Genomic DNA, 144,179 nt, shown 5'->3' with positions numbered 1-144,179 from the left:
TACAGGACAAATCCAAGGAGAAAATGCCAAGACACATATTAATCAAACTATCAAAAATTAAATACAAAGAAAAAATATTAAAAGCAGCAAGGGAAAAACAAAAAATAACATACAAGGGAATCCCCATAAGGTTAACAGCTGACCTTTCAGCAGAAACTCTGCAAGTCAGAAGGGAGTGGCAGGGCATATTTAAAGTGACAAAAGGGAAAAACCTACAACCAACATTACTCTACCCAGCAAGGATCTCATTCAGATTCAACGGAGAAATTAAAACCTTTACAGACAAGCAAAAACTAAGAGAATTCAGCACCACTAAACCAGCTATACAACAAAAGCTAAAGGAACTTCTCTAGGCAGGAAATACAAGAGAAGGAAAAGACCTACAATAACAAACCTCCCAAAATTAAGAAAATGGTAATAGGAACATATATATCGATAAGTACCTTAAATGTAAATGGATTAAATGCTCCAACCAAAAGACATCGACTGGCTGAATGGATATAAAAACAATACCTGTGTATATGCTGTCTACAAGAGACCCATTTCAGACCTAGGGACACATACAGACTGAAAATGAGGGGATGGAAAAAGATATTCCATGCAAGTGTAAATCAAAAGAAAGCTGGAGTAGCAATCCTCATATCAGAAAAAATAGACTTTTAAAAAAGGACTATTACAAGAGACAAAGAAGGACACTACATAATGATCAAGGGATCAATCCAAGAAGAATATATACCAATTGTAAATATTTATGCACCCAACATAGGAGCACCACAATACATAAGGTAAATGCTAACAGCCATAAAAAGGGAAATTGACAGTAACACAATCATAGTAGGGGACTTTAACACTGCACTTTCACCAATGGACAGATCATCCAAAATGAAAACAAATAAGGAAACACAAGCTTTAAATGATACGTTAAACAATATGTACTTAATTGATAAATATAGGACATTCCATCCAAAAAAAATAGAATACACTTTCTTCTCAAGTGCTCATGGAATATTCTCCAGGATAGATCATATCTTGGGTCACAAATCAAGCCTTGGTAAATTTAAGAAAATTGAAATCATATCAAGTATCTTTTCCAACCACAATGCTATGAGACTAGATATCGATTACAGGGTAAAAACTGTAAAAAATACAAACACATGGAGGCTAAACAATACGTTACTAAATAACCAAGAGATCACTGAATAAATCAAAAAATATCTAGAAGCAAATGACAGTGAAAACACAATGACCCAAATGTGTTTGGGTGAGATGGAGAGATATACTATGTTCTTGTATTGGAAGAATCAACATTGTGAAAATGACTACATTACCCAAAGCAATCTACAGATTCAATGCAATCCCTATCAAATCACCAATGGCATTTTTCACAGAACTAGAACAAAAACCTATGGGATGCAGCAAAAGCAGTTCTAAGAGGGAAGTTTACAGCAATGGAATCCTACCTCAAGAAACAAGAAACATCAAATCAACAACCTAACCTTACACCTAAAGCAGTTAGGGAGAGAAGAACCAAAAAACCTCAAAGTTAGCAGAAGGAAAGAAATCATAATGATCAGATTGGAAATAAATGTAAAAGAAATGAAGGAAATGATAGCAAAGATCAATAAAACTAAAAGTTGGTTCTTTGAGAAGATAAAAAATATTGATAAACCGTGAGCCAGACTCATCAAGGAAAAAAGAGAGAAGACTCAAATCAACAGAATTAGAAATGAAAAAGGAGAAGTAACAACTGACACTGAAGAAATACAAAGGATCATGAGAGATTATTACAAATAACTATATGCCAATACAATGGAAAACCTGGAAGAAATGGACAAATTCTTAGAAAAGCACAACCTTTGGCGACTGAACCAGGAAGAAACAGAAAATGTAAACAGACCAATCACAAGTACTGAAATTGAAACTGTGATTTAAAATTTTCCAACAAACAAAAGCCCAGGACCAGATGGCTTCACAGGCAAATTCTATCAAACATGTAGAGAACAGCTAAGACCTATCCTTCTCAAACTCTTCCAAAATATAGCAGAGGGAGGAACACTCCCCAAACTTATTCGACGAGGCCACCATCACCCTGATACCAAAACCAGACAAAGATGTCACAAAAAAAGAAAACTACAGGCCAATATCACTGATGAACATAGATGCAAAAATCCTCAACAAAATACTAGCAAACAGAATCCAGCAGCACATTAAAAGGAGCATACACCATGATCAAGTGGCTTTTATCCCAGGAATGAAAGGATTCTTCAATATACGCAAATCAAACAAGGTGAAACACCATATTAACAAATTAAACGAGAGAAACCATATGATCGTTGCAATAGATGCAGAAAAAGCTTTTGACAAAATTCAACACCCATTTCTGATAAAAACTCTCCAGAAAGTAGGTATAGAGGGAACCTACCTCAACATAATAAAGGCCATATATGACAAACACACAGCCAACATTGTTCTCAGGAACAAGACAATGTTCCCCATTCTGACCACTATTATTCAACATAGTTTTGGACCTCTTAGCCACAGCAATCAGAGAAGGAAAAGAAATAAAAGGAATCCAAATCAGAAAAGAAGAAGTAAAACTGTCACTGTTTGCAGATGACATGATACTATTCATAGAGAATCCTAAAGATGCTACCAGAAAACTACTAGAGCTAATCAAATAATTTGGTAGAGTAGAAGGATACAAAATTAATTCACAGAAATCTCTTGCATTTCTATACACTAATGATAAAAAATCTGAAAGAGAAATTAAGGAAACACTCCCATTTGCCATTACAACAAAAAGCATAAAATACCTAGGAATAAACCTACCTAAGGAGACAAAAGACCTGTATGCAGAAAACTGTAAGATACTAATGAAAGAAATTAAAGATGATACAAACAGATGGAGAGATATACTATGTTCTTGTATTGGAAGAAGCAACATTGTGAAAATGACTATATTACCCAAAGCAATCTACAGATTCAATGCAATCCCTATCAAATCACCAATGGCATTTTTCACAGAACTAGAACAAAAAATTTCACAATTTGTATGGAAACACAAAAGACCCCAAATAGCTAAAGCAATCTTGAAAAAGAAATACGGAGCTGGAGGAATCAGGCTCCCTGACTTCAGACTATACTACAAAGCTATAGTAATCAAGACAGTACGGTACTGGCACAAAAACAGAAATATAGATCAGTGGAAGAGGATAGAAAGCCCAGAGATAAACCCACGGACTTATGGTTACCTTATCTTTGATAAAGGAGGCAAGAATATACAATGGAGAAAAGACAGTCTCTTCAATAAGTAGTACTGGGAAAACTGGACAGCTACATGTAAAAGAATAAAATTAGAACACTCCCTAACACCATACACAAAAATAAACTCAAAATGGATTAAAGACCTAAATATAAGGCCAGACACTATAAAACTCTTAGAGGAAAACATAGGCAGAACACTGTTTGACATAAATGACAGCAAGATCTTTTTTGATCCACCTCCTAGAGTAATGGAAATAAAAACAAAAATAAACAAATGGGACCTAATGAAACTTAAAAGCTTTTGCACAGCAAAGGAAACCATAAACAAGATGAAAAGACAACCCTCAGAATGGGAGAAAATATTTGCAAATGAAGCAACTGACAAAGGATTAATCTCCAAATATACAAGCAGCTCATGCAGCTCAATAACAAAAAAACAAACAACCGAATCCAAAAATAGGCAGAAGACCTAAATAGACATTTCTCCAAAGAAGATATACAGATTGCCAGCAGACACATGAAAGAATGCTCAACATCACTAATCATTAGAGAAATGCAAATCAAAACTACAATGAGGTATAACCTCACACTGGTCAGAATGGCCATCATCAAAAATCTGGAAACAATAAATGCTGGAGAGGGTGTGGAGAAAAGGGAACCCTCTTGCATTGTTGGTGGAATGTAAATTGATATAGCCACTATGGAGAACAGTATGGATGTTCCTTAAAAAACTCAAAGTAGAACTACCATATGACCCAGCAATCCCACTACTGCGTGTATACCCTGAGAAAACCATAATTCGAAAAGAGACATGGACCACAGTGTTCATTGCAGCACTATTTACAATAGCCAGGACATGGAAGCAATCTCAGTGTCCATCGACAGATGAATGGATAAAGAAGATGTGGCACATATATACAATGGAATATTACTCAGCAATAAAAAGAAACGAAATTGAGTTATTTGGAGTGAGGTGGATGAACCCAGTGTCTGTCATACAGTGTAAAGTAAGTCAGAAAGAGAAAAACAAATACCATATGCTAACACATATATATGGAATCTAAAAAAAAAAAAAAAGTTTTGATGAACCTAGGGGCAGGTTAGGAATAAAGACACAGAGAATGGATTTGAGGACACGGAGAGAGGGAAGGGTAAGCTGGGACGAAGTGAGAGAGTAGCATTGACATATATACACTACCAAATGTAAAACACATAGCTGGTGGGAAGTAGCTGCATGGCACAGGGAGATCAGCTCAGTGCTTTGTGACCACCTAGAGGGGTGGGATAAGGAGGGTGGGAGGGAGACACAAGATGGAGAGGATATGGGGACATACGTATACATATAGCTGATTCACTTTGTTATACAGTAGAACTAACACAACACTGTACAGCAAGTATACTCCAATAAAGATGTTTAAAAATAAATACATACATACATACATGTCAGTGCCCCTAATTTTTTAAATGATACTCGTCCATAAAATCCAAAAATCTGGAAATCACTGTAGTAGGCTACAAAGACAGGGAAGGTTTTCAGTAAGGAACTCACTGATGAGCTTTGTTTTCTAGATGTCAACTAAAATGTCAGCCTTATGAATTATGAAATCTCCTATCTATAACCCTGTCAAAAAAGGGCAGGAGACCAGTACTAGTTGGCAAGACTGTAAAAAATATTTACCATGGTAGGAACAGCAAAGTACAATTTAAAAAAATATTCCTAGGTCAAATGTGATTTTCTTCATCAAGATTATTTAGAAGTCTATTAATTTTTAACATATTTTAAAAGAGGTAATTAACATTCATCTATTTCATCAACAATGAATCCCTGTATTTACCAGATAGTTATAACTTATTCTAAAAACTACACAGAAACCATGATTTGACCATTATTCTCAGTTAACCATTCAAAAAATACTCATTGAGTCAGGAACTTGGGGGTCAAAGAAGTATACAAAGGTGAAAAATACATAAAACCTGCCTTCAAAAATCTCAAAGTCAGTCTAATTAATAAAGCATTTACTCAAGAAATACTTATAATACAACATTTTAAGTGTCATAATAGAGCATTTTACAATGTGTGAGGGAAAAAGTCCTAATAGTGAGATTCCAGGAGTTATTTTAATGAATTTCTGAGCTACATTCAACAAATTCTAGCATACCACAGATAATATGCAAGACCAAAACTCCAGTTTGATCATAAAGTATTCCAGATAAGTAGGACTTCTCAAATAGGCCTGGGACTTCCCACCAGCCTGATCAAAACTTTTTTAGAACTGTGATGTATCCTAAGACTTCACAGATACCAGACCTGCATCATGGTCTGAAGGCTCTCCCTACCTACTCCACTCCCTCCCCCTTTATTCTTCCTAACTCTAGGAAGGATACCTAAGAATAAATCTCTTGCATGTGTAATCTAAAAAAAAACCAAACTCACAGAAAAAGAGATCAGATTTGTGGTTGCCAGAGGCAGTGAGTAGGGAGTGTGGGAATTGGGTGAAGGTGGTCAAAAGGTACAAACTCCCAATTATAAGATAAATAAGTGCTGGGGATGTAATGTACAACATGATGACTATAGTTAACAATGCTGTATGGTATAGTTGAAAGTTGCTAACAGAGTAGATCCTAAAGTTCTCATCACAAAGAAAAAAATTTTTCATAACTAAATGAGGCGATGGACGTCAACTTATTGTGGTAATCATTTCACAATATATACGTATGTCAAGTGATTATGCTGTACATCTTAAATTTATACAATGTTGTATGTCAATCATATAATACTGAAATCATATAATACTTTCAATAATACTGAAAGAAAATAAATCTCTGGCATGTCTAATCCTCTCTTAGCATCTGCTCTTTGGAGGACCCAAAGTAACACAAGCGGTGTTCTGTTTATCTATCATTGCATTTAAAACTGCCCTAAACCGTCACTTAAAACAACAATTATTTTATTAAATCTCATGATTTTGTGGGTCAGGAATGCGGGCAAGGCTCCACGGGGTAATTCTTTTGTTTCATCAGGCAGATGGGCTGGTTTGGAGGGTCCAAAATGGGTGCACTCATATGTCTGCCACTTTGGTATAAATAGCTAGAAATCTGGGCTCAGCTGGGACTGTCAACCATATGGCCCACATGTGCCCTCTCCAGCATGGAGATCTTAAGGTGGTCAGACTTCACACATGTGGCTCAGGGCTCCAAGAGCAAGTGTTCCCACAAACAAAGAGAAGCTGTAGAGCCTTTTAGACACATAGCATCACTTCTGCAATACCCTACTAGTCAAAGTAATCACAGGCCACCCAGAGTAAAGATGAGGGGGAACACCTCCCACTTTGATACAAGTGCCAAAGAATTTGCAGTCATGTTTTAAAACTGCCACATGGGGTCACCCTTCCTCTTACAAAACCACCTATCATTTAAACCAGGGGAGATTAATTCTAACTGAAAGTATACTTGCTACAATACAAATGCTGTATGTATCAGCAGAATTAAGTTTTAGTTTGCACCCTCGTTTGCCATCACAGCCCAGATGTCAATACCTCGATGAACAAAAAGGGAATTCAGAGTGCTTTACTGTTCAGGTGTAGACCTGTAGACCATGACCCTGGTGACCACAACTGTTTCTTTGGGGGTAATTTTTTTACTTTCTGCATGTATTGAAGGCTGTCATGCAACATGACCCCTACCCACTTATTCAGTGATCATGCTAAGTGTGTGAAAGAGTTATTCCCATTACAACGAGCATAAGGAGGATGGTGAATTGCCCTTTGGCTTGACTCCAGCTAAACGACAGCTGTGAGCTACTACTGCAACTTTAATTGGTGAGAAAGAAGCATGGTGGTGTGATTACCAAAGGATAATGGGTTAAATTTTAAGGAACAACAGTCTTTCATCCCTGCTTTTTTTTTTTTTTTTTTTTTTTTGGTACGCGGGCCTCTTCCTGTTGTGGCCTCTCCCGCTGCTGAGCACAGGATCCGGACGCGCAGGCTCAGCGGCCATGGCTCACGGGCCCAGCTGCTCCGCGGCATGTGGGATCCTCCCGGACCGGGGCACGAACCCGTTTCCGCTGCATCAAGCAGGCGGACTCTCAACCACTGCGCCACCAGGGAAGCCCAATCCCTGATTTCTTTTGCTGAAGCATTTTCCTGAGGATTATAGACTTTAGGGCCAAGAACCAATGATTCTCCTTGGATATAAAGTACCCAAGTAAGGGTGGACTTGCTTTCCTAGACTTTAATAGTAATGATTGTCGTTTGTTTTATGTGCATGTGTATGGACTAAACATTCACATGGAAGAAGCCTTGAGAACTACCTCAGCATCAGAGCAAATACATTCGACAGGCTTCTTTTTCTTGCCTCTCAAATTAGCAAATACACCTAGCCCTGAATAAAAACAAACAACTATGTAGAAAATTTTGGGAAACTTAAATAACGAATTGGACTTCTATTCAAACTTAATACCTAATATACTTTTTTGGTTATCTGTAACTAGATCATATTCAGGGATGAATCTACCTCAAAGTAAGTAGATTACAACCTCTATCTAAGGAATCATTCTGGTATAAAAACATGATTAATCTAATATATTTTAAAACTTCTTCTCCCCATGACATTGATAAGAAAAGTGTAGTTTTGACAGAAAAGGCAGAGTCTATGAGTTAATTGTTCTGAATTAGAAGCCTAAGGATTAGCACCATCACTGGCACATAAAGGTTGTCTGATAAATTTATTTGTTGAATGGTTGAATGATTGAATGAATACAGTATTTGAATTAACTTGCTCAATTAAAATTTTCATTTTAGACATCTTCTAAAAGATGATGGTATAAATCAAGAATGGTGAGGTGGAGGCTAATTTAAATTTGAAATACTTTAATGGTTTCTATTCAGCTTATTAAGGATTAATACTTAGAAGATGTTAATTATAACTTACCTAGGACAAATTTCCTTTGAACCTCATTTCTTATATGTTCATATCAGATAATTAGTCCTTTCTAGCTAAACCCTAATATTCTGGTTATATCAATATCACAAACAAAGACTAGAGGATATCATCTTAATTACTTTCAGGCAGGGAATTTAGCTGCTTTGTTAGTACCCAGAAGAGTATGTGACAAAGAGTAGGGCACCCATTTAATATTTTCTGAATGAAGGAATTAATTAATGTATATATTAGTGGCCTGGAAAAGCATTGGCTAGAAATTGACTTTTTCCTGAATGATTCCTCCATGTGCTGGGCTTACCGGAATAATAATTGCTAACATGTAAATGCTTAGAAGAATTACTTGGAATACTGTTCCAAGCATTCTGGTGGTTGTTGAATATATTCTTTGGGTTGTCTATTGCTACATAGCAAATAAACCCCAAACTTAGTGTCTTGAAACTACTACAGCCATTTTCTAATACACAATTCTGTGGCTTGACTAGGTAGTTCTGCTAGTTTTGTTTAGGGTCTCTCATAAGTCTTCAGGCAGATGGTGGTGGGGCTAGAATATCCAAGATGGCTTCATTCACATGTCTGATGCCTTAGCAGGATGGCTGGAGAGCTGGGACCTCTCTCCCCACAAATGGTCTCTTCTGTATGCAGTGACTGAATCCCCGGACCTACTGCTTCCAAGGAGGAAGAAGTAGAAGTATCACTTCTTCCAAGTGCTACTGGTTAAAGCAGCCACAGTGACAGTCAGCCCAGATTCAAAGAGAAGGAAAATAAACTCCATTTCTCAACGGGAGAACACAACAAAAAATTTGTAACCATCTTCAATCCACCCTACATACTTACATTCTAATCATTAGAGCAACCCTAAAAAGTAGGTATTATTTTCTGCATTTCATAAAAGAGGAAATTCTCACAGCCAATAATGGCACTTGGATTTGAAGCTATGTTTCTATATTTCCAGCCTTTTTTTACTGCCTCTCCAAGAAGATAACACTAAGGATACATACAAAATAAAAACAAACAAAATTACTGTATATCTAATTCTGTGTCTGGACTTGGTCACTTGTTTTATTCTTGTCCCGGCAATTGAATCATCAATCAGAGCCTCATACTGCTTTTTGCCTCCAAAGTCTGCCCCTTCAGGTTTTCCCACCATTGTTGCCGACCAAAAAAAAACAATCATTCTTTATTCAGCCTGGCATTCCTTTCTTTTCACAACACAGACAATTGTTCAGCCACCAGCGCATCACCAGTCCTGGTTCTTTGATTGAGCCTATGCTCACCTGAGTTTACCATGAAGATTCCAGCTCCAGGGTAACTTGTCCTAATAACACAATCAATTTCTCTGGTGACGTGTCCTCCGAGAATGCAAAGTAGTTTAATACTGGCCTAACAATCATAATTCTTCCCTACCCCAAAGTCCTAAAGATAGTTGATATTTTCTTCTAGCAATTTTAATCTTTCATATTTAGCACCTTACTTTTATATTCTGGAGTTTATTTTTATATTTTGCCTGAGGTAGGAATCGTTTAATTTTTTTCACATAGCGAACCAAATTTTCCTACAAAATATTTAAATAACCCAAACTCCCATGTGCATCTTTCTGAGTTCTATTCTGTTCCACAGTGCATTTGTATGTTTCTATACCAGTACCACATTGTTTACCTAGGATGGCTGGGTAATATGTCTAAATATCTAGTAGAATGAGTCTGTCTTTTCTTTGCTTTTCTTTTTCATGATTGTCTTAATCAGGGATCAGGGAACTGCAGCCCATGAGCAAAACCTTGCCCGCTATTTTAGTAAATAAAGCATTATTAGAACACAACTACATGCATTTGCTTACATACCATCTATGTCTGCTTTTGAGCACTACAACAGCAGAGTGAAGTAGCTGCATCCTGCCACCAAAGCCTAAGATATTTAGTATCTAGCTTTTTTACAGAAAAAGTTTGCTAACCCCTGGTCTAGGCTACTCACTGACTTGAATTCTTCTACATAAATTACAGAATCATTTTGGCAAGTTTCCCAGTTCCAAGTTCTTGATTGCAAGCAACAGAAACTCATTCTGTCTAGTTTAATGCAAAATAAATTTATTGGAGAAGATATCAGTGAGTTCACAGAAGTTCTCAGGAAGGAGGCTATAGAAGAAGCCTCAAAAATGGGCAAGAACTAAGGGAGGCCTGGCAGTAGCATGACAGACAAGGCTACAATGCAAGGGACACCTGGTTAAGATGCCACCATGCCACCACAATGAAAAGCCTTCTGAACTCTCCCTGCACTACTGTAACACTCACTCAAGATTCAGAGTCCTGGGAAGGAGAATTTTATGTCCAAGCTGGGATCACATACTCATGTGCTAGCTTCCAAAGAGTGAGAAGGAGTGTCTGACCCTTCTACTTCCATAGACGGAGGTAGAGTCCTGCCTTCCATCACGAGTCATTTGATGGTTCATTCAAAATATGAAAGGAGCAGCATCTCCCCAAAGGCAGCTATGACTTTGCTTGGAACTGCATTACATTTGGGGAAACTTGTTATGTCTAAATACCGCATTCTCATTCATGAAGATGATTCACCTCACTATTAATTCAACTCTTTCTTTAGGCCCTTTTGTAGAGTTTTTAAATGTTCTTCTGTAATGGTCTTGTGAGTTTTTATCCAGTAAGTCCTTGAAATTTTCCAGTTTTGATGTTGTTGTTTTGGATGATATCTTACTATCTACTATCTTCTTGATATTAATATTGCTGGTATTGAGGAAAGCTACTGATTTTGGTATACTGATCTTATAATCAGCAAACTTACTGAACTCTCTTATTACTTCTAAGAGTCTGTTGATTTTCTTTAGTCTTTTATGTAAATGATCATGACACTTGAAAATGACAATTTTCTCTCTTCCCATCCAATCTTGTATTTCTTAGTGTTATTTCCTATCTTATAACATTGGCTGGAACCTCCAGCATTATGCAGAACATTGTGATAGCATATATCCTTGCATTGTTCCTAATCTTAAGGCAAATGCTTTTCAAGTTTCTCCAGGTAAAAGGATAAATACCTTTCTATCACATTAAGGAAGTTCCTTTCTACATCTATTTTAAATCATAAATAAGTATAAAACTTTAAACAATACTTTTTCTGCATCTGCTGAAATGTATTTCCTTCTTTAATTTGTTAGTATGGGAAATTATATTAATAGATTCTTTTCACATACAATTTTCTCCTTGCATTCCTAAAAATTAACCATAATTGGTCACAATATATTACATACTTTTTTAATTTTATTTTTAATACAGCAGGTTCTTATTAGTCATCAATTTTATACACATCAGTGTATACATGTCAATTTCAATCGCCCAATTCAGCACACGACCATCCCCACCCACCCACAGTTTTCCCCCCTTGGTATCCATACGTTTGTTCTCTACATCTGTGTCTCAACTTCTGCCCTGCAAACCGGTTCATCTGTACCATTCTTCTAGGTTCCACATACATGCGTTAATATATGATATCTGTTTTTCTCTTTCTCATTTACTTCACTCTGTATGACAGTTTCTAGATCCATCCATGTCTCAACAAAGGACTCAATTTCGTTCCTTTTTCTGGCTGAGTAATATTCCATTGTATATATGTGCCACATCTTCTTTACCCATTCGTCTGTCGATGGGCATTTAGGTTGCTTCCATGACCTGGCTATTGTAAACAGTGCTGCAATGAACATTGGGGTTGCATGTGTCTTTTTGAATTATGCTTTTCTCTTGGTATATGCCCAGTAGTGGGATTGCTGGATCATATGGTAATTCAATTTTAGATTTTTAAGGAACATCCATACCGTCCTCCATAGTGGCTGTATCAATTTATATTCCCACCAACAGTGCAAGAGGGTTCCCTTTTCTCCACACCCTCTCCAGCATTTGCTGTTTGGAGATTTTCTGATGATACCCATTCTAACTGGTGTGAGGTAATACCTCATTGTAGTTCTGACTTGCATTTCTCTAATGATTAGTGATGTTGAGCATATTTTCAGGTGCTTCTTGGCCATCTGTATGTCTTCTTTGGAGAAATGTTTATTTAGATCTTCTGCCCATTTTTGGATTGGGTTGTTTGTTTCTTTAATATTGAGCTGCATGAGCTGTTTATATATTGTGGAGATTAATCCTCTGTCTGTTTGTTCGTTTACAAATCTTTTCTCCCATTCTGAGGGATGTCTTTTTGTCGTGCTTATGGTTTCCTTTGCTGTGCAAGAGCACTGAAGTTTCATTGGGTGCCATTTGTTTATTTTTGTTTTTATTTCCATTACTCTAGGAGGTGGATCAAAAAAGATCTTCTTGTCATTTATGTCAAAGAGTGTTCTTCCTATGATTTCCTCTAAGAGTTTTATAGTGTCCAGTCTCACATTTAGGTCACGAATCAATTTTGAGTTTACTTTTGTGCATGGTGTCACCGAGTGTTCTAATTTCATTCTTTTACATGTAGCTGTCCAGTTTTCCCAGCACCACTGATTGAAGAGACTGTCTTTTCTCCATTGTATATCCTTGCCTCCTTTGTCATAGATTAGTTGACCATAGGTGCGTGGGTTTATCTCTGGGCCTTCTATCTTGTTCCATTGATCTATGTTTCTGTTTTTGTGCCAGTACTATATTGTCCTGATTACTGTAGCTTTGTAGTATAGTCTGAAGTCAGGGATTCTGATTCCTCCAGCTCCGTTTTTTTCCCTCAAGACTGCTTTGGCTATTAGGGGTCTTCTGTGTCTCCATACAAATTTAAAACCTTTTTGTTCTAGTTCCGTAAAAAATGCCATTGGTGGGCTTCCCTAGTGGCGCAGTGGTTGAGAGTCCGCCTGTCGATGCAGGGGACACGGGTTCATACCCCGGTCCGGGAAGATCCCACATGCCATGGAGCAGCTGGGCCCGTAAGCCATGGCCGCTGGGCCTGCGCGTCCGGAGCCTGTGCTCCACAACGGGAGAGGCCACAACAGTGAGAGGCCCGCGTACCGCAAAAAAAAAAAAAAAAAAAAAAAAAAATGCCATTGGTAATTTGATAGGGATTGCATTGAATCTGTAGATTGCTTTGGGTAGTATAGTCATTTTCACAATATTGATTCTTCCATTCCAAGAACATAGTATATCTCTCCATCTCTTGGTATCATCCTTAATTTCTTTCATCAGTGTCTTATAGTTTTCTGCATACAGGTCTTTTGTCTCCCTAGGTAGGTTTATTCCTAGGTATTTTATTCTTTTTGTTGCAATGGTAAATGGGAGAGTTTCCTTAATTTCTCTTCTGTATTTTTCATCATTAGTGTATAGGAATGCAAGAGATTTGTGTACATTAATTTTGTATCCTGCAACTTTACCAAATTCATTGATTAGCTCTAGTAGTTTTCTGGTGGCATTTTTAGGATTCTCTATGTATATTATCATGTCATCTGCAAAGAGTGACAGTTTAACTTCTTCTTTTCCAATTTGTATTTTCTTTTTTCTTTTTTTTTACGGTACGCGGGCCTCTCACTGTTGTGGCCTCTCCCATTGCGGAGCACAGGCTCTGGACGCACAGGTTCAGCGGCCATATCTCACGGGCCCAGCCGCTCCGCGGCATGTGGGATCTTCCCGGACCAGGGCACAAACCCGTGTCCCCTGCATTGGCAGGCGGACTCTCAGCCACTGCGCCACCAGGGAAGCCCTGTATTCTTTTATTCCTTTTTCTTCTCTGCTTGCCATGGCTAGAACTTCCAAAACTATGTTTAATAATAGTGGTGAGAGTGGACATCCTTGTCTTGTTCCTAGTCTTAGAGGAAATGCTTTCAGTTTTTCACCATTGAGAATGATGTTTGCTGTGGGTTTGTCGTATATGGCCTTTATTATGTTGAGGTAGGTACACTCTATGCCCACTTTCTGGAGAGTTTTTATGATAAATGTGTGTTGAATTTTGTCAAAACCTTTTTCTGCACCTATTGAGATGATCGTATGGTTTTTATTCTTCAGTTTGTTAATATGGTATATCACACTGATTGATTTGCATACATTGAAGAATCCTTGCATCCCTGGGATAAATCCCACTTGATCGTGGTGTATGATACTTTTAATGTGTTGTTGGATTCTGTTTGCTAGTATTTTGTTGAGAATTTTTGCATCTATATTCATCAGTGATATTGGTCTGTAATTTTCTTCTTTTGCAGTATCTTTGTGTGGTTTGGTATCAGGGTGATGGTTCCCTCGTAGAAAGAGTTTGGGAGTGTTCCTTCCTCTGCAATTTTTTGGAAGAGTTTGAGAAGGATGGGTGTTACCTCTTCTCTAAATATTTGATAGAATTCACCTGTGAAGCCATCGGTCCTGGGCTTTTGTTTGTTGAAAGATTTTGAATCACAGTTTCAATTTCATTACTTGTGATTGGTCTGTTCATATTTTCTATTTCTTTGTGGTTCAGTCTTGGAAGATTATACTTTTTTAAGAATTTTCTGTTTCTTCCAGGTTGTCCATTATATTGGCACAGAGTTGCTTGTAGTAGTCTCTTAGGATGCTTTGTATTTCTGTGGTGTCTGTTGTAACTTCTCCTTATTCATTTCTAATTTTATTGATTTGAGTCTTCTCTCTCTTTTTCTTTATGAGTCCGGCTAATGGTTTATCAATTTTGTTTATCTTCTCAAAGAACCAGCTTTTAGTTTTATTGATCTTTGCTGCTGTTTCCTTTGTCTCTATTTCATTTATTTCTGCTCTTTATGATTTCATTCCTTCTGTTAACTTTGGGTTTTGTTTGTTCTTCTTTCTCTAGCTGCTTTAGGTGTAAGGTTAGATTTTTTATTTGAAATTTTTCTTGTTTCTTGAGATAGGCTTGTATAGCTATAAACTTCCCTCTTAGAACTACTTTTGCTACATCCCATAGGTCTTGGATCATTGTGTTTTTATTGTCATTTGTCTCTAGGTATTTTTTGATTTCCTCTTTGATTTCTTCAGTGATCTCTTGGTTATTTAGTAATGTATTGTTTAGCCTCGATGTGTTTGTTTTTTATGTTTTTTTCCCTGTAATTCATTTTTAATCTCATAGCATTGTGGTCAGAAAAGACGCTTGATATGGTTTCAATTTTATAAAATTTACTGAGGCTTGATTTGTGACCCAAGATGTGATCTAACCTGGAGAATGTTTCATGAGCACTTGAGAAGAAAGTGTAATCTGCTGTTTTGGGATGGAATGTCCTATAAATATCAATTAAATCTATCGGGTCTATTGTGTCATTTAAAGCTTGTTTCCTTATTTATTTTTATTTTGGATGATCTTTCCATTGGTGTAAGTGAGGTGTTAAAGTCCCCCACTATTATTGTGTTACCGTCAATTTCTTCTTTTATAGCTGTTAGCAGTTGCCGTATGTATTGAGGTGCTCCTGTGTTGGGTGCGTATATATTTATAATTGTTATATCTTCTTCTTGGGTTGATCCCTTGATCATTATGTAGTGTCCTTCCTTGTCTCTTGTAACATTCTTTATTTTAAAATCTATTTTATCTGACATGAGTATAGCTACTCCAGTTTTCTTTTGATTTCCATTTGCATAGAATATCTTTTCCCATCCCCTCAGTTTCAGTCTGTATGTGTCCCTAGGTCTGAAGTGGGTCTCTTTGTAGACAGCATATATATGGGTCTTGTTTTTGTATCCATTCAGCGAGCCTGTGTCTTTTGGTTGGAGCATTTAATCCATTCACATTTAAGGTAATTATCGATATGTATGTTCCTATGACCATTTTCTTAATTGTTTTGGGTTTGTTTTTGTAGGTCCTTTTCTTCTCCTGTGTTTCCCACTTAGAGAAGTTCCTTTAGCATTTGTTGTAGAGCTGGTTTGGTGGTGCTGAATTCCCTTAGCTTTTGCTTGTAGTAAAGCTTTTGATTTCTCCTTCAAATCTGAATGAGATCCTTGCTGGGTAGAGTAATCTTGGTTGTAGGTTCTTCCCTTTCATCACTTTAAGTATATCATGACACTCCCTTCTGGCTTGTAGGGTTTCTGCTGAGAAATCAGCTGTTAACCTTATGGGAGTTCCCCTGTATGTTGTTATTTTTCCCTTGCTGCTTTCAGTAATTTTTCTTTGTCTTTAATATTTGCAAATTTGATTACTACGTGTCTCGGTGTGTTTCTCCTTGGGTTTATCCTGTATGGGACTCGCTGCGCTTCCTGGACTTGGGTGGCTATTTCCTTTCCCATACTAGGGAAGTTTTCTACTATAATCTCTTCAAATATTTTCACTGGTCCTTTCTCTTTCTCTTCTCCTTCTGGGACCCCTATAATGGGAATGTTGTTGCGTTTAATGCTGTCCCAGAGGTCTCTTAGGCTGTCTTCATTTCTTTTCATTCTTTTTTCTTTATTCTGCTCCACAGAAGTGAATTCCATTTTTCTGTCTTCCAGGTCACTTATCCGTCCTTCTGCCTCAGTTATTCTGCTACTGATTCCTTCTAGTGTAGTTTTCATTTCAGTATTGTATTGTTCATCTCTGTTTGTTTGTTCTTTAATTTGTCTAGGTCTTTGTTAAACATTTCTTGCATCTTCTCGATCTTTGCCTCCATTCTTTTTCCGAGGTCCTGGACCATCTTCACTATCATTATTCTAAATTCTTTTCCTGGAAGGTTGCCTATCTCCACTTCATTTAGTTGTTTTTCTGGGGTTTTATCTTGTTCCTTCATCTGGTACATAGCCCTCTGCCTTTTCATCTTGTCTATCTTTCTGTGAATGTGGTTTTTGTTCCACAGGCTGCATGAATGTAGTTCTTCTTGCTTCTGCTGTCTGCCCTCTGGTGGATGAGGCTATCTAAGAGGCTTGTTTATGTTTCTATATTTCATTGTTTAATCATTACTGAATTTAGTTAGCCAGTACATATTAGGATTCTTGCACCTTTGTTCACAAGTGAGACTGGACTGTAATCTATGTTTATTGTACAGCTTTTATTAAGTTTTGAGGTTAGGGTTAAATTGGCTTCATAAAAGGTGGTGGCAATCATATCTTTCTTAAAGGAAGGAAATAATAAAACTGTTACAAATCTGTAAGGTAGGGAATTTTTTAAAGTAGAAATGCTTACCAAAATTACAATTCGTTCTTTAAAAAAGTTAATAAAAATAGAAAAATAACCAGTTGCCCACACATCTCAATCTGCTAAAGAGAACTCCATTGTACACCTAGTGTGCTGGCATAATTATTAAGAGCAGCCCCTTTCATTCTGAAAATATTGCTGTTGGGCAATAAATCATCCATAGGTTGAACCTACAACTGACAAGTGTGTAGGCCACACATTAGCTGTGTTACTGTGATAAATTCACCTGGCCTCTCTGAGCTTCAGGTTTCCCATCAGCAGAATGGAAATTGTAAAATTTACCACCTTGGGTGGTTTAAAGAGATAACTGAATAAAGCAAGTAAATGCTTAACTTCTAAACAAAAGTTAGCTGATTCCAGCACCAGCCATTCCCAGCAATCCACAGATTAGAGCAATGATCCCGGCACCCAGATACAACCCAACAGAATTCCAAAGCCATCTTGACTAGAGGTAGGAAAGTATGTATGAGGCTATACCACTGTTAAATAATAGACAAAATATATATTGGTCTCTGCCCCCACTTCATGCCACAGAGATGCCAAAACTCTTGTGATTTCCGAAGTGATAACAGCACCAAGAACATATTTTTTTCTCATATTTGGTCTTTGACCCCAGTTCCTTACACAGGATTCCTGAACCCTTTGTAATTTTCTGAGTGATATAAACTTTTGTTCTCCTAAGGCAAGTCTGGGTGGGCTCCTGGATGAGGGCTGGTCACCAGAAAAACCAAACCATGATTAGAAGCTTGGAATTTTCAGCCCCTTTCCCAACCACACCCCATTCTCTTGAGGAGGGAGAAGGAATGAGTTAATCATCAATCATGACTACGTGATGAAGTCTCCATAAAAAACCCCAAAGTAAGGGGTTTGGAGAGCTTTCAGGTTGGTGAACACATCCATGTTAGTGTACCCCAACTCCATGGGGACAGAAGCTCAGGACCCTCCAGACTTCTTGCCCCATGTATCTCTTTTTCGGGCTATTCATCTGTATCCTTTATCACATCCTTTAATAAAGTGGTAAACAAACATACGTATTTCCTTGAGCTCTGTGAGCCATTCTAGCAAATAACTGACTTTAGAAGGGATTTCTTTGGAACCTCCGATTTGTAGCCACGTTGGAAAGAAGTTGTGGGTAACCTAGGACCTATTACTCATGATTGGCATCTGAAGTGTGTGTGTGGGTTGGGGGAGGGGGAATCTCCTGGGATCTGAGGCTATCTCCAGGTAGACAGTGTCAGAATTGAGTTAAATTATAGGACATCCACCTGGTGTTGCTCGTTGTTGGGGAAAATCTCCACACATCTGGTGTCAGAAGTGTTGTTAGTGTGGCAATGTAGAAGTCAAGGAGAAACACAGTAGGAAGACTGGGTATTTTTCCTATACAGGCAACAGTGCCCAGTGCTCCCCCCTCCCCACCCCACCACCACCTGCAACCCTGTTTACTAGATAACTGGGGATATTCAAGGCTTGATCTATGACCCCTGAGTGCAGGCTCCCTGCAATGCTCCATTCTAAAAATCAGGGAAGCCTAAGTCCAAAGATGTGACCTTCAGCTACTCTTCGTCCCCATCTCTTGTCCCACCTCATTCATAAAGCCCTTTAGAGGCCTGGGTTCTTCCTTGCACTTGCCAATCTCCTCTCTACCAATATGTGCCAGGATACAAATACTCACACTGTTCCAATGCATAATCTTATCTGGTTTTGTTTTTCTTCTTTTTCTTTGATGCACTAGAAAGTGAAATGCAAATATTTTTCCTCATCTTTGGTGAAGAAAGCCCTCCCTTCCCTGGAGCAAAGAAGAACATGTTTCTCAAGTTACAGATTTAATGAACTTAAAGTGTTTGGTGACGGAGCAAGAGGGAGGAACTTCCACCCATACTAGAGATTACTTGGCAATGGTGGGGAGAAGAGGTCCATAGGTCTAGAAGCAGTAGGAAGCCAGGCTCTGCTCCAAGTCATTACCCCAGGAAGCAGCAAGACTCCAGAAGGAGGTACGTGGTTTACCTAGGGAAGCAGAGGCCTAGGCACTGGGTTTCAGAGCTTTGACGAATATTCTAGTATGCTAAATGTGTCAGGGAAACTGCCAAAAGCTGCCCGACCTGACAGGATTGTGCGGACAGAGACAACGGGCAGACCAGCAGTAACTTGGGTGGGAGACATGACTCATGAGTAAGAAAGGCCTCCGGAAGCTTGGTGAAACGAGGGAGCACAGTTGAGGTGGCAATGCAAGGCTGCTGGAATAAGTTGTGTACACCTTCCTACCAGCCCAGTGGAGTGGCACCTTGGAGTCAAAACTAGGTTGATTCAGGGATCACAAAGAAATGTGATATTTCTTGCACACCAGAAGGTCTTAGATTCAGACCTGTTACAATATAGTAGATTCCTACTTGGGGTGTAAATCCAGTAGCTGAGGGACTAACCCCAGGAGGAGAGATCTCTGTTGACCATTCCTTGGTCACCCTTCCAGACTCATTTTTGCCACACCAACCATGCCTCAGCCTCTGGCATGACACTGCTCACCAGCCTCAGCATTCATCCTCAGTCCTGCCAGGTGTCCAGGGCAAGCCTTCTGTATCTTCTCTCCCACCTTGTCTTGATGTGGTTTATCTCAAGAAAGAGATATTTGTAGGATGGAGAAGTTTCTCTTCCTCAATTTTACTTTCCAAATGTTCACCATCTATCCCCTGGTGACTCTCAAGTCTGTATCTCCAGCCCTGTCCTGACTATAGAATAACAGTTCATATATGTGACATCCCCTTGGTACCCTACCTATAACTCAAGTTCCAGATGCTAAAACTAGAACTCATTAGCTGTCCCTATCTCAGTAATTAGAACCACCAACCAGTTGCCTTAATCAGAAACCCAAAGTCACCAACTCTTTTTAAATGTTCTTTATTCTCCATCTTCTCAGGTCCCATTACTTCTGATTTCATTCAGGACTTCATCATCTCCTTCCTGGATTGTTACAACAGCCTCCTAACCCATCAAACTCCAGTATACTTTCCACAAAGCCAGATCAATGTTTCCAAAACACAAAGTGACTGTCACTCCCCTTTTTAGCATCCTTCAGTGGTACCTCACTATTCTGCTGTCCCATGTCATACAAACTGCGGACCCTGGCCAAATCCAGCCTGTACCCTCTTTTGGTATAGCCCTCAAGATAAGAATGGATTTCACATTTTTAAGTGTTTTAACCAAAAAAAAAAAAAAAAAAAGAATACCAAACAATTGCCATATATGACCTACAAAGCCTAACATATTACGATCTAGCCTTTACAGAAAAAGTTTACTGCCCCTCTTAAGTTTAAAGGACTCCATTCTGGCCCTCCTCCAACCACTCCCCTCCCCACTCAGGGCCAGGAGTCCCCATCTATCCAAAGGGTGGTCCCACTGAGAGCCTGTGTCCTCCCCCTTCCAGACAACAGTCCTGGAATTCCCAACCCAAACAGCCTGATCCCACTGCTAGGGCTCACTCTTAGGCCTTAGAAGTGGCCAAAGGCAGATATTTTCAGGGAGATGGGACAGAGCCTGGACATGCAAGCTGGGTTGTTCACACATGTGTGTGAGGTGAATTACAGGAGAGAGGGTAAGATGAGAAGGGGACCAGCCAGGAAACTGTACTTGTGTTTTTGGCCTGGGCCCCACAAGTATAAGGATATTTTAGAATTCCCTAGGTCTGCTCAGGATACTTTTAGAATTCCCTAGCGTGATAAGGAAAACTTTTCATGATGTGGTACCCTGCATTCCACACTCAAGACAAGCACTAACAAGACTGACTCTTAGTGCACCCTGCTGTTTTACCAAGTTCCCATGGACTTGCCTCCCTTTTGCTGTCCATTCTCCTGGTAGAATCCTCTCAATTTCAAGACTCAACTCCAAGGTCAGCTCCTCAATGAAGCTTTTCCTGGTCTCTCTTCTCTCATGTCTCATCATTTCTCATTTAGTTTTTAGGGCCTCAAATGCCCTACACAAATGTCTACCACAGTACTTCTGACACTTTATTCTACCTCATTTCTATGTCTGTTTCCTTCCTGTAGACTGGACCCTCCTTGAGGACAAAGACTTGGTCTAATTTTTTTCTGTAACCCAATCAGTGTAATGGAGTATCTAATGCATAATACGTACTCAATGATTTTTGAAAGAATGCATGAATAAGTCAATATATATGATCAGTTTACCTTACCAAATCTTGGGATCCACCCTCAAAGGGCATAGATACTTGTATAATCCTAAGTCACTATGGTCTCCATCCCATTTTTATCCATGGGGAATTAAAATAAAAACTAGGATCCTATAACTATCTGCAGTTTTCTACATGCACCATATGTTTATGGCCTCTATGACCTTGTTTTGAGGTCTGGTGAAGTCCTCAACACTTAACACTTACCTCAGGTGTCCCCTCTTTCAGAACACCTTCAAGCTGAGTTTGTCTTCCCCATTGGCATACTCTTGTTCCATTGCCTATTTCTCATACCAAACTTTTACATTGTTTATGTCTTTCTCCCCAACAAGATTGAGAGCTCCTTGAAGGCAAGATCTGTCTATGCATTTTTGCATTTCCAGCGCCCAGGGCTACACCTGACACTTAGAAGTTGTTTAATAAATGTGTGTTGACTGATTAATGTTCACACACACAGAGACTTTAGAGACTGTGGAAGTTATCCAGTCCAAAGAAGGAATCCCAGCCACTGTATTCTCTCTGATCAGCCCATCTTTGTTTGAAAACCTCCAGTGACTGTCACATAAGACTACCCTAACAGAATGTACGCCTCACTGGGACAAGAGTTTTTGTGTGTTTTTCACTGGCAAATCCCCAGAACCTAGACCAGTGCCTGGCACATAGTAGACGTTCAACAAATATTTAGTAATGTTTGAATGAATAGTTGAAAAGTTTTTCCTGACACTGAACCCAAATTTGTTTCCTTGTAATTTCTACCCTTTGACCTTGGAATATATGTTTTTCTTCTTCACATGACAAGTTCCACATATTTTTCAGGGAGATCTCATATCTCCCCCACCATGAACCTCTTCTTCTCCAAGCTCAACAACCTCAGTTCCTTCAACTCTTCCTAATCTGTTCCCAGTCTCTTTGCCATCTCCATGCATGCCCTTACCATCAACATCCTTTTGATACTGAAAAAATAATTAAGAGGAGCTGTGAAAGAGAGGGGTATAATGTAATTAAAACCCACAGCCCTAGGCCTAGTATAACAACTTGAACATTAAAGAGTTCAGAGAATCCCTAGGGGTTAACTAGTTTAAGCTCCTCATTTCACAAATGAAGAAATTGAAGTTAAATTACTCATCAGAGCAAGACCTGCTCCTGGTCCAGTAGCTAATCAGGCGTAGACCCATCTCAACCCCAAGATTAATCATCTTATTCTACTTGAATTCTTAGTTGGATGTTAAACTGAAAAAGCTTAGATTTGCAGAATCTAGCTCTCTGCCAAAGACTATTCTCTCTAGAGATGTGATGAAATTATTTTAAAAAGAAGGCCAAGTTTCCTAATTCTATAAGCAATAATTTACACTTGTTGAAGCTGTTTTTCATGAATCACCAGATTCTTGGTAGCCTTTTAAAGAGAGAGTTAATAAAATGGTTTATAACTTGTTATAAGAGCTATAAAAATCATTTTATTAAGTTCTTATACAGATTCTTTGCATGATACTTAATTTTTTTTAGTTCAAGAACTAACTGAATCTCAATGTACATTATATGACAGAGGCAACCCAGCTGAACCACAAGAGGTCCATGCCACTTTTTTCTTTTACCCCATATCAGGCAAATATAGAGGAAATTAAATTAAAACCAATTTTTTGGAACAAGAAGGGATCACCCATTCCCACCCCGATTTACCATTCCTCTTTTCTATTTACCACTTTTTCTTATCCCAGAAAAGAATGAACAAAATTAAGTAAACAAAGTCAAATTTTTAGGAAAGACATTTAAATATTTCAAAGGCATGGGCAGTTACATACCTTTTAAGGAATTCTGTCTTAAAATTGATGGAGTAGAATAATTAACAGAGGGATGGTAAGGGTTGCTTTTAGTAGGTACAACGTCTATTTGCAAATAAGCCAATTTGCAGATAATCCAGTTGAAGAGCTCGTTTTCTAACCCATTTTTCTAAAATGGATCTGCCTATTTGTAATTGGAAACTTCCTGGAAAATGGATAATAAACACATAAATTTTACTTTCATGTTAAGTACAAACTTTAGTAGTCAACAATTTGCACAAATTATTTTTGGAGAGAATTTTCCTCTGTGAACTTCCCCCTCAAAGATTTGTAATTTAAAACAGGAAAATGCACAGTGCAGTCCAGTGTCAGAATTGCATCAGAGTATTACCAGGACAAAGTGGTAGATTTTTATCTTGGGAATTGCAGCTAACTACAATAGGTCTTTTCTTTCCCTGTAATCATCCTCACCTTTGATACTTCCATCTTCTTCAGTGGTTTTCAAAGTGTGGTCTGGCTGCATCAGCAACACCTGGGAACTGATTAGAAATGCAAATTATCAAGTCCTACCCCAGACCTACTGAATCAGAAACTCTGGGGGGTGAGGCCCAACATTTTGTGTCTTAACTAGTCTGCCAGGTGACTCTGATGCACGTTAAAGTTTGAGGATTGACACTGTATTGTAATAGCAGTTCACCACATCCTTTCCTTTACATTTCAAATGCAATGTTCTTACCCTTAGACAGGCCCTTGTCACCTTACAGAGGTGAGAAACAGAAAAGTAGTCACTGACATCTGGGAGCTGATCTGGCACTCACGGCTTAGGTCTTGGTGTAGAACATATTCAATTTCACAGAACATCATCAGATCAGGCCACTCTGTGATCAAGACAAAAACAAACCCAGTCCGAAATCACATCTGAACACACACAAAAACAGGAACATGTCCAAACCACAAAAATAACCAAAATATTTTCCATCCTAGCTAATATAAGCGGCCACTGCCTCTTTGCCAATTAAAGTTTAGGCTCTTTTTATTCCTGCCCCTTTCCAATAAGACTTATAAGATACCCAATCATAGAATTGCCCCCACTTCCTGACAGCATCCAATCCCAGACAAAGCCCCATCTCTCAATATTACCTGACACAAGCCCAAATCCTAAAATAAGTCCTTTCTAATTACATAAGCCCCCACTTATCTGCAGTTTCACTTTAGTGGTTTCAGTTACCTGTGGTCGACCTCAGTCTAAAAATATCAAATGGAAATTTTCAAAAATAAACAATTCATAAGTTTTAAATTGTGTGTGGTTCTGAGTAGCATAATGAAATCTCACACTGTCTGCTCCATCCCACCCACGACGTGAATCCTTCCTTTGTCCAGCTATCCTGCCCCTTAGTCACTTAGTACCCAACTTAGTTATCAGATCGACTGGTCACGGTATCAGTGTTTGTATTCAAGTTACCCTTACTTAACAGTGGTCCCCAAGTTCAAGAGTAATGATGCTGGCAATTCAGATCTGCCCAAGAGTAGAGGCAAAGTGCTTCCTTTAAGTGAAAAGGTGAAAGTTTTCGACATAAGAAATAGTATGCTGAGGTTGCTAAGATCTACAGTAAGAACAAGTCTTCTATCCATGAAATTGTGAAAAAGGAAAAAGAAATTCATGCCAGTTTTGCTGCTGCACCTCAAACTGAAAAAGTTATAAACACAGTGCATGATAAGTGCTTAGTTAAGATGGAAAAGGCATCTTAAATTTGTACAATAAGATATTTTGAGACAGAGACCACATTCACATAACTTTTATTATAGTATATTGTTATAAGTATTCTATTTTATTATTAGTTACTGTTGTTAATCTCTTACTAGGCCTAACTTATAAATTAAACTTTATCATAGGTATGTATGTATTTTTTTAAAAATGCAGTATGTATATGGTTTAGTACTATCCACAGTTTCAGGCATCCACTGGGAGTCTTGGATCGTATCCCCCGAGGATGGGGGGGATATTACTGTTCTTACTAAGATGTTGCAGGGTGTGTAACTCATCTTGCTACAACAAGTAATAACCACCTTTCTCAGGAACAGATGTGTTCCTGTGGTCTTTGACTGGACGGCATTGACATAAGAATTATTGCACAACCTCCTAGTCAGTGGGGACCAGTACCCTTCCATGAACAGTTTGTTCCCAGACCAATGCAAGGTAAAAATTAGGATTTGTTGTTTAGAAACATTGACAACCATTTGAGACAGTAATTTTATGTCTGTTGAATCTAAAAATAGAAGATTGCTTATATTTTGTATACCAGTTGTTTAAATTTTATTTTTCTAGTAATTTGTAATTATATCTTACAAATGATCTGCAATAGATTTAAAAAAGAAAAAAAGAAACTGATACTCCATTACAAATTGTTTGAGACGCATCGTCCTCCAGGACTTTTCTAATACTTTTCTTTTTCAATGCTGCTATCACATTAATCTTTAGAAAAGTCTGCTTTCAATATATTGTGCTCTTTCTCAAGCATCTCCCACATTAAAATCTCCTCTGTTTTCCAGTTGAAGAGAGAGGAAACTAACATATTTTGAGTGTCTACCATATGTTATTAATTGTGCACATTTAAATACACCCAATTCCCAGGAAACAATTCTAAATAAATATTAGCGTTCTATTTCAAAACCTATTCCACAAAAAGTACAAGGACTTTCATGCGTGATTTTTTTTTAATTCAAGGAACATATATATCGAATGTTATTTAGACAAGAATAAAACAGGACAGGCTTTCCAATTAATTTTTTAGAAGCCATCATAGTAGAACAAACCTGATCAATATAGCATTTGAAAACTCTAGTGCAATGTCATTAGTAAATATTGATGCAAAGGTGCTGTACTACGCACTTGTGAGAATTTGTTCTTCACTTAACATTTTTCAGGTACTTACTAAATGTTGGCACCATTCATGGTCCCTTTGGCAGCCACATTTGTGCCATTTCCCCTCCTTTTGATAATAGGCTTTGTCATCCTTGGCTACAGAAGCTGGTAAGCGACATAAGAGCCAATCAAAATACCTCACCCTTCTGGCCTCAGAGATGGATCCAGTGGTGTGTTCATTACCCATGTAGAATAAATCAGTTTTCCCCAGAATTGTTCTAACTATAGGTAGCAGGGAAGTTGCTCTTTTTCCTTTGTTGTGAGTCATTAGGACATGGTATAGATTACCAGTAGCGTATTCCCCAGTACATGGAGAAAAAAATTTTTTCCCCAGTACATGGGGAAAAAAATAAATTCAAAATTCAGAGAGACATAGAGATAGAACAAGAATGAGAACAAGAGTGCAAAGGAGAGACTCCCAAAACTGTGGGATTCCCTGGGCGAGGTCATCCCTGAAGCCAGCACGTTCTCTTCCCTGTCTCGGGCTTGGTTTCATAAAACAAAAAAATTCCTTTTTGGTTTAAGGTAGTTTGAGTTCCTTTTCTGTCACTTGCAACCCAAAAGCCTTCATTAACACAAACCTTCAATAAGTAGCCTGTGTGGTAGAAAGAGAAAGGGCTAAAGATTGAGACAAATATAGTTTTTCCACTCAATAATTATGTGACTATTAGCCTCTCTGAGCTTCATTTGCCTTGTTTGCTATCTGGGAATAAAAAGAGCCCACTCCTAGAGTCAGACTGTAAGCTTTGGAAGGACAGGAAATATGTCTACCTTTCTTGTTATGTCTCTCTCACATGAGGGTCTCATGACCTGCTTAATGCGGGAAGGGCCAGGGGAAGGTCAGAGAGACCCTCCTGCTTCTGCCATTTTCTCAGACTCCTTCAACTTAAAATATTCAATATACCAAGACGTCATGTTTTAGGATAGCATGTCCTAAACCCTATCACTTGAAAACCAGAGCTTGGTTTGGCAAATGTTCCCACAGTTAAAGCCAATTTGTTGACCTTTTTGTGTTTCTGCTTTCACTTACTTTTTAGCCTCTAAAATTCCTAACTTCCTCATCCATTTATTGTTTTCTAAATGTCCTTTTATCCTTTATCCAGCATTTTTATTGTGAGAGTCAACCAAGATATCTAGACTGCCATTTTGCCAGAAACACAAGTCTCTGACTGGTAGTTTTATTTACTATTCTTACGGACTTCCACTGTTTTCATTCAAAAATCTTTCCTTTATTTAGCGTCTTCTATCTTTATTATTGTAGAATATTTTAATGTCTTAGTCTATATGATTTTCCTTCTCATATTTCATGATTAATTTGTCTAAGTTTTCCCAGGTGTCTTACAATTTTCTAACCTTTGACTAAAGCAAGTAAGTGGTCAGGAGTATGAGCAATTTTCATAAAATAATCAGTAGAGCAGAGTAGTTAAGAGCATGAGTTCTGGACCCAAACTTCCTGTGCTCAAACACTCATTGCCACTTAGCTGGGAGACCTGTATCTTGAACTTCCTCATGTGTAAAATGCAGGTGATAATAATAGTACCCTCCTGTTAGTATTAAAGAGAAAACCACAGGCCCAAAATGGCATCACTTCTGCTAAAGACCATGATGCCAAACACAGATTTAATACCTAACGGAACTGTAGTTTCAACCTTCCCCAGAAATGTAATCTTATTCATCCAGTCTGGAATTTCCTGGTCAGTATCAAGGAGGTAATCTGCCACAGTGGGCCCTCTCCATTCTCCCCCATCCCCAGAGGAATAAGAGGCAATCTACATGATAAAACCCTTGCCCTTCTCTCTCCTCCCCCCCAAAAGATATCCTTCTTTTCTTTTGCTAATAGCTTCCTCATCCCACACTTCTTCCTATAAAAACCTACCATTTAGTACAACCCCTCAGAGTGCCTTTCTGTTTTCTAGACAGGATGCTGCCTGATTCATGAATCATTCATTAAGGCCAATTAGATCTTCAAACTTACTGGGCTGAATTTTTTAACATTAGGGACTGAATTAGTTAATATATGTAATGCTCTTAGAACATAGCTTGCCACATAGTGTTATATTTTTTATACCATTTAAAACTATAATATGATTAAATTATTAAAATTAGTGTAACTACCTGGCACCTGTCAGTGACAACATTTATAAATTAGTAACTTTTTTTCACATAATCCTAGAGGCCTGTGCTTCATTGGCTCAAAAGCCATATAAAAGCCATACTCATACGAACCTTAGAGAAACCAGACCTAAGTGTTTTATATAAAAGAATTAACACTGAACACTTACTGTGCCAGGCATAACAGTAAGGACTTTCTATGAATTATCTTTTTTTTCTAACGTCACTGTAACACAGGTAGTATTATTATTCTCATATTACAGTTTAAGGAATGGAAGTTCTGAGAAGCTAAAGTATATGATTGGGCCACCCAACATGGCTGTATCTTGCTTTCTGTACACCCCCTGGTCAACCAGTTCCTGCTTCACCTACACCCTACTCATCTAACTGACTTTCCCTCTTAATTATAGATCCTAATCAGTAAATGCCTACATACTTGCACCTGGTCCCAGCTAGTGATAGTTCAAAACTTTAGATCAAAACATCTCCACTATGATAGCTTATCAAAGGAGCAATGAGGAGAGTGCTCCTCTGCTGGTTTCCCTGGTAACCAGTGAGCCCACCTGACATCAATTCCCCCTTTGACCGGTAACCTTCTTCTCTCCCCTGAAGCGAAGACCGCTGCCATGTCCTGCCGGCCATCGGCTGCACACAGTAGGGTGTCACTCCAGGACCTTATTTCAGACATGTAAGATCCCCCATCCATTAAACCACTGATGTCTCTGTTGCTGACTCTGGTCTCTTCCTTCGGTCTTGAGGCTGGGCAAGTACAGTGCTTGCAGGCCTGCGGGGTGCAGCCCAGCGTAAGGGGACTTACTTAGGCTTGTGATGGAGGAAGGCCCAGATTCAAAGTCAGGCTGTCAGACCTCACAGTGAGTATGTTTAACCAAGAAGGTGGGCAGCACATCTCTGGGGCCAGCTCACGCTTTCATCCCTTGAATTCATGGGTTTGGTTCCATGTTGCTGTTGTTTTGGCCGCTGGATAGGACATTAAAGACTCCTTTGTCAAATGAATCCTCTCCCTTTTACCTAGGAGGAAATTGGGGCTGTAAGTTTGTGACTTGGGCTCCACAATTAGAAGTGGCAGAAGTGAGGCCTTCTAACACAACACTCTAACACTTATTCATTTACTTCCTTAATCCTGAAGCCAAAGTTTTATTTATTCACACCATCTGAATTCACACCACCTGAGTTATTTGATATGTAAATTATAAATGTAACAATAATAAACTTAGGTGAAAACGTTTTGAACTTGCTGGATTTCTATATTAATAAAACAAACAATAAAACAAATAATACAAAACCAAGCAATTTGAGCAAAAGTATCTTCAAAGGAGAAATAGGTTTAACTAGATTGGATTATAATGCCGCCATCATTAGTGCCACACCATCTTTCTAATATGCTAGAGGGTCATGTGAACCACCTGGTTAGCAAGAAAAAAAATGTTTCAAGCCTCAGTAAAACTTCCTCCTTCCACTGAAGCATACTCATCTTCTGTGAACAGATATAGCAAAATACAATAGAAATAAAACTAAGGCTGTCCTGAATGAGAATGGGAATTACCACCTCCCAGACTCAGCTCATCTCACTAGTCCCTTGAGTCTCAGGTACCAGCAGGCCACTTGGCAGCCCCTCTCAGCGAAGTTAGTCCTCATTAACAAGAGTGAAGATCAGGAGATCCTCAAATTGATTCAGGTCTGGACATGCTATCTCTGAGACTGGGATGCTCATGGTGTTCTAGCTAGCTAAGTGTTTAAGGGCTTCACTTATTCCAGCCTGAAACTTCCACAGGGAAGGGAATTTGCCATGTTCATCTTTGTCTCCCCAGCACCTAGCATGGTCCTAATGCTTAGCGGGTGGGCCATACCTGTCTTTGGAATGTTGTAAAGGTTAGACAAATGAAGGAGTCAATGAGTTAACGGATGTGAGTGAGACTGAAGGTCAGGGACAGGATGGTTCAGTTATGGCATCTTCCTTCTGTGGTCACAGACAAGGTCTGTGTGAAAACAGCAGATGATTTAAGTTTCTCTCAAACTTAAAGTTTCTCTCAAACTCTTCTCAAAGTTTCTCTCAAACTCTTCTCTCAAGAGTATGATACTCAAAGAAAAGTTAGTAAGGGATTCTTCACTCCTACGGTCACTTCCTAAGCATTCCAAATGCCATGCTCAAATCCAAAGGAAACTGATCTTTCTTTCCAAGACAGACTCTCACCCTTTTGTCCTGTTTCTTCACATGGTTTTCTTCCACCCATAAAAATCCTTTCCATAAGTTTCTCTCAAACTTAAAGTTTCTCTCAAACTCTTCTCAAAGTTTCTCTCAAACTCTTCTCTCAAGAGTATGATACTCAAAGAAAAGTTAGTAAGGGATTCTTCACTCCTACGGTCACTTCCTAAGCATTCCAAATGCCATGCTCAGATCCAAAGGAAACTGATCTTTCTTTCCAAGATAGACTCTCACCCTTTTGTCCTGTTTCTTCACATGGTTTTCTTCCACCCATAAAAATCCTTTCCATCTCATCTTTCATTTCTCCGTCGTCCTTCTTGGAATACTCTGCTGTTCCACAATCCCAAGCCCCATGCTCCCAACTTATCTCTATATCCCCCAAACTGCTATTACAGTGTTATGGTACTTATCTTTTTTAATCTAATATTTTCACTACTTATGTTCTTGTCTTCTTTATCAGAAGAATCTAAACTGTAAAGCACTGATCAAAGGCAAGGAATTTTCATTTTTATTGTTGTACTTGCCTCCATGTACATTTCACATCCATTAGATTATGATCTTCTAAAGGCCAGTAAGAGACTCATTTATTTTTTTTAATTTCTCTTTAAGTTACACACTGTACCTAGCTAGTTGTTCTGGGCAAAAAACAAATGTTGTTTGTCTGATGGTTGACTGAGGTATAACTACAAGCCACAACAAGAGGAAGCTAACACACTAGCAAGGAACAAGAGCACACATACACTGCAAGCCAGGAGCCAGGTTTTGAAACCTTTCTTAGTATGCAGACATACAGATCTATTTCCCGATTACATACTTTCATGTACATAGATCAAACAAGAGTTAAGCAACTAAGGACAAAAACAGATAGTTCACAGAAAAGGAAATACAAATGGCTAATGAAATAGACAATGATGTGCCATCTTAGTTAATAAAGAGGGAAATGCAAATGGAACAAAATGAGACACCATCATTTGCCTACCACACTGGCAAAAGGCAGAGACAGATAATATTCAGTGTCAGCAATGGTGGGAATGTAAATTTGAAAAGGTACTTTACAATACTGATCAAAATTTTTAAAACACACATTCCTTACTAAATAAGCCCACTTCTAAGAATCTACTCTTCAGAATAACTTTTTCCATATTGCCAGGATATTGGCTGAAGAATGTTCACAGTGCCATTAAATTTATATTAGTAGAAATCAGAGATAACCTAAATATGTCAAAAGTGAGATGTTTAAATAAATTATATTCATACTCTGATGCTACATAGCCATCACAAAGAATGAACCATATCTATATGTGTAGGTATGGGAAAATGATCACAATATATTGTCCAAAAAAAGCAAGTTGCAAAGCAGTAAATGTAGTATAATTTCTTTTTTGTGGGGAAAAAAGACGTGTTCCATGTTTCTGTGTTCATATAAATACACAAATTTCTACATAAGTCTAGGTGCAAAAACAAAAATAAAAACAAACATACGGGCTTCCCTGGTGGTGCAGTGGTTGAGAGTCCGCCTGCCGATGCAGGGGACACCGGTTCGTGCCCCGGTCCGGGAAGATCCCACATGCCGCGGAGCGGCTGGGCCCGTGAGCCATGGCCGCTGAGCCTGCGCGTCTGGAGCTCCGCAATGGGAGAGGCCACAACAGTGAGAGGCCCGCGTACCGCAAAAAAAAAAAAAAAAAAAAAAAAAACCGAACATACAAACAAAAACAAAGGTCTGGAAAGAAAAACACCCAACTGCTAAATGCGGTTTCCCCTAGGGAGGTAAAGCAGGAAGGGCTTTTCCTGTTGTGTATTTCTATGCATTGTTTAAATTTTCTTGCAACATCAACGTAATACTTTTGACTTTTCTGAAATAAAAAATAAACCTAATTAAAGTAGTTATAAAATGTTTGAAGATTCACAAAAGCAGTGATCAAACTTTCAGGAACTGCATGCATGAATTATCTCTTTAAGTATTCTTTAGAACTCTATGCTCACAAAATTATTCACACGTATTTGTGTCAGTTACCAAAACCTGAAACCTTATGTGGTAGCATAATACAGTCATGCCATGTTTTAGAAGAGGTAAGAAAGGAAAAAAGAAATTCCTTTAACACTGTGTACGAAGAATGTCACCTGTTATCAGTAAACAAAGGATGCTGAAGCCATCAACTGCAGACACCTCCAAGTGTACACCCTGAGGGAACTCAAGATGGGAAAGAACAGGATACTGGCCCTAAACAGTTAAGGTGCATATCAAAGGAATGATTTGAATGAGCCCAGGCTCTTGCACCTTCCCATACTGTAAAGCAGGGCTAAATTCATTAACTTGAGATGTCTGGTTTTCTTTAATTAACAGTAATCTTTTGATGTTCCAACTACCTGTATATTGCAAAAACTCATATATCCTGGCTACTCCTGTACCTCTTTGGAACAGCTAGCTCCTCAGAGCTATCTAAGAGTGTGTTTCCCAGGCTTAAGTCCTCAGTAAGTCCACCGAATAAAACATAATTTTCAACTTTTAGGTTGTGTATTTTTTTTTTTTTAGTTGACAACACTTTTTTTAAAGAAATTGACAAACCAAGCAGAGGGCTCTCAGAAATAATTCACCTGATCATTGATTTATGCTAGGGGCCACAAATACAAATGCCAGAGGAGACTGGAAAGTAACAGATTAATGAGGCCAGCTGGGAATAAGACAGCAAGGACCAGAGGGACTATTTGGAGAGTGTGTACTGCTTAAAGGGAGCAGCTACTTCAAAACTCCAGCTAAGTGAGAAGATGGATCTGGTGTTATCAGATCTTTTAATATTTCAAAGGAAATCAGAAACCAGAATTTTTTTTTTTTAAAGATGTTGGGGGTAGGAGTTTATTAATTAATTAATTTTTGCTGTGTTGCGTCTTCGTTTCTGTGCGAGGGCTTTCTCTAGTTGTGGCAAGCAGGGACCACTCTTCATCGTGGTGCGCGGGCCTCTCACTATCACAGCCTCTCTTGTTGCAGAGCACAGGCTCCAGACGCGCAGGCTCAGTAGTTGTGGCTCACGGGCCTAGTTGCTCTGTGGCATGTGGGATCCTCCCAGACCAGGGCTCGAACCTGTGTCCCCTGCATTAGCAGGCAAATTCTCAACCACTGCACCACCAGGGAAGCCCATAAACCAGAATTTTTAATAGCAATACACCTAGGTTTTACATTTTAACAACCGATTTCTTAAAATCTTAAATTTCATGTTGGAGGACTTCCCTGGTGGCACAGTGGATAAGACCCTGCACTCCCAATGCAGGGGGCCTGGTTTCGATCCCTGGTCAGGGAACTAGATCCCATATGCATGCTGCAACTAAGAGTTCACATGCTACAACTAAGGAGCCCAAGTGCCACAACTAAGACCTGGTGCAACAAAATAAATAAATAAATAAATATTAAAAAAATAAATAAATAACTGCTACGTTGGTAAACATTGCACAAGCCAAACAAAACACATCTCCTAGCTGGATGTGGCCTGCAGCCTCCCATTTGCCATTTTTGGGTTTCACTGTCTCCACAGAGTTCTAGTGGACTAATTCTGACAGACACATCCTTCATCACCCAGATCAGTTCCCTCTTCTTCCATTAGCACTTTGGCCATGGTATTATAGAACATTAGAGTTCAAACATATTTTTTTAAATCTCATTAAAATATCAATTTTTTATGGTAACAAAATACATATAACATAAAATTTGCCATTTTCGCCATTTTTATGTGTACAGTTTGGTGACCTTAATTACATTCACAATGCTATGCAAATGAAGCAGGAGGGAAGGGGGCAGGGCACAAGCTTTAAAAAAAATGACATAGCCATAGGACATGACAAGGACTGGTTAGAATCAACTCGGTCCAAGATGGCAGAAGATTCGACTTCCAGTAGACCTTGAGCCTCACTATATGCTCATTGTAATACATTAATAAGATAAATGACACACCCACCAGTGCCATGACAATTCTGAGGCCAACCATAAACGGTCAAAAAGTGAGCGGTGGGAGATTGGGATTGACATATATACACTAATATGTATAAAATAGATAGCTAATAAGAACCTGCCATATAAAAAATAAAATAAAATAAAATCCAAAATTTCAAAAAAATATAAGAAAAGTGAGTGGTGGCCCAATTCCTGGAAATTACTGCCCCTTCCCTGAAATAACTGGAATAATCCTCCCATTCATTAGCCTATGAAATTACCCAGTCCATAAAAACTAACCATGCCATATTTTGGGGCCTGTTGCCTTCTGAGATGTCCACTTTGTCTGTGGAGTATTTTTCTCTCTAAATAAATCCACTTCTTATCTAACACTTTGTCTCTCACTGAATTCTTTTTGCAATGAGACATCAAGAACCTGAGCTTCATTAAGTCCTGAGACCAGGTGTGTGATCTCAATTAAAGGACGTGGGTTCAAGTCTCAATCTGGGTTTTGGCTGGGTTCGAGTCCTGGGACATGGGTTCAAGTCCCAGTCTGAGTTGCACAGTTTCATTACCATCACCACCAGCTCTTTCCAAAATTTTTTCATCACCCCAAACAGAAACTCTGTACCCATTAAACAATAACTCCCCACCCCACCCTCCCCCAGTCCCTGGTAACCTCTTATCTATTTTCTGTCTATGAATTTACCTATTCAGGGTACCTCACATAAATGGAATCATATAATATTTGTCCTTTTGTGTCTGCCTTATTTCACTTAGCTAAATATTTTTAAGGTTCATCCACAGCACAGCATGTATCAGAACTTCATTCCTTTTTACAACTGTGTAATATTTCATTGTATATTGTGATTCATATTAGGAAACATGTATTTGGTCTTTGTTCCCATTACTAGCACAAAAGCTTCTAAAACACTTGGAATTTTCTAAGTGGTGTGAGAAATAAAGGCTTCTTTTGTTATGTTAATGAGGTGATTTTTGGAATGCCCCTAGGTCACCTAAGAATGGATGCTGGTTGCCAGGGGAACCAACCCTGTGACTGGAGGTTTGGAACTTTCAGCTCCATCCCCCTGACCTCCAGAGAGGGGAGAGGGGCTAGATGTTGAATCATCACCAATGTCTATTGATTTAATCAACTGTGAGTATTTAAGGAAGCCTCTGTAAAAACCCAAAAGGACATCGTTTGAAGAGTTTCCACCTTGGTGAACATGTGATTTGAGAGAGAGTGATGCACCTGGAGAGGGCATGAAAGCTCAGCATGTTTTCCCCATACCTTGCCCTATGCAGCTCTTCTGTCTAGTTGTTCCTGGGTTATATCCTTTTATAATAAACCCATAATCTAGTAAATAAATTGGTTTCCTGAGTTCTGGGAGCCACTCTAGCAAATTGAACCCAAAGAGGGGGTCATGGGAACCTCTGATTTACAGCCAGTTGGTCAGAAGCACAGGTAACAACCTGGACTTCTGATTGGCATGTGAAGTACAGGGTAGCCTTGTAGAACTGAGCCCCTGACCTGTGGAATCTGATGCTATCTCCTGGTAGGAAGTATCAAAATTGAGTTAAATTGCAGGATACCTAACTGGTGTGAAAGCATTGTTTGTTGGGAAAACCCCCTCTGCTGCCACTATGGAACTGTCTTCAGAACCATTTGTATGTTTGAGTCCATTTTTTATTCTTTTGGGTATATACCTAAGAGTAGAACTTCTGGGTAATATGGTAATTCTGTATTTAACTTTTTGAGGAACTGACAACCTGTTTTCTACATCAGCCACACCATTTTACATTCCTACCGACAATGCATGTAAATCCCTCATTTTTAAGATGAAGAAAGCAAGGGTAAAACTTGTTAGATAGCTTGACCATATACACAGAAAGTCAACTGCAGAGCTGACATCAGAAACCAAGTATCTTGACTCCCAATACAGTCCTTTTTCAAAGGTTAACTCCACGAGGATTTAACTCAGATGACTAGGCAAATTGCAGTATTGTCTACACAAAGAGTGGGTCATTGGAAATAGATAAATTGATATATTGGAAGAAAGAATTTGAATTAAGTTCTGGATTTTGCTCTCCAAAATGGAGAGAATTTTGTTTTTCTTCTTCAGGTCTAAGCTCTAAGAGAAGATTAAGTCATACTTGTCTTAAGCCTAGTACCTAATTGTAGAATAATCATAGAAACATTTTTGTATCATTATTAGTCTTAACATTCTGAACTAAGGGCTTTTTTAAAAAAAATTCCCTGAAATGCAATAAAGACTTATTTTAGAGGAGTTGGAAAATTCAGAAAAGTGGAAAGGAAAAAGAAAGGGTCACCTAGAGAACTGTCAACCTGAAAAATATTCACTTTTTAGTACTTTTTTCCATGCTAGTTGTCCTAAACATGGTGTTTTTGTTTGGTATACATGGTCGAAATGATAGAATCTTAAAGCTTAAGAAAATTATTACAATTTGGGGAGTAAGCTTAAAAAACAGAATAAGGAAAAGTAGATATCAAAGTCTAGGAAAGCACCCAACATAGAGTTAGCACTCCTTCCTACCAAGTCTCAGCCCTCGCAGTCTTATGACATCCCTTTCGGTGGTATGTTCTTACTTACCTGTCCATATGGACATGGCCACACGATGCACTATTTTGTTTCTCCCTCTGTCCCTCGTACAGTGCTACAAATACAGTTGGTATTCAGTAAAGAACTTCTGAATGATTATTACTGATTTCGTACCATCTTCAAGGTTAACACCCCTCAGAGTCTCCATAAGGGGTAACCCAATTCAGGCACTGCAGGACCCAGTCTCGGCAGGGCTTCACACTCCACAGAATTTGGTTCCATAATCAAAGATAATTTAAAAGTCATTTGAATCTTTACTTCCATTACTTGAATACTATAGGTAATTCAACTTGTAACCCACAGTAGCACTTTTTTTTTTTTCTTTTTTGCGGTACGCGGGCCTCTCACTGTTGTGGCCTCTCCCGTTGCGGAGCACAGGCTCCGGACGCGCAGGCTCAGCGGCCATGGCTCACGGGCCCAGCCGCTCCGCGGCATGTGGGATCTTCTCGGACCGGGGCACGAACCTGTGTCCCCTGCATCGGCAGGCGGACTCTCAACCACTGCGCCACCAGGGAAGCCCAGTAGCACTTCTTAAAACCTCCTTGGCCCCATTCTTTTCACTTCAGTACATTTCAAGTCCACAGCTGACTTAAAGGCCCAGTCTCAAAATCTTCACCAAAAATTCTCTCTCAGCTTCATCCCTGTGGTTCTTGGTTTTGCTTTTCATCCCCTTTATCTTCTATTTCTTCTTCCTTTCAGCCAAAAAATTACAGCCATTTGTATCATCTTGGCATTCATTCTTACTTCTTCAGCTCAGCCCCTCTCTCCTCAGTCTCTGATTCTCTTTCAGGAAAGTTCAGGAATAGAGCAGGCACACTCAGCCCCTCTCTTGGAAGGAGACCCAGGAGTTAGAACTGGGGGAGAAGAAGGCGGAGGAAGTGGGAGAAATCACAAATGCTTATAATGTACTGTCCTTTCTTTTATTCTCATCACGCAATGAAATTCTCATATATTATTTATTTGGGGTGGGCTACATGAAAGTTCTTTGGAAAAAAATGTGACAAGTTGTAAAGGTAAAATGATGAAATTTTCTTTGAGGATGGAGGTCACGGCCTACCCACCCTCTCCTCTTTGGGGTGTCACCTTGAGGGCATATAATAGGCTGATAAAAATGGTCTGATCTTTTGATCTTACAAAGCAGAGTCACAGGCCTTCTGACCCTTGAAACTGTAAACATTTACTCTGGAATTAGCTCAGAGGTCTCTCATGGGTATAATGAGACAATTACAAGGTACATCATCTTGTCTCTCACAGAGATAAGTTTTCATTTTTCTCTCTTCTACTTTCTGCATAAATCTGTGTGGAAATTTCTCCAAATTTTGTATTCACTTTTGTGATACCTTATATGCATGTTATCACTGATAATGCTTACCTAATAGTAAAATTACATTCTCTCTCTCTTCTATATTGGTACAGAGGGGTCTTTTGTTGGAGTCTTTGTTTTCTTTCCCCAACACTATGATATGGTCCTCCAAACGACAGTTACATCTGTTTAACTATATTTCTTATTTCATCTCTTCCCCCAGTCCAGTAATATCCAAAGTGCACTACTCCTAGGTGACAGCAGACTTAAGTAACACTTACTACTACTTGACATGGGTCGAGTAAGTACCAACAGATAATCACTGAAACTTTTTGTTCTCCCTGGCTATCTCTGTATGCAGAGACTCAGAAGGACAGAAGGACAGTGGGACGGAGCTCAGAAAGTGTGACTGAATATTCCAGGATAAGGGATGTAGAGCTACCACTCATCCAGTTCTCAAGCCACAAACTTAGGATTTTGCCTTAATTTCTCTTTCCCTGAAACACCACATCCAATTGACTCCACACTCAATCCACATCCCAAATCCATTCAGTTCTTCCATTTTCACTACTTCTACCCTAGTTCAAGCCCACGATGCATCACCCTCTAACTGCACTTCCTGTTTCTACTCTTGTTCCTCTCTATAGTAGCTAGTGTAATCTTTTATAAAAATATAAATCATAAAATGCCACTGCCTACTCTTTAATGGCTTTTCATCATACTTAAATTAACCCAACTAACCTGAAAAGGCCCAAACCTCATTTTATACTTCCTGCTTCAGCCACACTTGCTTTCTTTCTGTTTCCCCGACACATCAAGCTTGGTTAAAATGTACTTTCCCCTGGTTTTCACATGGCTCCTTTTAAGGACTCAGTTTAACTTTTACCTACTTAGAGAGGACTTACCTATTTATTCTAAAGTAACCACCTAGTTGTTCTCCATCACATTGCTGTGTTTTATCAGCATGACACATTTCTAGTTGTTTCTTGTGTGTATGTATGTTTTCAATTGCTCAAACTTTTGTTGAATGGATGGTAAGCCTTACTCTTCCATCTCCTATATGCGAGATAGGAAATACTGAGCAGGGATCAAAAGTCTAAGAACTTGGGGCTTCCCTGGTGGCGCAGTGGTTGAGAGTCTGCGTACCAATGCAGGGGACACGGGTTCGAGCCCTGGTCTGGGAGGATCCCACATGCCGTGGAGCAACTAGGCCTGTGAGCCACAGCTACTGAGCCTGCGCGTCTGGAGACTGTGCTCCGCAACGAGAGGCCGCGACAATGAGAGGCCCGCACACCGCGATGAAGAGTGGCCCCCGCTTGCCGCAACTGGAGAAAGCCCTCGCACAGAAACAAAGACCTAAAACACAGCCAAAAATAAATTAATTAATTAATTAAAAGGTAATGTGAAGTTCTTTAAAAATCAAAATGTCTAAGAACTTTATTTCAGATTTTTCTTTAACTTCCTCACAATAGCTATTTTATCTATTGTCAGTTTTCTCCATCGTGATTAGTTCTTACTATAGAATGGCATGGGGACTTGCAACTAACTCCATATGAAGCCTTGAAGAAATAAGAACACCAAAGAATGGGGTAGGTGGCAGTGACTTCAAACAGGAAAGGAAAGTATGCTGAATCCCTATAGCCTCCTATAGAGAAGAAACAAAAAGAGTCAAAGTAGGAGCTGATAAATAACCTGGGACTAACAACGGAAAGGCCCATGGGACTTCCTAGTGCCTGCCACTGAAATCTCTGAACTCAGATCTCACCTTCCTACTGTACTCATAGCACAACATAATCCTGCCAGATCCGTACTGAAAACTCACCGTCACCACCTCTCTCTCAACCAGACCTCTCAGATTCAGACACAACTCTCCAATTCCTTTTTGAGAAGTCATTCCTTAAAACTTTAGTCCACCCAGAACTCTCTTCTCTGACCTCCTTGTTTCAAAAGTAAAATCCAATTGTGGAGCTCATTGGTCTTTCTTTGTTTGTTTATCTTTACCATTACTTGTTTTTTTTTTTTTTTTTTTTGCTTGTTTTATTTTTATTTTTGCTCTTGTCTTAAACTTAGAATCCTATGTAGCACTGAACACAAGATACCCAGTAAGGTTTTTTGGGGGGGGTTTTTTGGATTAATTGAACAGATTCACACTCTGGCTGAAGTTTGTACCCTCAGGGACAAAAAAAAAGAAGGAAAAACTAAAAGGAGAGGGAAGAAGAAGGTGTGAGAAAAACAGGGACTCTAATACACAGGGAAAGGAAGCAGGGGTGCAGAAGAGGGAAAGGACCCAAAAAATCAGCTTTCATTGTGAAGACTTAATCACAGTTTATAACATGTTGTCAATCTGCTAAAATGGAAGTTGACAGAAAATTGGCAGAGACAGGGAGATGGCCACAGGCCAAGTTATACTCTTGTGTTAAATCTTTCCACTGCCTTGCCTTATTTGCAGCTACCTCACGGTCTCAAAGCTAGGTAGATTCTGATTTGTTCCTCATGCAAGTATGGATTTATCAACAGACTGATTTATACATAGCTAGAAAGTAATAATCATCTGTGGACATCAAACCGGATGAGCCTTCCTCTATCACCTCTTTCTTTTTACAACTAAAAACTTACTGTGGGATATAAGTAAGTTTCAGTGGAATAACATGAAATCTCAATATCTCTTGTACAGTCATAACAGAAGCGGTTTCTGCCATTCCTATCCAGAAACTAACTCACTTTGAAACCACTCACTTGGTCTATCAGGTAGATCAGTGTTATTCACTGCTATTTCCTAGCACCTAGAATAGCGCCTGGTACATGTCATGTGTGCAATAAATTTTTGGATACTGACTGATTGGATTAATGAATAAATGATGGTTCCAATCTCTGGTGCACCCTTAGGTGACCTTAAGCCAAAGATACAGACATACGGGAAATACAGGATGGATTTTTAAAAAGGACATAATTGAGGGAGAAGATTACCAGAGTTTTGCTGCTTTGTTTATCTCCACCTAAAATTCATTCCACGAATAGAAACTGAATGCCTTCTATGCCTTCTATGTGACAGGAAGTGTGTTATACCCTCAAGTACAAATATAAAGATACAGACCCTGGATCCAATGTGTGCTTTTCCATGACTACATCATAGCCTCTAATCACACTCTGTTCCCATTACTAGACTGTAACTGTCAATGTATCTGTCTTGCCACTATATTGTAAGCTCTATTAGGACACTGCCCATCACACAGTAAGCACTCAGTAAATAGCTGGTAAAGCATCTGCTTAAAGATGCCTTACCAGCTATTACCAATTTACCAATGGAAATTGTAGCCTACTAGGGGGAAAAGACATAATGAACCGTATAAAGTCAGGATTCTTAGTTTTGAGAAAGAAGAGCTAACTCTTGCTGATATAGCAGAAAAGGAGCATGTTGAAGATATTGGGTGGCTCTCAGAATTACTGGAGGGTAAAGAGAATCATGGCAGACGCTAGGCCTCCAGGAATAATGCACAAAATCACTGCAGAACTAGTCCAGTGAGGAAACTGTCTCTATTGCAGTTCCCCACCCATGCACTTCTGCATCGGAAACTCAATCTTGCAACCACTGAGAAACTGCTGTTGCTGCCAGTGCTGCCAACAAAGTCAGCCACCTCTGCTGCTACTCCTGTCAAATGCCAAAGAACCAGAGAGCACCCTTGTTCATTGGTAGCTGAACCAAGGTTGGAAAGACAGGTTGAGCCTGGATTGTGAAATGCCTGAACAAAGGTATAGGCAGTCACCAGAACAATTTATTCCTAAACCAGATTCCCCAATCAAATGGAGTAACCAAAAGCTAAATGTGCAGTGCTTGCTTTTTGCCCATGGTGGATGCCAATGAGTATTTGCAAGTTTGGTTGAAACAACAGATGGGGGTCTGCAAATTTAGGACAGACTGCCCCACTTAATCCCTATGATTAATCATGTCTATACTGATAGCCTTACCTGAGATCAGAAAGTACTATCTCTCATAACATATTTTTGGGAATACAACTATGATATCGTGGTCCTTATGTCATGAATCTGGGTCAGGTACCAAGAGAATCAACAACATTTAGATCTGCAACATTTAGAGTGTTGGGAAGGGGGGTGGATTCACCAGGATTTTAAGTGCTCTGGATCATTTTCAACTGAAGGTTTCCCACCCAAATGAGGACTCAATCTTTGTCGTTCTCTTGCATCAGCCACGGGTTGCTACAGGTCACTTCGGAGTTTCTTAGCAAAAACAAAATGCAGTCTGTAGGAGCACTGCAAGTCAAGACAGGTGAGTAGAATTGGCTCCAAGGGCTGAAGAGGAACTTAGCCAAAAACAGGTTAATCCATCTGAACTGGGACAGCAGACACCAAGGAGAAAAGGGACTAGGTTAGACGTGTGCAGCCTCGGCCTTGCTGGCTATACTTGCCTATGAACAGCTACCAATTCTTCCAATCCCCCCGCCACCATCCCCCCGCGTCCACTCGGATAATCTCTTTAGGCACGTTAGCTAGCCAGAGAAGCAGGGAACCTGTGGAAGAGGATGAGGTGTTATTTGGGGTACAGAGATCATGGATGTTTTACGTATGCACTTAATGAATTTGTCGAGCCCCTCACCCCCGTCCCATCTTAGGCTGGGTCACTCGGAGGAAAAAAACCCTCTTTCCTGTACCTCCCTTTATGCTGTCCTCGCCTGCGACTTCTCCCTCTCACTCTGAGCCGCACGCAGCCTCCGTGCCTCACCTAAAAACTACTCTTCAAAGACTTCCTTCCGGGCCCAGCAAAGCCCGGCGTACTCGGTATCTGGAGAGGCAGAGGTACTCGCTTCTATCCAAAAAAACGAAACTACCCTTTCCGGAAAAAAAAGAAAACTGCTCGAGCATTCCGAGGCTCGCATGCGCGCGTCACACGGGGAAGCTGCTAGGAGGGTCCGGGTGCTTCAAATCGCAAACCCCGCCCCCGCGTGTCGGCCCCGCCCCGCCGCCTCAGCCCCGCCCCGTCCCGCCGCCGGGGCAGGCACGCGACGCCCTCTCCAGGCCAGGCTCCCGCGCCCTATTTGGTCTTTGGGGGGCAGGCGGTGGGAGGTGAGGCGTGCGTGGCGGAAGGGGACGCGGGGCGGGCTCGGGTGCGCCAAGGCACAGCTCTAACCAGCGCAGCCGCCACCTCTTCGGGAACCCACGCGGCCTCTGCGTCCTGCCTCGGAACAATGGGACTCGGCTCGCGAGGTATCTTGGCTGTGCTGGCCCTGGGGGTCGTGGTGGGGGTAGCGCTGCTGAAGATCATCGCCGACAGCACAGACCCGGAGGGTAAGTGGCTGCGGGGGTCGCCAGCCCCGGCTCCGGGAGGAGTCGCGCTGCCCATCGGGAGTTTCCAAGTTGGATCTGGTTGTGCAGAAAGTTCTGCAAGTCTTAGGCCGAACGCACGGGGCAGTCCTGGAGGTGACCTGATGGCCCCATCAGAGGGAAAACTGAGACTTGGGCCAGTCCCCCACCTGTCCCAAGGCCGCCTGCTTAAGAAATGGTCCAGTCCTTCCCCTCAGTTTTTCTGCAAGCAGCGGACGCAGGCCTGGAGGAGTGCGTATAACCTGTTGAGTTACCGAAGGATGGGCCTTCAGCAGGGGTTCAACTCAGTTGTTACAGTCTTTCCCCGAAGTTAATGTTTTCCTGGGAGGTTAGAGATTATCTAAGCCTTCCTTTTGTAAACGATTAGATGGATTGAAAAATATGTCTACCGATTCCTGAGCAAATATGTCTACCAGTTAGTTGCGGAACCTTTAGGCGTTTTCCGGCGTTTCATCGCCTAATTGTGTAATATCAAACCAATTATTTATAGTCTTAAGGACCCCAGACGCTTTGGGGCTAGTGTAGCTGGTTGGGAGCTTTTGGGGTGCGGACAGCGCTCCCGGGCGCAGGTGATGCTTGTGCTTCTGTGGATGGGCGCTACCAGCCCCTCGTGTACCGTAAACACCGGCCGAGGCGGGCCGAGGCGCGTATCAGCTGTGCAGCCTTACGATCACAGCTGCGCTATTGTTAGGAGTCCACGACGTCGTCGGTAAAATCATAACAAAATGATTTTGACATTTCTCTTCTGGGGGAAGTGGAGGTGTCCCTTTAGGCCCTTGGCCCTTTGGGGACTTTTTGGATAAAGTCCTGAAAACTGATTTGCTGTGTAAATTCTGTTTTCTCTTTGTCAGCTCTTATAGAGGTCAGGTCACTGATTAATGGTCAGTAAACTAGAATAAGTTAGTTTAAATGACCCAAGTTTTTCCTGGTTTTAAATTCTATCCACTGTATATTACATTAGTTTTATCCAGCAGTTTGCAAAACCAGAGGGTTCAGGCACAACACCTGCTTTTGCTAGAATAATCTGGGTGAGTTAGACAATAACAGTTTTTGTTTGTTTTGCTGAATTTTTTTGTTTGCTGAATTGCACATGTGACAGACTGGCTTTGTAGAGCTAATTTTGAGATCATTTCAGGAAAGAATGATCAGTAAAATCATGTCCGTCATAGTTTCAATATTATGAGGTATTTTATTGTAAAAGTGGACTATCTGGAATTAAACAGTATATTTTGCTGATAATTTTATGCCAATATTTATGTGAGTTGCTTTCCATTTTTTTATTACTTTGTGAAAGTATACCTGCTTATTGTTTCTCTAAAGAATTACTGAGTAGAGAAACTGAGTGTGCTTGCTTTTCTTTTGCCCTCATAACAGATTTTTTTTGCCCTGTTTTAATACTCACTGTTCTATTTGTTACTTGATGTCTCACTAGACGTTAATGCTATTTGGAAAACTTGGAATGCTCTACTATATGAAAGCCTTGATTTCATAAACTAGTATAACCAATGTGAGCTGGAATCCATTTCTGCAGACTATACAGTCCACCTTGAAACTAGAGTAAAGGAAGGTTCTGTAGAGAATGTCTCAAAAGAGCAAGTAAAGGTTGTCCTAGTCTTTATATGCAGTGTGTAATCTGTATAAAGTGTCATTATGAAGTACAGTGATTTTTGTCATACTAGAGCTTATATAGCTAATTTTTACTAGACACTTTTCCTGTGCTTCTCACACTATGCTAATTGAGGTCCATACTTACTCCCATTGGATCCTCACAGTATTATCCCCATTTTATAAATGAGGAAACTGAGGCTTAGAAGTTACCTAATTTATTCAAAGTGAAACAACTAATACATGTTTGATTTCAGAGGCCAGAATCTAAACTCTCAATTAACCATTTTGCCACTAAGCTACAGTAGGTGATGTTGGCTCTTCAAGTAGATAATACTTTTATCCACAATACTGACATTGCCCAGAATATTGTGGGAGAAGATAAAAACATTATTGAAATTCTTCTTTTAAAATATCCTTCACAGTCTGCTGCATAGTTTCATAAATATCTTCAGTTGAAGGAGGAGGGATACTATGAGCAAGTTAGCAAGCCAGCAGACAGGATAGATTGTGGTAGTTCAATGAAAGACGTAAGGGTGGGGGAGGCTATTAATCAGGACTTTTGGTGGCAAGTGACAGAAACCCACCTTAAACAGCCTTAGGGGAAAGGAAGAACTTTATTGACCCTTAAATGGAAAAGTCCAAGGATTAAGGTGGCTTCAGAAATGCTGCATTAAAGAGTTCAAATAGGTTGCTAAGAGATGGCCATTTCCGCTAAGAGATGGCCATTTCCGACTCTCTAGATTACATCTATCAAACCATAGGCAAGCCCTAGTTAAAGTGTTCTTAGCCTGCAGGGGGAATGCAAAAAACAGGGACTTTCTAAAGTGATTCCCAGGCTTCAAAAGCCACCATAATGGGTAGCCAATTAGGATATGAAATTAATCTTTAATGAGCCTATGCCACTTCATGAACTTAACTTTCTTTTCTTCTATTTAGTGCAATATTCTATTTTAATACTTGGTCATTTTGTCAGGTAAAGCATCAGCCTCCTTGTTCTTAGATTGTCCGTGACATTCTTTATCTCTTAGGACACAGAAACAGTGCCTGCCCATAGTAGGTACTTCATAAGTATTTTTTGAAAAGAGGAGAAAAGGTCCTAAAGCTAGAAAGAGCTTAGAAAGAACACTGCTTCTGCCTTCTTCCTCACGCAAAAAAAAAAAAAAAAAAAATGGGTTGCCAGGAAATCATCCCTCATAGGAGTGACAACAGCAGGTAGACAAAAACAGGAGGCTCTCGTAGCAGTCTAGGCAAAAGATGAAAGCACGTGGTAATGGAGATAAGTAGATAGAGTCTAGATCTTTTTGGGGGGTAGAACTGAAATCATTTGCTAATGGATTGCATGGTGGAGTGAGGAAGAAGGAAGAATCAAAAGATGACCTCTTGGTTTTAGGATTGAACAACTGGTAATGCAACAACTGGGAACACTGGGGCAGAAGCAGGTTTATAGCAGAAAATCAACGGTTCCATTTTGGCATTCACAAGTACAGGCTTTGGAATCAAACAGCCTGGTCCAAATCCAGACTCTGCCACTTACTAGCTGGGTGGCCTCCTCTGGGTCTCAGTTCTGTCACTGCACAACAGTGTTCCTGTCACAGAATTGTTGTGAGGGTTAGATGAGCTAATGCAAGTTACATGCTCCCCATGAGGCCTGGCATGTAGTAAGCCCTTAATAATGTTGGCAGTTATTTGCTTCCTGCTGCTAAATACATCTGTACAGTCTACTGACCTTGATCTTTTTCAAGTTTAATCTTCACACTATATTCTTTTGTGATAAATGGATTATGGTTCCAGCAAGAGGAAGAAACGCACAGTAAAGATAGCTCCTTCAAAGTTGTTATTGCTTACTTTCTTTGTACTTTGAAGGTTTTTTGGGTAGGGGAAAACTATCTTTGTGAAAAGTACACAGTAATAAACTTACTTGCCTCCCATGTAGTATATGTGTTAATCTTTCATTATACAAAGACCAAAGATGAATAACCCACTCTGAAAAGTTGCTTAACTGGGGCATAGAATTCTTCCAAACTTTTTCCAAATTTAAGGCACTAGCTAAAAATTCAAAGAATTATACTGAGAAGGCTTGCAATTTTAAATGAAAATCCTAACCCACTTCATCTTCTCTCCATTGTATGCAGTTAGGCATGTTGGTGGTACAAGACCTAGGAGCACCCATTAATAGTAAGGGCCCCTCCCAGGATGGTCCAGTCTACTCAGAAGAGCAGAGTTGTCAGTAGCAAAAATTCCTCACCAACCACTGTGTCCCCATGTGGGTGAATGAACTTTGGCAAACTATTGTATCCTTGGCTGGCACATAGTAAGTACTATATAAGTGTTACATTAGCCATATGTTTTCTGTCTTGAAAAATCCAATAATACAGTCCCAGATTTACTGACAGTTTCAAGGTATATTTCATAGCAACAGTGGCAAAAGTAGAACTTCCTGTGGAATAATCTACCCTTCCCCCACACCACCACCACCCCAGAGACAGAAAGAAACATATTGCCAGTGTTCTTAGTTAAATATTAAATGTCCTTTCATCACAGGATATTTCTTTGTTTTTATAGGATCTCCAGGTAAGAAGAATCCTATGTCTGTGGAAGACTCCAATGATAACCCAATAGGTGAGTTTAAAAAGGTCAGGAAACAGATTATCTGTCTAGGATACATAAAGTAATATCAGCTAGTCAAGTACATGTAAGCTGGTACACTGACCTGTCTTAACCATGATTTGTTCATTCGTGAATCCCTAAAGCCTACCATCAAGGGCTGCCCTTAGTGGACATCAGTAAATGATAGTTCACTGGATTAATAGTCTTTCTCAGTTTAACAAAGATGTGAATAAATTCTGAAACTAAAAGCATACTGGAATTTATTACTGAGTTCTGAAGCACATTTTTAGGTATGACATTTTGCACTCTGCCTATAGATATGAACTATGAATATGTAAGTCTGCTGATCTTGCCGGTAGAACAAGTCACGCTAAGCTGGTCAGCCACAGTAGCCTTAATTTGCCTTGGTGGACTCCAGGGAGACCCTACTTATATTTCACCCATCAGTTAGATTTCAACCCACCCTCTTGCTTCCCTATTGAAACAATAGACGAGGCCCTTTTTGTTTGTGTTTTTGTTTTTTGGCTGCACTGGGTCTTCTTTGCACCTCACGGGCTCCTGTCTAGTTGCAGCACATGGGTTGCCCCACAGCATGTGGGATCTTAGTTCCCTAGCCAGGGATCGAACCCGCGTTCCCTGCATTGGAAGACGGATTCTTAACCACTGGACCACCAGGGACGTCCCAAAAAGATGCTCAGGCACTTTTCTTGTGCTTTTAGTTTGGGACAAATGGATTTCTTTCTTGATTTTCTGAGTTCATTAGCATGGAAAGATAGGAACCAGGCTGATGTTATAAATAGTGAACCATCAAGGCATGTTTCTTGTAAGCAGTATTTAGTTTATCTTCTTACTGTCCTTGTTATTAAGAGTTGACAGAGGTAGAAACTAGAAAAAGGTACACAAATCCTATCACTGGACCCATTTTCTCTACTTTTATTCAACAAATATTTATTGAGTGCCTCTAATGTAAGGACACATTACAAAATGGACCAAGCCCTTACTTCTTGGAGTTTTTGTTTGTTTTTTGTTTTATTTCATTGTAGAAAAATACACATAACATAAAATTCACAATGTTAGCCATTTTTAAGTGTACAGCCCAGTGGCATTAAGTACATTCACATTGTTGTGCAATGTCATGGAGTTTTTTATTAATTAATTTTTTTAGTGAAATATAGTTGATTTACAATGTTCTGTGAATTTCTGCTGTACAGCAGAGTGATTCAGTTATACATATATATATTCTTTTTTATATTCTTTTCCATTATGGTTTTTTCCAGAATATTGAATATAGTTCCCTGTACTATATAGTAGGGCCTTGTTGCTTATCCATTCTGTATGTAATAGTTTGCATCTGCTATGAACATAGGGATGCATGTGTCTTTTTGAATTATACTTTTGTCCAGATATATGCCCAGGAGTGGGATTGCTGGATCACATGGTAATTCTATTTTTAGTTTTCTGAGGAACCTCCATACAGTTTTCCATAGTGGCTGCACCAACTTACATTCCTACCAACAGTGTAGGAGGGTTCCCTTTTCTCCACACCCTCTCCAGAATTTGTTATTTGTAGACTGTTTAATGATGGCCATTCTGACTGGTGTGAGGTGGTACCTCATTGTAGCTTTGATTTGCATTTTTCTAATAATTAGAGATGTTGAGCATCTTTTCATGTGCTATTGTCCATCTGTATGTCTTCTTTGGAGAAATGCCTCTTTAGGTCTTCAACTGGGTTGTCTGCTTTTTTGTTGTTGGGTTTTATGAGCTGTTTGTATATTTTGGAAATTAAGCCGTTGTCGGTCGCATCTTTTGCAAATATTTTCTCCCGTTCTCTATATTGTTTTTTTCATTTTTTTATGGTTTCCTTTGCAGTGAAAAAGCTTGTAAATTTGATTTGGTCCCATTTTTTTATTTTTGTTTTTATTTCTATTGCCTTGGGAGACTAACCTAAGAAAACATTGGTATGATTTATGTCAGAAATGTTTTGCCTATGATCTCTTCTAGGAGTTTTATGGTGTCATGTCTTATATATATCTAAGTCTTTAAGCCATTTTGAGTTTACTTTTGTGCATGGCGTGAGGGTGTGTTTTAACTTCATTGATTTACATGCAGCTGTCCAACTTTCCCAGCAACACTTGCTGAAAAGACTTTCTCCCATTTTATATTCTTGCCTCCTTTGTTGAAGATTAATTGACTGTAAGGGTGTGGATTTATTTCTGGGCTCTCTATTTTGTTCCGTTGATCCCTATGTCTGTTTTTGTGCCAATACCATGCTGTTTTGATTACTGTACCCTTGTAGTATTGTCTGGGAGGGTTGTGCCTCCTGCTTTGTTCTTTTTTCTCAGGATTGCTTTGGCAATTCTGGGTCTTTTATGTTCTGTATAAATTTTAAGATTATTTATTCTAGTTCTGTGAAAAATGTCATGGGTAATTTGATAGGGATCGCATTAAATCTGTAGATTGCTTTGGGTAGTAGAGCATGGGATATCTTTCCATTTCTTTGAATCATCTTTAATTTCCTTTATTAATGTTTTATAGTTCTCAGCATATAGGTCTTTCAGCTCCTTGGTCAGGTTTATTCCTAAGTTTTGGGGGGATTTTTGGTGTGATTTTAAAAAGTAATTTTTTTTACATTCCCTTTCTGCTATTTCATTGTTAGTGTAAAGAAATGCAAGTGATTTCTGTATGTTAATCTTGTATCCTGCTACCTTGCTGAATTTATTTATCAGTTCCAATAGTTTTTGTGTGGCGTCATCAGGGTTTTCTATATATAGTATCATGTCATCTGTATATAATGACAATTTTACCTCTTCCCTTCCAATTTGGATACCTTTTATTTCTTTTTCTTGTCTGATTGCTGTGGCTAGAACTTTTAGTACTATTTTGAATAGAAGTGGTGAGAGTGGGCATCCTTGTCTTGTTCAAGAATTTAGCAGGGCTTTCAGCTTTTCACCATTAAGTATTATATTGGCTGTGGGTTTGTCAAAAGTGGCTTTTATTATATTGAGATATGTTCCCTCTATACCCATTTTGGTAGAGTTTTTATCATGAATGAATGTTGAATTTTGTCAAATGCTTTTTCTGTGTCTATTGAGACTATCATGTGGTTTTTGTATTTTCTTTTGTTGATGTGGTGTATCACATTGATAGATTTCCGTGTGTTGAACCTTCCTTGTGAACCTAGGATGTATCCCACTTGGTCACAGTATACGATCTTTTTTATGTGTTGTTAGATTCAGTTTGCTAGTATTTTGTTGAGAACTTTTGCATCTACGTTCGTCAAAGGTATTGGCCTGTACTTTTCTTTTTTAGTGGTATCTTTGTCTGGTTTTAGTATCAGCGTGACGCTGGCTTCGTAGAATGTCTTTGGGAGTGTTGCCTCAACAGTCTTTTGGAAGAGTTTGAGAAGGATCAGTAAAATTTCTTCTATGTATGTTTGGTAGAATTCGCCTGTGAAGCCATCTGGTCCTGGACTTTTGTTTGTAGGGAGTTCTTTTTTTTATTACAGGTTCTATTTCACTTCTAGTGGTTGCTCTGTTCAAATTATCTATTTCTTTTTGATTCATTTGTGGTGGGCTGTATGCTTCTAGAAAGTTGTCTGTTTCTTCTAGTTTGTCAAATTTGTTGTCATATAATTGTTCATAGTATTCTCTTATGGTTTTTTACATGTCTGTGGTATCAGTTGATATTTATCCTTTTTCATTTCTTATTTTATTTGGGTTCTGTCTTTTCTTCTAGGTCCTGGTTTTATTGATTTTTTCTATTTTTTTAAATCTCAATTTTATTTATTTCCTCTCTGAGCTTTATTATTTCCTTCCTTCTGCTGACTTTAGGTTTTGTTTGTTCTTCTTTTTTTTGATTCTTTTAGGTGATAGGTTAGGTTATTTTTTGAGATATTTTTCTTGTTTCTTGAGGAAGGCCTGTATTGCTATGAACTTCCCTCTTAAGAACTGCTTTTGCTGCATCCCATAGATTCTGTATGGTTGTGTTTTCATTGTCACTTGTCTTAAAGTATTTTTTAATTTCCTTTTTGATTTCCACATTGACCCATTGGTTTCTTAGAGGCATTTTGTTTAGTTTCCATGTAATCGTTTTTTTTTCATATATCTTTTCTTGTGGTTGATTTCTAGTTTCATGTTGTTGTGGTCAGAGAAGATGCTTGAAATAATTTCTATACTGTTAATTTGTTGACGTTTGTTTTGTGCTCTAGTATGTGGTCAATCCTAGAGAATGTTCCATGTGACCTTGAAAACAATGTGTATTCTGGGTTTTTTGGATGTAATGTCCTGAAAATATCAATTAAGTCTAACCGTTCTATTGTATCCTTTGGATCTTTGTTGCCTTATTGATTTTGTCTAGAAGATCTGTCCATTGATGTGAGTAGGGTGTTAAAATCTCCTACTATATTGTATTTCCATCTGTTTCTCCCTTTATGTCTGTTAGTATTTGTTTCATGTATTTGGGTGCTCCTATTTTAGGTACATATATGTTGACGAGTGTAAAAATCCTCTTCTTGTATTTGTCATGGATTTTTATTGTTGTGGGTTTCCTAATGCTCCATGTAGTTCATATTCTCAGTTGCCTCTGGGCTTGCTTTTTATTATTTCTGCTGTACATAGTCAGAATATACTTTTATTCTAGTTACAGTAATTCTACAGAAAAATTTTCAATTGGAAAAAAATGACTAGATAGATTACCCTAAATGTACTTGTGATTATTATTGGGCAGTTGTGGGAATGGTTTTTTGTTTTTAAATACTTTACTCAGTTGTTCAGTCTTTTCCTATTGGACTTCTTTTCTCATTTTTAAAAATTCAATTTATTTAAACAGACTAAAAATAAAGCACAGTTCACCCTTTACTCTCATGCCCCCATCCTCAGTCTCTGGCAGCCACTGATTTGTTCTCTGTATCTATGGGCTTGTTTTGTTTATTTTTTGAATTCCACATATAAGCGATATTATACAGTATTTGTCTTTCTCTGTCTGACTTACTTCACTTAGCATAATACTCTCACAGTCCATCCATATTTGTCACAAATGGCAAGATTTTCCTTCTTTTATATGGCTGAATAATAATCCATTGTGTGTATATACCACAATTTCTTTATCCATTCACCTATCGATAGACACTTAGATTGTTTCATATCTTGGCTATTGTAAGTAATGTGAAATGAACATGGGGGTTTGCATATCTATTTGAGTTATTGTTTCTGTTTACGTCAGATAAATACTGAGAAGTGGTAACTGAATCATACGATAGTTCTATTTTTAATTTTTTGAGGAATCTCCATCCATAGTGGTTGCATCAATTTATGTTGCCACCAACAGTGCATAAGGGTTCCCTTTTGTCCATATCCTTCACAACAGTAGTTATTTCTCATCTTTTTGATAATAGCCGTTCTAACAGGTATGATGCAATATCTCATTATGGTTTTGACTTGCATTTCCCTGATGATTAATGAAGTAGAGTATCTTTCCATGTACCTGTAGGCCATCTTTATGTCTTCCTTGAGAAAATGTTTATTTAGATCTTCTGCCAATTTTTAATTTGATTGTTTTTTGATGTTGAGTTGTATGAGCTCTTTATATATTTTGGACATTAACCCCTTATTGAATATATCATTTGCAAATATTTCCTCCCGTTCAATAGGTTGCCTTTTCATTTTGCTGATGGTTTCCTTTGCTATGCAGAAGCTTTTTAGTTTGATGCAGTCCTATTTCTTTATTTTTGCTTTTGTTGCTTTCTGTGTCAGATTCAAAAAAAGTCATTACCGGGCTTCCCTGGTAGCGCAGTGGTTGAGAGTCCACCTGCCGATGCAGGGGACACGGGTTCATGCCCCGGTCTGGGAGGATCCCACATGCTGCGGAGCGGCTAGGCCCGTGAGCCATGGCTGCTGAGCCTGCACGTCTGGAGCCTGTGCTCCACAATGGGAGAGGCCACAACAGTGAGAGGCCCGCGTACCGCAAAAAAAAAAAAAAAAGTCATTACCATGCCAACATCACTGTCAAGGAGCTTACCACCTATGTTTTGTTCTAGTAGTTTTATGGTTTCAGGTCTTTTGTTCAAGTCTTTACCATTTTGAATTTATTTTTGTGTATGGTGTGTCAACCTTAAAAACTAAATAGCCAGTTATTTTACCAGCAAAATGAGTTCATTTGGGAACAGCAGACTAATTGTAATTCAGGACAAGCAAAATATGGTGAATCATAGGCAAGTCTGGAGAACAAAGGAGAGAAGCATGCTTTTATAGAGGAAGGGAGGAAGTTGGGGGGGGCCTGCTTCAAACAGAAGTTCACTGGAGCAGAGCAGGAGTGCAGGGTAATAGCAGCTTCTCATTGGCTGAATGTGGTAGTTTCTCATGGGCTGGGCTGTTGCTGGGCAAGGAGAAAATCTTTCTTCCTTCTTCTACGGCATGTAAAGTAAGCTTCTTCCTGCTGGGTCTGCAACTGGCAGTGAGAGGTAGTGTATGAGAGCTCTCCCTTCAGGGATTCTCAACTCCATTTTTAAGTAAGAGTTCCTTTATTTATTTTCACATTTCCCCCTGTTGATTAGTATCTTTCCTTAGAAGCATCACTGATCAAGAGTCAGGTTTTGGTGATTCTGTTCCTTGGTTTGAGGAAGGTCCTTTCCTGGTTGTCATATCCCACGTTGGAGGGAAAATGCACAAATTGGAAACTGTTGAAGCTACATTTGAGTAACAGGGAAAGGTAGGAGGGAGAACTCTCAGACACTTCTCATCTAAAGTTTATATCTTATCAAGGTCATAGCATTTGGAGATCATCTCAGAGTACTGAGTTAGCATTTCCTCTATTTGATGCAAAACCTCTGCAGAGATTTGACAGGCAACCAGTACAAAGTAGAAAAATAATTATGCAAAACAAAAGTAACAGGACAAATCCAAGTTATTTGATGATTCTAAACCATAACCCTAGACCCAAAGGTAGCCAGCTGAACAAATCAAAGGACCATGGAGAGAGTCAGGTGAAATTCCTTGTAACCAGTACACTTGCTCCCTGATCTTGTACAGTTGAATTTCTGTCTTCCGATCTTGTACAGTTGAATTTCTGTCTTCCCAGAGACATTAATCCATATGTGACAGGGGGTATTTGCTATTACACAAATGCCTCCTTGCTCAGCAAGTAGATAAACAAAGGCTATATGATTGTCCAAAACTACCTTAGCCAGTGAGTCATGTAATTATTGTTAGGCAGCTACTGCCTTGGCTGTGGAGTTGGCTAGCTCTTCTAATGTTAGGGAAAGATTTTTGAGTATGCATTCCCTGGTTCTTACCCTAACCCATGGGAGAAGGGCTCTCCCTGTGGAGGCAAACCCAGAGTCATGTGTGCTTCCTGGAAGTTCCTGTTTAAGGCAGCCATGGAGGTTTAATGGGGAGAACAAATGGGAGGCTTCTGATTTGTTACAAATGTTGACAGTTAAATGTCCCAATAAGCATTGGCCTCCAGTTCACCATCTATCTAAACATGCATACACCCATGAGAAATGTCATCCACTGCAGAAAAAGATAAAACCAGGTGGAGCAGAGAACTCCATCTAAGATCTGGTTCTTCATTAGCTAGAATTTCCTGATTGACCTTTTCAAGTCAAGGGTCAGAGGAATTGGGATGACATTCTGTAAGGTACTATCCTAGCCCAAAGGGGTCTATTCTAAAAGCCTTGCAAAGAGAAGTTTGCCCGCTTGTACTTCCCTTGGGTGTAGGAAAACAGATGGTATTTTAATAAGGAAAAGGGTGTGGGAGAGTTAAGGTCATACAGTTGGTGGAGGTTTTTTATTGAGCTAGTATTGTTATGGTTGGAGAAAGATTGAAACAAGGCACGGGAACACTTGCATGTAACAGCCTAACCAAATAGGTAACACCTGTAGGCTTGTAGGTATAATTGACAGTGGCATTTGGGACTAATGACAAATTAGTTACAGGTAAAAATGATGGATCTCCAACATCATGAACAGGTTGGAGTATCTAGGGACAGATCCAGCAGTCAGAGAGGTTTCCCCTTTTGCAATACATTGGGAAATGCAGATAAGAGAATTGTCTTTTCAAGAAAGAAGGGGAGAAAAAGGTGTATACCTGTACAGGCCTGGTTCAGTCATCTTGGAAGAGCTGTCTCCTTCAGGTGTCATCTGCTTCAATTCCTGTAAATCTTTATTTTCAGGTCACCAGTTGGTGTACCGGTCCAGTTAGTGTTTGATGCTTTCTTGAGATGTGATGTGTTAAATCCAAGAGTCTATATTTTTGAAGTTTGGCAACACAAGGGTTGGTTAACAGTACCTGATAGAGGCCTTTCTAGTGGGGTTGAAAAGAGTCTTTCTAGAGATGTCTTTTCCAATAGATGAAATCTCCAGGCTGCAGTGTGTGTTGTTTGAGGCCTTCATCTCCCAGGAGTGCACGATGAAAAGATTGCTCTACTAAAGTATGGTTATTTTTGTGACACACATTTTAGGATGCTAACTAGAATTATGACTGATAACATCATACCTGGACGTATCAGAATTTTATACAATTTCTAGAACATTTATGTTAATAACATTCACCCATGCAATATAACTTAAAAAGGTTTATTATCGTTTATTTGACAATGCTTCCCATGTAATTTAACATACCAAATAAGCCTAATTAGTTTAATATCTCTTTGTAAAGAGAGAGAACAAATCTTTTGAGATGTTGTAGGAGCTCTGGAAATGCCCAGGGTTACTTTCAGATCAAAAAGACATTATTTAGAATTTGATTTTTGGGAAGTTTGTCAAAATTATCAAAAGGTTTTGGACACTTGACTAAATGAAATCACAGATTATTATAAAGCAATACTTTATTATCTAAAAAGTTTACATAGTTCTGAGCAAAACTTAGTTCTTTTAAAATTGAGAAGACTCTGTTTTCCCAAGTAATCAAAGACCTGATTAAGATAACATGAAGCACAGGAAATAATTTTGATAAAACACAAAATCTTTGCTTTCTAGGCAGGTTACTTAAAAGATAAGAATAAACCTTTCACAGAATCTTATCAGGAGCAGATCAATAGTCCAAGCAAACTTTGTTCTTTTAGTAGATGAAAGAAAATTAAGTTCCAGTTTTACATAAGTACACCATTGATATTAAAGGTTATTTTTTTAAACCCTTAGAACAAATTTGTTCAATCTTATCCAGCTTGATCACACATAATACTTCTTTCCCAAGATTCTCTTTCCACAGACCTCCTACAACTTTCTTAATATCCCTTCAGATTGTGTTCTGTGTTTTTTCCTCTTTCCCTTTCTGAAATAACAAGCCTCACTTTAGGACAAATTACTTTCTTTTCTCTCAACAAAAACACATCTCTCATACCTTCTTTTACCAAAAACGCACATCCTAGTTTTCTTGCATATGGAGATGTTTCCCTTATTATTTCTAGTAGCTTTAATTATGTTGAAGCATTAAAATTCTTAACACTAAGTAACCTTAATTTCTAGTGAAAGTAAGAAAAAGAACTGTGAACTGTTAGACCAGCATTCTTTAGATTGGTCAGTTTATGAATATATTTCATAATTTCTAGAAACATATGCTTTCTCATAGTACAGTTTTTTAGCATGGCACAAAACGTGTTTAGTGAGAGAACTTAATATCTTTAGTGACTCTATAAAAGAAAGCCCAAAGTGGATAAACCTGGGTTCAGTATTTAGTGTTTCAGTGTTGTATCTTATTTGGAAATGATTCAGGTATTCAATGAATTTAACTTAACTCATTATTTAACTGAACTTAGCAAAACTTTAAGGTTCCAGATTACCAAAAGATTTGGGGGAACTATTTTAAAAGTTTACCCAAAAACTTTGTATTCTGTGTACATCTATTTACTTGCTTTTAACAATTATATTGAGATTAATTATGACAATCTGATCCTACTAAGTTATTTTTCTTGCTGAATGATCATTAAAGATCAATTCAGTACTTTGAGAACAGCTTCAGAGTCAGTGAGATGATTTCAAATACCCCTTCTAGCACAGGGAAATTTATTCTGAGGGGAAAAAAAGCATTGCCTCAAAATATTTTTCTGAAGAGACCAGATAATACAAATATTATAAAAATGTTTTGTTCATTGTGTAACATTTTCATAACTGTTTTATTCCTTTTATATCCTCTATTTTCTCTTTTGTAGTAACACACTTCTAATCGTTGAAAGGTTGTCTTTTGGACGTACTGTTTGCCAATTTATTGGATGCAATTTAGCACAGTTTATTTGGCACCAGTCCCAAAAGGAGAACAACATCTTTGGGGAATCCTGTATGATGTGTATTCCAGGAATGTGCTGTTGGGAAAAGTGGAGACAGCCAGCAATACTACAGCATTGGTGCCTATCACTTTTGTAGGACTCACCACATTGGATTCAACAAATCCAATTTTTCTCTATTTTGTTTGTTTTTTTGGTCTCTGTCTAAGTTCTATGGTCTCTGTCTAAGTTCTATGAGTGGTATCTGTGATTTATTCATCCTGACACGTAACACTATGCCTGGTACATATAGTAGGTATGCACACATGTTGGTTGAACTGAACTGTGGAACCAAGTACATATTTTGTAGTTGCTGATTTACCTTATCAAAGAACCATTATACATGTTTTTCAGACAAGACTGGTCCATGCCCCAATCTTATCCATTATCGTAGCTGGATTTTTTTTTTTTTGTTTATAGAGTAAGGTAGATACTGGAGGTCAAAGAAACAGGAATTAAGGTTACTTTCTAACTGTACCACCGAATTATATGTAACAGTTCCGTTTTTTTAATATGCTCTAATCATTATTTGAAGACAGACATACTTTTGACATTCTTTTGTGCAGGGACTTGTTTGATGATTTATAAGCTTATAGAGAAAATAATTTCCCCCATTTCATGTACAGTCAGGGGCTTATAATTTAGGGTCTGTGGATGGATGGGTTTATTCTTCATGGTGCAAGGAAGGCACATGTCCAGATTATTTTTCATAAAAGGGGTTTGGGCAAGGACACAAGGAGATGTAACATGGTCTAGAATGGACAGTAGGTCTCAGAACAACAGCTCAGTATCATTCAGGATACAGCCTTCTCCTCAATCAGTTAGCATCAGTGCTTTCCCCAAAAGGGGAATCTCAGAGGTTAAGGGTATCACTGTCCAGTCTGAAGCGCTTTTCTTGGGCATAATTTTACAAAACCAGATTCAAAGCAGTTGATCTTCCTTAACGTTCTATCCATACACAATTGCCTTTGGCTTGGTAACCCATCCTTGGTACAGTCACTTGGGCTGCTCTAGTAGGGTTGGCTTTATCCACAGACCTGGCAGGACCATAGCAATTTTGAACAGATGGACCTGATTTGGAGGTTAGATTTCTGCAGAAGAGGGCAGCGGAAATTTGGGAACCGCTTACTCAAGTAATTATTCCAATTTTTACCGCCAATGGAAACACTAAAAGTCTTACTGAAGTGGAAAGAATTTTGCTTCAGATATATAATCCCATATTCCTTACTACCTTCTTTTATTCACTTTGGGTAAAATGTTTTATGTGTGAAAGAAACATTAGATGGAAACTTCCTGTTAGGTTGTAAGCTGCTCTAAGACAGGAGCCAGTTGGCCCGACAGGTTGCTTCAGATGCAAATGGTGTTAGATAGACAGACAGACAGACAGACGTGTAGGTATAGATATTGATACTTGTTTCTAACTAGACAGTTGATGTAGGAAAGAATTTCCTGACCACTCTGAAGGATTAATTTGTACTTAAGGAACTGCTTCTACTCCTCAAAGACTGTTTATTATGTTCAACTCATGTTTTTGAGATTGCATTTGAAAATTGCTGGTAATTTTTAACAGCATCAGGTTTTGTCTCAAGGAATGTAGAATGGGAAATCATGCAATATTATGTTCAGTTATATAGTGAACAGATGTTTGTTTTGACTGCCCACTTTACTATTCACTGTTTTAGGCACAAGGCATACAGTGATAAATAAGACAGATTAGTCCCTGCTCTCAAAAACTTTATAATCAGGTGGGGAGATACAGACTATAAGGAGATAAACAACTAAAGAAGAGGATTTCAGATCGTGATTTTTAGAAATAAACAAGGTGGTATAAATAATGTAAATACATAAACAGGGTAATGCGGTAGAGAATGACTGAGGAAGGGCTGCTTCAGACTGGGTGGTCAGGGAGGACCTCTCTGAGATGGGGTCATCTGAGCTGAGCCCTGACTAACAGGGAGGAGCCAGCCCTGCATATACCAGGGAGAGAGCACTGCAGGCAGAAGGAATAAATGGTGCAGGTGTGAAACAGGAGTGAGCCTCTTGTGTCCAAGGAGCACAGGCAGGTCATGTGGCTGCCTGCAGGTCGTGCGGCTGCCTGCAGGTCGTGTGGCATGCAGCCATGGGTGTACACTGCAGTTATGTTATCACATATAGGAAATTCTGAAGTGGAAATACAGTATTTAAGATGTAAGAGTTATATTTTGAAACGTCAAAAGCAAAGCAGGCTCCAGAAGAGGAGGCCGAGGGATGTGGATTCTGCCAACTTCATTAGTTTTTCTGGGTCTTTTTTTTTTTTTTGGTGGGAGGTGGGTGTTATTTCTTCAAGCATTAAAATGCTACAGTGATTCTAAACCACTATGCACCTTCATACTCTGCACTCAAGACAGCAGGTGTAATAATAAATTGGAATTGTTCTGGTGTTTTCTTTCCTGAAGCGTGCCTCTATCCTGAAGTTACAATTAGGAGCCAAATGAAATGCTTCCAATTGAGATCAAGAACTGCTGCTTGCACTTTATTGTGATGTGAACATCTAAGGGAATATCTAACGTTTAAATCATTTTAAGGGTTAGAGATAATGGGGCTGAGTAACCAGCCTGCTGTATGAGTTCTGGGAAAACCCAGGAAATTGTGAACCTTAGCTTCAGTTCGTGGGGGCAGCGGGAGGGGGGAAGGTCATGATGAACGGAGGTTAGGAGAGATAAACAGTGCTGATGCACATGCACTGAGAAAAGTTTGAGCAATTTTTTATGCTTTTGTCCCTTTTGAAAAGCCAGAAAAACAAAAGCTGGTGTAGAAGATAAATATAGGTCCTCCCTCCCCGCAAAAGTAGGCCTAGGGCAGAAAAGCCAACCATCAGACCCTCGGTTCCTGTTGTCTTTCAGTTTGCCCATGAAGGGGCTGCCACACATTGAGTGCCCCATGGGTCCTTGTTGAATGTGAATTCTAGTTTGAATAGGAAAATGGACTCAACTGGGATTGAATACACAACACTTCTTCTTTATCTTTCTTTTTCATGGAAATCTGGTAGGCTTGCTCTGGACTCTCGTGACTTCTTTCAGACTGAGATTAGTGACTTACCTACCCAATTATGTGCAGTAATACATAGAGATTTCTCAAGAATAACTTCCCCAGATGCATAATGTTCCAAGGAAGAGACTTCGATGTACTGATTATAGAGTTAAGCAGTAGTTGGTATCAGGCATTCATCTTTTTGCTTGTAGTATCTTCTTTTTTTCCTTCATATTTTAATTTTGTTTACAACTTATTATACAATAGGAGTAATGCGTGTACATAATTTAAAAGTTCAAACAGTACTTGAAAATATGAAATACATAATACCAATCTTCTTTTCTCTACGGAGTCCCATTCAGTCCTTTTCCCAAATGTACTTCAACAGTCAAAAGCCAGATTCATTATCCACCCAAAGATCTGCTTTTGTATTTCCTATCTCACTTGAGGGACCAACCATTCATTATCTAAAGTGAGAAGTAGTTACCAGTTTTACATGTATCATTCCAAAAAACAATTTAAGCATAATGCAAATCTAGCATATGTGTTTTTTATGAACATAAATGGATACTGCTAAGCAGCACACTGTTCTCTACTCAGCTGGTCTCACTTATCCTCATCCTTCCTAATGGCTATGTGGACTCCACGGTACAGATGCAGCATAAGTCGTTCACCCAGGCCCCCACTGATGGATATTTAGGTTGTTTGCAGTCTCTGCTAACTTAAGCAGTGCTGCAGTGAGCATCCTTCCTATTCCATGCTGGTATACCCCTGCTAGGGCACCTGTGGTGTTCTTTTCTAGTGGTGGGATTGCTGAGTCAAATCATGCATGTATTTTAATTGGTGATATATTGCTAAATTTTCTTCCAAGAAAATTACACTAGTTTACTCCCACTGGCAGTAAAAGGTGCCTGCTTTCCACGCCTCGACAGCACTGGGTAATAGCAAACATTTTAATATTTGCCAGTCTGATACGTGATTAATAAAAAATCTTATCGTTTGGAGTTAGAGTCCTTTAAGTTTAGAATATTTTCATATTGGTTTTGGGGGGTTTTTTGGTTCTTTTTTTAAAAACAGCTTTACTGAGATATAATTCAGCCATTGCAGGTGTATAATTCAGTGGTTTTTAGTATATTCAGATAAGTGCAGCCATCACCACAGTTAATTTGAGAATATTTTCATCATCTCAGAAAAGAAATTCTGTGCCCTCTAGCCATCATCCCCTTATCCCCCCTCTCACCCCAACCCCCAGCCCCAAACAATCACTAATCTACTTCCTCTATAGATTTCCTTATTCTGGACTTTCATATGAATGGAATCATTGTAGTATGTGGTCTTTTGTGATTGGCTTCTTTCACTTAACATAATTTGTTCGAGATACATCCAAGTTGTAGCCCTTTTATGGCTGAATAATATTCCACTGTATGGATATACCATATGATGTTTATACATTCATCCATTGATGGACATTTAGGTTGTTTCCACCTTTGAACTACTATGAATAATGCTGCTGTAAACAGTTGTGTACACATTTTTGTGTGGATATATGTTCTTAGGAGCAGAATTGCTGGGTCATGTGGTAACACCATGCGCAATGAACTGCCAGGTTGTTTTCCAAAATGGCTGTACCATTTTACATTCCCACTAGCAGTGTATCCTGATTCTGATTTCTCCACACCCTTTCCAGCACTTTTAAACTTTTGATTCTAGCCATCCTAGTGGGTATGAAATAGTATCTCATTGATTTGCACTTCTTTGTTGACTAATGATGTTGAGCATCTTTCATGTATTTATGGGTTATTTGCATATCTTGCTTTGAGAAATAGCTATTTACATATTTTTTAATTGAAGTATAGTTGATTTACAATGTGTTAACTACTCTTTATTAGTTTACTGTACAGCAAAGTGATTTAGTTATACATATTAATATTCTTTTCCATTATGGTTTATCGTAGAATAATGAATACAGTTCTCTGTGCCATAGAGTAGGACCTTGTTGTTTATCTGTTCTGTATATAAAAAGCTTACATCTGCTAACCCCAACCTCCCACTCCAAAATATTTAAGTATTTTGCCCATGTTTAAATTAGGTTATTTGTTTTTTGTCTTTTTTTTTTTCCTTATCAGTTATCCATTTTATACGTATTAGTGTATATATGTCAGTCCCAATCTCCCAATTCATCACACCACCACCCCCCGCCAGGGACTTTCCCCCCTTGGTGTCCATACGTTTGTTCTCTACATCTGTGTCTCTATTTCTGCCCTGCACACCAGTTCATCTATAGCATTTTTCTAGGTTCCACATATATGCATTAATATACGATATTTGTTTTTCTCTTTCTGACTTAGCTCACTCAGTATCACTAGATGCATCCACATCTCCACAAATGACCCAATTTTGTTCCTTTTTATGGCTGAGTAATACTCCATTGTGTATATGTACCACATCTTCTTTATCCTTTAATCTGTTGATGGACATTTAGGTTGCTTCCATCTCCTGGCTATCGTAAATAGTGCTGCAATGAACATAGTGGTGCATGTGTCTTTTTGAATTATGGTTTTCTCTAGATATATTCCCAGTAGAGGGATCGCTGGGTCATATGGTAATTCTATTTTTAGTTTTTTAAGGAACCTCCATACTATTCTCCATAGTGGCTGTATCAATTTACATTTCCACCAGCAGTGCAAGAGGGTTCCCTTTTCTCCACACCCTCTCCAGCGTTTGTTGTTTGTAGATTTTCTGATGATACCCATTCTAACTGGTGTGAGGTGATATCTCATTGTAGTTGTGATTTGCATTTCTCTAATAATTAGTGATGTTCAGCAGGTTTTCAGATGCTTCTTGGCCATCTGTATGTCTTCTTTGGAGACATGTCTATTTAGGTCTTCTGCCCATTTTTTCATTGATTGTTTTTTTAATATTGAGCTACATGAGCTGTTTATATATTTGGGAGATTAATCCTTTGTCCGTTGATTCATTTGCCAATATTTTCTCCCATTCTGAGGGTTGTCTTTTTGTCCTGTTTATGGTTTCCTTTGCTGTGCAAAAGATTTTAAGTTTCATTACGTCCCATTTGTTTATTTTTGTTTTTATTTTCTCTAGAAGATGGATCAAAAAAGATCTTGCTGTGATTTATGTCAAAGAGTGTTCTTCCTATGTTTTCCTCTAAGAGTTTTATAGTGTCTGGCCTTACATTTAGGTCTCGAATCCATTTTGAGTTTATTTTTGTGTATGGTGTTAGGGAGTGTTCTAATTTCATTCTTTTACATGTAGCTGTCCAGTTTTCCAGCAGCACTTATTGAAGAGACTGTCTTTTCTCCATTGTATATCCTTGCCTCCTTTGTCATAGATTAGTTGACCGTAGGTGCGTGAATTTATCTCTGGGCTTTCTGTCCTGTTCCATTGAGCTGTATTTCTGTTTTTGTGCCAGGACCATATTGTCTTGATTACTGTAGCTTTGTAGTATAGTGTGAAGTCTGGGAGCCTCATTCCTCCAGCTCCGTTTTTATCCCTCAAGACTGCTTGGGCTATTTAGGATCTTTTGTGTCTCCAAACAAGTTTTAAGATTTTTTTGTTCTAGTTCTGTAAAAAATGCCATTGGTAATTTGATAGGGATTGCATTGAATCTGTAGATTGCTTTGGGTAGCATATTCATTTTCAAAATACTGATTCTTCCAATCCAAGAACATGGTATATCTCTCCATCTGTTGGTATCATCTTTAATTTTTCTTTATTTTGCGGTATGCGGGCCTCTCACTGTTGTGGCCTCTCCCGTTGTGGAGCACAGGCTCCGGACGTGCAGGTTCAGCGGCCATGGCTCACAGGCCCAGCCGCTCTGCGGCATGTGGGATCTTCCCGGACCGGGGCACAAACCCACGTCCCCTGCCTCATCAGGCGGACGCCCAACCACTGCACCACCAGGGAAGCACCATCTTTAATTTCTTCCATCAGTGTCTTATAGTGTTCTGCATACAGGTCTTTTGTCTCCCTAGGTAGGTTTATTCCTAGGTATTTTATGCTTTTCATTGCAGTGGTAAATGGGAGTGTTTCCTTAATTGCTCTTTCAGATTTTTCATCATTAGTGTATAGGAATGCAAGAGATTTTTTGGCATTAATTTTGTATCCTGCAACTTTACCATATTCACTGATTAGCTCTAGTAATTTTCTGGTGGCATCTTTAGGATTCTCTATGTATAGTATCATGTCATCTGCAAACAGTGACAGTTTCACTTCTTCTTTTCCAATTTGTATTCCTTTTATTTCTTTTTCTTCCCTGATTGCCATGGCTAGGACTTCCAAAACTATGTTGAATAATAGTGGTGAGAGTGGACATCCTTGTCTTGTTCCTGATCTTAGAGGAAATGCTTTCAGTTTTTCACCATTGAGAATGATGTTTGCTGTAGGTTAGTCGTATATGGCCTTTATTATGTTGAGGTAGGATCCCTCTATCCCAACTTTCTGGAGAGGTTTTATCATAAGTGGGTGTCGAATTTTGTCGAAAGCTTTTTCTGTATCTACTGAGGTGACTATATGGTTTTTATTTTTCAGTTTATTAATATGATGTATCACAATGATTGATTTGCATATATTGAAGAATTCTTGCATCCCTGGGATAAATCCCACTTGATCATGGTGTATGATCCTTTTAATGTGTTGTTGGTTTCTAATTGCTAGTATTTTGTTGAGGATTTTTGCATCTATATTCATCAGTGATATTGGTGTGTAATTTTCTTTTTTTTGTAGGATCTTTGTCTGGTTTTGGTATCAGGGTAATAGTGTCCTCATAGAATGCGTTTGGGAGTGTTCCTTCCTCTGCAATTTTTTGGAAGACTTTGAGAAGAATGGGTGTTAGCTCTTCTCTAAATGTTTGATAGAATTCATCTGTGAAGCCATCTGGTCCTGGACTTTTGTTTGTTGGAAGATTTTTAATCACAGTTTCAATTTGATTACTTGTGATTGGTCTGTTCATATTTTGTGTTTCTTCCTGGTTCAGTCTTGGAAGGTTATACCTTTCTAAGAATTTGTCCATTTCTTCCAGGTTGTCCATTTTATTGGCATAGAGTTGCTTGTAGTAGTCTCTTAGGATGCTTTGTATTTCTGCAATGTCTCGTGTAACTTCTCCTTTTTCATTTCTAATTTTATTGCTTTGAGTACTCTCCCTCTTTTTCTTGATGAGTCTGGCTAATGGTTTATCAATTTTGTTTATCTTCTCAAAGAACCAGCTTTTAGTTTTATTGATCTTTGCTATTGTTTTCTTTGTTTCCATTTCATTTATTTCTGCTCTGATCTTTAGATTTCTTTCCTTCTACTAACTTTGGGTTTTGTTTGTTCTTATTTCTCTAGTTCCTTTAGGTGTGAGGTTAGATTGTTTATTTGAAATTTTTCTTGTTTCTTGAGATAGGCTTGTATTGCTGTAAACTTCCCTCTTAGAACTGCTTTTCCTGCATCCCATAGGTTTTGGATCGTCGTGTTTTCGTTGTCATTTGTCTCTAGGTATTTTTTGATTTCCTCTTTGATTTCTTCAGTGATCTCTTGGTTAGTTAGTAACGTATTGTGTAGCCTCCATGTGTTTGTATTTGTTACAGATTTTTTCCTGTAATTGATATCTAGTCTCATAGTGTTGTGGTTGGAAAAGATGCTTGATATGATTTCAATTTTCTTAAATTTACTGAGGCTTGATTTGTGACCCAAGATGTGATCTATCCTGAAGAATGTTCCATGTGCACTTGGGAAGAAAGTGTAATCTTCTTTTTTGGATGGGATGTCCTATAAATATCAATTAAATCTGTCTGGTCTATTGTGTCATTTAAAGCTTCTGTTTCCTTATTAACTTTCTGTTTGGATGATCTGTCCATTGGTGTAAGTGAGTTCTTAAAGTCCCCCACTATTATTGTGTTACTGTCGTTTTCCTCTTTTGTAGCTGTTAGCAGTTTCCTTGTATATTGAGGTGCTCCTGTGTTGGGTGCATATATATTTATAATTGTTATATCTTCTTCTTGGATTGATCCCTTGATCATTATGTAGTGTTCTTGTCTCTTGTAACCTTCTTTATTTTAAAGTCTATTTTATCCGATATAAGTATTGCTACTCCAGCTTTCTTTTAATTTCCATTTGCATGGAATACCTTTTTCCATCCCCTCACTTTTAGTCTGTATGTGTCCCTAGGTCTGAAGTGGGTCTCTTTTAGACAGCATATATACAGGTCCTGTTTTTGTATCCATTCAGTGAACCTATGTCTTTTGGTTGGAGCATTTACTCCTTTCACGTTTAAGGTTATTATATGTATGTTCCTATGACCATTTTCTTAATTGTTTTGGGTTTGTTTTTGTAGGTCCTTTTCTTCTCTTGTGTTTCCCACTTAGAGAAGTTCCTTTAGTATTTGTTGTAGAGCTGGTTTGGTGGTGCTGAATTCTCTTAGCTTTTGCTTGTCTGTAAAGCTTTTGATTTCTCCATCAAATCTGAATGAGATCCTTACTGGGTAGAGTAATCTTGGTTGTACGTTCTTCCCTTTCATCACTTTAAGTATATCATGCCACTCCTTTCTGGCTTGTAGAGTTTCTGCTGACAAATCGGCCGTTAACCTTACGGGTATTCCCTTGTATATTGTCATTTTTCCCTTGTTGCTTTCAGTTATTTTTCTGTGTCTTTAATTTTTGTCAATTTGATTACTATGTGTCGCGGCGTGTTTCTCCTTGGGTTTATCATGTATGGGACTCTCTGTGCTTCCTGGACTTGGGTGGCCATTTCCTTTCCCATGTTAGGGAAGTTTTCGACTATAATCTCTTCAAATATTTTCTCGAGTCCTTTCTCTCTCTCTTCTCCTTCTCAGACCCCATAACGTGAATGGTGGTATGTTTAATGTTGTCCCAGAGGTCTCCTTGGCTGTCTTAATTTTTTTCATTCTTTTTTGTTTATTCTGTTCTGCAGCAGTGAATTCCACCATTCTGTTTTCCAGGTCACTTATCCATTCTTCTGCCTCAGTTATTCTGCTATTGATTCCTTCTAGTGTATTTTTCATTTCAGTTATTGTATTTTTCATCTCTGTTTGTTTGTTCTTTAATTCTTCTAGGTGTTTGTTAAACATTTTTTGCGTCTTCTCAATCTTTTCCTCCATTCTCTGCTGAGGTCCTGGATCATCTTCACTATCATATTCTGAATTCTTTTTCTGGAAGGTTGCCCATCTCCACTTAATTTCGTTGTTTTTCTGGTGTTTTATCTTGTTCCTTCATCTGGTACATAGCCCTCTGCCTTTTATTCTTGTCTCTCTTTCTGTGAATGTGGTTTTTGTTTCACAGGTTGCAGGACTGTAGTTGTTCTTGCTTCTGCTGTCTGCCATCTGGTGGATGAGGCTAAGAGCCTTCTGCCAGTTTCCTGTTGGAAAGGACTGGTGGTGGGTAGAGCTGGCTGTTGCTCGGTGGGCAGAGCTCAGTAAAACTTTAATCAGCTTGCCTGGTGATGCATGGGACTGGGTTCCATCCCTGTTGGTTGTTTGGCCTGAAGTGACCCAACACTGGCGCCTACCCAGGCTTTTTGTGCGGCTAATGGTGGGCTCTAGGAGGACTCACACCAAGGTGTACTTCCCAGAACTTCTGCTGCCAGTGTCCTTGTCCTCACGGTGGGCCACAGCCACCCCCGGCCTCTGCAGGACACCCTCCAACACTAGCAGGTAGGTCTGGTTCAGTCTCCTGTGGGGTCACTGCTCCTTCCCCTGGGTTCCAATGCACACACTACTTTGTGTGTGCCCTCCAAGAGTGGAGTCTCTATTTCCCCTATCCTGTCAAAGTCCTGCAATCACATCTCACCAGCCTTCTACGTCTGATTCTCTAGGAATTCCTCCTCCCATTGCTGGACCCCCAGGTTGGGAAGCCTGACGTGTGCCTCGAGACCTTCACTCCAGTGGGTGGACTTTTTTATAAGTGTTCTCCCGTTTGTGAGTCACCCACCCAACAGTTATGGGATTTGATTTTATTGCAAGTGTGCCCCTCCTACCATCTCACTGTGGCTTCTCCTTTGTCTTTGGGTGTGGGGTATCTTTTTTGGTGAGTTCCATTGTCTTCCTGTTGATGAATGTTCAGTAGTTGTGATTCTGGTGCTCTCACAAGAGGGAGTGTTTTGTGTCCTTTTATTAATTTTTTTCTGATTATAAAATAGTATATAGTTCCTGTCGAAATTTTGGAAACTAGAGCAAGTATTTTTTAATTATTCAAATTATTCCCACTAAGTGGTTTTAGGTTTTTTTAAACTCGAACTTAATATATAGGCACAGTTTCTTAAAATGGAAACTAATCCTCTTCTATAAAACATTTTATTATGGTTACAACTTATGACATGAAAACAACTAGTTGAAAAGTGACAATTTTAGTCTATTACCTGACTGTTCAGTAAGAACTGGTTTGACAACTTTTTTCACTCTGCAATGAATTTGATTCACTAGTTTTAGTGTTTTTCACCCGGTGTGTGTGTGCCCTGTTGTATTTTGGGGAAAATACAAAGAGAAAAATAATTGCTGTTAAGTGAACTTGGGCAAGTTGTGTAACCCCTCTGTGCCTCATTTCCTTTTGTAAAAACTAGAACTGATAAAATAATATAGCTGTCTCATGGGATAAATAACAGGTAAAGCACCTGGCTTTAAAATAGCACCTGACACAGACTAAAAAGTAAATAAATGTGTTCCTCTTTGCTCTCCAGCCACAATGGTCCTTTTTTTTTTCATTGAAATATAGTTAACTTAAAATAGTGTATTAGTTTCAGGTTTATAGCACAGTAATGTGGTATTCTTAAACATTAAGAAATGTTCGCCACAATAAGTCTAGTTACCATCTGTCACTATACAAAGTGTCTACAATATTATTGATCATATTCCCTATACTGTACATTATCTTTTCATGACTTAGACTTATAAATAACTAGAAGTCTGTACCTGTTAATCACCCTATTTTGCTTGTTCCTCCACCCCCTTCCCTTTGGCAACCACCCGTTTATTCTCTGTACCTGTGAGAATGAGCCTTTTTTTTAATTCCTCCCATCTGTGCTCTCTTTGCCACAGAGCCTTTGCATATGCTGTTCTGTTTCCCTGAAGAACTCTTCCCTCCCATCTTTGCCTTTGCCTGGTTAACACCCATTCAGCCTTCAGATCTCTGTGCCAGCTTCAGTTCCTCAGGGAATAGACCTGTGGTTACAGGCCTTCAGAGGACCGTATATGTTTGTGTGATGCTTTAGCTAAGACTGCCTTCCCGACCAGAAAGTCATCTTCAGGGGCAATGCTGATTTCACTCAGCACCACATCGCTGGTGCTCAGCTCACACCTGACCCATTTTTTTGAAACATAGGATAAATGAATGCTCTGGGAGGAGGAAACCAGTTTTTGCGCTTGCTGCCCCAGGCTTACCTGCGAGGTTATTTGGGAGCTCCTTGGTCAAAATAAATCACCACCTGCTCTCTGCCTGACGTTTAACCAGACCCAGGCTTTTCACTTTACAAATTCTATTACTGCGTCTCTGGACAACTCTTTTCTTTCTCTTTGTTCACATAAAGCCCCTCCAACAAGGCCCTGATGCAATGAGGCGTGTGGGGAAACGGCGGGACAGGGCCATTCAGATCCAAGAGGACAGAGAGGACCTTGCCAGGCTCACCAGGGCTGTGCTGTGGTCAGTCTTCCTGCTGAGTAGGAGATACCCAGGTTGTTCAGCCCTGGTGACCTTCTGGCAAGACATCTGTGCTCTGCACGACGTAAGAGAGTCATAAAGGTGATGCAGGGAAGAGGTGTTGCGAGGCTTTACTGATGTTGGGGGAGGGGAAGGGGTTGCTGAAGTTCCTTAGGGAGTATGGATTTGATAATAATGCAGTGGGAAGCCATTGCAGGATTTTAAACAAATTAGTTTAAATGGATGATGGGCCAGGTGGCTAGTGGTGGAGATGAAGATAGATTCTGCTGATGGATTGGGTATGCCAGGTAAGAGGAAGGGATGGCTGGTGGCTGGGTATTTGAGTTTGAGCTCAAATGTTTTATTGGCCCAGTCAAACCCAGACACCTGGCCACCACGTATCTGGGCAGCTATTACAGGGGAGAAGTTAAGAATGAGAACAGCTGAGAGATCATGGCAGGCTGGAGGGGAAGAGTGGGCAGTATCCAAAGAGGGAAAGCCTCATGATGAAAGACAGAGGAAAAGAGTAAGGACAAAGTTGGGGGTTACATAAAGTGAAGGGTGAAGAGAATCCCACTTTATTACACTTCCTTGCCTTTGAGAAAGATGGGAGGTAGGGGTTACAATGTGAAAATTAGGCAGTTTTAACTTCCTGTATGAGCCAGTTATTAGGGGTTTCTTGCAGGATAAATCTTAGAAACTGTCATTTAGTAGTTATATTGTCCCATTTTATTTCTTTAACATTTCTTATAAGGCAGGTCCAGTGGTGATGAACTCCCACAGCTTTTGTTTTTTCAGTAAATCTTTATCTCTTCTTTATTTCTGAAGGACACCTTTGCCAGGTATAGAATTCTTGATTGACAGCTTTTTTCTTTCAATATTTTGAATATATAATTCCATTCTCTCCTGGCGTGAAATGTTTCTATTTAGAAATCCACCACTAGTCTTATGGGGTTTCACTGTGTGTAAGTACTCTTTTCTCTTGTTATTTTCAAAAAAAATCTTTGTCTTTGACTTTAGACAATTTAATTATAGTGTATCTCAGTGTAGTTCTATTTGGATTCTACCTATTTGGGGTCCTTTAGTCGTTGTGGATCTGGAAATCCATTTCTCTCCTCAAGTTTCAGATGTTTTCAGCCATTATTGCTTTATTTTTTTTCTTTTATTAAAGTATAGTTAATTTACAATGTTGTGTTAGTTTCAGGTGTACAGCAAAGTGATTCAGTTATACATATTTTTTTTTCCTTTTTCAGATTCTTTTCCCTTATAGGTTATTAAAAGATACTGAGTATAGTTCCCTGTGCTATACAGTAGGTCCTTGTTGTTTATGTGTTTAATATATAGCAGTATGTATGTGCTAATCCCAAACTCCTAACTTTATCTCTCCCCCCTCACTCTGCTCTCCCCTTTGGTAACCATAAGATTTTTTTTCTATGTCTGTGAATCTATTTCTGTTTTGTAAATAAGTTCATTTGTATCATTTTTTTAGACTCCACATATAAGTGATATCATATATTTGTCTTTCTCTCTCTGACTTAACTTCACTTAGTATGATAACCTCTGGGTCCATCCATGTTGCTGCAAATGGCATAATTTCATTCTTTTTTATGGCCGAGTAATATTCCATTGTGTATACATGCATACATCTTTATCTGTTCATCTATCAACAGACATTTAGGTTGTTTCCATGTCTTGTAAATAGTGGTGCTGTGAACGTTGCATTATTGCTTTAAATATACTTTCTGTTTTCTTCTGGAATTCCCATAATGCAGATATTGTTTGTTTTGATTATGTCGTATAAGTCCCATAGTCTTTCTTCACTCTTTTTTCTTTCTTCTGTTTGCTCTTCAGACTGGATAATTTCAAATGTTCTGTCTTATAGGTCACTGATTCTTCTGCATGGTCAAGTCTGCTTTTGAGTTGTCTATTGAATTCTTTAGTGCAGTCATTGTATTTTTTAGCTCTAGGATTTGTGGGTTTTTTTTAATTGTTTATATTTCTTTGTTGAACTTTCTGTTTTGATCATACATTGTTTTCCTAATTTCATTTAGTTGCCTGTGTGTTTCTGCAGTTCACTAAAATTCTTTAATTATTCTGAATTCTTTGACAATTCATAGATCTCCATTTCTTTAGGTTCAGTTTTTGGAGCTTTATTAGTTTCCTTTGGTTGTGTCATGCTCAACAAATTTTTCGTGATCCTTCATTCCTTATATTGGTATCTGCACATTTGAGTAAGTGGCCTTTGCTTCCAGTCTTTACAGGTCTGGTTTGGCAGAGACAGCTCTTTACCAGTCAGCTCAGTTTGGGTCTGTGCATATGTCTGCTGGTACCATCCTTGGGCAGGTGGCGCTTGCTATCAGGGTATATTTTGAGTGAGGCCACTGCCTGGGCTTTAAGGTCAGGGGTAAGGGGGTGGTACCACTAACCAAGAGCAGGTAGATAGGATTGCTGACTTTGTCCCCTGCTCCACAACTGCCTGGATTCTCTGGTCAATCCTAGTAGACAGTCCAGACTGGGTACTACATTCAGAAGTAGATGGGGCTATGAGTTAGCTTCTCTCCCCTGGTGTGGTAGCAAAATGGGTCCCAGGGCCTACAGAGCTTGTTGTTTAGGAACCTGAATCAGGCAAGACTGTACACTGAATTCTCTGGCCAGATAGAGCCACTGGCTCTTTATTCAGGTGTCACTGTAAGCACGTGACAAGGAACAGTAAGCAAGGCTGTTGGATGGGCCACGCAGCCACCCATGTGCTCTGCTGAGATGGGCTGAAGGCTGTATTCAGCAACAGTCAGGGCTACAAATTAGTTTTCCTACCCAGGCACAGGGGGAGAACCAGCTCCAAGGCTGGTAAGGCTGTTTGTGGTCTTGACTCAAGCCACCTGTTCCCCAAGCTTCCTGGCCAAACGGCGCCACTTGCTTTGCTCTGCAGACTACCAGCTCTGACTGCCAGCTCTGACTGCTCAGCTATTTCCAGGCATTCTTGTCAGAAGCTCCTGGGTAGGGCTGGGAGCTTCACTCTTCAGTGGCCAGGACTATGACTCAGCTCTCTTGCCTGGGTATGGTGGGAGGGCAAACACCTGCAGGTTTTCCCTGTCAGGCTTTCTGGTCTGGAGGGGCCAGGAGCTGCACTCAGCTGTAGACCTGGTATGATTCAGCTCCCCTGCCTGGGAGTGGATGGAGACCAGGCTCCAGGGCCAGCAAATCTCTTCATTTGAGGCATGCAGACTTGCATGCCACTGAGTTCACTAGTCAGACTGCCCCGACTTGGTTCTGCAGATGAGCAAAGCTGCTAGTTGGGATTACTAGTTGGGTGCGCAGGCAGGGACTTGGTCTGCCAAGATCCTAGTGCCGCTTATTGCAAGCCCCTAGCCCCCTCCTTCATCACAGTCAGGTGCTCCGTGGTCAAGCCCCACAGATTCTCCTGCAGTCCCCAGGGGACAAGACTGGAGTGGGGGCTCCCGAGAAGCTACCCACAAAATGTGGGAGCTGGATGTCCACGCTGGGCTCTCTTCACCCCTAAAGGAACTGTAGGCGCAGGGGGACCTCCTGGCATGGTGCTGTGCTGTCCAGGGGAGGGGCAGTACCCTTCTAATGCAGGCTGTCTTGGTCTCTGTGGTGCGGCGGAGGCGGGGGTGCTTTAGCCTCACCCTCGTATTCTTGGATTCTCAGTGGTGTCTTGTCAGTGAACAGTCATCGTTAGTTCTTCTCGTGAAGGGGAGTGAAGTCAGGAATGTTCTATGTTGCCATCTTGGTGATGTCACTCTGAAGAGTTTCTTAGTATATGCAAATATGCAGTCACTGCTGTTTGAATTGTTTTTCATCAACATGTACTACTTTCAGCATTTCAGGAAGAGGAAGAATACAAATACTTCTAAGCAAAGGGAGGGGTGAATTTTAAAATTTTCAAAATGTGGATCTTATGATCTGCTTCCTTTCATAGATGAGAAGCTGTCATTTTTTTTTTTTTTTTTTTTTTTTTTTTTTTGTGGTACACGGGCCTCTCACTGTTGTGGCCTCTCCCGTTGCGGAGCACAGGCTCCGGACGCGCGGGCTTAGCGGCCATGGCTCACGGGCCCAGCCGCTCCGCGGCATGTGGGATCTTCCTGGACTGGGGCACGAACCCGTGTCCCCCGCATCGGCAAGCGGACTCTCAACCACTGCGCCACCAGGGAAGCCCGAGAAGCTGTCTTTTTACATCTAGTAAACAATTAATGTGTGGCTCCCAAGTCCCAGGAACACTGCTAGACTCACTATACAACAGTGAAAGAAGGGAATCCTTGCTCTTGTCAAGATCATGCTCTATGGTCATGAATGAGAGTGACCAGCACCATGTGATGTGTGTCCTCAAGACCCAGTGAGGAAACAAGAAGTCACCAGCTTTGCCAGATCCGTAAGAGCTCACCAGGAGAAGAACAGGACACTCCAGATTGAGGCAACAGAAAGTCCAAGGGCAGAGGTGAAAAATGAAAGTCTCTGTGGAATCTCCCTCCGAAGGAAAGTCAACTGTCCAACTTCTCAGGGGTTTATCATGGAGAAACCATAGGATTTAGAAGATGTCAGCAGGAAACATCACTTGTCTTTCCCTTAGTTGTATGATTTTTTTTCTTTTGCTTATTTAACCTATTTATGCTGGTAGCTATGCTAATGCTTAATTATATGTGAAAATTATAAACCAAAAAGTACTATCTAGTTCCTCAGTGAATGCCTAAACTTACCAGAGAGGAGAAAGTATTCAGTTCCTAATTTTTTCAATTGAGTTTAATTGTCCTAGGTATTAAATTTTCTTGTAAGAGTTGTTATGTAATCCAAGTTTTGCCGTGACTTCTTTCTTTTTATTCAAAAAGCTTCTGTTTCACAAAGTAGCCTTGAGATGAAGCAATCCGTAGTAATTCTGACACACCAAGGATAATACATGCTTAGTTGCATTGCATAGTTGTATTGATGAGACTTGGCATCACATGTACAACGTATGTGTTGCCATCTCTGTAAAGAGGTTAATCTCTCTTCATGTTAGGTTTGATTGAGAATGATTCTGTTTATAACTAAGCTCTAGATCATACTGACCCAGAATAAAATCTTTAGACTAAGTGCTTTATATGATGCTAAGTCCCTGTAAATTCGGTGAGTCTAGCTGCATCTGAAATACATACTAGCTTACCAATTAAAGGTGCTTACCAATTAAAGGTAAAACATCTTCTTAGTTGAGTGCTATGATTATAACAGTTTACAATCAAGACATGATCCAGTTGGCTTGGCATAAATATAGTAGCATTACAGCACACAGACACAGGCATTCATGTTTTCGTGTTTGTTAGCTTAGAGTCAAAGGTTCATAGAGGGGTATCAAAGTCCATTTCAAAGAGAAAAGTCTAATTTTAGAAGCTTGCAGTTTACACACCAGAGCTTGCCTTTCAATAAATAGCTTGTGTAATCTTCCTGCTGGCACAAGTTGAAAAGTACATTGTTGGAAGGAAAAAGAAAAAACTGAAGAGAAATGATAAACTTGTTTATGAAGAACAGGAAGAATAAAGTAGACATCGTCACAGATTTAGTTTTCATATTGTTGAAAGTATTTGGTTGCAAGCAACAGAAACCAACTCTAGCTAACTTAGGCAAATAAGAAATTGTTGGACACCAATGGGGTCACTCACAAAATCAAAGAGAAAGAATTGAACAACTAGACCTAGTCCTAGGGATTTCAAGGGCAGGAGTGAACAGAAGATATCTTTAGGGAGTTGCCATTAAAATGACTGTCAACTGTTTTCCGTCCTAGTGTACACTGCTCGAGTTTCAGATTCCTGGGAGAGTCTGATTGGCCTAATTTGAATCACTTGCCCACCCACTGACAGTCCCTCCAAACTACATGGAATGTGAGGGATGCATCTCTAAGGAAGAGTGGAAACTGTGACAGAAACTGAGGATCACGGGCTTCCCTGGTGGCGCAGTGTTTGGGAGTCCGCCTGCAGATGCAGGGGACACGGGTTTGTGCCTCAGTCCGGGAAGATCCCACATGCCACGGAGCGGCTGGGCCCGTGAGCCATGGCCACTGAGCCTGCGTGTCCGGAGCCTGTGCTCCGCAACGGGAGAGGCCACAACAGTGAGAGGCCCGCGTACTGCAAAAAAAAAAAAAAATGAGCATCAGGAGCTGGACAGGGAAAAAACAGTGGATGTTCACTACACCACATAGCCACAATCAGTAGTAATGATTTTGCCCGACCAGAGTACATGGCCAATAGTTATTGGTATTTCTCTTCAGAAACATCTCTTGTCAGCTTTGTATTCATATGTGAGCTGTGGGAAAAATATTATGCCACTTTGATGGAGAGGGACCATTTCTCATGAATTTCAGAGTATCATTTTCATTTATCTTTGTAAATTGTCCAGATGGCCAGGAACTTCTGATATGGAGTAAAAATATTCTAGAATCACTTTTCTTGTTTGCTTTTCATTTTTTTTTCAGGAAGCTCTTACACTAGAAGTATGTCTTGCCAGAAAGTTATCATGATAATTCTCAAAAGGTGTATGTATATTCTTCTTTTCTACATCTCAACATAGAGAAAATATTCTTTGTCTCCCTGAATGGACTGACAGATTGTTTACATTTAAAGTCTGTTTCCTTAGAACTTATACCCACCCTATTCCTTCTCTACCACTTCTACCCTTCCCCTTGTTCCTCATAGTTCTTGGGCGTGTACTACTTCAGCAGGGACCTGGGGTGGCTTCGTGAAACTAAATACAATCAAAAAGCCCAGGGAACAAGAATTAATTTAAATGTGTTCATTTAATTCAACCTTCTGCTGCAGCAGCCATTGAAAAGCAGTGGTCATTACTCTGTGCCGTGGCCACGGACCTCAGCAAGGACCACAAGGTGGCCAAGCACACTCGGTTCGTGCTGGACTAATCCCAGAGGTATATGGTTTCGCTCTGTGTGAGTCGTGTACACGTGGGACTGTCAAGGTTTCCAAGGACAAGTGGGCCCTCAAGTTCATGAGGAAAAGGGTGGGGACACACATCCGTGCCTAGAGGAAGAGGGAGGGGTTGAGCAGCTTTAAGGAAAACAGCTGCCAAGAAGTTCTGAGCCTCCTTCCCTGAGGTACATAATCCAACCTTTACAGGGAAAAAGCATATACTGTTTGGGACATTAAGCCAACTGTGAATACTAGTGTTTTTCAGCCCACTAGCTAGATATAGAGGGTGGATAAGATACATGTAGTGTGTTCCACCCACAGACTAAAGGTTGTGCAAAGAGAACTTGCAAGAAGCCAAAACCCTGCAACTTGATTCTGCAACTTAAATTGTCCCACAGTAGACAGTAATACATTCACAATTAGAAAACTTCTATTTGGTTTAGTGATATCCCAACTACCATAGAATAGCAAATAACTGCTGCATGTGCCCAGACACAAAACTTTTTATCCACAGCTTGCTGTTCAGTTAATACAAAGTTTTGTGAATGGGCATATACATCAGTTATTTGCTGTTCTATGGTAGTTGGGATATCACTAAATCAAATAGAAGTTTTCTAATTGTGAATGTATTAGCCAGCCATGGATTTTGATCAATAAGTGGGAAATGAAGCAGCCTTTGTAAACATTAAGCCACATGCTCATTCAATCTTTATCTTCATATCCTAGTAAGTAAATTTGCTTTCCGTGTTAAACAACAGCAACAAAAGGCATACCAAAATCCTTGTATACCTTTGGGTGTAAACTTTTCTGGGGTTTTACATTATTATGAAGTCAAAGACAAATTTATAACTTCCTTGAGATAGCTAAAACTTGCATAGCAACCTCTTTAAGTAGGGATAAATTATTATAAAGAAATTGATCCTGCATTATTTTCTACTCAGGACAGGGTTTTGGTTAAATACATTTTTGTTCTGTTTTAAAATCTCTTATACGTGCTTTGTCCATCTACTAGTTAGCTGCAAAGCAGCTGACCTCAGGCAGAGTTAACTCCCTTGGGAAGTCCAGTACCTAGAGATAGGGAGACAATTTTGCTTGACATTGACACTATTTAGTTAGAAGTAACTATAAGTGTTTCGGTAGATCAGTGGAAATTGATTTTGGATGTTAGATAGTAGAAACTTCTTTTACCTTGAGGAGAACATAAATATTATCAATAATATCCATTAAAATATGCATAGGGGAAGAATGGAAAATAAGGCATAGAAGTAATTCCAACCCACAGGGGTTTTATGAAGATTGGCTGAGGTAAACTGAGGAGTGTTACAATACATAATAAATTCTCTTTGGCCATTATAGCTTTTTTAAATTGTTGGCTCTTATTTTTACCAATCTGAGTTTTCATTGGCCTTTGTTTTTCTTACACAGTTAGAGGGAAAGGAATTATGATATGACCTTAAAAATCTCTGTGCCTCAGTTTTCTTCTAGTACTTCTTTATAGGGTTGCTGTGAGGATTAAGTGAGTTAATACATGTAAGGCACTTAGAACAGTGCCTGGCACATAATAAACACTATTTATATGTTAACTATTATTATTGTTAAGAACGATCCAAATACAGTGCTCAAGAGTGGAGAAGTCAGAATTCTAATAGGTTGCTATAGTAACTTAGACTCAAAGCTATAAAAATTTAGCTGACCTTCCTATCAAAGTTCAGTGATAATTCTGCTACATAAGCCTCTGGTATTCTTTTGTTATATCCACTCAGCAAATGTTCATTCTGAACCTAATGTGTCGGGCAGTGTGCCAGGTTTTGTGAGAGCTATGGAGCCCAAATGGATATAGACACTGCCCTCATGATACTTAAATAAGAACAAAAATAGCTATAATAAAAAAATATGCTAAGTATAGTAGGAACTTGCACTCAGAAGAGGGAGAGATTTACTTTCAGTTAGGAAAATCTTGAAGGAAATAGCACTTGAACTAGGTCTGAGTGGATGTGACGTTCAGAGATGGAATGAGGAAGAAACAGATTTGTCATTGGAGGACACGATGTGAGGAAAGGAGTGGGTCTGTGCTGGAAAGGTGGTCCAGGCTGTCTTTAGTTGTACCTTCCCTGTTGTAAAATGAGGGTGGAGGTGCTAAAAATGGTAGATACTGGTTGAACATAATACTGCTGCTAAGCATTTTGCAGGTATTTCACGTTTGTTACTGAATTCCACACAATAACCAGATGAGCTAAGTATTATTTTCCCTATTTTAGAGGTGAGGAAAAGTTGTATACTTAGAAAGTAACTGCACAACCATTTAAGCACAGGAGTGGTTGATGGCAAAAGCCTGGGTTTCTTTCTAACATACCTGGCTGCCTCTTCAAAATCGCAAGCGATTGGTTGACAGATAATTAAACACATTCTACCATCTTGAGAATACTAATTGATACCAATTAGAATTTTCTTCATTACCACTTCTACAGTTTCAGCAAACAGATTTTCTGCCTCCGGCGTTTCCCAGAAACCCCTGATAAGAAGGTTTGTCTTTCCCCAAGACTGTTTCTGAAAAGGTTGCTGGTGAGCATGCAGTCCGTGCAGAGTTGGATGGTCGTTCTGGCTGTAGTGACTTGGGGTCCCACATCTACAGGCTGGATCCTCTCCTTTTTCAGTATCAGATAAATAGCGTTATCTGTGTGATCAAGTTCAAACTCAGAATGGAATTCAGGGACTCTGTGCCTTGGCTCCATTCACTTCCTGGCTTTGTTTCCAGATCTATAAAATAGCAGTAAAAATACTTTTATATGCTTCAAGGTTTATTGTGGGATAAGATAAAATTTAGTACATGGAATACTTCGTAAACTATTCACTGCCTTATAAATATTGTTTCTATAATCATAGGCTTGTGAAACAGTTACATCCTCAGAGGATACATAGGGGTCTTTGTTCCTACACTTGAGTGGCTTCAGATGGCTTATTTTAGCTTCTCCTTTTTTCTAACAGACTCAACTGTCATGTCTTTGTATTGTCATTATGCTTCCCTCCAACAGCCCACTCCTCTCTCAATTTGCTTTTAATCAGCAGTCAACTAGGAAACCACATAATAGAACTTGCTGGCACTATGTCTAAAATTAAAGAAATTTTGTTCTTCTCTTTAACAATTGGCTTAAAATTTCATATTAATTTTTTAAATCTTATCAGTTTCTAAGCATTTTTAGAAATTAATAATGCATGCACTTAATCTTTCAAACAATGCAAAAGCATATAAAATAAAAAAGATCTGATCCCATCCTCCCTTTCCTTCCCAACAACTCCCTAGAAATAATCACTATTTACTGGTATGAATATATGAGATAAGCACATAATGGTCTGCAACTTACTTTTTGACCAAACTGTTGAGCTTTTAGTGTCAGTACATTATTGGTTATTGCTACGTAATAGAACCCCAGAACTTAGTGGTTTGACTATATTTATTACCTGAGTTCCTGTGAGTCAGGAGTTCAGTAGCGGCTTAACTGGGCACTTAGCTGGAGGTAGATTGAGGTTGCAGTACTGGAGGCTTGAGTGGGGCTGAAGGCTTTACTTCTAAGGTGAAAAAACTCACAGACAGGCTGTTGGCAGGAGGCCTCAGTTCCTCTCTCTATAGGGTTGCTTGAGGATCTTCACAACATGGTAGCAGGCTTCCCCAAGAATGAGCCATCTTAGAGATTCACTAGATCCTAGAGAGAGCCAAGTAGAAGCAATCCTTTTTCTGACCTAGCCTCCGAAGTTACATCATTTTGCCATATTCTTTGTTGGAAGCAAGTTTCTAAGTTAGGTCCACATACAAGGGAAGTGAAATTAGACTTCACCTTTTGAAGAGAGGCATATCAAAGAATTTGTGGATATGTTTTAAACCACCAGAGTATGTATAGCTCTCTCATTCATTTTCATGTTTGTGTTACGTTCCATAGTATGGAGGTACCATAATTTCTTTAACCATGCCCCCATTAGTAGATACTGTTACTCATCTAAACAGTGCTTCAGTGAATACGCACATACACCTTTACCAACTTGAGCTAGAATTTAGCCAGATACGTAAAAGTAGTTGTTGGGTTCTGAAGGTGGGCCAAAGGGGATGGATCCCTTAAAACTAAAGAGCTGGAATGCATGAAGGCATGTTTTGCCTTTCAGCTGTGTTCTGGCTAGATGGTTCAGAAAGATATTGGAGTTAGTCATTTCATGTAATCAGACTCATACAAACAGAAAACATCTCAAAATATTCTTGGTATTAAAAACAAGTTTAATACTATGAGAAATGTGTGAATTAGGGGTATAGATGTCAACATGAGTGAAATTTATTAATGTAATATTGAGTAAAAAAAACAAGAACAGAAAAATATATAGCATGATGCTAGTTATATAAAATTTAAATGTGAAAAACAGTATTTTGTTGCTTAGAAATAGTGTACAGTAAAAATACAAAGAAATCTATGATAAATTCAGGGTAGTGGTTACTTGGAATGGACTGCAGTTGAGGAGGTACACACTTTTAGGGGGTTTCTTAATTGGCAGTTTTATTTCTTTATCAGAATAATGAGGACACAGATGTTGGTATTATTCTTTGTACTTTTTTGGTACATCTACAGTTATCACAATGAAAATTATGAGAGGCTCTTGATTTTTAAATTCTGAGCTCTTATTTTAGCTTCAACTTTTGGTATTAAGTATATACATTTGTTTATTGATGGTGATTTTAGTGCAGTGAAGATAGTCAAAAATTAATTAATTTTTAGGTAAAGTTAATATCTAAAGTAAATACAGTAGGCTCTGGGATTCAGGTGGATTTTCATCAGGAGACAATGAGCAAATCAATGAAAAGATTACCAGGCTCGGAGGAGTCCAACGACCTGTGTTATGGTCTGTTCACCACCATGTCTGACAGCGATTTGGAGCATTTAGTTAACTTGAGTCACAGTTTTCTCATCTGTAAATTGCAGGGAGCAAACCCACTTCTTGGTGCTATTATACAGATCACATGAAATTTTTTAAAAATTAAAAATATGAAAAGCACCTAGTCCAGTTACTGGTGCAGCAGATGTTCATTATTTTCTTCCTACTCCCACAGATTACTGCCATCATGATTCTGGTACCATGTCTAGCATTTAAGCAAGTATGTATTTTTGGTAATTATGTAAAGTTTGCATTTTTCTTTTGTCATGTAAGAAAAAATGTTCAGTATTAAATATTCGAATGCCTTTATACAATGAGTTAAAATTATTTAATAGTGGATTATAAACTGTACAGTTGTCATCTCTAGGGATTTCTTTTTGCTGACATTTGAGCAGACAGTTTTTTTGCTGACTGAATATCTCTTTGTTGTGTTGCTTTGAGCTCGTTAACGACCAAATTCTTATGTGGCAGCTGCACATTACACATGCTTATTCTCCGTGTTCAGACCATAAATCTTCTGTGACTGAGTGACAACACCACCTGCAGAGTCTTTTGATGTTGCAGATATAGCACTAATAATGTTATTTCAGACCTGTTTTCTCATACATTTTAGCGCTACTGGGACAATGAAATGATATTTCAGGATATGAGAAGTTATTGTTATTGTTTTTTGTGTATTTTACAATGGAGACAGACTGGTAATATTTGCTATATGTAGGATTGTAGAACATGGAACAGCAAGAGTATTCGGTATATACCCAGCTGAGGTTTGTTAAATACTTAGAGTAACTCTGAGTATGTTATCATTTTTTCTCCCTAAAATCTATTTTCTAGCTTATTCTTATCTAACAACATGTTGAAGGTCAACACTGGGGCAATGACACACTCACCCATCCCAACCAAAGCTTTTTGTTTTGGTGGCACTACTTTTTGTGACTGGCAACGGAACACAGTGCTTGAAAGCAGAGGCTCAGTTCACGTCCTGGCTCCTCCCCTTACTAGTTTGTTCTCAAGTCACTGAACCTCTCTGTACCTCAGTTTCATCTGTAAAATGGGGATGACCATAACATCTGCCTCTCGGGGTAATTATGAAGATTGCTAATATTTACAATATATTAGAGCAGTGTCTGGATCAGAATGAGGACTGTTTAAAGATTCATTAAATAAACACATCAAATAAATATAGCAGACAGACAGCTGTAGAGCATAGAGCACACAGGACTGGGCTTGGCTCTGTGGACTCATCCCAGATTGGATCTGTCCCCAAACAGTAAAAGACACTGTCCTTTCAGTCAAATTAGTTATACAAGCTAATAAGGATAAGGAGGAATATAAAGTATCAGCAGATGATGCCTTCCCTTTGGCTTAACCAAACCAGAAGCCTAGGGGTTAAGGGAACCTATGTCATTTTTTAGGGCAGAGGGCTGGTGGGTCAAGGGTAGGGAGGGATCTAGAGGGACAAACAAAATATCCATCACAGTTTCTAAGACAAAGTGCATATTTATATATAGTGCATATATGATATGTAGATATGTGCATATTTCTATATAAATTTTCCATTATCTTCCAATATATTTTCTAAGTTTCTACAGAAAGAAGTGTGATCTCGGCATGTAACTGGAATGAAAAAGTCTCACAGTCACTTAAAGTGTATTTACAGCATTACTACTTCCTGGCTTAAACAAAGGAGGAACACAGTTCATTTTCCACTTAATTCAGAAAAGCCATTCCAAGCATGGTAGGAAATGTTAAAGAGCTGATAGAATTGATACTACTACCTCCGAGGTAGAAGTGCTGGCAAAACTATCCCCCAGTCTTTATGCCATATGCTTCTAATCTGCACCAATAATTCCTGTTCATAAATAGATATATTGAATTCTCTTTTTAGAGTAATAAATCTATGCCTAAACCAGTTTTTTCATTTTTCTTCTACTAGAGTACCATTGTGCTCACTCTGATGTTCACGTCTTCAATGGGAGGTAAAGCTGATATGGAATTTTCTGAATAAGAAAAGTGGTTAAAAGAACACTTCAAAAGAAACCATTGTCTAACAGACTGGACACACATTGTCCTGGGGAGTTGAGGTAGCTGAGAGATGATGAATGAACAGGCTTTAATTCTCTTGGTGATTTGTTGCTAGAGGACCATTTTAAATTTCTTCCCTGGAGCCTTGAGAAGGTTGCGCACTTGCCTCACAGCATTGGGTTAATTCTGTGTTCAGGTACACAAGGGACCTGATTAACCCTGGTTTGACAATTAGTTGTTGGTAGCTAATAACTAATTATTCAGGACATGAGGAAACACATTTTTGTAACCTTCCCTCCCCCTCCAAAAACAATATATTCAATAAATTCACATAGGGGAACTTTAGCCTGCCTATGGTTGGGAGCCAATTTTGTTTGCCCGACTTTTGAACCTTTGAATTTAATGAGGGGTTGCTGACACTTTCTCCCATTCAACAGCTAGGAATTTAGTTTTCCCAGATTTGCAAATCAGGATCAACTTTACCCAAAACACTGTGTGGGAGGTGGAATTCTAAGATGACCCCCCCAGTGACCCTCACCCTTTGTCTTATTCCCTCACCTGTGAATATGAGACATCATTCCTGTGATTATGTTATCTTACCTGGCAGAGGGGTTTTTGCAGATGTACTTAAGGTTAGTAATCAGTTGACCTTAAGACAAACTATTGAGTGGGCCTAGCATAATCATATGAGCCCTTTAAAAGCAAAGAGTTTTCTCTGGCTGGTGGCAGAAGTGGAAGTCGGAGAGATTTGAAGCGTGAGAAGGACATGCTGCTGTTGGCTTTGAAGACAGAGGGGCCACATGAATACAGGTGGCCTTTAAGAGCATGGAGTGGCCCCAGCTGAGACAGTAAGAAAATGGGACCCTCATGCAAGGACCTGGATACTATCAGCAGCCTAAATGATCTTGGAAGCAGGTTTTTTCCCAGAGCCTCCAGATAAGAGCCAAGCGTAGCCACACCTTGATTTCAGCCTTCATGAGACCCTGAGCAGAGACCCAGCTGAGCCGTCCATTCGTACTTATGACCTCCACAACTGGAAGCTTATAAATGGTGTTTTAAGTGACTACATGTGTGGCCTAGAAGTATATTTTGCGACTAGTTTATCTTGAAAGGAATACCGAGGAGTTATACTACTCTAAGCTATAAGTGCTATGGGTACTTTCCCGAGAAAAAAGTTGATGGCCAGGGTGAGTGTTTGCTTAGGATACAGTTACTTCAGTAATGGTGTGAAAAACCACACATTCTTCTGTTAGGGAACAGTCTGCTGCTGGTATGTAATTTTTATGTGTTTGGTTCTTACAGGAAGGAGCTTTTACAAACCATTAACATTTATTAAACAAACCCACAACCTGTGACAGAAATCAGTGAAGTTTTTCTGTGAAGGGCCACATGGTAAATACTTGTGGCTTTGGGGCCCATATGGTCTCCATCGCAACTATAATCAATTCTGTCCTGGCATCACAGCAGACACAGACAATATTTGAGTGAATGAGTGTAGCTGTGTGCCAGGAAAACTTTATTTATGGTCATAATTTGGCTTGTGTTATCAGTGTCTTATCTCTGGGTTTTTTTTCTTTTTACTCATGGTTGGTAGGTACTAGTTATTCCTTTAATTTATCACAACTGATTTCTGCCCTCATTCGTAGCTTTTCCTGACTTGAATTTACAAGAAACCTCCCCCACCAAAAAAAGTCTCTTTACTGAATTATCTTATAATCTTGAGCATGTTTTTTGTTTTTTTGTTTTGCGGTACGCGGGCCTCCCACTGCTGTGGCCTCTCCCGTTGCGGAGCACAGGCTCCGGACGCGCAGGCTCACCGGCCATGGCTCACGGGCCCAGCCGCTCCGCGGCATGTGGGATCTTCCCGGACCGGGGCACGAACCCGCATCCCCTGCATTGGCAGGCGGACTCTCAACCACTGCACCACCAGGGAAGCCCTTGAGCATGTTTTTAAGTGACAAAATTGGTAGGAGAAGGACTATGGAATCTGTTTTATTACATAAGCATAGTGTATAAAACTTAATTTTAAAAGAGGCAAAGGTCATTCCTTTTATTTATTGAGGTATAATTGATGTGAAACTTTATATTAGTTTCAGGCATATAGCATAATGATTTGATAATCGTGTATACTGGCAAAATGATAAGCCTAGTTAACATCCAACACTACACATAGTTACAAAATTTTTCTTTCTTGTGATGAGAACTTTTAAGATTTATTCTGTTAGTAACTTTTTTTTTTTTAAACGGGAGTCACTGAGGTTTATGGTTTCATTTGGCCCCAAAAATACACTTTTAGGGGGCCTCAAATTACTAGACATGTGAATTTGAACGTTCCCCACCGCCAGGTCCCTTCCACCCTTCGGTTCCTCCCAGGAGCTCCAAAGCCAAAGTTGAGTCTGTCCCCCTCGGGTCGTTCCACAGCCGCTCTGCTTCCTGGGGGCTGCAGTTGCGACGTGAATGACGGTGACGTTCCAGCTCAGGGGCCTCTGCCAGCTGCTGTCACATGATTGCACAGCACGAGTTTTGTTTCCAGGCCGTTTTATAGAAGGCTTTAGACTGTATTCCCAGCACTTCAGATTTGGACACCAGGTCATCTAGCTTCTCGCCTCGCTCTAACAAAGACTCCGCGGTGTTGTGCAGGATGATTTTGGTCTCATCTAGTTCAGCCTGCACTTTAGTCATTGGGTCAGCTTCTCGGAGGTTCTGGTATCTACTGAGGTGACCGTCCAGGCCTGCATACTGGATGGTATTGGGGAATCCAACTGGCCAGTCTGGCCTTTCGACCTGCTTGGAAAATTCGTCTAGTACCTTCTCCAGCAAGGTAAACGCCACCCAGGATGGGTATTCACTGTCAGCAATGACCACTCCCACCAGACTGTCGCTTCTCACTTAGACATGGCACAGATATTCTTGTTCTTTGACAGAAGCTCTGCTGCCTTTTGAAGAGCGCTCCACAGTCAGTTGACTTGTGAAGGTCATGAATTCCTGAACGCTGGACCTCTGGAAGAAGCTGAAGGAGGACACGTCGTACGCAGCTTTGAGCGGCACCGCCTTGGCATCGCCTTTGTACGGGACGCTGAGGCTGTACAGCTTCATGGCGCCGTGCCCTCGAGCCAGCTTCCCGCCTGGCCGCGGGACCAGCTTGCAGGGAGCAGCATGGCACTGCCCCTCGAGACCGCCATCAGCTGCTGACGGGTCGGCCACTCTCTTAGTAACTTAAATATGCAGTACAGTATTAACTATAGTCGCCAGTCTGTACATTACATCCCCTGACTTACTTATTGTATAACTGAAAGTTTGTACCTTTTGTCCTCTTCATCCTTTTCACCCACCACCCCTGCCCCGCCACGCCCTAGCTTCTCCACATTTGACAGCCGCCTATCTGTGAGCTCAGTTTTTTCTTTTGATTCCACATAAAAGTGACATCGTACAGTATTTTTCTTCCTCTGACTTATTTCACTTAGCATAATGCACTCAAGGTCCATTCCTGTTGTCACAAATGGCAAGATTCCTTTTTTTTTTAATGGCTGAGCAATATTCCACTGTGTGCGCGTGCGCGTGTGCGTGTGTGTCTGTGTCACATCTTTATCCATTCACTCATCAAAGGCCACTTAGGTTACATATCTTGGCTGTTGTACATAATGCTGAACTGAACATGGCAGTGTATATATATATATATATATATATATATATATATATATACACACACACATATCTTTTCAACTTAGTGTTTTCATTTGGGGGGGGGGCGCTGGAATAAATACCCAGGGGTGGATTGCTGTATCATACAGTAGGTCTATCTTGAGGAACCTCCAAACTGTTTTCCATAGTGGCTGCACCAATTTACATTCTCACCCAGAGAGCACAAGGATTCCCTTTTCTTCATATCTTTCCTAAGACTTGTTATTTTTTGTCTTTTTGATAATAGCCATTCTAACAGTTAGGAGGTGATATCTCATTGTCTCTCTGATTTGCATTTTCCTGATGATTAGTGATGTTGAACACTTTTCATATGTCTGTTGTATGTCTTCTTTGGGAAAATGTCTATTCAGATTCTGTGCCTATTTTTTAAATGAAATTACTGGTTTTCTTGCTATTGAGTTATATGACTTCTTTATATAATTTGGATACTAACCCCTTAACAGATACATGATTTACAGATATTTTCTCCCATTCAGTAGGTTGCCTTTTCATTTTGTTGATGGTTTCGTTTGCTGTGCAGAAGCATCTTAGTTTGATGTAGTCCCACTTGTTTATTTTTGCTTTTGTTGTCTCTGCTTTTGGTGTCAATCCCAAAAGTCATAGCCAAGACTTAAGGACTTTACCACCTATTTTTTTTTAGATGTTTTATGGTTTCAGGTCTTACATTAGGTACTATTAAGTCCTTACCCCATTTGGAATTAATGCTTTGTGTGTGGTGTAAGATAGCGGTTCAGTTTCATTCTGTTGCATATGGCTGTCCGGTTTTCCCATCTCCATTTATTGAAGAGATTGTTCTTTCCCCCATTGTATATTCTTGGCTTCTTTGTCATAAATTAATTGACCATACATGTGTGGTTTCTGGGCTCTCTGTTCTGTTCTGTTGATATATATGTCTATTTTTATGCCAATACCATACTGTTTTGATTACTATAGCTCTGTAATTATAGCTTAAATTTAGAAAGTGTGATGCCTCCATCTTCGTTTTTATTTCTCAAGATTGCTTTGGCTACTCAGGGACTTTTGTGATTCCATACAAATTTTAGGATCATTTGTTCAATTTCTATGAAAAATACCATTGGAATTTTTATAGAGATTGCATGGACTCTGTAGATTGCTTTGGATGGTGTGGATATTTTAACAATGTTCTTCTAATTCATGATCACAGAATATTTTTCCATTTATTTGTGTCTTCTTTAATTCCTTACATCAATGTCTTATAGTTTTCAGTATACAGGTCCATTACCTACTCGGTTAAATTTTTTCCTAGGTATTTTATTCTCTTTCATGCAGTTGTAAATGGGATTGGTTTCTTAATTTCTCTTTGTGATAGTTTGTTATTAGTGTATAGAAACGCAGTAGATTTTTGTATATTGATTTTGTATCCTGAAACTTTATTGAATTTGTTTATTCTAACACTTTCTTTGTGGAGTCTTTAGGGTTTTCTATTTATAATACCATGTTATTTGCAAATACTGACAATTTTACTTCTTTCTCTCTAATTTGGATGCCTTTTATTTCTTTTTTTTTTTTTAGAAGATGTTGGGGGTAGGAGTTTATTAATTTATTTATTTTTGCTCTGTTGGGTCTTCGTTTCTGTGTGAGAGCTTTCTCTAGTTGTGGCAAGTGGGGGCCACTCTTCATCGTGGTGCGTGAGCTTCTCACTGTCGTGGCCTCTCTTGTTGCAGAGCACAGGCTCCAGACGCGCAGGCTCAGTAGTTGTGGCTCACGGGCCTAGTTGCTCCGCGGAATGTGGGATCCTCCCAGACCAGGGCTCAAACCCGTGTCCCCTGCATTAGCAGGCAGATTCTCAACCACTGCGCCACCAGTGGAAGCCCCTATTTCTTTTTCTTGCCTAATTGTTCGGGCTAGGACTTCCAATACTGTGTTGAATAAAAGTGGTGAGAATGGGCATACTTGTCTTGTTCCTGATTTTACAGGAAAAGCTTTCAGCTTTTCACCATTGAGTATGATGTTAGCTGTGGGCTTATCATATATGGCCTCTATTATGTTGAGGTACATTCCTTCGGTACCCACTTTGCAGAGAATTTTTATCATAAATGTTGAATTTTCCTAAATGCTTTTCCTGCATCTAATGAGATAATCATATGGTTTTTATCCTTCATTTTGTTAATGTGGTATATAACATTGATTTGCAGATGTTGAACCATCCTTGCATCACTGGAATAAATCCCACTGGATTATGGTGTATGATTCTTTTCATGTATTGATGAATCCAGTTTGCTAATATTTTGTTGAGGATTTTTGCATCCATATTCATCAGGGGTATTGGCCTGTAATTTTCTTTTGTTGTGGCATCCTTGTCTGATTTTGGTATCAAGGTAATGCTGACCTCTTAAAATTACTTTTGAAGTCTTATCTCTTCTGTTTTTTTGGAAGAGTTTTGAGAAGGATTGGTATTAATTCTTGAATATTTGGCAGAATTGACCAGTGAAGCTGTCTTATCCTGGACTTCTGTTTGCTAGGAGGTTTTTCTTTTGTTTTGTTTTTAGGTTTTTTTTTTTTTTCTATTTTGTTTTATTTATTTTTTTATACAGCAGGTTCTTATTAGTCATCAGTTTTATACACATCAGTGTATACATGTCAATCCCAATTGCCCAATTCAGCACACCACCATCCCCAGCCCCCCACGGCTTTCCCCACTTGGTGTCCATACATTTGTTCTCTACATCTGTGTCTCAACTTCTGCCCTGCAAACCAGTTCATCTGTACCATTTTTCTAGGTTCCATATACATGCCTTAATATGCGATATTTGTTTTTCTCTTTCTGACTTAATTCACTCTGTATGACAGTCTCTAGATCCATCCATGTCTCAACAAAGGACTCAATTTCGTTCCTTTTTCTGGCTGAGTAATATTCCATTGTATATATGTGCCACATCTTCTTTATCCATTCATCTGTTGTTGGGGATTTAGATTGCTTCCATGACCTGGCTGTTGTAAATAGTGCTGCAATGAACATTGGGGTTGCATGTGTCTTTTTCAATTACGGTTTTCTCTTGGTATATGCCCAGTAGTGGGATTGCTGGATCATATGGTAATTCTATTTTTAGTTTTTTAAGGAACCTCCATACTCTTCTCCATAGTGGGTGTATCAATTTACATTCCCACCAACAGTGCAAGAGAGTTCCCTTTTCTCCACACCCTCTCCAGCATTTGTTGTTTGTACATTTTCTGATGATGCCCATTCTAACTGGTGTGAGGTGAAACCTCACTGTAGTTTTGATTTGCATTTCTCTAATAATTAGTGATATTGACCAGCTTTTCATGTGCTTCTTGGCCATCTGTATGTCTTCTTTGGAGAAATGTCTATTTAGGTCTTCTGCCCATTTTGGATTGGGTTGTTTCTTTAATATTGAGCTGCATGAGCTGTTTATATATTTTGGAGATTAATCCTTTGTCCGTTGATTCATTTGCAAATATTTTCTCGCATTCTGAGGGTTGTCTTTAAGTCTTGTTTATGGTTTCCTTTGCTGTGCAAAAGCTTTTAAGTTTCATTAGGTCCCCTTTGTTTATTTTTGTTTTTATTTCCATTACTCTAGGAGGTGGATCAAAAAAGATCTTGCTGTCATTTATGTCAAAGAGTGTTCTTCCTATGTTTTCCTCTAAGAGTTTTATAGTGTCCGGTCGTACATTTAGGTCTCGAATCCATTTTGAGTTTATTTTTGTGTATGGTGTTAAGCAGTGTTCTAATTTCATTCTTTTACATGTAGCTGCCCAGTTTTCCCAGCACCACTTATTGAAGAGACTGTCTTTTCTCCATTGTATATCCTTGCCTCCTTTGTCATAGATTAGTTGACCATAGGTGTGTGGGTTTATCTCTGGGCTTTCTATCTTGTTCCACTGATCTATGTTTCTGTTTTTGTGCCAGTACCTTATTGTCTTGATTACTGTAGCTTTGTGGTACAGTGTGAAGTCAGGGAGTCTGATTCCTCCAGCTCCGTTTTTTCCCTCAAGACTGCTTTGGCTCTTCGGGGTCTTTTGTGTCTCCATACAAATTTTAAGATTTTTTGTTCTAGTTATGTAAAAAATGCCATTGGTAATTTGATAGGGATTGCATTGAATCTGTAGATTGCTTTGGGTAGTACAGTCATTTTCACAATATTGATTCTTCCAATCCAAGAACATGGTATATCTCTCCATCTGTTGGTATCATCTTTAATTTCTTTCATCAGTGTCTTATAGTGTTCTGCATACAGGTCTTTTGTCTCCCTAGGTAGGTTTATTCCTAGGTATTTTATTCTTTTTGTTGCAGTGGTAAATGGGAGTGTTTCCTTAATTTCTCTTTCAGATTTTTCATCATTAGTGTGTAGGAATGCAAGAGATTTCTTGGCATTAATTTTGTATCCTGCAACTTTATCAATTGATTAGCTCTAGTAGTTTACTGGTGGCATTTTCAGGATTCTCTATGTATAGTATCGTGTCATCTGCAAACAGTGACCAATTTGTAATCCTTTTATTTCTTTTTCTTCCCTGATTGCCGTGGCTAGGACTTCCAAAACTATGTTGAATAATAGTGGGGAGAGTGGATATCCTTGCCTTTTTCCTGACCTTAGAGGAAATGCTTTCAGTTTTTCACCTTTGAGAATGATGTTTGCTGTGGCTTTGTTGTATATGGCCTTTATTATGTTGAGGTAGGTTCCCTCTATGCCCACTTTCTGGAGAGTTTTTATCATAAATGGTGTCGAATTTTGTCAAAAGCTTTTTCTGCATCTACTGAGATGATCATATGGTTTTTATTCTTCAATTTGTTAATGTGGTGTATCACATTGATTGATTTGCCTATATTGAGGAATCCTTGCATCCCTGGGATAAATCCCTCTTGACTGTGGTGTATGATCCTTTTAATGTGTTGTTGGATTCTGTTTGCTAGTATTTTGTAGAGGATTTTTGCATCTATATTCATCAGTGATATTCTGTAATTTTCTTTTTTTGTAGTACCTTTGTATGGTTTTGGTATCAGGATGATGGTGGCCTCATACAATGAGTTTGGGAGTGTTCCTTCCTCTGCAATTTTTTGGAAGACTTTGAGAAGAATGGGTGTTAGCTCTTCTCTAAATGTTTGATAGAATTCATCTGTGAAGCCATCTGGTCCTGGACTTTTGTTTGTTGGAAGATTTTTAATCACAGTTTCAGTTTCATTACTTGTGATTAGTCTGTGTATATTTTCTATTTCTTCGTGGTTCAGTCTTGGAAGGTTATACTTTTCTAAGAATTTGTCCATTTCTTCCAGGTTGTCCATTTTATTGGCCTGGAGTTGCTTGTAGTAGTCTCTTAGGATGCTTTGTATTTCTGCGGTGTCTGTTGTAACTTCTCCTTTTTCATTTCTAATTTTATTGATTTCAGTCCTCTCCCTCTTTTTCTTCATGAGTCTAACTAATGGTTTATCAATTTGTTTATCTTCTCAAAGAACCAGCTTTTAGTTTTATTGATCTTTGCTATTGTTTTCTTTGTTTCTATTTCATTTATTTCTTCTCTGATCTTCATTATTTCTTTCCTTCTGCTAACTTTGGGTTTTGTTTGTTCTTCTTTCTCTAGTTCCTTTAGGTGTAAGGTTAGATTGTTGATTTGAGATTTTTCTTGTTTCTTGAGGTAGGCTTGTATAGCTATAAACTTTTCTCTTAGAACTGCTTTTCCTGCATCCCATAGGATTTGGATCGTCGTGTTTTCATTGTCATTTGTCTCTAGGTATTTTTTGATTTCCTCTTTGATTTCTTCAGTGATCTCTTGGTTATTTAGTAACGTATTGTTTAGCCTCCAAATGTTCGTGTTTTTTACAATTTTTTCCCTGTAATTCATTTCTAATCTCACAGCGTTGTGGTCAGAAAAGATGCTTGATATGATTTCAATTTTCTTAAATTTACTGAGGCTTGATTTGCGACCCAATATGTGAGCTATTCTGGAGAATGTCCCTTGTGCACTTGAGAAGAAAGTGTAACCTGCTGTTTTTGGATGGAATGTCCTATAAATATCAATTAAATCTATCTGGTCTGTTGTGTCATTTAAAGCTTGTGTTTCCTTATTTATTTTCATTTTGGATGATCTCTCCATTGGATGATCTGTCCATTGGTTAAAGTCCCCCACTGTTATTTTGTTACTGTCTATTTCCTGTTTTATAGCTGTTAGCAATTGCCTTATGTATTGAGGTGGTCCAAGTTGGGTGCATAGATATTTATAATTGTTATATCTTCTTCTTGGATTGATCCCTTGATCATTATGTAGTGTCCTTCCTTGTCTCTTGTAACATTCTTTATTTTAAATTCTATTTATCTGATATGAGTATTGCTACTCCAGCTTTCTTTTGGTTTCCATTAACATGGAATATCTCTTTCCATCCCCTCACTTTCAGTCTGTATGTGTCCCTAGGTCTGAAGTGGGTCTCTTATAGACAGTATATATATTGGCTGCAGCATTTAATCCAGTCACATTTAAGGTAATTATTGATATGTATTTTTCTATGACCATTTTCTTAATTGTTTTGGGTTTGTTTTTGTAGGTCCTTTTCTTCTCTTGTGTTTCCCACTTAGAGAAGTTCCTTTAGCATTTGTTGTAGAGCTGGTTTGGTGGTGCTGAATTCCCTTATCTTTTGCTTGTCTGTAAAGCTTTTGATTTCTCCTTCAAATCTGAATGAGATCCTTGCTGGGTAGAGTAATCTTGGTTGTAGGTTCTTTACTTTCATCACTTTAAGTATATCATGCCACTCCCTTCTGGCTTGTAGAGTTTCTACTGAGAAATCAGCTGTTAACCTTAAGGGAGTTCCCTTGTATGTTATTTGTCATTTTTCCCTTGCTGCTTTCAATAATTTTTATTTGTCTTTAATTTTTGCCAATTTGATTACTTTGTGTCTCGGCATGTTTCTCCTTGGGTTTATCCTGTATGGGACTCTCTGAGTTTCCTGGACTTGGGTGCCTATTTCCTTTCCCATGTTAGGAACGTTTTCAACTATAATCTCTTCAAATATTTTCTCGGGTCCTTTCTCTCTTCTCCTTCTGGGACCCCTGTAATGCGAATGTTCTTGCGTTTACTGTTGTCCCAGAGGTCTCTTAGGCTGTCTTCATTTCTTTTCATTCTTTTTTCTTTATTCTGTTCCGCAGCAGTGAATTCCACCATTCTTTCTTCCAGGTAACTTATCCATTCTTCTGCCTCCGTTATTCTGCTCTTGATTCCTTCTAGTATAGTTTTCATTTCAGTTATTTTATTGTTCATCTCAGTTTGTTTGTTCTTTATTCTTCTAGGTCTTTGTTAAACATTTCTTGCATCTTCTCTATCTTTGCCTCCATTCTTTTTCCGAGGTCCTGGATCATCTTCACTATCATTATTCTGAATTCTTTTTCTGGAAGGTTGCCTCTCTCCACTTCATTTCGTTGTTTTTCTGAGGTTTAATCTGTTTCACTATCATTATTTTCAATTCTTTTTCTGGAAGGTTGCCTATCTCCAACTTCATTTAGTTGTTTTTCTGGGGTTTTATCTTGTTTCTTCATCTGGTACATAACCCTCTGCCTTTTCATCTTGTCTATCTTTCTGTGAATGTGTTTTTTTTTTCCCACAGGCTGCAGGAATATAGTTCTTCTTGCTTCTGCTGTCTGCCTTCTGGTGGATGAGGCTATCTTTAGGAGATTTTGATTACTGATTCAACCTCCCTATTGGTCTGTTCAGATTTTCTATTTCTTCATGATTCAGTCTTGGAAGGTTTTATGTTTCAAAGAATTTATCTATTTCTCCTAGGTTGTCCAATTTTTTGGCATATAATTGTTCATAGTAGTGTCTGAACATTCTTTGTATTTCTGTGGTATCTATTTTGATGTCACCTCTTTCAATTCTGACTTTAGCTGAAAGTTTGTCCATTTGTTGTTTATCTTCTCAAAATGGCAACTCTTGATTTCATTGATGTTTTCTATTGTCATTTTAGTCTCTATTTCATTTTTCTACTCTGACCTTTGTTATTTTAATTCTTCTACTAACTTTGAGTCTCAATTTGTTTTTTTCCTAGTTTCTTTAGTGTAAAGTTACGTTGTTTATGTGAGATTTTTCTTGTTTCCTGACGTCAGCATTTATAGCTATGCACTTCCCTGTTAGAATTACTTTTGCTGCATCCCATAAGTTTTGGTATGCTGTATTTACATTTTCATTAGTCTTAAGGTATTTTTTGTTTCCTCTTTGATTTCTTCTTTGACCCATTTGTTCAGTAGCATGTTGTTTAATTTCCACATATTTGTGCATTTTCCAGTTTTCTTCTTGTAATTGAATTCTAGTTTCCTACCATTGTGGTTGGAAAAGATGCTTGATATTATTTTAGTCTTCTTAACTTTGTTAAGACTTGTCTTCTGGCCTCATATATTATCTATCCTGGAGAATACTCCATGTGCACTTGAGAAGATTGTGCATTCTGTTGCTTCTTGGATGAAATGTTCTGTATATATCTGTTAAGTCTCTATGTTCTAACATGTCATTTAAGGCCAGTGTTTCCTTATTGATTTTCTGTCTGGATGATCTATCCATTGATGTAAGTGGGGTATTAAAGTCCCTCATTGTTATCGTATTGCTGTCTTTTTCTCCCTGTAGGTCTGTTAATATTTGCTTTATATATTTAGGTGCTCCTATGTTGGGTGCATAAATATTTACAAATATTTTCTTATTTGTTTAACACCTTTATGTGATGCCCTTCTTTGTCTCTTATTAATATCTTTGTTTTAAAGTTTATTTTGTCTGATGTAAGTATAGCTACCCCAGCTTTCTTTTTGTTTCCGTTTGCAGGGAATATATTTCTCTATCCCCTCTCTTTCAGTCTCTGTGTCCTTGTATCTGAAGTGAGTCTCCTGTAGGCAACATATAGATGGGTGGGTTTTTTTAATCCACTCTGTATCTTTCAATGGGAAAATTTAGCCCATTGACATTTAAAGTAATTGTTGATAGGTATGGACTTACTTCCATTTTGTTAATTGTTTTCTGGCTGTTTTGCAGGTCCTGTATTCCTTTCTTCTTCTCTTGTTGTTGTCTTTTGTGGTTTGATGACATACTTTAGTGGTATGCTTAGATTCCTTTATGTTTTGTGTATCTACTAGAGGTGTTTTTCTTTGTGGTTACCTTGAAGCTTACATATAAGAACTTATTTATAACAGTCTGTGTTAAGCTGGTAACAACTTAAATTTAAATAGGTTCTAAAGCTCTACAGTTTTGCTCTCCCCACCCCCACGTTTTATGTTTTTGATGTCACATTTACATCTTTTTATCCTGTGTATTCTTCAACTAATCATTATAATTATAGTTATTTTTATTAGTTTTGTGTTTTAATCTCCATACTAGCTCTATAAGTGATTAATCTACCACCTTTACATTAGATTATTCTGAATTTTACCTTTACCAGTGATACTTATTCTTTAATATGTTCTCTGTTACTGATTAGCACCTTCTTGTTTCAGCTTAAAGAAGTCCCTTTAACATTTCTTATAAGGCCAGTTTAGTGGTGAACTCCTTTAGCTTTTGCTTTTCTGGAAAAACTCTTTATCTCTCCTTCAATTCTGAATGATAACTTTGCCAGATTGAGTATTCTTGGTTGACAGTTTTTCCTCTAAGCACTTTGAATATATTGTGCCACTCCCTTCTGGCCTGCAAAGTTTCTGCTGAAAAATCTGTTGTTTTTATGAGGATTCCCTTATATGGAATAGGTTGGGGGGTTTTCTTGCTGCTTTTAAGATTTTCTCCTTGTCTTTATCTTTTGACACATTAATTATAATGTGTCTTTGTGTGGGTCTCTCTGGGTTCATCTTACTTGGAACTCTCTGGATTTCCTGGATCTGGATATCAGTCCCTCCCCAGGTTGGGGAACTTCTCAGCCATTATTTTCTTTCAATAAATTTTCTGCCCCTTTCTCTCTTATTTTCCTGGCACCCCTATAATGCAAATGTTGGTCTGCTTGATGTTGTCTTGTAAGTCCCTCAAAGTATCTTCACTTTTTTTTCCACTCTGTTTCCTTTTTGCTGCTTTGATTGGGAGAGTTCCACTGTCCTGTCCTTGAGTTCACTGATCCTTTCTCCTGCTTTATCTAGTCTACTCTTGAGCCCCTTTAGTGTATTTTTCAGTTATTGTATTCTTCAGCTCTGTGACTTCTTTTGTTACTTTCTTATATTTTCCCTTTGTTGAAGTTCTGACTGTATTCATCCATTCTTCTCCCAAATTCAGTGAGAATCTTTATGACAGTTATTTTGAACTCTTTATCAGGTAAATTACTTATCTTTGTTTCATTAAAGTCTTTTTTTGATGTTTTATCTTGTTCTTTCCTGTGGAACATATTTCTCTGTTTCTTCATTTTCCTTGATTCTCTACATTGGTTTCTATGCATTAGATGAAACAGCCACCTTGCCCAGACTTGAAGGAGAGAGTCCATGTAGGAGATGAACCTTATTGTTCAATCCTGCCCTAGCTCTTGGTTGTCTCTCAAACTTTTTTGATTGTTAAGTAGTCTATTTTGTTTTTAATGGATGCTAGTAGCTGAGAGTATGCCAAGACCTGTCAGTGTAGGAGAGGATCTCAGTCAGCACCTAGACTAAACCTGATTGGAAGCTAAACCCTCAGGTAACAGCTTTCAAAGTATGCAAATATATACAGTTCTCTGGGACCACAAACATAAGTCCCACTGGCAGCTAGAGCCAGGTGATCTGGAGGTGTCCCCTGGGCAGCATCACAAAATTGGTGCCTCAGAAAAATGGACAGCCTCCTTTCCAGAAGATCCCAGAGACCTGGAATGAGGCAAAGAGAGAGTGCAAAGATGGTGTCCCCTGGCCTCCATTCCCGAGAGCGCCTTTGTAGGCCGCTCTAAAAGTGTGCCAAACCCTAAGCCTGCCCCTCAGGCCAAAGCTCCTGGACAAGCAAGAAGGCCTCTCTCTCAGAAAGATCTGCTATCTGCACAGTTCTCTGGGGGTGGCAGCCAGCCAGGAACTACCTTTGCATTTGTTACAGTCCCATGGGACCTAGGAACACAAGCCCCCCCTGGCCTCCAGAGCCAGGCAATCAAGTGCATCCCCTGGTGGTGTGGGGGGGGGAGGGGCAGCCACAAAAAACAGGGCACCAGACACATATACAAGTCCACTCCAGGATACACTGGTGCTCTGGAGTGTGGCAGAGGGAGAACATGAAGATAGCACCCACCCCCCAGGTCTCTGGAAAGGATTGTGGTCAGCCCTTAGATGTGTGTTTAATTAGAAGCCTGCCCCTCAGGCCTAGCTGATAAGATAATAGGCCTCTTTCACAGAAAGGCTGAGCTCCTGGGTCTGTTGCCTCTTGCTGTGTCCTGGGGAGTGGTAGCTGGTTGAGAGCTCTTTCTCTGTTGGTTACAGTCCTGTGGAACTTGTGAGCATATACCCTGCTGACCAGAGCCAGTCATTCTAAAGGTCTCCCCTGGCAGCAACCACAAAAGTTGGGGCACCAGAGATGGGCATAGACTCCTTTCTGGGAGATCCTGGTGAGCGGGAGTGAGGGAGAGCAAAAAGATGGTGCCCACCAGCCTCTGTCCCTAGAGGGTACCCCAGTAGGCCCTTAGACATGTGTTAGATTAGATTCCTTCTGCTCATACCAAACTTTCAGATTAGGAAATGAGCCTCTTTCACATGAAGTCTGGGTGCCTCTCAATTGACTGCCTCTGAGCTGGTCCTTGGGGTGGGGTGAGTCTGAAGATGAGTGCCCTTTAAGAGCCATTTCTCAGTTGGCTATGGCCTTGGGGGTCTCAAGGACATGGCCCCATTGGTTTTCAAAGCTTAGAGGGCTCACCTCTCAGGTGCAGGTCTTAAAAGTCGGGTGCCTGATGTGGGGTTCAAACCTTTCACTCCTCAGGGAGAAGCTACAGGTTTTGAGTTCCCTTCTGATTGTGTGTCACTGCAGCAGGTTGAGGGCAGGAGCGGGTTGCAGAGTTTATGGCGAGATTGTGTCAGCCTCTCCTACCTGCCTCAGTGTTGGTTTTTTTCTCATTTGCCCAATGTGTAGGAGTCACTCAGCCAGTTTTGGGGTGTCTTTTTTCCCAGAGGAAATTGTTGTGTAATTGGCTGTAGATTCAGTGTGTCTATGGGAAGAGGTGAGTTTAGGATCTTCCCATGTCACCGTCATGAACCAGTACCACTCATCACCTTTTCTCTGATTAGTAATTGTATAGTATATTTCTTTCCTATACCTTCACTTTCAATACCTTTCAGCTTTTTGGAATCTTAGTTTTAAGATATATTGCTTATGAACAGTTCATAGTTTTGCTATCCAGTTGATAAATCTTTGTCTTTTACGTGGCCTGTTTTGTACATTTAATATAACTTCAGTGTAATTTCTGAGCTGGGCCAGGAGCAGTAATAGGGTTTCACCAGGTAAAGAATGGGTGGGAAGCATCCCAGGTAGAGGAAGTAATATAACAAAGCAACAGAAATAAATAAACTGCATAGGGAAAGCTCAGTAAATCTTCTGGAGCAGAAAAGAGTAGCAGAAGATTAGGCAGCAGAGGAGACCATGGCCTTGTCATCATGGTGAAGAGATAGCTTTTGGCCTTCCCTCCTTGCATAGTGTGGAGCACATGCTAGAAGTGATCGAGTTCTTCCAAAACTGTGCCTGGCACTTATGTAGAGTAAAATGAAAATGCAAGATGTAGTTCTTGCAATTAATAACCAACTAATTCCATTTAAAAGGTAAGATAGTACAATTAAGAGTCCAGAAAAATGCAAAATAAGAAGATAAATAATAAAATAAAGTTAAAAATAAAGGAGTACCTGAGAAGGATCGCATCTTTCTTGTTTCTGCAGAGCCTCCTAGCATTGTTCTTGGCACTGAGTAGGTATTGGGTTGGCCAAAAAGTTCATTCCAGTTTTTCTGTGACGTCTTAGGGGAAAACCTGAATGAATTTTTGGCCAGCCCAATAATACTCAGTGCTGGGAGGAGTGAGAAGCCAGGCTGACTGGAATGTGTTGGGGAAGAATAGCAGATAGAGTGAATTCTATTCTGTGGAGAGTGAAGATTGCCAGGATGAGAGGCTGGGAAGGTTTGGAGCAGGAACAGAGGAAAAATAATATCAGCTTGCCTGATGCCCTTGTGAATGTGATTCTTGCCTTATTTATTTATTTATTTTTAATTAGCTAGGGTTACAAATTGTGGGCTGGGTCTGTGGTAATGAAATAGAATGGGCAAGACCTATGGCAATATCATAACAAAGCCTGGATATTGTCTACACAGCCCCGGCCAGCTCAGCCTTGGCTGAGTTGGGTTCTGACTGCCTTGAAAAGCCAAGTTTCTTTTCTGACCCTCTCTTGCTCATCTGCTTTCTGTACAGCTCTGGGAATGCACAGGATCGCCCTTCGGAATGAATTTCCTTAAACAAACCTGGACTGTGTCACAATTGTTAGTTCTCACTGTCCGTAAGGCAGATAATTGCCTTGACTGAAAATGCCTCTTTCAGCTCCTGCCAGAGTTTATATTAAAAGATTTAGGTAGAGTGATGATAGTGTAACAAAATGTGGGAACAGAATTTATTACAGATGTACTATAACTTATTTAAAACACCCCAGTTGTTATTTTTCTGTGTTCATATATATAGAGAGAGGTTTTTTTTCCTTTTTGGAATTTTAATTTTTGAATTTAGAAGTTTAGGAAAATATATTTGATTTTCAGAAAATGGACAGCTCTTTATGATGATATATTTTTTAAAGCCCAATTTTCTCTTAGATTGCTTTAAATCTAGATTTTTCTTGATTTTTTTAAAAGATAACTTTTAAAGTTTTTTTTCTAATCTATATTTTTCAGTTCTGTGGATTTTTGGTCCTCAGGTAATTTGAATTCAAGGAGAATTTTCATAATGAATCTACTGACTTTGTACAATGAGGAAAGGCCCCTTTGCTTTCTAAATAATGAGTACTTCTGGGATTACACTGATACTTAGATTCTCTATAGCAGGGGTCCCCAACCCCCAGGCCACAGACCAGTATCAGTCTGTGGCCTGTTAGGAACTGGGCCGCACAGCAGGAGGTGAGCAGCGGGCGAGTGACGGAAGCTTCATCTGTATTTACAGCCGCTCCCCATTGCTTGCATTATCATCTGAGCTCCGCCTCCTGTCAGGTCAGCGGTGGCATTCGATTCTCATAGGAGCTCGATCCCTACTGTGAACTGTGCACGCGAGGGATCTAGGCTGCGCACTCCTTATGAGACTCTAATGCCTGATGATCTGGCTGGGGAGTGGCTGCAGATACAGATTATCATTAGCAGAGAGGTTTGACTGCACAGAGATCATAATAAATCATTTGCTTGCAGAGTCATATCAAAACCTTATCAGCAGACTTCCCTGGTGGTTCAGTGGTTAAGAATCTGCCTGCCAATGCAGGGGACGTGAGTTTGATCCCTAGTCTGGGAAGTTCCCACATGCCGTGGAGCAACTGAGCCCATGCACCACAACTGCTGAAGCCCGCGCACCTAGAGCCCGTGCTCCGCAACAAAGAGAGGCTACCACAATGAGAAACCCGCACACCACAACGAAAAGTAGCCCCCGCTTGCCGCAACTAGAGAAAGCCCACGCACAGCAATGAGGACCCAATGCAGCCAAAAAATAAATAAAATTTTAAAAAGCCCTATCAGTGAGTGGCAAATGAAAACAAGCTCAGGGCTCCCACAGATTCTGCATTATGGTGAATTGTATAATTATTTCATTATATATTACAATGTAGTAATAGAAATAAAGTGCACAATAAATGAAATGTGCTTGAATCATCATGAAACCATCCCCACCCCCATCCGTGGAAATCTATGGGAAAGAGGTTCTCAGTGTTTAAAAATATTCCAAGAGACACACACAAGACTAGTACTAGCTGCAGTCTGTACTTAGAATCATAGAACCCTCAAAATGACTCTGTGGCACCAGAAATTTATGATCCATGATCTTAAATAGCTCTGTATTTTTGACAGCTATAATAGGAAATGAAAAACTACTACTATCCCGTTTTAAAATAACTGAGATTTTTTTTTAAAATGAATGTGAATTTTCAACTCTGGTTTAAGTGTGTATCTGATACCCCAAAGAAAACAAATTGTCACTCTTAACTTTGAAATATTTAGGTTAAAGGACAAAAATGGCACTTAGATAGTTTGGGGCTCAAGGTTATAGGAGTAAAGAAAGTTATTTCAACACAACACAGTTATACAAAGATACTTGGAATAAATCCAGACTTTGAAGAGGATGAGTACTTTTACTTGGTACTAGGAAAAAACAGGCTGCTTCATCGTGTCCTTGGTCTTGCTGTAATAAGAAGGTGGCCGGCTGGTGTTAATAGAAAAAGGCCTGGAACATCACTTTTTTCTTCTTGGATATTTATATCAATGAACTGAAAATACCTTTAAGAGCATCCTCTTCGATGTGCTGTTATTCAAATGGCAGTGGTGATAATCATGGAAGTAGATCTGACTGACTACTACTCAGCCTCCTATAAGGGAACTGTGTAGTGCAGCTCCGTAGGAGAGGTATATTCTGTAAAACAAATGCTGAGATACAGAGTAACCATTCATTGAGCAGGTCCTCCGTAGGAGGCACTGTGCTAAGTGCTCAATGCAAATTATGTCAGTTATTTCTCCCAAACCCCTGTGATATCCCTTTTTATAGATGAGGAAGGAGACTGAATCTCAGAGAGGTTAAGTAACTTGTCTAAGGTAACCCAGCAAGTAAGTGGCTGAGCTGATCCAGAGCTTGAGCTCGTTCCCACCATGCCTGAAAAATATCACTAGCACTTGGTAAAGAGAAGAGCTCAGTACATGGAAGTGCGAATTCCGTCATAGAAAAATTGTGCTCCAGGGATAGTTCTCTTATTACAGAACAGGAACGGAGTGCTGATTGGACTGTCTTGAGTATTTTTTCAGCAGTGACAAAACATCAACTCATCCCCGTTTGTACTTTCTCTGTCTTGTCCCTTTTGCGCCTGAACATGGCAGTTGCTGGGACGGAGGGTGCATGGGTGCTCTCACTACAGCCCTTCACTTTGTTTTCCTGTGATTATGTTAGTTGAAACCAAGAATTAGGGTCAAGATATTTTTATAGCTCTGAAATCTATAGGTGATCTTAGGTTTCATTTAAGAAGTTTTGAGAGTAGTTTGACAAGTACCGAATGACTTAATTCATCTCACAGTGATTAGTTGCAAGGATCTGTGAAAGGAACAAGCTCAGCACAGCCACTGGCGAGTGCTGTGGCACAGCTGCCTGAAGACACGTTTTGTTAGCAGTGAAAGAACTGTGGTCCTGAGTGCATTAGTTTGCTAGGGCTGCCACACAAAGGACCACTAACTAGGTAGTGTAAACAGCAGAGATGTATCGTCAGATTGTCGACAGGGTTGCTGCCCCCTGAGAGAGGATCTTTCCTGTGCCTTTCGCCTCGTTTCTGGTGTTGTGCTGGCAATCTTTGGCTTTCCTTGGCCTGTTGGCAGCATCACCGTGATCTGTGCCTTCATCTTCACATGGTGTTCCTCCCGTATGTCTGTCTGCCTCCAAATTTCCCATTTTATAAGGACACCAGGTATTTAAGGCTCATCTTAATAATCTCATTTTAACTTCATTATAATCCTCTGTAAAGACCCTGTCTCCAAAAAAGGTCACATCCTAAACTACTGGGGGTTAGGGCTTCAACATATGAATTTTAGGGGGACACATAACACTAAATAAGTGTTAACAACTGTGTGCCACATACACCCCTTCCCGCAGCTCCACTTACATTAGCTGAGGTGTTATCCATAGTACGTAGGTCCAGTTTATTGAATCAGTTGTATTTAGTAAGGTGTCTCTCGTTTTCAGAATAATACCAAAATAAATAAAAGTCTACAATGATTGGAATTTCTCCCTCTGCCAGCCTGGGCCTGCTTCACGTTTGGAACCGACAGTGGGGAATTTGACGCTGTCGGCTTCCTTCCTTGCTCTGCCTTTCTCCCCCTCACTTCTCCTGGTTTTTACCCTTCCAGGATCAGGCCTAAAGGGGCTTAAGGGGAAAAGCCAGCTGGGATGTTCTCATCTGACGAAGGTGCCCCCTAGGTGGCGGATGTGGTTCTCTTTGGTAGATTCCGGGGAGACCCTACAGCTGGGGCTTCCCCCTTCAGCTCCCCTGATGCAGTAGGGCCTCCCCTCCAGCTGACCCCCTCACTACACACCCTTGGCCCCTAGCTTTCGGTGTTCCACTTCTCTGCTGGTTATCTTCATCCCTCTGCGCAGAACTCTCTGGGGAGGCTATCTTTTAAGGCAGCCCCATGCTGGCTGTGTTTCACGGGGCCTGGTTTGGTTCTTGGGAAACACGCACCTTTGCTGTCAGTGGAAATAAGAGTCTACTCCCAGCGCAGCCTTTTAAACTCTGCTGACAGGTAGAGACAGCTCAGCCATAGCCTCTCGCCTTTAGAGTTACTTTTCAGGCTTGAGTCAAATCTTAGTCTTCGTCGCTTCAGGTCCAGGAGATACTGGGCCTGCTCTTCAGGTGACTCCCTCGGCTTAGTTTGAGGCGAGGGGCTGCGTTCTCCTCTTTTCCTCCGTGGGCAGAGGTGGCGGTGGACACAGAGCACACTTGACACTCTCCAGTAACGTACCCTCTTTGGGCCTTTATAACTTGTTTTGTTTTGATTTGATGTTTCTGTACTGTTTTTGATTGAGATATAATTGACGTATAACATTATATTAGTTTTAGGTGTACAACATAATGATTTATATATTGCAAAATGATCACAATAAGTAACATCTATCATAATATATAATAATGTATACAACATAGAACACCTATTTCATCATATTTAGTTACAAAATTTTATTTCTTGCGATGAGAACTTTCAAGATCTATTCTCTTAAAAACTTTCAAATATACAATATAGTGGTATTAACTGTAGTCACCATGTGCTGTACATTACCTCCCCATGACTTATTTATTTTATAACTAGAAGTTTGTACCTTTTGACCACCTTCACTCATGTCACCCACCCTCCACGCCTTTACAACTTCTGCTTCTCAGAGGCAGGGGGAGACTGGCTAAAACAGCAAAGTCAGATAGGGCTAAACCCTTTCCAAGCCCTGCATGGATGCTCTGTTCTTCTGACATCTCTGCAGGTACTCACTGAACCACGCCCTGGAGGGCACTGGTCAGTAGCTGAACAGTTAAGGGAGAAGGAAGACACCCAGATGTCCGTGGTGGGATGTTCTCTTTTGCAGAGGAGCACAAATGACCGTTTACTTATATTACAGACAAGGGGGTTGAGTCATGGAATGTGAGTTCTGACCTTGAAGAGAGCATCCTTGCATTGCAGTTATCCCATTTAAACATCGTGAAATACACCTTAACATAAAAATTATTGGCCTGTTTTGTCAATTTATAGAAAATTTTAGCTACTTAGTGGTTTCTGTAACACATTTGGATTTTCTTAGTGAAGAACTAACCTGTTACAGCTCCCTGTTTTTGCCCATGTTACTTCATACAGTATCTCTGAAGAATATCTTATTATGGCAGGGAGAAGAGAGTAGGCTGTGTGTGTGTGTGGAATCCAAAAGCAGAATTGTGTTCATTGTTTTACTCTGCAAAGATCATTCTGTTCTAAAGATATTATATAAATGATGGTTCTTTGCTGTATTTAATTTCATTATAATAGAATTCATTCTCTACATTAAAATAATAGGTGATTATTTCAACGCTAAATTATATGTTTATAGAGCATTCAGAATTGAATAATAAAAGATTAGTCCAAGTTCATAGCATTCTACTTGAATAATTATGATTTATTCACCTATATAATACAAAAGTACTGATTCCTTTGGTCTTTTTTTAAAAATTAGGTAATACTCAGTGGAAGAGGTCACACAGTAAAGACCCAAAGTTCACAAAATGTGATAGGAATTTAAAGAGTAAAAGCAGATGGGCAGATAAGCACTATTAAAACCAGCCTGTAAAATTGAAAATAAATATTTGAATTCTTTGAATAAAAAGTCCAGAATAGGGGCTTCCCTGGTGGCGCAGTGGTTGAGAGTCTGCCTGCCAAGGCAGGGGATGCGGGTTCATGCCCCGGTCCGGGAAGATCCCACATGCCGCGGAGCAGCTGGGCCCGTGAGCCATGGCCGCTGAGCCTGCGCGTCTGGAGCCTGTGCTCCGCACGGGAGAGGCCACAACAGTGAGAGAGGCCTGCATACCGCAAAAAAAGAAAAGAAAAAAGAAAAAAAAAGTCCAGAATAATTGTGAAAGGGTGATAATGCATGAAGTAATCACTTTTGGTATGTGACAGCAGCAGTGGTACAGAGAACCTGAAGGCCTTGTGCTGCTGTCACTGGGGGAAAGGAGAAGGCAAGCCCGGTGGGTAATTCTTTCCACTTTAGTTCTTGGCCATAAAGAGTAAAATGGGAGTATATAGGCAACATAACAAACCACTAAACCTGCAAGTAAACTTTGAGACTAGGAAACAAACACAGAAATAAATTACATCCTATTAATAGGGCAAAGAGATTTTTCATTCCTTAAATAGTATATACTAAATTATAATAACTAAAGTATCTTTAGTTGTAAATATCAGTTAGGTTGTGATGTTACAATGAAGATAGAGTATGAAAGAATATTGTTAAGACAGAAAGGTTTGCTTTTGGTCATAGGGCATTTTGTACATATATAGATATTTAGTATTTATTTTTGGTCATAGCGCTTATTTATTTATTTCCAATTGTTTATTTTAAATTAACACCAATGATTCTCCTTTACAAAATTGGCTTTTGCTTTTTTTTTTTTTTTGCGGTGCACGGGCCTCTCACTGTTGTGGCCTCTGCCATTGCGGAGCAACAGGCTCCGGATGCGCAGGCTCAGTGGCCATGGCTCACGGGCACAGCCGCTCCGCGGCATGTGGGATCCTCCCGGACCGGGGCACGAACCCGTGTCCCCTGCATCGGCAGGCGGACTCTCAACCACTGCGCCACCAGGGAAGCCCGGCTTTTGCATTTTTAAAGGTTTCAGAAATAATTTTAGAAATACCTTCCCAATGACAGAAAATTATCACGAGTGTGAGATTTCCAACTAGCCACGTTCTGTGATGTTGTTTCACTTCCTAATGCACCATGGGAAGCTGGTTTTACTCTTAGGAAGAGTATCTCGCTCATGCTCACATCCTACTGGGGGGTTAGAAGCATGCAGCTACTGTTTGTCCTCAAAGCTTTTTGGAAGAATGTGGCAGAGAAACCTTAAACTTTAAAAACCCTTTTTATATCCATTGGTTTCATAATCCATTCAACTAATATTTGTGACATGAAGCATGGAATATTCAGACACAGAGATGGTTAAGACACTGTCCCTGTATCGAAAGAACTCAGTCTTCTGGGTTGTTTCTTTTTTTCCCATACGTTCACAAAAATTTCTTACTTTACGTAAATCCAGGCTTGGTTCCTGTTGAATATTTTACTATACGTTTTATGGCTTCTTGCTGTGTAGTGCAAAGTATTAATAAGCTAAGTATCTTTCATGATGCTGTGTTTGTTAGACCTTTTTCTTTATGTATGACCACGAAAGTCAGTGAAGTGGGAGTTAATTATCTACGTCATAGCTCTGGCTTTAATGTTTCTTCATATTCTTGCAGCCCCACAGGTACTTTTCAGCCATACAAGTGAATCTTCCAACTTCAATGTGAAACCATCAAAAACTCCAGTTTCCCCAGTCTCAAAGATGATAGCTACCACCTCAAAACCCATAGCAAAACCATCAACAACTGCAGCTGCCTCAGTCTCAAATAACGGGACCGCCACTACCTTGAAAACAGCAAAACCATCAACAATTCTAGTTGCTTCAGTCTCAAATAACGGGACAGCCACCACCTCAAAACGCATAGCAACATCTAAAATGATAACACCAGAGGTCTCAACAAATATGACTTCCACCACCTTAAGGTCTACACTCAAAATCACAAGTGTTTCACAAAATATATCCCAGATATCAACATCCACAATGACCACAACCCACAATAGTTCGGTGACGTCTGTTTCTTCATCAGTAACAAGTATGTATAAAAATGGACCTATTTTTCCTATGCTGAAAAAATAGTTGTTAAAATGCCACATTTACATCATTCCATTCTGTAAAAATGTAGAAATTTAGACAATTATTTCTCATTTCCTAAATAAATTAGTTGTAGAGATCAGGAAGAGTCAGTTGACTTAGTAACTATCTTGTCCCTTTAAAAAAATTAGCTTCCAACTTAACCGTGCCAAATCATGACTGTATGAGATCCATCCGTAAATAAATAATTTATCCTAACATGGGATTTTATTTTGCATGGTTTGAAAACTTGTCATACCTTTAACTCTTTGAACCTCATTCTAGAAAGGAATTAGGCAGGCTCAGTCTCCATGATTTCTAAACCTAAATCATGGAGAACTTTGGTTTTAATTTGTGCCATAAAAATATTTTTTAATGGTATTATGTATAGTCACATATGTAGTATTAGTCTCAGCACTCTTTATTTTTTTGCATTTGTTTAAAATATAATGCCTGTGAAACCATGAATTCAAAAACCTTAAGATTCTCTTTTAAGTTATCCAAAGTTGAAGTTCTGTTTAAAAGCTAGTGATTACATTTATCATAACAAATAGCAGACTTCATGGTTTCTTTTGTGTGTTTTTATATACTTCTATTCCAAATAGTTTATTTTTTTATTACTACAATTTATGTATTGAAATCAACTTTAATGTCTCAGGGGCTCTTGACTCCATAAAATTAAAATAGTTAAAATTCCCAATTTATTCAAAAGGAGAAATTTCAATTAGAAACATTTACTCAAATTGGATCCAGTTTCAAGATTTCAGCTGTTACCCAGACCTGTTTTGTTTAAGGCATGAACTCTTAAGAAAATTCATAAAAGAATTAACCAAATCTTGCTGCCTCTGAGGTTTTGGTAGACCATCCAAGCCCAGTCTCACCTAAAGATCTTGGGGTTGTAGGCACTGGGGATTTAAGGGATGTGTTGGATCAAGTGAAGAAAACTAGAACCAGGCAGTCACTAGACACAGAATCATCTGGAGAGCACCTTGATGTGCTTATGATTCCCCCTTCTCCCCAGATCAGCATTCTTACATAGAAATTCAGAATGTTTTAGCTTATTACAATATGTTTAAAAAGCACTAAAGCCTTATTTTTTTGTTTCCTTTTGTTTTCTTCTAGTCACAGCAACTATTATTTCTAAGGAAAATAAAGGATCAAAATTTGATACTGGCAGCTTTGTTGGTGGTATTGTATTAACACTGGGAGTTTTATCTTTTCTTTACATTGGATGCAAAATGTATTATTCAAGAAGAGGCATTCGGTATAGAACCATGTAAGTTTTGATTGGCCAGGACTTTTTTATTATTATTAATTCTGTATTTAAATATCATGACAAAATATCAGAGTAGAGCGAGTGTTCATCTCAGGGATTAATAATTTATAGATTTATGAGTTATATTCCCATTAATCCTCTATGCCCAAAGCAAATTGTTTGTGTGCAAGCTTGTGATTATAATTATTTGCAAATGCAAATGGATATACCTATAAAAATGATTGTATTTTATTAGTGTCATACTTTTTTTTTTTTTTTTACCAGAGACCCAAGTTTAGCTAGTCCTTTTCACTTGCTTATACCTCTAATTGCAAGAAATACCATTATCAGGTCTCCTGAGGCTGTTGACCTAGTGTTACTGACAAACACAAGACATACTAAAATAACATCCTTGATAAAAACGTGATTTTTGCTTTCTGTGACAAAGAAAATAAAGAAATTCTTCTGACAGCCTCATTTTCCCTGATACTGAGTTGTTAGTATAATATACATTATCAGTTAATCTGTAGCAAAACTGTCTTTTCAGGTGAGCGTTATCAACAAGTCCCCAACAACAAACTATGTCATTCTAAAGATCTGATGGTTTTTGGAGGTATAATCTCCCAATTTTTGTTATTCCAACAAAGTCCTTTCGGTTTTTTCTTTTGAGCCTTATATGTACAAGAGCAAATCCATTCTTTTGATTGTTAATGTATGTATAAAATAAATAGAATAGATGACCATTATCCAAGATTTGTTTAAGTTGTCATATGCATATGTGTCTCACACAGGGTTTCCATGTCAGAAACACTTGGGAACTACTAATTGAGCAAAGTAAAATAGAATAGGTTACTTTACTATAAGAATACTGTAAGCCTTTGATATGTTGATGTACATTATGAATTTTTAGGAGGAGAATAGAGTATGAAAATATGTCTCAAATTTTTCATTGAACTAAGAAAACCAGACTTTAAAAAAAGTATATTTAAATTAGAAGTTACCTTCCACATACAGTATCCATCATATCGAACTTACTTTAAAAGCGCATCAAGGTGGTGTTTTGTCAGATTAAAAGCACATTCAGAAACATTCATTCTTTTCTCTTTTAGATCAACCCATAAAAGAAAAAAATACATGAAGGAAACTGACTAAACAGAGTTGACTCTAAAAATGCTTTAAAATTTGAAATATTTTTTAAAACCACTGTGTTTCTAGAAATACTTATCATCTGTTTTCTTGGTAAATTTCACCAGTTAAACAGAAGGCACATTTTGATTATAGTAAATTTAATGCAACTCCTTTTTTATAATATCAATATTTATTGATATACTTGAGGCTATAAAATATTGAAGGAATTAAATTTAAATGTGTTGTTTTCATTTTAAAGTGCCTTAACTACAAAGTATATAATTTTAGCTTTATGGACTTTTTCCTCACGTATACATGACCACATAATGCTGCATGCCCTGTGGAGGACATCAGAGTCCAGAATCCCCGTAACTGTAAGGACAGAGCTGTGTGGCATGTAAGGAAGGCAGTGTGACTCTAACAGGAGTCTTATTCATATCAGAACCAGTAGATGGTGAAAACACCATATTTAGTTGAGTCTAAGTACACATTTTTGATTTTGTGTATTTCCACATTTTAACACCTCTGAGATGGATGTATCTTACAGTCTATGGGATGAGAAAGCATTGTGTTGTAGTTTAATAGGCCATGTTTTTCTTAGTGCTACATTTTTTAAAGAGTGCATTTTAAAGCCAGTAGTTTCTTTGAAGTTATAAATAATGACATTCCATAAGTAAGGACTTAATATTTGTCCCATTAAGGAACCTGAGACCTTCTATACCTAGTAATTATTAGCATTTCTAGTTTTCATTTATTGGATAATAACACTGATTAAAACACTGATTATAGTGTTAACTCCTGTGTTTCTTAGAGTTGCATGGAGAGACAGTGGAGTGAAGTGGTAAGAGATGGGGTTTGGGGCAGACAGACTTAATTCTGATTCTGGTTCTACTGTTGACTAGCAGGGTGCCTACCCACGTTTATATAAATGATGTAGTACAGTGTACAGTGGTCAAGACAAGAGTTCACATGCTTGCTTAGCTTCTGATCTTCTGCGAAATGGAATTGATTGATTAAATAAATAAATAACATTATATATATATATATATATTTTTTTAAAGTGCCCTCTCTCTGCTTAGGGGTACTGTGATGATTAAATGAGATATGGTTGTAAAGTCTGTAGCGTAACACCTGGCACATAGAAGATGCTCAAGAAATGATCGCTGTTTTGGTGGTTTTCTTTTTTAAAGAGGGTTATAATTGCTAATTGATGAAAAGTCACACAGGCACTGCAGAGATTTGAGCATAGGTCCATTTCGCAACCTGAATACACTGCTTGAATCCTTAACCAATACAGTATACCAGGTTCTTTTTCTTAAGAAACTTTACACAAAGCAATGACAGTTTTGATTCTGAAATTTATTTATTACTTAAAATTATGAACTATAAGTAGTTTGATACAAATACAAAACATAAAGTAACTTTAACTTTTGATGTATTACAGCGATGAACATGATGCCATCATTTAAGGGACTCCAAGGATCAATGCAAAGAAGATTGATACAACCCTGTCAATTAACTTTGATTTATTATTACTTTAGAACAGTATTCTCTTCTTGAAAATAGCATAAACAGGCCATGAATATAATATACAATGTATTATATAAATATGTAAAGATTCCTCATGATTGCTAAAGGTAAAAAGGGTTTGATTTGGGTTTTTTAATGAACATATGTAGCATACAGTTAATGCAATGGTTAGAAAATATATAGTAAGACAAGTCTTGTCCCATTTTTTTGTGTCATTGGTCACATAGGGCCAGTAATTGGAAAACATCATCAGTGAAGGGTATGATGCCATGTGTTCATACAAATAAGGAGCTTGTCTCAGCACTCAGGATTTTGCTGTCTTTGTTGGTCACACAAAGAACCTCAGTGCTGTTAAGAGCTGGATATATCCTAATTACCATTGCCACATAGCAGAAATTATATGAATAAGCCAAGTCTTAAGTATAATTTTAGTTGAAATGTCTCTTCAGAAAGCATATTTCATATGTTTAAAGCTTAGTTATTTGGTTTAAAAACAAAATGCATGCCCTCCCCCACCAAAAAAAAAAAGTCAAATAAAACTAGAAACAATATGTGGGCTTATCCCTGTTAGAGAGCCATTGGAGAGCCTGTATTTTTAATAACTTCTTTGGCGCTTTCAATGGCAGTTGATGTAATTGCCTTTTTTTTCCTCTGTAATTTCAGTAAATTGCAATGTTTAACATAATAATGTTTTAAAGACTTAGTTATTAGTGTTAAATAATAAGTTAGATTATTTGCTACTGTGAGAATACTGTCACCACTGGAAATTGCTTTACTTCATGTTCAGCTGTTAATTTTATATTTAGTGAACATTTTTAACAGATGTAGACCTGCTTTCAATATCTAGAAATGGTTAACGTAATGTAAACACACCTAGCCTTAAAAAAAGAGACTCTTATATGATTTCCAAAGCAACATTTAGAACTCTCTTTAGTCCAAACGATAGATGAATGCTGTTTATCAGGCCAGGGATTGTGGGGCTCCCCTCAGGCTACTAAACCTATAGGATGAGAATGCCGCATTTTTGTGCACTGTCAATGTTACTCAAAGATTTGGGGAAACAGCATTTTTATACTAAGACACCAGTGTACTTTGGAATAAATTCCTGCGGAGTATTTAAGACAGAAAAGTTCCTGCTTCCTTATTTGGGTCCTCTTCCTCCCGTGCTGACGAGGGGAGGCACGTTCAGATGTACCATGTTAATGGAGAGGAAGCACGCAATATTGAGGGACACCATTATCAGCCAGCATATTTTGGAGTGTTTTCAGCTTTACAGTTTATATTCCAGCACTCAAAACTCAGGGTCAAGTTTTGACAAAAGAGGTATTTAGTCATACTGTGTACTAAGATATTGTTTCTTCTATCTTAGATGGTCACAGTAAATCACACCAATGTCTGACAGTCCAAAAATGAGCTAAGAAGTCCTAAAAAATATGTACATACATTTAATAGGAATTAAATGTAACTTTTGTGATCAGCTTTTGGTTTGCAGAGAATCAAGAATTCTGATATAAAAGGATCATTTCTACTCACTGTGTATTATGGCCAATTGATGTGATGAAAATGAATAATAAAAATTATCCAGAATATGGATATGACAGGATGGATGGATGTGACACATGGAATGTGGAAGAAATATTATGAAACACATGTGTTTGCATTAGTTTGAAAAAAGAGATGTGGGCTGATAAGTTGTATGTTACTAACTTAACCATAACTGGTCTTTTAAACACTGCTTCATTTCTTTGCAAAATATACTAAAGATACGTTTTATAGTAATGGGGGCTTTCTAAATTTGATTTGTCTCCTGCATTCTTGATATTTCAGTACTTTAAGTCAGTCAGAACTTTGTAGACAGGACTGAACTTTTCTTGAATACTTGTTTCTTAGCACTTTGAAAAATATAAAACCACTTTTTAAGTACTAAATGTCATTATTTGCCTTTAAAGTTTCCTGTGCTTTAGGTTCGAAATATTTTAGTTATGTCTTTTTTCTGTATATAAGTTGTATAATTTGTTACTTTCAAATATCAGTACTTCAATGCAATCAGGTGTTGGGGGGTTTTGCTTTGTTGTTTTGTTTTTGTTTTTTGGTTATCTGCAGAAATTGAGGGAAACAGCTATATAAACCAGTATTTCCCTTTGGAGCACATTTCCTAAGTGTAAATTTATCTTCCTTATTATGTTTACTTCAGCAAATGTTCAGTTTTATTTGCATTCTTTGATAATGTATTTACTTGAAGATAAAAGCAATTCAGATGTATGTCTAAATATTAGGTAGAATTCAACCTATGATTTTAAAATTTCCTTGGATAATCCATAGAATGAATAATTCAAATACAGATAATGAGAGCTGGCAGTATATTACAGTGATAATTTTGTATTTTTCAGAAAAAAATGTAAAGCAAATTTCTGTTACTTTTTTCTTTTTATTACAATGACCAACTTTTGGCATTTCATTGTTACTGAGATCTATTTTTAGAATAAAATTTTGTTAAGAGTAGTATATGGTTTTGCTTCATTTTATCAAACTCAAGAGAAATTAACAAATAGAAAATGCCCAAAGTAAAAAGGCAGATCGTGGGGGCTAATCTGACACTGTAAGTGTGGTTGCCTGGTTCAGCAGCAGCAGGAACATCACCTGGAAACTTGTTAAAAGTGCAAATTCTTGAGTCCCATCCCAAACTTACTGAATCACAAACTCTGGGGTGGAGCCCAGCAGTGTTTTAGCAATCCTATCAGGTTATTCTGATGAACACCAGAGTATGAGAGGCACTGCTCAAAGGATTTTCATTTGAAGCCTCTTATTTGTTCTTCTGGGTAGAACTTTTTTTTTTTTTTTTTTCCTTTTTTTTTTTTTTTTGCGGTACGCGGGCCTCTCACTGTTGTGGCCTCTCCCGTCGCGGAGCACAGGCTCCGGACGCGCAAGCTCAGCGGCCATAGCTCACAGGCCCAGCCGCTCCGCGGCACGTGGGATCCTCCCGGACCGGGGCACGAACCCGTGTCCCCTGCATCGGCAGGCGGACTCTCAACCACTGCGCCACCAGGGAAGCCCTGGGTAGAACTTTTAAAACAGGTATATTCAGGACTTCCCTGGTGGCACAGTGGTTAAGAATCCGCCTGCCAACACAGGGGACACAGGTTCATGCTCTGGTCTGGGAAGATCCCACATGCCGGTGGAACAACTAAGCCCGTGTGTCACAACTACTGAGCCTGCACTCTAGAGCCCCCAAGCCACAACTACTGAGCCCACATGCCACAACTACTGAAGCCCGTGCACCTAGAGCCCGTGCTCTGCAACAAGAGAAGCCACAGCAATGAGAAGCCCATGCACCACAATGAAGAGTAGACCCCATTTGCCACAACTAGAGAAAGCCTGCACACAGCAATGAAGACCCAATGCAGCCAAAAATAAAATAAAATAAATAATAACTTTATTTAAAAAAAAAACAGGTATATTCGTGGTAGAAATTTAAAAATTACCATTCCTTATGTAAATCAGCTGCAAATGCATTAACGTATAGTGTGGTATTTTCAACACTTCTTTTCCTTTACAACTGGAAATAATTTAACTATATCTAAGGATAACTTATATGTTATTATAAGGTAACCAAGGGGAAAAGGTGCAGTCTTCAGAAAATTTATATAACAAAAGGTACTCTTACAGCAATATTTGTACACAATTCTTCCTCCCCATCATTACTTCAGCTTCACTCTGGGCAAAGTTACTCCCCCAGCAACTTCAGGCTTGAATGTGTGTCTTGTTTGGGTCAACCATGGTATGAGTGTAGATATAATAAACATCACATGTGTCCAGAAAAAAATACCCTTTTAAGTTTCAGCTAATTATTGAAGTATGTTATACATACAAAAAAAAATGCAGATTGTCTTCACCAAGATGGCAACAGAAGCACAGCTAATAACTATTCATGCACTGAGAAAATCCTGGAATGCAGGAGTGAGGGTGAAACACCCCCTTGCACCACAGAAACGAAGAGAGACCACATTAAAAAGGTAAGAGGAGGGACTTCCCTGGTGGCACAGTGGTTAAGAATCTGCCTGCCAATGCAGGGGACACGGGTTCGAGCCCTGGTCCAGGAAGATCTCACATGCCACGGAGCAGCTAAGCCCGTGTGCCACAACTGCTGAGCCTGTGCTCTAGAGCCCGTGAGCCACAACTACTGAACCCGAGTGCCACAACTACTGAAGCCCATGTGCCTAGAGCCTGTGCTCTGCAACAAGAGAAGCCACCACGATAAGAAGCCTGTGCACCGCAACCAAGAGTAGCCCCCACTTGCCACAACTAGAGAAAGCCCAAGCACAGCAAAGAAGACCCAATGCAGCCAAAAATAAATAAATAAAATAAATTAAAAAAAAAAAAAGGTAAGAGGAGTGGCTACATGGTGACTGCACTGCCCCTCCCCCCAGCCTGGCACAACACCATGCCAAGAGGTCTCCCTTGAACCTCTGGTTACCCCATTTGGAAAAGAGCCCAGAGTGGACATCTAGCTCCCCCAGCATTGTGGTTCACTTCTTGGGAGCCCGCACGCCAGTCTCACCCCATGGGAATTGCAGGGAAGTCTGTGGGGCTTGACCACCAGGAATCTGACAGAGAAGAGGGGAAGGGCTTGCAATAACCAACACTCAGAATGTGGCAGACCAAGTTCCAACCTGCAGCATGCAGGTGTAGTCCCAGCCAGCAGCTTGGCTCATCTGCAGAATCAAGTTGGTGGCACAGTCTAACCAGGGAACTCAGTGGGGTGCAGGTCTGCCTGATTTGGGTCCTCAAACAAAGAGACTTAGCAGCCCTGGAGCCTGGTCTACCCCCATCCCAGAAAGCTGAGTCATATCCTGGCCCACTGCTGAAATGGAAAAAATAGAAACATACAAACTGCCTAACTGAATTCAGAAGAAATAGGAAATCTGCACAGACCAATTATTAATAAGGAGACTGAAACAGTAATCAAAAATTTTCCAACACAAAAAGACCAGGACCAGATAGCATCACTGGAGAATTATACAAAACATTGAAAGAAGAATTAATGTCAATCCTTCTCAAACGCTTCCAAAAAAATCAAAGAGGAAGGAACACTCCCAAACTCATTTTATGAGGCCAGCATTACCCTAATACCAAAGCCAGAAAAGGACACTACCAGAAAAGAAAACCAGAGGCCAATATCCCTGATGAATATAGATGCAAAAATTCTCAATAGAATATTAGCAAACTGAATTTAGCAACACACAAAAAGGATCATTCACCAAAATCCCTGGGATTTTTATCTTGGTGATGCAAGGATTATTTAACATATGCAAATAAGTCAGTCTGATACATCACATTAATAGAATGAATGAAAAAATATCATCTCAATGACACAGAAAAAGCATTTGAAAAATTCAACATCCCTTCGTGATTAAAAAAACAACATTTTATGTATTAAGGAACGTACCTCAACATAATAAAAGTCATATATGACAAGCCCACAGCTAACATAGTCATTAGTGAAAGGGTTGAAAGTTTATCCTGCAAGATCAAGAACAAGACAAGAGTTCACTCTCACCACTCCTATTCAACACTCCTATTCAACATAGTACTGGAAGTCCTAGCCAGAGCAATCAGGCAAGAAAAAGAAAAGGCATCAGAATTGGAAAGGAAGAAGTAAAATCGTCCCTATTTGCAGACGACATGATTTTATATATAAAAAAGTCCTAAAGATGCCACCAAAAAACTTTAGGTCTATTCAACAAACTCAGTAAAGTTGCAGTATACAAAATTAACATTCAAAAACAGTAGCATTTCTATACACTAACAATGAATTATCTGAAAAAGAAATAAAGAAAATGGTCCCATTTACAATAGCATCAAAAACAATAAAATACTTAGTAATAAACTTAACCAAGGAGATGAAAGATCTCTACTCTGAAATTATAAAACACTGATGAAAGAAATTGAAGAAGACACAAATAAATGGAAATGTATCCTGTGTTCCTGGATTGGAAGAGTTAATATTGTTAAAATATCAACACTACCGAAAGCCATCTAGAGATTCAATGCAATCCCTATCAAGATTCAAATGGCATTTTTTTTTACAGAAGTAGAACAAAAATCCAAACATTTAGATGGAACCACAAGGACCCCAAAGAGTCAAAGCAATCCTGAGAGAGAAGAAAGCAGGAGGCATCATACTTCCTGATTTCAAGCTATATTATAAAGCTATAGTAATCAGGGCAGTATGGTACTGACACATAAAAACAGACACATAGAACAATGGAGCAGAATCCAGGTCCCAAAAATAAACCCCTGCATATATGGTCAAGTAATATTTGACAAGGGAGCCAAAAATTCTCAATGGAGAAAAAGTCTTTTCGATAAGTGGTGCTAGGAAATTTGGATATTCACATGTAAAAGAGTGAAATTAGACCCCTATCTTACACTCCTCACAAAAATTAACTCAAATGGATTAAAGACTTACATGTAAAAACCATAAAACTCCTAGAAGAAAACATAGGAACAAAGCTCCTTGACATGGGTCTTGGCAAATGGTTTTTGGATATGACACAAAGCAAAAGCAACAGAATCAAAAATAAACAAGTGGGACCACATCAAACTAAAAAGCTTCTGCATAGCAAAAGAAATGATCAACAAAATGAAAAGGCAACCAATGGAAAGGGTAAAAATATTTGCAAACCATATATCTAATAAGGGGTTAATATCCAAAGTGTATAATGAACTCATGCAACAATAGCAAAAAAAAAAATTTAAGGGGGAAAGGAACTGAATAGACATTTAGACATTTTTCCAAAGAAGATACAAATGGCAAACAAGCATATGAAAAGATGCTCAACATCACTCATTATTAGGAAATGCAAATCAAAACCACAATGAAATATTAGCTCACATCAGTTAGAATGGGTATCATCCCCCCAAAAACAAGATATAACAGATGCTGGTGAGGATGTGGAGAAAAAGGAACACCTGTGCACTGTTGGTGGGATTGTAGACTGGTACAACCACTATGGAAAACAGTATGGAGGTTCCTCAAAACATTAAAAATAGAACTATCATATGACTTAGGAATTTCACTTCTGGGAATGTAACCAAAGGAAATAAAAACACTATGTTGAAGAGATATCTGCACCCCATGTTCATTAGCAGCATTGTTTACAGTAGCCAAGACATGGAAGCAACCTAAGTGACCACTAATGGGTGAATGGATAAAAAGTTGTGGTGCATATATATACAATGGAATATTATTCAGCCATAAAAAGGAAATCCTGCCATTTTTAACAGCATAGATGGACTTTGAGGACATTATGCTAAGTGAAATACGTGGACAGAGAAAGACAAATAGTAAATATCTCACTTATATGTAGAATCTAAAAAACAAACAAAAACCTAAACTCATAGAAAAAGAGAGATTTGTTTCCCAGAAGTGGGGTGTAGGGGGAGGGGACAATTGGATAAAGGGAGTCAAAATGTACAAACTTCCAGTTATAAGATAAATATATACTGGAGATATAACGTACAACATGATGACTAACAGTTAACACTGCTGTATGATATGTAAGAAAGTTAAGAGTAAATCCTAAGAATTCTCATTACAAGGAAAAATTTTTTTTTCTTTTGTATCTATATGAGACGGTGGATGTTAACTAAACTTATTGTGGTAATCATTTCACAGTGTATGTAAGTCAAATCATTATGCTGTAAACCTTAAACTTATACAGTGTCAAATGTCAATTATATCTCAATAAAATTAAAAATGCATAAATCATAAATATACAGCACAATGAATTATCCCAAAGTGAACAAAGGTTTATCACAAAGTGAGAAAACCTCTTTAACCCCCACCCAGGTCAAAGACTAGAATATTACCAACACTTTAGAAGTCCCTCTCTGCCCCCTCCCAACCACACTTCTCTCCTTCTCCTCTGAGGTTAACAACTGCTTGACTTTTTTTTTTTTTTCTGGTACGCGGGCCTCTCACTGTTGTGGCCTCTGCCGCTGCAGAGCACAGGCCCCGGACGCGCAGGCTCAGCGGCCATAGCTCACGTGCCTAGCTGCTCTGTGGCAGGTGGGATCTTCCCGAACCGGGACACGAACCTGTGTCCCCTGCCTTGGTAGGCGAACTCTCAACCACTGCGCCACCAGGGAAGCCCATTGACTTTTAAGGTCATAGATTAGTATTGCCTGTTTTAGAATTTCATGTGATGGAATCATGCTACTTTTGCATCTAGGTTTTTTCAGTCAACGTCTGTGAGATTCATTCACATTATTGTAAGCAGTCACTAATTTATAGTCATTGCTGTTTAGTATTCCATTATGAGCATATCGATTTGTTTATCTCCTGCACATTTGGGTCTCCAGAATTTGGTTTACACAAATAACATGGGTATGAACTAATTATACATGGCCATCGATGCAAATCTGTAAGCATTTCTTTTGGGTATATACCTAGGACAGGAATTGCTGGGTCAGATAATTTGTGAGTATAGCTGCAGTAGAAAATGCTAAACAATAAGAACCTGTTGTATAAAAAATAAAATTAAAAATTTTTTTTAAAAAGAACATTAAAAAAAAAGCTAAACAGTTTTTCAAAGTGATTCAATCAGTCTGCACCCCCATGGTAGCCTGAGAGTTCTAATTGTCTCATATCCTAATCTGCACTTGATTTATCTGTCCTGAATTTTAGTCATTCTGGCAGATGTGTGGTGGTATCCCACTGTGGGTGTACTTTGCATTTCTCTGATAACTCTTTATACAAGGTTACACACATTTTCATTTGTTTGTTGGCCATTTGGCTATACTCTTGGGAAGTGCCTGTTTGAATCTCTTGCCCATTTTTCTGATAGGTTTTCTGTCTTTTTGTTGATTTGTAATTTTCTGTATATCCTTGATGTAAGTTTTCATCAGTAATATGTGTACAAATATATCTCTCCAAATCCATAGCTTACATTTAATAAATATAGGAAAATTAATTTTTGTTCTATGCAAGGAACTAAGAGTGTAATTTAAATAGCATATGGTATATTTTCATTAAATATGTTTCTGGCAAAAGAAATGTTTGTTATTATCCCTGCAAGTATTTTGTGTAAGAGTGCAGTGACTGACAATTTCCTAAGAAGTAATGCATAATAAAAAGAAACATTTAATAAGTATGAACATTTTATATTTACTCTGCTGTTGTGTGATTGCAGATTCACAGATTCATTAGTGAGTTTGTAGTAAAGGGGAGAACACAATTTAATACATATCTCTGGATATAAATAGCTGATAACTAAGAAAAACTAGTTGGAGATCTGTAATTAAGTCCTAGAAAATTTCTACTGTGAATAGAAAATACTCAGCTTCCTGCCCTTTTCCTGCAATAGCACCACCACACCTATCTTCCCCCTACACACATCCATCCATCCTAACCCTCTTCCATTCCATTTCAGGAAGAGATAGATTTCTGCCCCAAAATGTCTAGTTTTATCACCTCCCGACTACTCAAAAGCCTTGCTTATTTTTATTAATAAAATACCATAATCATTAATAATTTCTTAAGAACCAGTTAAAGTGCCACCTCTTTTATGTATAACTTTTCTCATGCCCCTGCTCTTCTTCAAGCCTGCTCTTTTTCTTCTGTTCTGTGTTTTCTGCTATTGCTGCTGCTTCAAAGTGTTGACAGGAGGGCATATAGCAAAAGGATTCTCAAAACGTCCTGTCCTGCTGCTTTTGCTGTGGGATCAGGAAGGAAGTTTCTAGGAACTTCAAATGCTCTGCACCAAAGGATATTAAAAAAAAAAAAAAATCAGCTGAGATGGAACACTTCCTAACTCATTCTGTGAAGTTAGCTAGCATTACCCTGATACCAAAGCCAGACAAACACACCACAAGATAACGACAAACCAATATCCCTTACGAATATAAACGCAAAAATCTTCAACAAAATATTAGCAATCTGAATCCAACAACATATTAAAAATATTATACACCCTGATCAAATGGGATTTATCCCAGGAATGCTGGGCGTTTCAACACAACAAAATCAATCAATGCAATATACCACATTAATAAACAAACGTGGAGGGGAATCATATGATCATTTCAATGGAGAAAAAGTATTTGACAATAGCCAACATCTTTCATGATAACACTCAGAAAACTAGAAATGGAAGTGACTTCATCAACCTGACAAATGGCATTTATTAAAAAACAAAACAAAACAAAAACCACTAACGTACTCAATGGTAAAAGACTAAAAACTTTCCCACTAAGGAAGCCCACTTTCATCACTGATGTTCAACATTGTGCTGAAAATTCTAGCCAAAGCAATTAGGTGAGAGAAAAATCTTCAAAACTGGAAAAAAAGTAAAACTATCTATTTGTAGATGTCATGATTCTAGACATAAAAATTCCCAATAAAACAACAAGGAATATAGAGCTAATAAATTCACAAAGTTGCAGGGTACAAGATCAACACACAAAAATCAGTTGTGTCTCTATACACTAGCAATGAACAGTCCAAAAGGACATTAAGAAAACAACATTCAAAAGAATAAAACACCTAGGAGGAAATTTAACCAAGAAAGTGCAAGTCTTGTACACTGAAAACTACAAAACATTGCTGATATTAAAGACTTAAATAATGGAAAAAATCCCCATGTTCATGGATGGGAAGATTTAATATTGTAAAGATGGCACTACTACCCAAGGCAATCCACAGATTCAGTGCAGTCCCTATTGAAAGTCCATCAGCTTTTTCCTCAAATTCATATGGAATTACAAGGGACCCCCAAATAGCAGAAACAATCTTGAAAAATAAGAACTATGTTGGAGGATCACAGTTCCCAATTTAAAAAGTTACTACAAGCCTACAGTAATTAAAACAGTGTGATACTAGCACAGGATAGACATATAGACCAATGGAATTGAACTGAACATCAGGAATAAACCCATAATCTATGGCCAATTAAGATGTGTGTGTGTGCTGTACACTTGAGAGCAAGTGCCCATTTTTTAAAATTTTATATTTTAAATAAAAAATATATTTACCATGTGATATTTTTGTGATGAGAACGCCTGATTCTATTCTCTTAGCAAATTTCCATTTTTCAGCACAATATTATTAACTATAATAACAATAGTCATTATGCTGTACATTAGATCTCTATACGTATGCATCCAATATAACTGCAATTTTGTGCTCTTTGACAAATATCTCCCCATTTCCCCCACTTTCTTCTTCCCAGCATCCACAATTCTACTCTCTACTTCTAAATTTGACTTTTTTAGATTTGACATACAAGTGAGATCATGTTTTCATTTCTTTCTGTGTCTGGCTTATTTCACTTAGTCTAATGTCACCCAGGTTCATTCATGTTGTTGCAAATGGCAGGATCTCTTTCTTTTTCAAGGCTGGAATATATATATTATATATATAAAATCTCTCAATTTTTTAATCCATTCTTTGTTGAATGGGCACTTAGGTTGTTTCCACATCTTACCTATTGTGAATAATGCCGCAATAAACATGAGAGAGCAGATATCTCTTCAAGGTACTGATTTAATTTTCTTTGTTTATATGCCCAGAAGAGGGATTGCAGGGTCATGATAGTTTTATTTGTAGTTTTTTGAGGAAACTCCATAGTGAGTATACAATTTACAATCCCTCCAAGTGTGTACAAGGTTCCTTTTTCTCCACTTTCTAACCAGCACTTATCTCATCTTTTTGATAGTAGCCATCCTAACAGGTGTTTGTTGCTATCTCATTGTGGCTTTGATTTGCATTTCCCTGATGATTAGTCACATTAGCACCTTTTCATTTACCTATTGGTCACTTGTATGTCTTCTTTGGAAAAATGTCTATTCAGTTCCTCTGTCCAATTTTTAAATTGAGTTGTTTTTTTGCTATTGAGTTGTACAAGTTGCTTACATATTTTGGACATTATCAGATATATGGTTTGCAAATATTTTTCCCTTTTAATTTTGTTGATTGTTTCCTTTGCTGTGCAGAAGCATTTTAGTTTGATGTAGTCCCACTTGTTTATTTTTGCTTTTGTTGTCTGAATTTTAGATGTCATATACAAAAAATTATAGCCAAGAGTAATGTCAAGGAGCTTTTTCCCTATTTTTTTTTCCTTCAGAAGTTTTATAGTTTCAGGTATTATGTTTAAGTCTTTGATCCATTTTGAGTTATTTTGGTGTATGGTGTATGATATGGGTCCAGTTTTATTCCTTTGCATGTGGATATCATTTTCCCTATACATTTTATTGAAGAGACTACCCTTTTCCTGTTGTGTATTCTTCACACCCTTGTCAAAAATTAGCTGACCATATATGCTTGCGTTTATTTCTAGGCCCTCTATTCTGTTCCATTGGTCTATGTGTCTGTTTTAATGCCAGTATCATACTCTTTTGATTACTATAGCTTTGCAACATAATTTGAAATCAGGAAGTGTGATGCCCCCAACTCTATTCTTCTTTCTCAAGATGGCTCTAGCAAGTCAGAGGTTTGGGGGTTTTGTTTGTGTGTGTAGTTCCATACAAATTTTAGAATTTTTTTCTATTTCTGTGGAAAATGCCACTGGAATTTTGATAGGGATGCATTGAATCTGTATATTGTTTTGGGTGGTATGGACATTTTAACAATATTAATTCTTCCAATTCATGTATACAAGGTATCTTTTCATTTATTTTTTTCTTTAAGTTTTTCCTTCAATGTTCAATTGATTTTTTGACAAGGGTTCCAAGGCCATTCAATGGGAAAAGAATAGTCTCTTCAACGAATATCCTGTTGTCCCTGTTCAAAAATGCAAAAGAATGGAATTGGACCCTTACCTCACACCATATAGAAAAATTAATTCAAAATGGATCAACAATTTAAATATAAAAGCCAAACTATAAAACTCTTAAAATGGGTAAATCTTCATGACCCTGAATTTGGCAATGGATTCTTAAATATAACACCAAAATCATGAGCAACCAAAGAAAAACTAGATATATCAAACTTCATCAAAATTAAAAACCAAACTTTTGCATCAAGAACATTATCAAGAAAGTAAAAAGATAACCTACAGAATTCAAGAAAATATTTGCAATCATATTTTTAAGAAGGGTCTAATATACAGCATATATAAAGAACTACTACAACTCAACAACAAAAAGACAAGCAACCCAATTGAAAAGTGGACAAAGAGCTGGAATAGACATTTCTCCAAAAATATACAAATGGCCAAAAAGCACATGAAAAGATGCTCAACGTCATTAGCCATTAGGGAAATGCAAATGAAAGCGATAATGAGAAACAATTTCATATCCACTAGGACATGTATAAAAAAGAGAGAGCAAGAAAGAAAAAAATACAAAGTGTTGCAGGGAATGTGGAGAAATGGGATCCTTTGTGGATTGCTGTTTGGAATGTAAAATGAATGGTGCAGCTGTTGTTGAAAACAGTCTGGCAGTTCCTAAATAACCTCATTCCAGGTATATAACCAAAAGAACTGAAAACAGGTACCCAAACAAATACTTGTAGAAGACCATTCATAGCAGCACTAATCACAGTAGCCAAAAGGTAGAAACTACACAAGTCCACCAATGGATGAATGGATAAATAAAATGGTACATACATTCAACGGAATATTACTCATCCATGAAAAGGAATGAAGTACTTATACATGCTACAATGTGAAGAACCTCAAAAACATTATGCTAAGTGAAAAAAGCCAGACACAAAAAGCCACATATTGTTTGGCTCCATTTATATAAAATATCCAAATTAAATAAACCCACAGACAAAAAGCAAATTGTTTGCCAGGGGCAATGGGGAAGAGGGCATGGGGACTGACTGCTTAAAGGGTACTGGATTCTCTTTTGGCTTTAGTCATCTGCATAATCTACATCCCCTTCTCCCTTTTTTGGCACAAATGATGTTTTTCAGTATTATTTATGGTGTTTATGAATTGAGCTTCAAGTCCAACCAACTAGCCTTCCCAAACTCCTTTTATATAGAAATTCAATTCTGCCACTACATTATTCTTTATAACAGCTACAATCATATAACTCATCTACAGAAAAAATCAGTAGTTCTTCTTTACCTTTAGAATGATGTCTAGACAGCAAAGCCCATAATCTGTAGCCCTTTTAAATCTGGTTCCCATCCTAACTTTCTAACCTTGTTTCCCTAAATACTTTCATTGACCCTACAACTACTCACTTTTTCCAAAAACTACTTCATGCATTTTTCTCTTTCTTCATATTTTTCCTTCTACCTGGAAAATACTTCCCAATAACTCTGTTCTCCAACTTTGTATACTCTAATCCTATTTAATCCTCAATACCCAATTGATTACTACCTTAGTTAAAATTCTTCTTAATAATCCCCATAGCACTTTATCTGAACCTCTCTTACAGCAATTATTTTCTACTTTGAATTAAAATATATCTCTCAGAGCCTCAGTACCCCATCTTATTCTTTTGCACCTCTGTGCCTTTACACATGCCAAACCTATCACCAGTCTCTATACCTGCCCCCATGTTTTTTCACCTTTGACATCTGTAAAGCATATCCTAATTATTCCAAATTACATTGTTCTATGAATTACTTTAGCAATCACAATAGCTTCAAAATGGATATGGATAAGCTTCCTCAAGAGACAGTGAATTCTGGTGGAAACGGAGATTGTACATGCAATCATCTGAAATGTAATCATCTGAAATGCTATAGAGATTATATATACCAGATAAGAACAGAGAAAAATCTTTAGTTTCCTTGTAACTTTGAAACCAAGATTATGATTTCTATTTTCATAGAAAAATCATGGGGTATTTACATACTGACATGGAAAAGTAGAGTTCTTCAAGGCATACTGTTGAGTGAAAAAGCAACCTAAAGAACATTCATATTTTCTTTTAATATTTATTTATTTGGTTGCACTGGGTCTTAGTTGTGGCAGGTGGGCTGCTTAGTTGCAGCTTGCCAACTTCTTAGTTGTGGCATGCGAACTCTTAGCTGTGGCATGCATGTGGGATCTAGTTCCCTGACCAGGGATCGAGCCTGGGCCCCCTGCATTGGGAGTGTGGAGTCCTAATCACTGCACCACCAGGGAAGTCCCAAGAACATTCATATTTTCTATGCACATGTATGTATACACAATCACACACATTAAATACATAGCAAATTTAATGATTACCCCTGGGTGATTAAGCCCTGGGAATGAGATTGAAAGTAGCAGTGGGGAGAAATTAAGGAGGACTTAAACATTTACTTTATATATCAATACTCTGAATCTTTTACAACAAGTATCTATTCAAGTTTTACCTGGCCTTTAAAAAACAAAGCACAACAAAACAAAACAAAAACACTGAGTGGAACACAATGCTGTGACTCAGTTTATCCAGGTCTGACATCGAAGAAGATGCTTGCTACTTGGGGATGAGACCAATGACACTGTCATCAGCACTGCCCGCTAACAGAGAACACAGAAATTCTTATGTGCAGTCCCACATTAGACCCCACTATAATCTTATGAGGAATAAGTAAGGCAGAAATTGATCTGCAAAGAAAAGCTGAGGATCAAAGAGGGTTATAAAGGGCTTGCTAAAATCCTTATTAAATGGTAGAACTGAGCTTAGAGACAAAGTCTTTGGATTTGAAATTCTGGGCTCTTTTCACAATACCACAATACACAGTCACTTGGCTTACAAGCTAATTATACACTACCTTTTATTGCCAGAGCTGCAAAGGATTAAAAGTGCCAAGGATTCACTGGTTAAAACCTGTCTGGACACAATTATACCAGAAATGTAACAGGACGTCGCATAATTATCAATTGTTATCATGGTTTTCCTGCTTCCACTAAGCTAATCACGTATATCCCAACAGATCAACCAGGCAATACAATCTGTGGTGGGCTTGTGGGGCCCAATAAATAATACACCCCTCTTTTACCCGAGTGCAGAACCAATAAAGGGTAAAAGAAATGATCACACACATGGGACTTCCCTTGGTGGCACAGTGGTTAAGAATCCAACTGCCAGTGCAGGGGACGTGGGTTTGATCCCTGGTCTGGGAAGATCCCACATGCCGTGGAGCAACTAAGCCCGTGTGCCACAACTACTGAGCCTGCGCTCCAGAGCCCACAAGCCACAACTACTGAGCCTAGTGCCACATCTACTGAAGTCCATGTGCCCAGAGCCCATACTCCACAACAAGAGAAGCCACCGCAATGAGAAGCCTGCGCACCACAACGAAGAGTAGCCCCCGCCTGACGCAACTAGAAAAAGCCCGCGCGCAGCAACGAAGACCCAACGCAACCAAAAATAAGTAAATAAATATTTGAAAAAAAGAAATGATCACACATAGATTAAAATGGCATCTTTATTACTGATAAAGACTTTGAGGACAACACTTAGGTGTAGATTTCCTAATACTGAATCCCAAAATGAAACTTTTCTACTCAGTTACTGGAAATACTGAAAAACCAAAGCAGGCCGCTGTGTTGCCAAAAATCACAAAATCTGCAGGCAGTCTGGCTGGCTCCCAAAGAGGAAAAAGAGGGAAGATGAGATTGAGCTACTAGGCATACCCAAGTTTCTCTCCAAAAGGCACCAAGAAGGTAATTGCAGGGGCAAAGAGAGTTCCTTCTATGCCAAAGGAAACCTCAAAGAAGTAGACTAAATGCTCTCCCTTAATACAGTTTTTTCTGGATTAATTTTTGTAGCGAATAATATTTTATGGTTACCATACACCACTGGTTCTTAAAGGGTGGTTCATGGATCTCTGAGGGTTCCTGAAACTCTTTGGGGCTCTGGAAATTCAAAAACAATACTAAGATGTTATTTACTATTTTCACTGATGGTACAAATACAATGGTGGTAAAACTGTTGACCTTAGCATGAATCGAGGTAGTAGCAGCCAAGGTCTATTACTGCCACATATTCACAGTATAAAAAATTGCCAACTTGCATGTAAGAATATTTTCGATGAAGCAGTAAAATTATTTTTAAGTATGACTCAAGCAGACATCATTTTAATACTGATGAAATGGAAAAACACAAAGTCCTCATGCTACATACAAAAGTACAACAATTGTCTCAAGGAAAAGCATTTGTGTGGTTGAATTGCAAGCTGAACTAGTTGCTTTTTTCATGGGATAGCATTTTTATTTAAAAGAATGACTGAAAAAATACTGACAGTCTTAAGTATTTGACGAGTGAGTCTGAGAAAACAGCTGATAGTGTTGTAGCTAAATGATAAAAATCAAGCTTTTAAGCAAAAATTAAAATTTTAGAAAATTTGTATCTACCTCTGTGAGCTTGAGCGCTTCCCAATACTTAGATTTGCCCCGATATTGGTGGTACTGGTGAGACTAACAAACGTGATTTGAATACTGAATAATGAAATGTGTCAACATTTGGGAGATCTACATAATTCAGTAAACAAATATTTTCCAAATGCTGAATACAAGATGGTACATGATGGTAAAAGATCCATTCAAAATGCAAGAGTCACCAATAGATCTTATATAAGAGAAAACAAAAAGACCACTGAACACTGAAAAGATTAGTGGTTGCCAGGGGTTAGCTCAGAGGGAGGGATGAGTAGATGGAGCACAGAGATTTTAGGGCAGTTCCTATTGCGGAGCCTGACTGGGATCATAATGGAGATATGCCGCTCCGGTATAGGAAGTGTATGATAGGAAACATTATAGGAAGTTTATCTTAGAGGGTCTTCGAAAGGGAGTACCCAGGCAAAAGAGCTTAAACAAAATTCAGGAGATACACCAAAAACCCGTCAGAGTTTCTAGAAAGAATTTATCAAACTTATAGGTGGTAAACTGATGCAGACCCTGAGGTCCCCGAAAATATGAGAATGGTAAACATGACCTTCACTGGGCAAATTACCCCAGATAGAAGAAGAAAATTACAAAAGTTAGATGGTTCATTTGGAATGAACCCTTCTCAATTGGTAGATGTTGCTTTTAAAGCGTTCAACAACAGAAAACAGCGACAGAAAGGAATGCAAGACGCAACACAGCTTTTCTGGCAGCAGCACTGGATTCCCGGAAGGCAAGTAACCTGGAGAGGTAAGCCTCCATTGGGGAGAGAACAATGCGCTTACTGTAAAGAGGAAGGGCATTGGAAAAAAAGATTGCCCTGGACTAAAAAATAAGAAAGAAGACAATAAAAGAGACAGGAGCCTCTCATATCGTACAAAGAGAGCAACACTCTGATGATGAAGAGGCCCAGGCTCCCTTCGACTTGAGGCGTCCAATTCCAATTTCCCCAGGAGCCCCAGGTAACTCTGACAGTGGGGAACAAGTTGATTGACTTTCTGATAGATACAGGTGCAACATATTCTGTGGCAAACACCAAGGTGGCACAGAAAACATCTCAGTCCAACCCGGTCACGGGAGTTTCTGGAGAAGTACAAAATCGTTCTTTCTTACAATCTCTAAAATGCCAATTAGGGGACCTCACCCTGAAACACAGTTTCTTATATGTTCCAGCGTGTCCAATCCCTCTTTTGGGTTGAGATCTCCTTTGTATATTAAATGCTCAAGTAACTTTTTCGCCAGGACAGCTTGACATCAGGGCCCCACCAGAGCACACTGTAAGACTACAGATAGCACTCATGGACACCCCAGAAAAGGAGACACAGCCCTTTCCCCTCCGAGGTCTATGAAAAGGTAAGGCCAGAAGTGTTGGGCTGATGGCACCCCAGAGAAGGCCAATGCTAATCCCGTTAAAAAGGGGACACTGGGACACCTAATCTAGAACAATACCCTCTGAGGCAAGAGGCCCAAAAGGAATTCAGCCAATTCTTGAAAAGTTTTTGAAAACAGGACTGATTAAACCTTGCAGGTTCCCATATAACACCCCTATCCTCCTGGTCAAAAAGCCAAACTCAACAGAGTATCACTTTGTCCAAGACTTGAGGGCCATTAATGAAATAGGCCAAGATTTGCACCCTGTGGTACCTAATCCATACACTCTACTTAACAACTATTCCAGTAGAATACAGCTGGCTCTCAGTTTTGGACTTGAAGGATGCTTTTTCTGCTTTCCTATTGCAGAAAAATCACAGCAGCTGTTTGCTTTTGAATGGCAGGATCCAGAAACACAGGTAGTCCAACAGTTATTATTGGACAGTCCTACCTCAAGGATTTAAGAATTCCCCTACCTTGTTTGGGGAAACGTTGGCTAGGGACCTTAGAAACTTAATATTGGATGAAAGACTCTTACTCCAATACGTGGACGATTTGCTCATCGCAAGCCCTACATATGATAAGTGTCTACAAAATACCAATAAGAACCCTGAACTATCTGGTAATTGTGGATATAAGGTCTCCCAGAAAAAGGCCCAAGTATGTAAGCAACAAGTCACGTATCTGGATTTTGTCATTTCCCAAGGAGAGTGGGGTCTTTTGCCTGATAGAAAACAGGCAATTGCAGGCTTTGGAACACCCAAGACTTGCAGACAACTGAGGGGGTTTCTGGGAATGGTAGGGTTCTGTCGGATCTGGATCCCAAACTATGGGCTCATAGTAAAGCCCCTCTATGAGGCTTTAAAGGGACATGATTTTGAGCCCCTTACTTGGACTACGGAATGCACAACAGCCTTTGAAACAATAAAAACAAAGTTAGTCTCAGCTCTGGCTTTAGGACTACCAGACTTAGAAAAACCTTTCAAATTATATGTCTATGAGAGAAAAAGGCATAAGTCTTGGGGTGTAAATTCAAACTCTGGGAAATATCCCTCAACCCTTTGCCTACTTCTCAAAAATAACTAGAACAGACTGCTAAGGGATGGTCAACTTGCTTTCAAGTTGTAGCAGCTAATTGTGACATACTTCTGGAAGCTCGTAAGTTTACCTTGGGGCAACCCACCGCAGTGTATGTCCCTCACCATGTCCTTTCTTTACCGGAACAAAAAGGGGGCTATTGGCTAACTTCTGGGAGAATGGGAAAGTACCAAGCCATTCTCTTAAACAATCCCAATATAAGGCTCCTGGTCTCTTCAACCCTAAATCCAGCCACATTGCTCCCAATTGATGCTGCATAATCCCCAGAGCACAACTGCCTACATGTCATCGAGCTAGTGTACTCTAGCAGACCGGATTTAACGGACCAGCCGTTGGCTGAGCCAGATATGGAACTGTTCACTGATGGAAGCAGCTTCATGGACCAAGGTAGGTGATGTGCTGGGTATTTGGTGGTAACCTTTAGAAAGATTGTTGAAGCAGAAGCTCTGCCCCCAGGGAGTTCAGCTCAGAAGGCAGAAATCATTGCTCTGACAAGAGCCTTACTACTCACTGAAGGCAAGTGAGTAAATATATACACAGACTCTCACTATGTATTCTCCATGGTGCATGCTCACAGGGCAATCTGGAAAGAAAGGGGACTCCTCACTTCAAAACATAAAGACATAAAACATGCTTCTGAAATCCCATCACTATTAGAAGCAGTCTATAAACCCTCCCAAGTGGCCGTAATGCACTGCCCAGGCCACCAAAAGGGCGAAACTCATAGAATAAAAGGCAACTGGTTAGCTAACCAAGCTGCAAAGAAAGCAGCAAAGGAAGGGGATTATCAAGTCAGGATAGGGTCACTTCTCCCACAGATTGACTTGTCAAAATACCAGCCAGTGTTTTCAGGAAAGGACAAGGAGAGGGCCAAAGAGTAGGGATTCCCTCTTGATCACAACTCATCTGGCTGGAAATGTAGTGCACAAGGAATTGTTTTGATTCCTGAGGCACTCTTGGACACTGCGCTGCAGCACATTCATAATAGTACCCATTACGGGAGAGAAGCCACCTTATAATGGATTCAAAAATATATAATAGGTCCTAACTTACAAAAGGCCATCCAGTGAGTCACTCAAAATTGCATGCTTTGTGCTAAAAATAACCCAAAGACTGCTATCAGACTTCCCCAGATGGGGACTCATCACAGAGGAACCTACCTCACTGAGGACTGGCAAATAGACTTTACTCAAATGCCTCGAGCCACAGGAAATTTCAGACACCTGTATTTGTGGACACTTTCAGGATGGGTAGAGGCATATCCCACCAGGACAGAAAAAGCATCTGAAGTAGTTAGAGTTCTCCTTAAGGAAATTATCCCCCAATTTGGACTGCCTAACTCCCTTCAAAGTGATAATGGGCCTGCTTTTGTCTCTAGCATAACCTAACAAGTGTCTAAAGCACTGCAAATTAATTGGAAGCTACATTCATCCTGGAGACCACAATCAATGGGAAAAGCTGAGAAAATGAATTATACATCAAAAGGGAGCACTGCTAAAATAAGTCGAGTCTAATTTAACTTGGGATAAGGCTTTGCCAGTTGCCCTGCTATGGATCAGAGTGGCTCCCAGAAGAGACTTAAATTTAGCCCCTTTGAAATATTGTATGGTAGGCCATTCGGGTGTCTGCCCAGGTGGGAGAATCTATTGATATAAATGCTCTGAAAGATCTAGCAGTTGCCAATTCTGTTAAAACTCTGGGCACTATACTAACCTTTGTTCATGAGTTTGCTTCCAGCAGGTCTGGCTATCCAACTAAGGTAGCCTTATATCCTTTCTGGCCTACAGACTGAGTTCTCCTTAAAACCTGGAGAGAGCAAGGGCCTGAACACCAGCTGACTGCAAGGTGGACAGGACCACAAGTGATATTACTTACCACACACTCATCTGTCAAGTTAGCTGGAGTAAAGCCATGGATTCATCACACTTGGGTTAAAGCAGCACCACTGTCATCAGAAAATGACATAACTCCTGAGAGGCCTAGAGAGCAATGGGTTTGTGAACCCTTAGAAGGGTTAAGGTTGCTCTTCAAAAAGAATAAGTATTGAGGTGAAAATTTCATTGTAGAAGTAATTTCATCAGATTCAAATAGTTGTAGATAAAGAGAATTGTATTGGTTACTAAAAATTTTAAGGAGTATTCCCGACCCAAAGCTGATCAATTCCATTTCACAATCACTCCCTCATTGCCCCTGTTCAGTAGGAACTGGCCAGAAAGTTCATTGCCTCCTTTCCCACAAGATTGTGGAATGGACATTGACAGTGGGTAATAGTAATACTGGCGGGGCAGGCATGAGCTGTAGCAGCCCTGCTCAGTCATTGGTTGGTGCCACAGTGGGCCTCTCCCCGAAGTGAGCGACCATCAATGAGCCACTGGTAGCGGTCCCACTCAGCCACTGACAGGCACCACAGTGGGCCCCTCCCCCAAGCAAGCAACTGTCAACGAGCAACAGCTAGTGGTCCTGCTCAGCCATTGGTCAATGCCACAGTGGACCCTCCCCCTCCCCCTCTTCTGTATAAAAGGAGCCCTAATTCAGCCTGAGGTAAGATGGTTTTTTGAAGATGCTAGTCCGCCATCTTCTCAGTCTGCTAGCTTTCCAATCAAAATCATTATTCCTTGTTCCAACAACTTGTCTCCTGATTTATTGGCCTGCCATGTGTCGAGCAGAACGAGCTTGGGCCCAGTAACAACGGGAGTGAGGAGCTCCGCAACCGGGAATGCTCATGGAAGGAAGCCTAGAGCACCACAGAAGCAAAGTGCCATTGTTGAGTGACGTGCAAAGGGTGAGGCCGCCATTGCAGCCTTTCTCCCCATGCACCAGCCCCTGCCTCCACAGACACTAGGCTGGAGTAGGCTCACACACCCCTGGCCATCACCTCCTCTACCCCCTCCCTACCTGGGCTGCCTGTTTCCCCCGATTGCTGCCCCAGCACCCTCCCACCTGATGGACTTGCATGCTCTGGCAGCCTTGGGAGCAGACGCAGAGGTGGGGCTGAAACCACAGGTTTTTCAGACCCTGAGCCCCAGGGACTGTGTGACTAAGGAAGAAGAGCTGAAATCTCTCCTCGCAGATGAGCAAACTGAGGAGTTACACCTCTGCTGACGGCTTCATAAATCCAGTGCCTGCGGAACACCCAGACAAGTGCTCCCGTAGCTGAGATGGGTGTGGCTTTAGCAGCTGTGGGCTTTGTGGGCATGTACATGCAGGGGTTGGGCCAGTCCAGAGTCTGAGCTGCCTGCACAGCTCAGCTAAGAAACAGATCTGGGGGCCTCTACGCCAACAATTAGGGAGTAGGCCCCACCCCAGACAGGGCAGTGACAACCAAGAGCAAAGGGAAGGCCCCACTCAACGTCCAGTGCAGGCTCTGGTCACCACAACATCACTTACACCCCCTATCAAAGGGGTAATGGCCAGCATACACTGAGGAAGGAGGGTAAAAAAGTGAAGTGAAGTGAAGTGAAGTGGAGTGAAGTGAAGTAAAAAGTAAAGTAAAATGAAGTAAAATTAAATTTAAAAAAAAACCTACACAGGGGCATTTCCACATAAAAATAGCCCTCCAAAACAGTCTGAGGGTCTGGCATTGGGAGGAAGAACCCCCAGAGCATTTAGCCTTGAAGGCCAGTGGGGCTTGAGTGCAGGAACCGCACAGGGCTGCGAGAAACAGAGACTCCACTCTTGGAGGGCACACACAAGGTCTCACATGCACTGGGACCCAGCACAAAGCAGTCCCTCCATAGGAACCTAGGCTAGACCTACCAACAGGTCTTGGAGGGTGTCCTAGGGAGGTGGGGGTTGGTTGTAGCTCACTGTGGGGGTAAGAACACTGGTAGCAGAGGCCCCAGGGAATATTAATTGGCATGAGCTCTCCCAGAGGTCCCCATTTCAGCACCAAGACCCAGCCCCACCCAACAGCCTACAGGCTCCAGTGCTGGAACACCTCAAGTCAAACAACCAGCAATACAGAAACACACCCCCACCCATCAGCAGACAGGCTGCCTTAAGTTGTACTAAGCTCACAGCCACCCCAAAACACAGTCCTTGATACGGCCCTGCCCACCAGAGGGACAAGACCCAGCTCCACCTACCAGAGGGCAGGCACCAGTCCCTCCCACCAGGAAGCCTGCTCAAGCAGCAGGACCAACCTCACCTACTAGGGGGCAGACATCAGAAGCAAGAGGAACTACAATCTTGCAGCCTGTAGAAAGGAGACCACAAACACAGTAAGTCAGACAAAATGAGACAACAGAGAAGGAGCAAGATAAAAACTTACAAGAACAACTAAATGAAGAGGAGATAGGCAATCTACCTGAAAAAGAATTCAGAGTAATGATAGTAAAGATGATTCAAAATCTTGGGGAAAAAATGGAGGCATGGACCAAGAAGATACAAGAAATGTTTAACAAAGAGAGAAGATTTAAGAACAAACAGAGATGAACAACACAATAACTGAAACAAAAATACACTAGAAGGAATCAATAGAATAACTGAGGCAGAAGAATGAATAAGTGAGCTGGAAAACAGGATGGTGGAAATCACTGCCACAGAATAGAATAAAGAAAAAAGAATGAAAAGAAATGAGGACAGTCTCAGAGACCTCTGGGACAGCATTAAACACACCAACATTCACATTATAGAGATCCCAGAAGAAGAAGAGAAAGAGAAAGGGCCTGAGAAAAATATCTGAAGAGACTGTAGTCGAAAATTTCCCTAACATGGGAAAGAAAATAGTCACCCAAGTCCAGGAAGCACAGAGTCCCAGACAGATAAACCCAAGGAGGAACATGCTGAGACACATATCTCTGGCAACCTGCATCATTTCACTGAGCCTAAATTTCCACATTTACAAAAAAAGGGATAACGAGTCTCTTAAGGTATTAAGGATTAAATAAGGCAATAAATAAACCTAACAAAGATCTGACATTTCACCTATTTGTTCAACATAATAAATCCCATTATGACACTGATTATTATCATTAGAAGGGCAAAAAGGGACTTATCCAGCAAGAGGTTAAATCCTACTCTCTGATCTAGGTGCATATGAGGATTTGGCTAGTGGATAACATATTAATTACATTACCATTTACTTATACTTTATGCAGTATTTTTACTGAATGAGAAAATGTTTTTATACATTATTAAAACTGACTAGCTGGGGCTTCCCTGGTGGCGCAGTGGTTGAGAGTCCGCCTGCCAATGCAGGGGACACGGGTTCGTGCCCCGGTCTGGGAAGATCCCACACGCCACAGAGCAGCTGGGCCCACGAGCCATGGCCACTGAGCCTGCGCGTCCAGAGCCTGTGCTCCGCAATGGGAGAGGCCACAACAGTGAGAGGCCCGCGTACCGCAAAAAAATAAATAAATAAATAAATAAACTGACTAGCTGAATAAAGCCAAACAAGATAAACTCTCAAACTCAAATAGAAAGTTAATTTTTATGCTGGATGGTAGCACATGAAATTTTCAAAAATATTAATACAGCTTAGTTGGACAATTTGCCTAAAAAGCACATGCTAAGGAGTCAAAGTAGACCCATGTTCAAACTTTATTTTGCAGTTGTTTAAAGGTGCATGGTCCAGCCCTCAAGATGGCTGTTCTCTTGCTCTCTGTACATCCCCTGCTCAACCAGTGCCTGCTTCACCTACACCCTACTCACCTTACTGACCTTACCTACTTGCACTATGTCCCAGCTAATGATTGTTCTGACTTTAGATCAGAACATCTCCACTAAGATAGCTTATCAAAGGGGCAGTGAGGGGCATGGCACCTCTGCTGGTTTCCCTGGTAACTGAAGAGCCAACCTGACATCAATTCGCCTTGTAACTGGTACCTGATGCCATGTCCCTCCCCCTTCTACCAGACAGTGAAATGTCACTCCAGGGGGATCTTACTTCAGACATGGAAAATCCCCCTATCCATTAAACCAGTGGTCCCCAACCTTTTTGGCACCAGGGACCAGTGTCATGGAAGACAATTTTTCCATGGACTGGGGGTGGAGGGAGGGACGGTTTTGGGATGATTCAAGCACATTTATTGTGTACTTTATTTCTATTACTATTACATTGTAACATATAATGAAATAATAATACAACTCACCATAATGCAGAATCAGTGGGATCCCTCAGCTTGTTTTCACTTGCCACTCACTGATAGAGTTTTGATATGAGTCTGCAAGCAACTGATTTATTATGGTCTGTATGCAAAGCTCTCTGCTAATGATGATCTGCATCTGCAGCCACTCCCCAGCACTAGCATCACCACCTCAGATCATCAGGCATTAGATTATCACGTGGAGCACACAACCTAAATCCCTTGCATGCACAGTTCACAGTAGGGTTCATGCTCCTATGAGAATCTAGTGCTGCCACTGATCCGACAGGAGGTGGAGCTCAAGCAGTAATGCAAGCGATGGGGAGTGGCTGTAAATACAGATGAAGCTTCGGTCGCTCGCCCGCCGCTCACCTCCTGCTGTGTGGCCCAGTTCCTAATGGACCACAGAGCAGTACCAGTCTGTGGCCTGGGGGTTGGGGACCCCTGCATTAAACCGTTGATGTCTCTGTCACTGACTTTGGGCTTTTTCTTCGGTCTTTGTCTACAGGTGGGGCAAGTAAAGGGCTTGCAGGCCTGCAGCGTACAGCCAAACAAAAGGATTATAGCTAACGTGCTTTGAATTATTTAGCACCTTGTATTAGTTTGCTAGGGCTGCCATTCAAAGTACTAAGTCTGGGTGGCTTAAACGACAGAAATTTATTTTTTCAGAGTTCTGGTGGCTGGAAGTCTGAAATCAAGATGTTGGAAGACGTGGTTTCTTTTGAAGCTTTTTTACCTTGGCTTTTTTTTTTTCCCAAGATTTTTTTAAAATTAATTAAGTATTTTTATTTTTGGCTATGTTGGGTCTTCGTTGCTGTGTGCAGGCTTTCTCTAGTTGCCGCAAACGGGGGCCACTCTTCAATGCAGTGCATGGGCTTCTCGTGGTGGCTTCTCATTGCAGAGCACAGACGGCTCTAGGTGCGCGGGCTTCAGTAGTCGTGGCACGCAGGCTCAGTAGTCGGGGCTCGCTGGCTCTAGAGTGCAGGCTCAGTAGTTGTGCACAGGCTTAGTTGCTCTGCAGCATGTGGGATGCTCCCAGACCAGGGATCGAACCCATATCCCCTGCATTAGCAGGCGGATTCTTAACCACTGTGCCACCAGGGAAGTCCTTACCTTGGCTTGCTGATGACCATCTTCCTCAGGTATCTTCACATGGTCCACTGCCTGGGTGTGTCTGTGCCCTAATCTCTTCTTATAAGGATACCAGTCATACAGTACTGGATTAGGGCTCACATGGTCTCATTTTACCTTAATTACCTCTTTAAATGCCCAATCTTGAAATACAGTCACATTTTGCGATACTCAGGATTAGGACTTTAACATACAAATTTGGGGGACACAATTCAGCTAACAACACATCTTAATTATTAAAAGAATCTAGTAGCCCTGTGCCTGGTACACAGTGAATCCTCAATATAGGTTTTATTAAATACCAGTGTCAAAAATGATTTGATTCCCTCTATGATGGCAGGGAGAAACTTTCTCTCACTGACATAAGGTCTTGCACCAAGACATATGCATTTGGACTTAAATAAATGCATCAACACATCAGGATGGAAACAAAGCAAGAGTCCAGCTGGTGGGCCCCAGACTCTCACAAGCACACCTGCTCCTGGCTTTGCCACACACACCCCCATCAGCCAGGACCTCTCCTGCATCATGGAAAACTTGCTGCAGCTCCCTAACAGACACAGAGCCTCAGACTTCTTATAAGGCCAGGCCTGGGCCCATGGAAGTTTCGTGGAGCCTGCAGGGCAGCTCTCTGCCCAGCAGAGGATTCGGACTTTCTGGGGACCCAGGCCCAGGCCAAAAGTGGTGAGCGTCCCACAAGTCACAGAAGAAAGGGGCCATGCTGCGGCCAGGGTGGCACAGGACCCACCCCCATGGCCCTTGGGATGCATGCCAGGGCCTTATGGATACTGTTTTCTATAGAACTCCTGCCTATTTTTATTTAACCGTCATTAAAGAGCACCTATGCTCTGTGGGGGAAAAAAAAAAAAAAAAGGATAAATTTTCTTTCTTCCTACTATATTCTCTATTTAAAGGGATCTAAAGGAGTTTTAGGATAAGAAGAGTTTTTAATATTAGACCTCCTTTCCACCTGGCCTCAGATGTCTGCCATAGACCCAGACCTGGGAAAGGTCAAATATGACTGGACCCAAAAAAAGATACTTACCATTGCCTGTATTCCACCTCCTCATCCCACCAACACTTACTCAGCAACAAAATGATTAAACTATTTTTTTAAATTCCAATGAAGATTTACATAATTCTATTTGTTAATAATTTTTGATATGGATTTTTAATTCAAATAATATCTATAATATACAAAGCAACTAGACAGATATTAACCATCTAAAGGAAATTCTCATAAATCCCATTACTATTAAAAAAAACACTTCATGGTAATGTTTCATGAATTCAATTTTTTAACTTAATAACTAGCATCTGAAGTGCTTACAATGTGACAGATACTATGCTTATGTACATTATCTCATCCTTATATAACCCTGTGAAGGCTTACGGAAATTACTTTTTAAATCAGAGGAAAAAAATCGATGATGTAGTCTTTTTAAAGACCTTTATTAAGATGTTTCTCACAAATTAGGGAAAAGCTTTTTTACCTGTAAGAGAAAAATCCTTATTTTACAACACAACTGAAAAAACACCAATGAGAATTTGGCAATATAACTGTGATAAACTCCAGAGCTCCTGGTTTCCATTTCTTTCAACTACATTCTAAAGTAGTACTCAAAGCTTTCAGAAAGAATACCAAACCTAGTCACTCCTAAAATGATACATAATAGCATTAAGATTGCTCCTTTAACTCCTCCTGTGTTCATACATGTACAGTAATATAGCTCAAACATAAATCTTACCTTTCATATAAACAGAGATTAAGATTAAATATTATATATGGTATTCTTTTGGAAACAAGATTACTAGTACCAAAGAAAGCAGAGTAGAACAAAAATGTTACTAATTAAAGAACCAATAATTCCTTTTTTACTTCAGATAGCTTCAAATGTTCAAACAGTATTTTAAATACTTTTATATGTAGGCAACATATAGCCTATTTTTCTTTTATGAGAGAAATGTACGAACAGTACCCTTAATTATACCCCTGCAAATAGGGCATTTTCTTAGAGAAGGGGCACATTCCTGGCATACTACCAGATGACCACAAGGAATGAATACAATAGAAACTTCTTTGTCCATACACACTTTACAAGTTCTTTCTTCTTGCAACCTTCTCAATTGTTCTTCCAGTGACAGACCTAGTAACAACAGAAACTTCCATTAAAAAAAATGAAAGGGTAATATTTCATGTTGGTCCTAAGTCTTAATTTTGTTTTACCTGAAACATCTTCTGTTGGAATATACTTCATATTCTTTTCCACTGAAGAAAGAAAAACATAACAAAAATATCACTCTAATAACTCATTAAAAATATTTTTTTAATAAAAAAATGAAATTTTGTCATGTGCAACAACATGGATGGACCTGGAGTGTATCGTGCTTAGTGAAATAAGACAGAGAAAGACATATACTCTATTTTATCACTTGTATGTGGAATCTAAAAAATAAAACTAGTGAATATAACAAATAAGATAAAGACAAAGATATAAGGAACAAACTAGTGGTTACCAGTGGGGAGAGGGAAGTTGAGGGGAAGATAAGGATAGGGAGACTAAGGGGTTCAAACTACTATGTATAAAATAAACAAGCTACAAGGATTTATGGTACAGCACAGGGAATATAGCCAATATTTTATAATGACTATAAACAGAGTATAATCTACAAAAATTTTGAATCACTGTGCTGTACAACTGGAACTTATATAATATTGTAAATCAACTATATCTCAATTAAAAAAAATTTTTTTAAGGCATCACTCTACCAAATACAAGACTGCTTCATCTACTACCTATTATTTTTCACCTACTATATCCTGAACAACACAGATTCTAGCTATTTATCATCAGAAATTATTTAGCCATGCTACTTGGGTAATAAAAGACTTCACTTTTTAGAACAAGTTAAATGTATAGTTTGCTAATTGGATTCGTTTTGTCTGTCAAACACAAAGATGAACATAATCCCAAGAATTTCTAAAATAACTTTACCAACAAACTCACCAAATAAGTTCTTATATAATGTAGAGTCAATTTCTTGAAGACAGTTCTTGAAGATGTTGGCAGCACCATTTCCTTTAACTAAAATGGTATCAATCAGTTCTCTTGCTTGCAAAGGTATCTGTGTTTTTTGTTTAATAATATCATGTTCCTGTTTATTAATTACATTGGCCTTTAAAAGATTATCCAGGATAGGAAGCACACATGTCAACTGTTGAAAGAGAGCCATTCTATTCCTCCGAATCAAGGACAAATCATCTTCATGTTAGAAAAAAGAAAGAAAAATCCATTAGATTATAAACTGCTCCAACTACACTCATATACTAACAATCAACCCTATGAACAATTCAGACACTAAATAAATAGGAGCTGGAAAAAGAAGGACAAAATTACTCCTCTGCAGTTTAATGTCTGTCACTTGGAAAACTTTCAGAAGATTTAGCTAAGGCATATTATATATAAGTACACACATGGTCTCTGTTTTTTTAACTTATTAAAGTCTATATATTTACCTGTCTTAGAACCCTGCTTTATCCTGCTGAGAGTAAGCAGAGAATTTTAGAGGGCAGTATAAATTTGCAACCTCTGTACTTTGCCCCCATGGAATTACTACTGACTTCTCTTTGCATTATATCACTTTACTTTTATGAGCATTTTCATATGATTGTCTCCTTTGATAAAAAGATCCTATCAATTAAACAAGGCAGGTATGACTGCTTCTCATTTTCAGATAGTGAGAGACAGACTCACAATATCATTAACTGTGACCTATCCAAGGTCACAGAAAGAATCAGTTATAGAATCAGGTCTCCTAGATTAGTGTCTTCAACTCCATGTTTAAGAAGCAGTAAGCAGTGTTGAAGAGTTTGAGCTGTAGAGTTAGGACAG

General features: G+C 39.2%; 2 protein-coding genes and 1 pseudogene across 2 annotated transcripts in view; 1 reads left to right on the top strand and 2 right to left on the bottom strand.

Moving 5' to 3' along the window:
- Positions 1-43,319: 43,319 nt before the first annotated feature.
- On the top strand, positions 43,320-115,775 carry TMEM123 (transmembrane protein 123). Its single transcript, XM_060303969.2, has 5 exons — positions 43,320-43,617; positions 47,824-47,880; positions 108,918-109,334; positions 110,495-110,648; positions 113,200-115,775. The coding sequence occupies exons 1-5, from the start codon at positions 43,518-43,520 to the stop codon at positions 113,222-113,224; spliced, it is 753 nt and encodes a 250-aa protein (XP_060159952.1). The 5' UTR covers positions 43,320-43,517; the 3' UTR covers positions 113,225-115,775.
- LOC115867496 (synaptobrevin homolog YKT6 pseudogene) lies at positions 87,110-87,722 on the bottom strand (annotated as a pseudogene).
- A 25,944-nt stretch (positions 115,776-141,719) lies between the features above and the next one.
- Positions 141,720-144,179, bottom strand: part of BIRC2 (baculoviral IAP repeat containing 2) — a 19,923-nt gene continuing 17,463 nt past the window's right edge. The window contains exons 7-9 of the mRNA XM_030883686.3: positions 143,295-143,549; positions 142,514-142,555; positions 141,720-142,433 (exon numbers count right to left, since the gene is read on the bottom strand). Coding sequence (XP_030739546.1) covers positions 142,240-142,433; positions 142,514-142,555; positions 143,295-143,549 — 491 coding nt within the window. The 3' untranslated portion in view covers positions 141,720-142,239. The remainder of the gene's footprint in view (positions 142,434-142,513; positions 142,556-143,294; positions 143,550-144,179) is intronic.

Source organism: Globicephala melas, chromosome 8 (genome assembly GCF_963455315.2).
Source record: "Globicephala melas chromosome 8, mGloMel1.2, whole genome shotgun sequence".
NCBI classification, from domain to species: Eukaryota; Metazoa; Chordata; class Mammalia; order Artiodactyla; family Delphinidae; genus Globicephala; species Globicephala melas.
This window is presented reverse-complemented; position numbering and strand designations above follow the sequence as displayed.

What these genes read in the sequence shown, in the direction of transcription:
- TMEM123 (XM_060303969.2), top strand. Translation starts at nt 43,518, where the DNA reads ATGGGACTCGGCTCGCGAGGTATCTTGGCTGTGCTGGCCCTGGGGGTC. An exon ending in CGACAGCACAGACCCGGAGG is followed by an intron (nt 43,618 to 47,823) that starts GTAAGTGGCTGC and finishes TTGTTTTTATAG; the next exon opens with GATCTCCAGGTAAGAAGAAT. An exon ending in TGTTTCTTCATCAGTAACAA is followed by an intron (nt 109,335 to 110,494) that starts GTATGTATAAAA and finishes GTTTTCTTCTAG; the next exon opens with TCACAGCAACTATTATTTCT.